Source organism: Equus quagga, chromosome 16, assembly GCF_021613505.1.
Source record: "Equus quagga isolate Etosha38 chromosome 16, UCLA_HA_Equagga_1.0, whole genome shotgun sequence".
Taxonomy (NCBI): domain Eukaryota; kingdom Metazoa; phylum Chordata; class Mammalia; order Perissodactyla; family Equidae; genus Equus; species Equus quagga.
Window position 1 is genome coordinate 30,712,514 of NC_060282.1, and position 144,179 is coordinate 30,856,692.

Genomic DNA, 144,179 nt, shown 5'->3' on the forward strand with positions numbered 1-144,179 from the left:
CAATGGGTAATTTTTCTGTCTGGTTCATATTCTTAGTCGCTTGAGAAATTTTATAAATCTTTCATTCTGAACTTCTACAATACACAACTGCTATCAAGGAGGTCCTGCTGTGCCTTAAATAAAATTTGTCATATTCAATTAAAAAAAAAAAACACAAACAGTTTGAAAACTTTGCTAACTAAATTCATAGTCTGATAACCTAATTTGAATATTGAAAGTTAGCAACTGAATGACACACCTCACCGACATCAGTTGGCTTGAAGACAAAATGTGAAATCAACAAATATTTATAAGTATCCACTGTGGCGACAATATACATTAGATGCCATAGGGAAAGGAAATTGAAGACAAGACCTCTACTCTGCAGGAATGTTTTCCTCTAGTTTGTAGAAATCACTTATATAGGACGCTAATAAATCAAAGCAGAATTTCATTGAAAATCTGATCCCTTGAGGGATGTTACAAGAAACATCATTTGCCCACAATTGCTCTAAATTCTAACTCCCCAAAACAAAACTTCCAAACATTACATATCAACAGATACAAAAACTAGAAAAGGAAAGGATCTTTTAAAGCGGAGATAAGATAGAGGCTCATGACCTCTCCAAATAGCTTTGGTTTTAAATTCAAAATATTTTGCATTTAATTTTATGAAACCTTTCCCCATCATATTCACTATGAAATGTCAATGCTGAGGAGTGAGCATTGCCATCATCAAGATGCCAGAGTAGGAGACCCCAGCCTCCATCTCCATCTCCCCAAGAAGGTCGACAATTAGACAGCTATCTATGAACAAAATCAGCTCTGGGAGAACTCAGGAGTCCACATAAGAAACTTCAGCAACACAGCAGAACAAAAAACCTGAGAACAACCACACAAAAAGGAGAGGAAGAACAGTTTCATTTTGCCTGCCTCATTCTCCCAGGCTGGCACTGCTTCTCAACAAGAGGGAACTCCGCAGCTAAGAGTAGTTCCCCCAGCCAGGACTGGGAGATCAGAGTGAGTAATCAGCTTCCCCAGGCTTTCAGGGCACTGTATGAATAATCCAATTCAGTTTCACCCCTCCCAGAGACCAGCAAAGCTGAGACATATAGATATAGCTAGAAACAAGGAAGAAGGGCAGGGACTACCAGAATCAGCCACAGAGCAGGAGTGACCACAGTTCCCAGTGACCTCCTCTTCAGAGGACCCCAGCAACTTTTGCAACTGATGAAACTGGCACAGCCACAATGGACAACTTGCATATTTCACTGGTTTTTGCTCCACAGGTTTTTGCATTCGACGATGCCAGATGACTGAGGCCCTCTCTCCACACCCCTCTCTCTCCCTACCAGGGCCTGGCCTCTGCACTGGCACCCTGTACTAGCCTCTGTGGCTGCACGAGTACAAGATGGCAGCCTAGACTTCATGGCTAACTTCCACTGCTATGTGCACACTTGGGGTTAGCTCCTCCAGCTGTGCACTTGCACACCTCCAGCCTGACTCTGTCACCACCCTCCACTGCCATGCATACGCCCAAGGCAAGACTTTACAGCCACAGGAATGCATAGCGATAGCCAGAGATCCCGCAACTACCAGTACACCCACAGTTGGCCATAGCCCTTGCTGCTTGCCCTGGCCCCCACCACTACAAGTATGTCTGCAACCAAACCCTGTCACTCTGCAGGAACCTGCAGCTGACCCCCAGAGCTGAGTGTTTACATACCACTAGCTCCTGTAACCACCACTGCTTGCCCTGGTCCCTAGGCACTGGACCTGGACGCACTGTGGAGGAATCAACAGGCCTGCAGATCCCCCACAGCACTCACCAAGGACCACACAGCTGTTCATGTTATGGACTCCAGCAGGCTGAGCCATTGAGATGCCATGCTCCTCAAAACTCAGAGCCACCAACTACACCCAAATTTGGTGCCCTGACCCACTAGACCTGGGGTCACATCACACTCCAGTGTGCTCCCTGACACAGGTGAAGGTCCTTCCTTACTGAAGTCAGTCCATAAAGTTTGGAATAGGTGACTGCTTCTTCAAGTGTGTACACACCTATGTAAGGCTACTGGGATCAAGAAGAATCAGGGAAACATGATCCACCAAAGGAACATAGTAAATTTCCAGTAAATGATGCCAAAGAAATGGAGATCCAGGAATTAAGTAATAAATAATTCAAAATAATTGTTACAAAGACACTCATAGAGCTACAAGAGAACAGAGATAAACATTTAATGAAATCAGGAAAACAATATAGGAACAAAATGAGAAGTTCAACAAAGAGAAAACATAAAAAAGAACCAAAGCGAAATTTTGGAACTGAAGAATACAATGACTGCACTGAAGAAGTCAATAACAGCTTCAAAAGCAGACTGCAGCAACCAAGCAAAGGAAAGAAACAGTGAGCTCAAAGACAGATCATTTGAAATTCTCCAGTCAGAGAGGCAAAAAGAAAAAAGAATGAAGGGGAATGAAGAAAGCCTATGGGACTTATGGGACATCATTAAGAGAAACAATCTAAGCAACACTGAAATCCAAGAAAGACAAAAGAGGAGAAAAGGGCAGAAAACTTATTTAAAGAAATAATGTCTAAGAATGTCTCAAACCTGGGGACAGATTTGGACATCTGAATTCACGAAGCTAATAGGTCACCCCAAAATTTCAATCCAAAACAATCTTTTCCAAGACACATTATAATAAAACTGTTTAGAATCAAAGACGAAGAGAGAATTTTAAAAGCAGCAAGAGGAAAAAAATTCTCTCATACAAGGGAATCCCCATATGGCTATCAGCAGATTTCTCAGCAGAAACCTTGCAGGCCAAGAGAGTGTGGGATGATATGCTCAAAGTGCTGAAATGAAAAAACTGCCAACCAAGAATACTTTACCTGTCAAAGTTGTCCTTCAGAAATGAAGGTGAGATAAACATTTTCCCAACAAACAAAAGCTGAAGGAGTTGATCACCACTAGACTTGCCTTATAAGAAATGCTGAAAGGAGTTCTTCAAGCTGAAAAAAAAGGATGTTAATTAGCAGCATGAAAACATGAAAACATACACACACTGGTAAAGTTAAGTACATAGTCGGGTTCAGAATGCTCTAATGCTGTAATATGGCGGTGTGTTAACCACTTAACTCTACAATAAAGGTTAAAGGAAAAAAGTATTAAATATAGCTATAGTTATAATAATTTTTTAATGAATACACAATATACAAAGATGTAAATTTTGACATCAAAAACTTAAAATTTGGGGGAAGGAGTAAAAGGGTAGAGTTTTTGTATATAATCAAAGTTGTTATCAGCTTAAAATAGACTGTTATATCTATAAGATGTTTCATGTAAGCCTCAAGATAAACACTGAACAAAAACCTATAGCACATACACACAACATAAAAAGAAGAGAATCAAAGTACACCACTATGGAAAATCATCAGTTTACTAAGGAAGAGAGCAAGAGAGGAAAAAAGGAACAAAGCAACTACAAAAGAACCAGAAAACAATTAAAATTAGGAAGTCCTCACCTATCAATAATTTCTTTAAATGTAAACAGAATTTAAATTCTCCAATCATAAGGCATATAGTGGCTGAATGAATAAAAAAACAAGACCCAACTATATGATGTCTACAAGAGACATACTTCAACTTCAATGACACACACAGGCTGAAAGCAAAGAAGTGGAAAAAGACATGTCATGCACATAGAAACCAAAAGAGAGCAGGAGTAGCTACACTCATATCAGACAAAATAGACTTTAAGTCAAAAACTGTAACCGGAGACAAAGAAGGTCACTATATAATGATAATGGGGTCAATTTCTCAAGAGGATATAATTGTAAATATATATGTACAAGACAAACATATTCAACATCACAGCACCTAAATGTATTAAGCAAATACTAACAGATCTGAAGGGAATAATAGACAACAATACAGTAATAGTAGGAGACTTCAGTATCCTACTTTCAACAATGGATAGATCATCCAGACAGAATATCAACATGGAAACATTGGACTTAAACTACACTTTAGACCAAAAGGACCTATCAGACAGATACAGAACAGTCCACCCAACAGTAGCAGAATACACATTCTTCTCAAGTGCACATGGAACATTCTCCAGGACAGATCATATGTTAGGTCACAAAACAAGTCTCAGTGAATTTAAAAGACTGAACTCATACCAAGTATCCTTTCTGACCACAATGATATGAAATTAGAAATCAATAACAGGAGGAAAACTGGAAAATTCACAAGTGCATGGAAATTAAATAGCACACTCCTGAAAAATTAATGGGTCAAAGATGAAATCAAAGAGAAATTAGAAAATATCTTGAAACAAACAATATTGAAAATGTAACATACTGAAACAGATGGGATGGAGAAAAAAGCAGTGCTAAGAGGGAAGTTTGTAGCAATAAATGCTTACATTAAAAACAGAAAGATCTCAAATGAATAGCCCAACTTTACACCTGAAGGAACTAGAAAAAGAATAAACTAAGCCCAAAGTTAACAGAAGTAAGAAGATAAAGATCAGTGCAGAAAACAATGAAATAGAGAACAGAAAAACAATAGAAAACATCAACAAAATTAAGAGTTTGTTTTGTAAAAAGATAAATGAAATTCACAAACTTTTAGCCAGATTTACCAAGAAAAAAAGAGAAAGACAAATAAAATTATAAATGAAAGAGGAGACAACTGATACTACAAAAAAACAAAAGATCATAACAGACTACTATGAACATTCACGTGCCAACAAATTGGACAATCTAGAAGGAATAGATAAATTCCCAGAAATATTCAACCTACTAAAACTGAATCACAAAGAAATAGAAAATCTGAACAGATCAATTACTAGTAAGGAGATTGAATCAGTAATCAAAAACCTCCCAACAAAGAACAGCTCAGGACCAGCTCGCTTCACTGGCGAATTCTGCAAAACATTTTAAGAGCAATTAATGCCAATCCTTCTCAAACTCTTCCAAAAAATTAAAGAGGAGAGAACACTCTCAAACTTATTTTACAAAGCCTGCATTATCCTAGTATCAAAGCCAGATAAGGATACTACAAGAAAAGACAACCACAGGCCAATATCCCTTATGAATATACATGCAAAAATTCTTAACAAGGGGCCGGCCTGGTGGCACAGCAGTTAAGTTCGCACATTCCGCTTCTCATCAGCAGGGGGTTCCCCGGTTCGGATCCCAGGTGTGGACATGACACCGATTGGCACACCATGCTGTGGTAGGTGTCCCACATATAAAGTAGAGGAGGATGGGCACGGATGTTACCTCAGGGCCAGTCTTCCTCAGCAAAAAGAGGATGATTGGCAGCAGTTAGCTCAGGGCTAATCTTCCTCAAAAAAAAAAAAAATTCTTAACAAACTGAATTAACAGCACATTAAAAGGATCATATACCACAATCAAATGGGATTTATCCCTAGGATGCAAAGAAGGTTCAATATATGCAAATAAATCAATGTGATAAACCACACTAATGGAATGTAGGACAAAAATCATATAATCATCTTGATAGATGTGAAAAAAAGCATGGGACAAAATTCAAAATCCTTTCATGACAGAAACTCTCAACAAATTGAGTACAGAAGGAATATACCTCACATAATAAATGCCATTTGTGACAAAGTCATAGCTAGCATCACACTCAACAGTGAAAGAAGAAAAGTTTCTCACTAAGATCAGAAACAAGACAAAGGTGCTCACTCTCACTGCTTCTATTCAACATAGTACTAGAAGTCCTAGTGAGAGCAATTAGGCAAGAAAAAGAAAGGAAAGCTGTCCAAATCAGAAAGGAAGAAGTAAAATTGCCTTTATTTGCTGATGACATGATCTTGCATACAGAAAATCCTAGACTCCATCCAAAAATTGTTTGAACTAACAAACGAATTCAGTAAAGTTTCAAGATACAAAACTAACATAAAAAAAAAATCCATTGTGTTTCTATACATTAACAATGAACTATCTGAAAAAGAAATTTCAAACTACCATTTACAATAGCATAAAAAACAATAAAATACATAAGAATAAATTTAACCAAGGAAGTGAAAAATCTACACACCAAAAATTATGACATTGATGAAAAAAACTGAAGATCCAAATAAATGGGAACATATTCCATGTTTATGGATCAGAAGAGTTAATATCGTTAAAATGTCTATACTATCCAAAGCCATCTATAGATTCAATGTGATCTTTAACAAAATTTCAATGAAATTTTTCACAGAAACCAAAAAACCCACAACAATCCTAAAATTCACATGGAACCACAAAAGACCCTGATTAGCCAAAGCAATCTTGAGAAGGAACAAAGTTAGAGGCATCACACTTCATGATTTCAAACTATATTACAAAGTTACAGTAAGCAAAATAGTATGATACCAGCATAAAAACAGACACATAGACCAATAGATTAAAATAGAGAGTCCAGAAATAAATGCACACATATATGATCAAGTATGGAAAGGATAGTCTCTTCAACAAATGGTGTTAGGAAAACTGGACATCCACAAGCAAAACAATGAAATCGACCCTATCTAACACCCTTCACAAAAATTAACTTGAAATGGATTAAGGCCTTAAACATAAGAACTAAAACTGTAAAATTCCTAGAAGACAATACAGAGAAAAAGCTCATTGACATTGGTCTTGACAATAATTTTTTGGATATGACACCAAAAGGACAAACAAAAGCAAAAATCAACAAGTGAGACTACATAAAACTAAAAAGCATCTGCACAGCAAAAGAAATAATCAACAAAATGAAAAGGCAACCTAAGGAATGGGAGAAAAATATATTTGCAAAACACATATCTGATGAGGGATTAATATCCAAAATACATAGCAAAAAAAATAATAATCTGATTAAAAAAGGGGACAAGGACCTGAATAGACACTTTTCCAAAGAAGACATACAAATGACCATCAAGTACTCAATATCACCAATTATCAGAGAAATGCAAATGAAAACTACAACGAGATACCACCTTACACATGTTAGAACGGCTTTTATCAAAAAGAGCAGAGATAACAAATGCTGGAAAGGATATGGAGAAACAGAAACCTTGGTGCACCATTGACGCGAATGTAAATTGGTACAGCTATCATGGAAAACAGTATAGAAGTTTCTTAAAAAATTAAAAATAGAAATACCATATGATCCACCAATCACATTTCTGGGTATATTTCCAAAGGAAATGAAATTACTATCTTGAAGTGATATTTGCACTCCCATGTTCATTGCAGCATTATTCACAACAGCTAAGACAAGCAAACAACCTAAGCTTCCACTGACAGATGAATGAATAAAAAAAGTGGTGTATATAAATGCAATAGAGTATAATTTAGCCATAGAAAAGAAAGAAATCCTTCCATTTGTGACAACATGGACAGACCTTGAGAGCAACAGACTAAGTGAAATAAGTCAGACAGAGAAAGACAAATACTGTATGATCTCACTTCTATGTGGAATCTAAAGACATCAAACTAATAGAAACAGAGAATAGGAAGATGATTAACAGGGGTTGGGGGTTGGGAAAAATGGGGGGATGTTAGTGAAAGGGCAGAACTTTCAATTATACGATGAATAAGTTCCAGGGATCTAACGTAAAGCATGGTGACTATAGTTAACAATCCTGTATTGCATACTTAAAAGTTGCTATAGGAACAAAACCTTAAATGTTCTCACCAGAACAACAAAATGGTAATTATGTGAGGTGAAGGATGTGTTAACCTTATTGTGGCAAATATTTTGCAATGTACACATGTGGATTAAATCATTACATTGTACACCTTAAACTTACACTGTGTTATATGTCCATTTTATTTCAATAAAGCTGGAAAAGAAATGTCAATGCTTTTTAAACATTGCCTAGTTAAAGAAGCTTATAGGCCGCAACATCTTACACAGTATTTTCTCAATAAAGATATTTAGGTCTATGAATAAATTTGGTTTTTGGATTTTCTCCTCCCCAAGGAAAAAGCATGTGCATCTTCCACTTGAAAAACCATTCAAGGCCAAATAAAAGGTTTTCATTCACATTTTACTAGCATTTGAAATATTTTACCTTCTTGTATATTCAGATCTCTAGCATCACAGTTTACTCAATGGCTATGTCTTCTACAATTAAAGTTAAAAAATTCATTGCACACACCAAGATTAATGTTTACTATATGTGTATTTATGTATATACACAAACATTATAAATAATACCTCAAATATTTCCATAATTATTTTAGTTGGTAATAACATATTAAAATTAGTCCCAATGTCATTGAATCAGGTTTTAAAAATTATAATACCTGGACTTGATTTGCTAGCCATCTTAAGAGGGCATATTAGGTAAATTGCTTAACCTGGAACTATTAACAAATATATTCCATCACATATACAGCAATATTAAGAAAGTCGCATGTAAAAACAAAGAATATATAAGAAAAAAATGCCACAATTATTATAATATTTAGGTTGATTTTGATTAAAATAGGCCTACTTTTTGTAGTTTAAAATAACATCAAACCAATCCAGTCATTTTTATTACTTTAAAAATTATAAAATTTACTCTAGGTGGCGTACTTCTATAAGCTTGTAGGAGGAAAAGAATACAATTGAAAATCAAGCTTTTTGTTATTTCTAGTCAATGACTCTGTTAAAATTATGAATTCAAAAACTAGTCCAACAACATTTGAGATTTGTTAATAGAAAATTAAGTTCAAATTTAAAGTTATTAAGCTAAATTAGGATATAATTAATAACAAAATATTCCACTATGATTCCCTTTAGACTACAAAATATTTCCTTGTGGGAAAAACGTTATTTAGAGAAATCTCATGCAGAAAAATATTAAGCAGTACCCCCCAAAATAAAAAGAAACAAGATTGTATTAAATTATTTTTACATCTTTAACTTATTTTTTAAAACTAGCTCATTCTAATATTCCTAAGACTGCATATGTACCAGCATCAGAGCTCTAACCCTTGGGTGCCACTTGTGATGCAAACACTTGTTTGGTACATGTCTATTGCCTGACCGCTACTGGATACTTTCTTAAATCAGCATATATATTATTGTATTTAGAGTTCTTTTTAGCAAGACAATTTTTATAGTTTTTTTCAATCACTTTCATCTAGAACCACCGAACTTTGATTCCTCTCAGAAGAACTATAGTCATATTTATCCCAGCATTTTTTTTTTCAGTCAGACTAGTGGGGACATTGAGGAATTATCAACCAGTGGGGCTGTGTTGTCTCTATTTCTCTCTGTCATACTGAGTATGACACGTAGACCAGTACAGCGAAATTGGATCCAAAATCAGCGGTCATTTTGACTCCAACTCTTGAAACCACTGGCTATAGTTACCACTCTGGAGACCTTCAAATTGATTTTAAATTGAATGTGATATTAAGGTACACATTGTTACCTAGAGGTTTTAAAGAACATAATTTTTGATAAACCTCAACTTTTTGGTCATTCATTTGGTACAATCACATTGTCATATAATTCTTACCTGCGTTTTCACATAATATTTAAGTTACCTATAAAGGTACTGAATTTACAATTAAAAGAAATTCTTAGTAGTGTATCTCTCAAGTTAGTTAGGCATAAGCTTGCATCTCTTCAAAGTTACTGTCCATTCTGTTTGGAAAGGTTCATTATTACTTGGACATCTACAAGTAGATCTTTCCCTGTCAGTGACTTATTTGCCAAATTACTGTCTCCAGCTTTCTTTTGGTGGCAGCAGTTTGTTGAAGTAGGGGAATTTTTCCAGGACCTAAAGACTTGAAAATGAGTTGCATGTTCTGGTAATGTTTACATTTTCTTATACGAAATAGTAGGGATGCAATTGACCCTATTGGAATTCACTCATTTGTGACTCAAATGGTTTGTTGTAATATGCTTCTAATTTAGCTTTTCGGGCATCAAAATCTAATTATTAATCATATTTTTATATTAAGAAAGAATGAGTATAGAATAGAGGACTTGATATTATTCTTGCCATCTACTATGCCCACTGTAACACAAAGCTTACACCCTCTATAGCCCGTTGTGGTTATTATAATTGGCTGCAAAAAGAAATACAAATATACATATATACACAGAGAGGAGAGAGATGTATATACGAACATCTTTGTGTATGTATGTAGATAGAATCTCTCTTTTTAAAGACCACTGACACCCCCTCCATCCCCCTTCTCTTAAAAAAACTAAGTAAAAAAAAAGCTATTGAGGGCAACTAACATAAATAACAGCTCGACTTCTGAGAAAGAAAATAGCCATAATTCTACATATATGTTAATTTTAAAATTACAAAGAGGAAAATATTCCATTCAACATACAAACATGCATACCTCAGTTCTTCATTATGGCATCTAGGGAAAATCAGGATTGTGGAGAAAAATGGAATGAGAAAATGTGAAAAAGAAATAAAGAGGAAATAACACAAAGAACACCATACACAAACACAATGTAAGAAACAAAGGAAATAACACAGATCTCTACAGAATCACTTGCTTCTTCCAGTCTTCAAATAACTGAATCTAGTCTAGACCGATGTTTTTCAAATTTTAGGGCCTCAGGAATACCTGATGGGCTTGTTAAAACACAAATTGCTGGGCCCCAACCTGAGTTCCTCATTTAGTAGATGGGGTGAGGCTCGATAATCCACATATCTAACAAATTCAAAATGACCATACTTTGAGATCTTTTAATACTAGAACTTTCAATAGCCCATTAATCACTCTTCACCATTCACAATATCCTTAGAGTTGGGGGAAATTCTGCAGTCATTGAGAATGGCTTCAGCTTACATATCTCAGATTAATAAAATTGCTAAGTAGTGAGGTTTTTATTCTATCATTTTTGAGGCATATATATAATCTCATTGGCAGTCTTACATAATATTGTTCATGATATGCAGATTAGATTTTCAAAGTGACTTCCTGATTACAATTTTCTTTTATCAGGAAACTAAGTGAAGAAGTGAAGCTAAACTACTTCTGGAAGTAAAGTTTGTTAAATAAATTACAGCAAAATGTGCACAGTATTTTTAATTCATTCAAATATGTACTATGTGCAGGCATTGTGCTAGAAACTGGAATAACAATAGTGGGCAAAAATAGATATGGTCTCTGACATCATGTAATTAAAGAATCTACTGGGGGAGACAATCATGTGAAAATATAATTAAAGTGATAAATGCTCCAAATAAAAGGTACATAATTAATATAAAAGTAAACGACAAACTCTTCAGAGAAGCTAACCGTCTGACATTTCCAAGTTGCTCGACATAATCATCAGTACATAGAATTATCAGTATGTTTTAGTGATTCTAATAGGTGCTCAGTGGTATCACATTATAGCTTCAATTTGCACTTCTCTAATAACTAATGACCTCGAACATATTTTCCTGTGCATATTTGCCAGCCCTACAGCCTCTTCAAGTGTCTGCTCATCTGTTGCCCATTTTCTAATTGGATTGTTTTCTTACTATGAAATTTTGTAAGTTCTTTATATATTCTGGACACTAGCCCTTTATTGAACATATGTTTGCAAATACTTTCTATTTATTGCTTGTCTTTCCATCTTCTTTAACAGGGTCTTTCTCAGAACAAATATTTTTATTTTAGACAAAGTTCAATTTATTTTTTTCAAAAAAGGATTACACACCTTTGCTGTCACTTAAAGAATTTTGGCCTAACCCTAAATCGAAGAAATTTCTTCCTGTTTTTTCCTAAAACTTCTGTAGTTTTACATGCTACGTTTAGATCCACGGCCCATTTTGAGTTAATTTTTTTAGTAAGGTGGGAGGTCTAGGTTGAGGGTGTTTTTTTTTTTTTTTACTATGAATGTCCAATTGTTCCAACACCATTTGTTGAATTTTCAATTGGCCCAGCACAATTCCTCCATTGAATTACTTATGCACCTTTCTCAAAAATTAGTTTGCCATGTTGGTGTATGTCTATTCTGGACTCTCTCTTCTGTTCCACTGCTCTATGTATCTACCACTGTGACAAAACCACACAATCAATCAGTGGCAATATCACATTGTCCTGACTACTGTAGTCACATAATAAGTCTTACTATCTGGTAGTCTGATTCCTCCAACTATACTTTCATTTTTCAAGGTTGTTTAGGCTATTCTAGTTCCCTTGTCTTTTCATATACATTTTAGAACATTTCTTTATATACAAAGAATCCATCTCGAATTTTGATAGAAATTGTATTAAACCTATAGATCATTTGGGGGACAACTAACACCTTTACTATGTTGTCTTCCAATCCATGAATATGGTATGTCTCTCCATTTATTTAGGTCTTCTATGATTTCTTTCATTAGCATTTCTAGTTTTCAACAAAAACATCCCACAAACGTTTTTTAAAATTAAAATTAAAATTTATTTTTAGCAATTGTAAATGATATTACGTTCATTGCTAGCACACATAGAAATACTATTGATTTTCGTTGACCTTGTATTCTGTGATTTTGCTAAAGTCACTTATTAGTTTCAGGATGTTCCTGGAGATTTCCTGGGATTTTCTAAGCAGACCATCAGGTTATCTGTAAATACAGTTTTACATCTTTCTTTCCAATTTGTATGCATTTTATCTCCTTTTCTTACCCTACCATACTAGTTAAGACATCAAGTACTATGCATAATAGAAGTGGTGAGTGCACATCCTTGCCCTGCTCCCAATCTCAGGAAGAACACATTTAGTCTTACACCAAGTATGATGCTAGATGTAAGTTTCAGATTTTTTAAATCAAATTGAGGAAGTTTCCTTCTATTGCTGAGTTAGCTTTTTTTAAAATCACGAATGGATATTGAATTTTGTCAAAATTTTATATTACTTGATATTATCATGTGGTTTTTCTTATTTTCTTCTTAATATGATGGATTACACTGACCAATTTTCAAATATTGAAGCAGACCTGCACATTTGGAATATAGCCCCCTTGGTTGTGGAAACAACTCAAATGTCTTTCCACGATGAGTGGATTACAAGACTGTGGTACATCCATACAATGGAATACTTAGCAATAAACAGGAACAAACTATTGACACATGTAATAAAACCAAGGATCTAAAGGGCAATATGCTGAATGAAAAAAGCCAGTCTCAAAGGGTTATATATTGTATGATTCGACTTATATAACATTCTTAAAGTGAAAATTATAATGATGGAGAAAAGATCAGTGAATGCCAGGCATTAGGGTGAGATGAGGGTGTAACTATTAAGGGAGTAGCAACAGGAAGTTTCTTTGTGATGTGAAGATCTGTATCTTGATTACGATGATGGTAACATTAACTCACACAAATAAAATTTCATAAACAGAAAAAAAAGAGCATGTAAAAATTATGAAATTCAAACAAGGTCTGTTACTGAGTTAATAGCATCGTTGCAATGTCAACTTCCTGGTTTGACAATGTACTGTGGTTACAGAAGGTAACGGAGAAGCTGGTACATGGGAACTCTCTGAACTGTTTTTGCAAATTTTTGGGAATCTTACAAAGTATTTTAAAATAAAACGTTATTTAAAAAATACAGTAGGAAAAAAAAAAAAGAGGAGCCTGACCTTCGAACAATGAGTCAAGGAAGGCTTTGTTCTATACAGCGGGAACAAGCACCAAGTTTGTGGAAGAAGGAAGCATAACAACTCCATGGCATTTAAGTGTGTCTAAATTCAGAAATAGACGACGAGAGTAGAGGCAGATAGTTTAAAGGATCTGAATCATCCTTCCTGGTTCTGATGCCATATAGAACCTCAAAGGACATGTTTAGAGCAGTAAATGGAAAAACCAACTGAAGATTTTTAGTGAGGGGGAGGGTAAAAGGGCATTATTAGTTATGTTTAGTCACATTCTAACTGCAGTGGAGAATGGACTAGGGAGGATGTGAGGATGCAGGAAATCTAGCTATCTGGCTACTGTTGTAAGCCAGGTCAGGTGATGGTAGTTTGGATTAGGGTAATGCTGGTAATGGAAATGGAAAAAAATGGACAGATTTGAGATGCATACTAGATGTATTTTATGCATGGAAATACATGAAACATGGTCATGAATTAAAAGACTGAAAATGTCCATTAGATTGATGACATGGAACTAAACTATTTCAAAGGAATAATTGGGCAAGTGAAATACCAGACTGGAGTAATTTAAAGAATGGGAGGGGAAAAACAGATACAAATTTAGACAACTGAAAAAATTTGGCAGTAAAAACAAAAAGAGAGAAATGAGGTAGTAGCTGGAGGGGAGTTACGGAAATGAGGGAAGGTATTTTGAAAGTGGTAGCCAACAAAGCACATCTTAGTTCAATAGGAAAAATCTAGTTGAAATAAAAGAGAGAAGAGGTGATGAAGAAAAGAAATAGTTTAAGGACAAGCATGAAGAAAAGTGATGATGTGAAGTTTTGGAGGAAGGCAGAATGCTCTGTGGCAGAAGGGAGTATGGCAATTTCATGAAACAAATACGGCTAAAGTATAAAAAATGATGGGGGCAGTGGTAGGAAATTGTTCAGAAGAGGTTAGGGCTACTTTCTTCTACTCTAAGAGGAAAAGAGGTGAATGTGGGTACAAGAATGTCTGATACTGGGTGTGTTTTTATCTGGTGAGTTCTCTTTTTCTCTGTGAAATAGTAAGACGGCTATATTTTTTGCTAGGGCTGCCTTAACAAAGTACACAAAGGACTGGATGTCTTAAACAACAGAAATTTATTTCATCACAGTTCTAAAGGTCAGAAGTCCATGATCAAGGTGTCAGCATGGTTGGTTTCTTCTGAGGAATTGCTCCTTACCTTGTAGATGAACATCTTCTCTTTGTCACCCCGTCGTCTTTCCTGTGTGTGTCTGTGTCCTATTCTCTTCTCATAAACATATCTAACGTATTGTATTAGGTCCCACCCATATGAACTAATTTTACCTTAACTGCCTCCTTAAAAATTCTGTCTCCAAATAAAATCACATTCAGAGGTACCATGGGTTTGAACTTCAACACATGAGTTTTTGGGGGACACAATTCAGCCTTTAACAAGAGGTTATACTTGCTGAGAGTGAGAAGGGAGATAGGATACATCAGAAGGTCAAAGTGAAAGAGGTTTGAAATAGTTCTAAACAGTGTGAAATAGTTCTCAGATTGACTGTAAATGAGGTAACATCTTAAATGAGTAATTTAACTTAAATGCAATTTAGTTCACAAAATGAAATTCTGACTTCCTTATTCCATTAAAAAATTACTTTACAAATCAGAAAACATGGATTGTAATCCCTGCTCTGCTAATAAGCAATGTCCCTTGGATATCTCCAGCTTTCACTTTTGCCACTCTGAAATAGGAACAACATATCAAGGAAGAGACATATGCCTCAGAGTATACTAGACAGAGCATTGACTTGGGAAACCCTGAGACCCCAGTACCATTCCCTGCTCCATCACAGAAGAGTTCAATTTCTTAGAACCTCGATTCCTCATCTTAAAATGAAGTACAACTAAATCATCTCTAAAATCCCTTCTAAAATCCTACAGGTCTATGAAATGAAGTAAAATGAAGTTATACCGAGAATAAATGGACAGTGGCAATAGAAGAAAAAGATTCTTTGAAATATTTGCCAATAAAAATTGTATGCTTCCAGCATACTGAAACATTGGTGTTCCATTCCTATTTTTTCTACATCTTCTATTCCCAAGTCAATACTATCCTTAAAGCTGTTTTAATATACCTTTTTCTCACCTCTGTTGGTTTAAATACTGGGTTCTGAGTTGCAATAAATTATTACTTCTTTTGTTATATGTAATTATCTACTTAACTTTAAATCATTACATTCTGAAAAAGCATACCTAGTATGTCTAAAATAAGAGAGTTATGCATGTTAAAAAAAAAAAGTTGAATGGTGGATATATTAGTCAGAAACACACATGGCTAAAGTAACAGAATATCCAAACAATGGCTTGAAAATCAAGAGTTTATTTTTCTCATGTAATAAGTGCAGAGGTTGGCAATTGCTCACATAGGTTCAGGTGTTCAACAACGCCATCAGAGACCTAGGCTCCCCCTAATCTTTCTACAGAACCATCTTTGAATAGTAGCTTTCATTCTCATATTTGCTGTTTCATGGTACTAAGATGGCTGTTGTACCCCTAGGCATGTTGTTGGCATTCATGGCCAGAAGGAGGAGGAAAAGGCAAAGAGCCTCACCTCACAAAGCTTTTTTGCCTTTTTAATTTGAAAGGAAGGCCATTCCTAATAGGATTCTGTTCATTTCAAGAGCCCTAAGCAGGTCACATGCCTACACTTTAGATATTTGTGCTGTCCAATATGGTGGTCATGAGTCACATGCAGCTTTCTAAATTAAAATAAAATTAAAAATTCAATTTCTCAGTTGTACTGGTCACATTTCAAGAGCTCAATAGCCACAAACAGCTACATATTGGACAGCACAAATACAGAACAGTTCCTTTGTTGCAAAAAGTTCTGCTTTGGCATATTACAGACCACAAGGAATAAAACCACTTCTGTTTTGGATCAGTCATTATATATTCCCTGGGGCTGAAGTAAGGTCCTAATCTCCTTGAAGAACAGAGATCTCTGCTCCTATCTGATTATTATAGGACACTGTTAATAACGAAGAAGTAGAGGTAAAAGCAGTGGAGGCAATTGTCTGCCACAAGGGACATTATCAATACATTTATACTAAAGTTTACAAATTATTACACATTAAAAACGCACTTAATAAATTAAGTAGGAGGTGTTAAAGAAGGTATTAAAATTAGACAAAATAAATTAAAACTAAGTCTGATAGTTACAAGAGGCACTAAATTACTTATTACACAAATATAATTGCTAAAGTAACACTACTAATAGTGACTGATAGAAGATTAGAGGGAAGAATGGTAGTGGAATAATATGTGGGCACTATTTTCTCTATAGTAAATAAACCTGAAATGGCTGATTATATTGAAAACGTAGTTACTAATAAATTCATGAACAAAAAGAGTGCATCTTGTGATGATAAAGATTAGCTGATAAGAATTATTGGGAAGAGTTATTTCACATCTGCCTCATTACTCATGGGAGAATAAAATGAAAAGGAGTACAAAAGAAATGAAAGACTAGATATGGAGAATAATTTACTGACAGAATTATTCAAAAGGTTAAAAATCTGATATTGACAATAATTTTCTTCCTAAAACTTTCAGGTTGTCCATTCCTCCATGATCCTCACTTGCCGAAATCCAGCAATGACAAGTGTGGAGTTTCTGTATAATTTTGGTGAAAAATAAATATTTACATATGTAATTATGCATATATATGTAATATATATTACAAACTAATACTAACAATATTTGTTCTGAATGAACAAGTGCCAATTTTAAACTGATTTGTATCTAAATAAAATTTTTAACTCTCAAAGTTCTTACCTATTAGAATATGCAAAATACTGTTAAGGTAGTATAATGGTTGTTTTTCACGAAAAACTTAAAAGGAAGAATAAATTCTAATTATTACTATGAAGTTAATGAGATATAAGAATTGTAAAAATTTTACTTCTAAAGATAGTTTAGATTTTCTTATTTTTCCCTAAAGTAAAAATAACAGCCACTGAAACCCCTCCCCTTTCATCCCTATTCTCTATGATCTCTAAATATTCTTTTATGTAATTTATAGTTAAAGGTTCAATAAATATAACTTTCATAAAGGTTAAATTTGAGTATTATAGCATGCATGAACTTTTAAGTATTTTGTAGGTAAAAATCTCAATTATGTCCTATGGCAAAACAAAAATTTTACAAAGAGATATTGCTGCACTTCAAGGAATGACATATTTTAAGCAAGATTCATCAGAATAACATTATACCACATTAAACAACAGCCCACCAGAATGCAGAGTAAAATCCCACTTGACACTATAAAGAGAGTCAAAATCATCTGCCAGCATTTTGTTCCTGCGAGCTATGCATGCTATGTATTTCCTATTACCAAAAAAGGGAGTAAACTAGAAATTGAGTTCTAAAACAATACGTTCACTATTTGAGTATAACAAAAAGAATCTAGAATCTTCATATGCAAGTTTATTAAATCATCATGGTTTATTTAACAAGGTTATTTCTACATCAGATTGTGGTTTAAAAACAGTAATATATGTGTGATATGAAGAGAATGATGTACAATCAATAAGAGTTTTATTAAGTCTCTCTTCCATGGACTTTCCCCATCTTCCTGCTTAGCAGTAAAAGGCATTTTTGGGTTTATATAAACACATTCTTTACAATTGCCTTCTTAACAGAAAACTAGTATATAAATAGCACTGGGCATTTAGTAAATAAATCACAGGCCAATAAGTTCAATTGGCAGTTGTGAAATGTAATGTGAAAGAGTTTTTGAAACCTTAAGACTGGGTGATCTGCAGTGTTTCCAACATGTCTTCGACTGCCTTAAGAGAGTATTTGGTTTCCTTCTTACTGCGACCTGCAAACTAATTTAAAAAAAATGCAATTAGACTCAATTTCAGTGGCAGCTTCAAAATCATAATCTTACCTTCACATTACTAATGAAAGTTAACGTTATCTATTTTATCACTAGCATGAAATCAAATATGTTCTTTCTCTTCAATACACACAAAATATGAGTTTTAAGGACATTTTCACTAAGGTTTCATCTTTAGTTGAAGTGTACAAAAATTTCACTGCAAAATTGTCCAGGTTAAACACTTAAGTAGCATGATAATCTATAAAACCAAAGATTTGATTTTAAAACTATTCTAGGCCAGCCTGATGGCATAGTGGTTAAGTTCACATGCTCTACTTCGGCGGCCCAGGGTTCACAGGTTTGGATCCTGGGTGCAGACCTACACACTGCTCCATCAAGCCACGCTGTGGTGGCATCCCACATACAAAATAGAGGAAGACTGGCAATCTTCCTCAAGCAGAAAGAGGAAGATTGGCAACTGATGTTAGCTCAGAGCCAATCTTCCTCAGCAAAAAGAAAAAAAAAAAAACCTATCCCCTACACACCAGAAAACTTTTATGAAATAAAAAGCACAATTTATAAATGAAATTTAGCTTATAGAACATGGACCATTTCTACTTGTCTGGTCTCTAAACAAACTTTTATAATTTCAAACAGAGGTAAAATATAAAGTATTTTTTATTAAACATTTTAAAGTTGCAAGATATAGCTACAATTATTTACAGTAGGTCACAATTTTAAAAAATTTTCCAGATTTATTAGCCAACTAGATAATATCATGTTTCTGCAGCAAAGAGCTGCCAAATAAAATTCTATGCTACATATTAAAATGATGTAAACATGTTTTAGAACATGCATCTCTTGTTTATTAAGTTGTCATTTACTTTATAAAACCAAACTGAAATTGGATTTTATCATGAAAACAAAATATAATGCACTAAATACTGTCTTTGTATATTTAAAAGCAAATTCATGGCATATTATAAACTCAATATAGTGAATACAATCAGTGAGGGAAACATTGTTGAATACCCCATGCTGATTTCAAAGTGAGATTTATAATTAGGCTAACAATTTCCAAGATTTATCAGTTTTGATTTAACACTACAGAGTTACTAGATAACTAAGTGTTCCATGTGGGGCTGGGGAAAGTTTATTATATCTATGTTACCCTTTTTCCCCTGGTTAAGGTATTGATTAATATTTGCAATTAGCAACACATAGTATTCTCAAGTTAACATCTAAGCACTCAATACATTTTCAAGTAACTGATCTTTCCTTCAAATACCAATGCTGTCTTAAGTACTTAGTACTTGATTTATGATGTGTTCCTTCTCTTTCTTAATTAACTTAATTTGGCAAACTTCTCGTGACCTGTTGAGACAGATTACATGATCAAGCACAGGTAACATCATTGCTTCAGGAACTGCTAACCTGCTTCTGACCTCTCTGGCTGCAGCTTACCATTATGATTACCCTACTTCCTAAAGCATCAGTTTCTGCGGTTGAATCTTGATTTGATAGAGTAATTAAAGGAGATTTCTATAGGAAGTGCCAGGGAAAGATTCTCATAGAAATCAAGATCACTTTGCCTTTCATAAGACACTACTAATTTAAGGAATTCAAATGTTACATATACAAGTCACAATTACAAAATATGGTAACAGCAACACCACATTCAAAACTTTGCTTTTTCATAATTTCCCATGGTGAGTAAAGGACGTGGGGTGTGCTTATTACTCACATTATCCTGCTAATAAATTCACTTTCACAAGGACAACCAAGAACAGAAAGCCTTTTCTTTTACCATGGCCTATCCAAAGTAAACAGGAATGGTCCTAATCAGATACTTAAAGGTCTAATTCTGAGAAAAAGCTTTGAAGGGCTGGGGGAGGGGGTACAAAATTGTATACTACCTAGTAACATTTACTCTACTTTTTTAAATAGCAAATAAAAATGAAAACTTTCTGTAAAGCTGAAGTCATAAGGATTTTAAAATACAGCACTTTTCTTGGTTTGTATCTAAACACATTAAAAATAATAATAAATATGAATGTGCAATTTTAAAAAATTTGCTAATCAAAAAATCACCTAAGATTGTGTCTCACTACTACTGACAACCAGTGCAATTTAGAATAAAACTAACTTATTTGTGTCAGAACAAATAAAAAGAAAGTTGGAAATATAAATCTATCACTTCAAATTTAGCCTGACATGCAATTATTTTGTCTATTCCAGAATTATATGGCAATTTAACTGATTAAGCCGGAATCCTATTTTTCCCTCAAATCATGATTTAATTTTCTATTTCCCAAAAGGATAGTAACAGAATCACCTCTGCAATCATAAATAACATATGGATCACTAGCACAGACAAATTTAACAGTGTACCAAAAAAGCATTTATCTGGAAAATTATTTGAGTAGGCTCACATTAAAGTTTTTCAAGAGCATTAATCAAACTTGCCTGCCTCTACTGAACATGCTAAACCAATTACCTAATTGAAGAGCAAATAGTAGCTATATTCTGTTTCATTATTAAGTAGAAACAAAGAAGGAAAAGCAGTTCTTAAAATCTCATTTTCTCTAATTTATAAATGCCTAGAAAAACATTACAATAAGGAACATTTATTATATACTTTATACATGTCTATATGCCTAGACATGAGTCACAAAGTTCTCAATTAGATCCCAGAAATGTATCTAATTAATAAAATGTCAATTTCTGAAACTTATACTTTTCCACATTAATCACAAATTCTGCATTTTTGTTTTCATGGACTAGGTTTTGGTTAAGTAAACTCTTCCTTCATATTTCCCCATTGGATCTTAAAGAAAATACACCAGAAAGAACACTCAAATAATAAAAACTTATCAACTTCAAAGTCCAATGATTTATCCATTGTGATAACTGGGATGTAAGATAACTAAAATTTACCTTTATATAATTTACGGAAAATAATATGGGGGGATAACATAATAGGATGAATAAAATGAAATAATGGATAGATGAATCTCAGAAACATTATGCTGAGTGAAAGAAGCCAGGCACAAAAGAATACATAACCTATGATCTCATTTATATAAAGTTCTAGTATAGGCAAAACTAATTCATACCGATAAAAATCAAATCAGTGCTTGTCTGCAGTGCAGGGTAGTGTTGACTGCAAAGTGGCAGAAAGGAACTTTCTGGGGTGATGGAAATGCTGTATGTCTTGAATGAGGTGGTGGTAAGAGGGGAGTATATATTTGTCAAAACTCAACTACACACTTAAAATGTGTGCACATTATTCTATAAATTATACCTCAATAAAGTGGATAAAAAGAGAAAAATAAACAAAAAGAGAAGGATGGGACTATGGAGGTATACAATAATGTAATAAATTGCTAAATGACCACATATTTCTCTCTCCATTGAGAGCTGAAGTACTGCATCCCCTACATCTGAAATGACCATGTGACTTGCTTTCCTCAATGAATATCAGCAACATGTGACACCACCAGTCTCAAAAAGCCCTTGCACACTGGAATTTGCTTGTTTGCTAATCTTGGAACCCTAAGACCACCACATGATTAAGTCCAAGTTAGTCTGCCAAATGACAGGCACAAGGCCCAGCACTCTCAGCTGACAGAAAGCCAACCGTCAGATATTTAAGTGAAGCCATCAACCACTACCACAGGCAGAAATATAAATTAGACCAGTCGAGACTAGCAGAATTTCTCAACTGAGCCCAAGTCAAACAGCCTACCTACAGAATCAGAAGCAAGTCAGTCGTTATTTTAAACAACTAAGTTAGCAAAAGCCAATGGATATGAATATTTATGGAATCTAATTCACAGAAAGAGAATCCACAACCTCTGCTGAAAAAGCACAGAATACGAAAGCTTCAAAAACACCAAGAGATTTTATTTAAAATCTGTTACTGCTGTTTAGAGGCAAAATAAATTTTGTATGATGGGTGATTCCTAGTTGATGAGTACTGGAAGTTGCTATATAGAAACCTGACACGAGAAACTGGGAAATGTGTTATCTTCCTGGAGTGGTATCCAAGGTGACAAAAATTCCTAATACTACTATCCTTTCCTTTAGAGTCAAGAAAAGAAGGGGGCCGGTCCCGTGGGCGAGTGGTTAAGTTCGCTTGCTCTGCTATGGCGCCCAGGGTTTCGTTGGCTCGGATCCTGGGCACGGACATGGCACCATTCATCAGGCCACACTGAGGCGGCGTCCTACGTGCCACAACTAGAAGGACCCACAACCAAAATGTACAACTATGTACTGGGGGGATTTGGGGAGAAAAAGCAGAAATCAAAAAAAAAGAAAGAAAAAAGAAGATGGGCAACAGTTGTTAGCTCAGGTGTCAATCTTTAAGGAAAAAAAAAGATTGGCAACAGTTGTTAGCTCAAGGTGCCCATCTGAAAAAAAAAAGAAACGCAAAGGCAAATCATATCTTCAGTAAAGATGTGCAAAACATCTCTGGGGACTATGGAGTTTACAGTGCAAAACTCAAAGACTGAAGAGCACAAGTGACACTATAAGAGCTCTTTCCAAAGAACATTGATAAAACAAGTCTGTGAAAAGAGAATGGAGCTAATAAGATACAATAGAATTTTCTTTTTCTTTTTTTTTTTAAAGAGGATGGCAAGAAGAGCAAATATTACTAAGAATAGGGTTTGGATCTGTCAACAAAGGCTTAAAATACTGAAGTGATGAATTTATGTCAAATGGTATAGGGCATCTCAAAAGCAGGGAAGGGCATGTTTGCCTGGTCTTATATTTCTGAAGAGACAGAGAGAAAGGAAAAAAAAAAAACCAAAACAAAACAAAACTGAATTTAGTTACCATTCAGAGTTTTAGGTCTGAAATGAAAAGAGCAACAAGTGAGGGTAGGATATCAATTGTTCACATGAGAAAATAACTGAGAGGGAGTTGGAAACTATAATTACAGCCTCAGATACATTTATAATCTGACATCTCCTTTTACAGGCAGTATATTGAAGCCATTAAGAGCACCAACTTTGGAGTCAGACTGCCTGGTTCTGAAAACAGCTCTGTCATTAACCAGTTTTGTCACACTGGGAAACTTATTTAATCTTTCCACGATTTAACTTCCTCATTTATAAAACAGGAAAAATACCTAGTTTATAATAAATTGTCTATAAATGTTTGCTATTATAACTCTTATCGTTGTTATAATTGCAAAGAACATAGCAGGCATGACAAAGTGAACTTAGAGCACATGATCAGTAAACACAATATAATGTGTATTACTATGATTTAGTGAAAATTATGTACAAACTTCTTTAATCCTCAGAAAACTTTTATTGTGTCCATCTTTCAGATAAAAGCTAGGGCCAGAGATAGTATGTAATTTATCCAAGGTCACATAGCTAATAAATGTCACAGCCAAACTTGGAAGTCAAACAATATGGATCTAGCATCTGTGTTCTTCGTTTAACTACTACATAGTACCAGCTTCCATGGAATGGGACTCATGACAGAATATGGAGATGGACAGAAACACTCTGGATAGCCACATGGGGGGAAACTGACCTCTATCTCACATCAGACATAAAAATCAGTTCCAAATGGACTGTGGATCTAAATGTGAAAAGGAGAAGGAAAAAAATTCTACAGACACGTATGATTATCTTTATGACTATGAATAACAAATGATTTCTTAAACAGAACACAAAAAGCACAAACCATGAAGGAAATGAATAATTAGATTGAACATACTTAACTTCAGACCTTTTATTTAGCAAAATCATTTGAGAATAAAAGCCAGTAAGGAGTTGAAGAGATATGCTTCACATATAATGAACAAAGGGCTCATAATCAGAAAATTAAAAAACAAACTAAAATGTCATAAACCAATGAAAAAGATAAACTTCATGAAAGAGGATATCCAAATGGCCAATAAAGACGAAAAAGTATTCAGCCTCAGTGTTCACCAGGCATCAGGGATATGCAAAATAAAACCCCTACACATACACCAGAATGACCATAATTACAAAACTGACAGAACCAAGTGTTAATGAAGATGTGGAGTTACAAGAACTCTCAAACACTGCTGTTGGGACTATAAACAAATAATTTGAAAAATAAGCTTTATCTATTAAATAAATATACATACGTCCTATGACCCAGTATTTCCACTCAAAGGTATACAATCTTCAGAAGTACACGTACATGTACACCAAAAGACTTGTCAGCAATATTCATTGTAGTATTATTCATAATAGCCCCAAACAGGAAATAATCCAAACACCTATCAACAAATGATTAAAACTGTAGTATGTTCATAGACTACAGTATGATGAAAATGAATGAACTACAGACATAAACCAGGATAAATCTCATAAACGTAATAGTGAAATAGGCCAGACAAAAATGAATCCAAACTGCATAATTCCTTAAAGTTCAAAAAAATGCCAAAATCATGTGATTATAAATCAATACTCTTGGGGAGGATAAAAGAAGTAGAAATTGAGAGGAGGTACCACGAGAGCATTGGGGTGCTGGAATGTTTCTATTTATTGACCTGGATAGATTTACCTTGTATAATTCACTGAAATGTACATTTATGACTCGAGTTCTTTCTTCTATGTATGCTATGATTTAATAAAAATTGATTTTAAATATAGTCATACCATGTCAAAAAATGCACTGTGAATAGCTGTTTCTCAAAAATACCTAAAAAACAATGATGTAGTTTGCATACCATTAGTTTTATATTATCCAAGTCTTATCTTTCTTTCTCTCTCTCTCTCTTTCAGCTTATTGTGTGGAACCCCATTACAGATCTGAGCTAAGTTGAACTGCATTTGCAGAAGCACAGCCTAGCTAATAGTTATAAATATTCTGACTTACATGCCAACAGAACTAACATTATTATACATAATAAAAATACATAAAAGTGACTTTAAATGATCATGGGACACTGAATTTTTTAACCTCCCCAACTTTCTCCAACCAGGAGTAAAAACACAAAGAAACAAACAGCACCAAAACCAAAATGACAGAAAACAAGCCCAAGGAAGACATCTTCAAAAAATACATTGCAAGCAATCCTCCAAAACCCAAGAATATGGGTAGCAGGACACATAAAAGATCAACAGCTATGTTGCAGGAGCAATAGGAAGTAAAAGAAGACAACCTACTACTCTACAAGCCACAGAAATGAGAAAAGTACGAACTGATGAATCTGCAAATGACCTGCAAAAACAGGTCAGTCTCAAAGGCTCCAAATGAAACACAAGCATAAAAAATTGCATGCTAATGTGACATTAAACAAGTCTAACAGTCTAGGGCTTCAGAATCTCTGAAATATCCATGAAACACCCTGTTCCAGAAGGAAAAAAACCTTATACTCTGAATGAAAACTACCAGAAACTGAAACCAAACTCAACAGGGTAGGAACACTGGAGAGATGGTTGAGAAAAGGAGGGGTGAGGAAGGTAGCGATGCCCAGAGGCAGCCAATCCCAGAAGAAAAAAAAACTAATAATAAAAAGCAACATTCAAAACTGAGACAACATCTCAAAATTCAAGATCTATAGAGCTCTAGGGGGAGAAGAGAGACTGAAACCAGAAAATCTTTCTGAACTAGACCTACTTCCCAGAAAGACTGGATATACAGACTGGACAGAGCCCAGGAAAACCATCTCATTTAAATGTGGGGAATAAGAAAAAGAATACGAACTAACCCCATAAAAAACTATTATGGAGAAAAAAGAAGAAAATAAAATATAGAAAAGGATTTGAAAGAAAATGAATGATACAGGAGCTGGGAAAGGAGAGCCAATAAACTTGTAATTGGAGACCTGAAAAAGAAAACTTAGGCAACCAAACTAAGAAATATTTAAAACTATAATCTTTTTTTAAATTTTTTTTTTTTGAGGGAGATTAGCCCTGAGCTAACTACTGCCAATCCTCCTCTTTTCACTGAGGAAGACTGGCCCTGAGCTAACATCCATGCCCATCTTCCTCTACTTTATATGTGGGACACCTACCACAGCATGGGTTGCCACACGGTGCCATGTCCACACCCAGGATCCGAACCGGCGAACCCTAGGCTGCCGAAGCAGAACGTGTACACTTAACTGCTGAGCCACCGTGAATGTGAAAGGAGAAGGAAAAAAACTGGCCCCAAAACTGTAATTCTAAAAGCAACTTTTCTCGAAATAAAAGAGGACTGAATCCAGATATTGAAAGGGTCTATTATGTATTTGGGAAAATTGACCTCAGAATAATCAACAAAACATACTGTGGCAAAACTACTGGACTTTAAAGATCAAGAAAAAATCCCTTTGGGAAATCAGACAAAAAGTCTGTCATTTATTAGAGAAAGAAAATCAAGATGGCATCAGACTTCTTAACAGCAATATTTTATCCTAGAAAAAAATGGAACAATACGTTTAAGATACTTAAGTAAATGTAAGCCAAAGTTTGTATAAAAAGCCAAATTTTTCTTCAAATATAAAGACTATAGATAGTAAATTATAAACATGCAAGATATAAGAAGATACACTTTTCCATGAGCCCTTCCTGAAGAATCTCCTAGAGATGAGCTTCAAAAAACTCAGAAATGAGTGAAGAAGTTTCAGATAAGATCTGACAAGTAAGGAGTATACATGAACTTTGTTATATAAAGTCGGGTTAGTTTACTTTCAGGCTTTTCTTCCTCCTTTATTACTTGAGAGACCTCTGATTAAACTACACTCATATACTGAATCTGCTTCTGAAGTGCATCATGCAACTTGTTTATTCTTGCTGGACTTTTAAAATTACTTTTTATTTGCCAAATGCAAAACTACTGAGATTTCCAGATGATAAGGCTAATTTATGGGGTCATAATAGCAACAGACATCTTTTAGGAAAAAAAAAATGTGATCCTATAACTACAAGTTAATTCTATATGGTTAAAACAGATTTGATAAAGGCCCTAAGGCTAAAAGTCCAACGACAGACATCTGTCTTTGTAGTCTGTAGAAACAAAAACAACTAAGGAAAACATTAACTGACCTATATGATAATATACAATTATCAATACTAACCTGATAAGCTCTGTTGATCTGACTAGCTGCCCAACTAGCATATTTCATGTTGTCCTTTTTCATTTTTGCACTTGCTTTTGGATTAGAAGCAATATGACTTGCCGACTAAAAGCAAAAAGAAACATCAAAAACAAAATTATTTTTTTCTAGTCAAGATAATCAAAAACACATATGCAACAGTCAGTTTCAATGGGATGATAACAGTTTTAAAAATTGTACCAAAACAATTTTTAAAATAAAAATAAAGTTGAATGAAATTAGTATTTAGAGATGAAAATATATTTTAACATATAGAATAATCCAAAGTAATGTGAACAGAAACGATATCTTAAATAATATCTAAAATTATTTTGTAAGTTATCTACCAAGGCTCTTAAAGTAAAATTCCATTACCACTTAAGTACTTTAGAATATTACTGGTGTTATTTCTTGTTACTGAATTACTTCAGCTTTCCTGTCAGAACTATAGAATTATTGAATACTAATATAAGGAATTCCAAAAATAATTTAGTCCAACCCCTACCTTAACAGGTAAAAAGAAAATTTAAGTCCAATAGGAGCGATCTGACTTGACTAAAGCAAGTTAATGAAAGTCTTAGAAACAGAAAGAGATCCTCACTTTCAGTCTACTTTTCACCATACCAAGTATTTCCAAACTGTGTTCCATAGAACCAATTAGAGTCACTATAATTTGATCCACCTTCTCCTTTTCAAAAATGTATTTAAACAAGGGACTGTTAATCTGAGATCCATGAAAGAATCTGTAAACCCCCAAAATCACATGCTAATTTTTAAGTGTGTATTTCTGGGGAGAGGAAGATATAACTTTTATCCTATTCTTAAACATATCTTATTCTTAAGAGGATCTGTCCATGTGACTCAAAAAAAAAAATGTTAAGGCTTTCTTCTATACCTAGCTTGTGTTACAGACTTTTCCCGTCTCCTCCTCTGTCAGTGAGGAATTTATATGCAAAATCTGATTCATATATCTCTATGTCTTTAATGTCACCTTTTTGATATGAATTTCAGCAAATGCAGTGGTTAAGAGTATGACTGAGACAACTGCCTAGGCTGGAATCCACCTCAATCACTTAGTAGCTCTGTGTCCATCCTTGGACAAATTAATTAGACCTCTCTGTGTTGTAGTTTCACTTTCTATGAGAGGGTGGTAATAACAGTACCTTCTTAAATAGTGATGTGAGAATTTAATGATTTAAAACAAAAAATAGAGGTCAGAACAATGCCTGGCATATAAAGTGCTATGTATAAACTATTATTAATCATTTTCTTATTATAGATCTTTAAAATTAGTATTGTTAACTTATTTGGTAAAAAGAGACACTGCTACTATTACTGTATCTCCAAGCTACTACACTTGGCACTGGCAGAATCCAGGAAAAATTTCTTAAAATTCCTTTGAACTGTTTTCCAATTATATTTTGCCATTCCTCTTCCAAAAATTATTTCATTTACGCTTCTTCCAGCTTCCATTTCTGTAATCAATTCTTTTTCACTGAGCCCCAACAAGACATTCACCCAAATGTTCATGAAAAGACTAGGATAAATTAAAATTTCAAAGAATTGGACTACTAAAAAAAGCTTACTTTTCCAGTCATTCTGATTGCAGAGAAGGGCTCATTTTATATATATTTTAAAGCTCAGCAAGTTCTTCCTATTTCCTATATTCTTGTTAATTGACTTTTCTAAATCAGTCATTTGGCATACATATACAACAGAAATATTCAATTACATGCTTCCCACAAACAATTTCCACTATTTTTCTATACCATAAAAAATGTTTTAATTTGACATCAGAGATTTTATTTCTAACACGTCTTTTATTGGCACAGTTTAAAAACATCTCATACAACTATAATTTAAGTAAGAAATACAATAATGTTGGGCATAAACCCAAGAATATCAAAACAATTAAGAAATATGTAATATGGTTTGTATCTGTTATTACTTAATTTTATAAGGGCAGATTTCAATTCTAATACATTAAAAGATATTTTGCAATGAAATGTTAAACAGCTAGGATATATTAACATTCAAAAATAAAAGTGCCTTACAACCTATAGCTCATAATTAGCTAGAGCAAAAAAAATCATATTCTTACCAATGAAATACAAATATAAGAGGCAAGTAATTGGATGGGATAGTTAATGGATTTTAAATGACAGATTTCGTAAAATAACATTAAACATACACTTCAACTCACCATGTAAAGCCCAAACAAAGCTCTCATATTTCTGTTGTTCAGTTTCAATGCCTGTGCAAAATACTTTCTTGAAAGTTCGAGGTTTTCAAGTCCACCTTGGGTATATTTAACCTGTTAAAAATTGCAGAGTGCTGAAACCTGTTTATTTTACTACTTTGAAATATAGCATGTTTCATCATGCTACAGGCATTAGTAATTGAAACAGATATTCTGTAAACAAATGCAAGATGTTAAAAGACTTCATCTTAAAATTGTTAAAACTAATCTAAATTTTAAAGCATAACCTTCTCCAAAAAACTATTCTGTTCTATGAACATTAAAATCATTGAGTAGTTTTTAAAACAAAAATGCTGCCAATATAAAGAAGTCAGTATAATTTCTATTTCAAGTGCCTTGCAAATGCTTCACAATTTTATATATTCTATTACTAGCCTTACAAATCTAGACTTAGATACTAAATTGCCCTTTTCAAAGTTGCACTGACACTCCTTAATGATAAAGTCCTTCCAACTTTACAGCATTCAATTGCACTGCTATTCTTAATAGTAAGCAAATAAAATAAATACTTTCTACTTCCCAAAACATTGACCTTAATACGAATTTCCTAGAATATGGATTTAAAAATCACAATCATTATAAACGTCTTGGAAACCAGTAAATGATGACAAGTGGGGAATAATTAATTCATAATTAGGAAAGAAAATAGTATAAAAAAATACAAAGAACTTCAGTTTTAAATACAAGCTTTTAATGGAGAAATCAGTAGTTCCATTACAGTATTAAAAATTTAAAACTTTTACTCCAAGTCAATTTACATCATATGTTTTAAGTATTTATATATTTGCCGAACATGAAGGACCTATTTTTAGTTCCATAATAATACCCAACACCAACAACAAAAAAATCACATACAATTGTTTTTGAAAACACTTACTTCAGCATACTGCTGAGAGTATAAGTGGTTGTGTGGATTAGTCATCATAAGCTCCTCTAAACAAAAGGCTGCTTTAGCATAGCTGAAAAATATCAAGAGGAGAAATTAATTTTAAAAGTCACAAATTTTATCTTAGTTATACCTTAAGACAATTTAAAAACAATTTTAGTGACATCACATTTTATTCCCAAAATAATTTAAATAGTTTTATTAATAAAGTAGTTATCTTAAATACGAATTATGCTAATTTTTTTTAATGAAATGAATAAACAACAGAGGTCTAAATCCTAAAGCAGCCTATGAACAATCAATAGGTATTACATTTTTAAAACTGGGTCAGTATTATGACATCCAAACATTATTAACAACATAGGCTTTCAGACCTAGGATGAGGTTACATATAAAATAACTTCTGGTCCACTGATCATTTACTAAAATATTTAAATAGCTAAAGGGTAGGAAGGAAATAAATATTTTATTAAATACTCTCTATTCAGTAAAAATCCTTTACAGACATATATTTAACAACATATTCTATTAAAAAGACTTTTCATTACATAAGTTTACTGTCAAATACAAAATCATAATGAAGTTATAAATTTCCAAACTCATGAAAAATAGATCAACTTAGCGGTTTAGATACGCACTCTACTTAATTTAATCATGTTGTAGAGAAACAAAAATCTTGCTGAAAACCTGAAGACAAAAATGCTGCAAAAGGTTCTAGAAAAATGGCTTTACATCATGTGACTCTAATTCTCCTTAATGTATTTCCTATGTTTAAAGCATATGAATATCCTCAGTATTTACAGAAAAGCCTAAGAACACAGGTGTTGTAAGATTTATTTCCAATGAGGAGGTGATAACAGTACCCAACAGAAAAAGGCTACCTAAGAGTTATTTTTGGCTTTTGTCACCAATATACAAAGGTACCTATCTTTACACTAATGTCTGATGTACTTACTTTTCAAAATATACATGTTGCAGTTTCACACATGTGTACTGACTATTAGTAGCTAACTTTTATTACCTACTTCTTATGTATCATGCACTACTCTAGGTGTGTAATATGTGTTAACTCATTTAATCCTACCAAAGCACTAGGAAGAAGGAAATTCTCACCATTCTATAGTTGAGAACACTGAGGCACAGAGATGTAAACTGAAACTCAGGCTGTGCCACTCCAGATAGCCTACACTCTTAACCGCTAAGCATACTGCCTATATGCACTACACACCACAGTGAAAAATCATGGTGTTGACAGTAGTGATGAAGATGTGAATGGTAACATAAAAATGGGTACAGCAATCAAACCCAAAGGGCCCAAGGAACCAAAAATACCCTGCAGATTACCCAAAAACCACAGCATTTTAGATTTATGAATGACCTTATATACAGATTCTCAAAGATCATGCAGCTATGTAGCCCTTTTCATTTTTATATCCAAAATGTCACACTGGTTTTTGACATAGGACAAGTACATAATAAACGATTGAATAAATGATTGAATAAATATCTAGAACAAAAGTATTATGGCCACCTATTTATTATTCCATAAGAGAAGGGAAAAGGGTCTCTACCTCAAAGACACAACTTCATCAAAAAGACAGTGTAAATTCGTTCCCTTAACTAGGATGATGCCAAAAATTCAACATAATGCTAAGAATAAATATCCTTAGAGATTTAAATGGGTCGAGCACAACTGTGACTCTGGTTCATATAAGGCATAAAGTAAGATAAAACGGGCAGGTACAGTTTCTACTGAAAAATGAATGCCAAGATATTTTTCTCAGAAATGATTTAGCATCACATATAAGAAAGGGATCGCTTCCCCTCAATTTTACAAAGTATAAAATCAAACTAATTTTGTGGATAAAATATAGAATCAAATAAACTTAGAGCTGAAATGGGCAAGAGCTGGTCTAACGCAGTTTTTTCTGAGCCAGGGTCGCCCAAGTGTATTAAGCCATATGTAAAGTGATTTAAGTGATTATGTACTCAGTCCTCCCAAGGATGGTAGCATTCCAGATGCATAAAGAAGTAAAATTCATTATATACAATGACTCAATGAGACTAAGATTAGAGAAGTAAAAACAATTCGAATCTATGTAAAATAAATACTATTATTACATGGTAGAGTCAGTAACCAAATAAAGTTTTTGAAGTTCTTCTCTTCCTCCCAAAAGCATATGTATACGCTATAATATTTGTCCCTAGATTGCTTTATAAACATTATTTTTCCTTATAGGATTTTGATAATTTCATCTGTTATACAATTTTATAGCAAGACTGACCTACAAAAAGGAATCACAATCAAGATCACAATTAATTTACACTACTGGCTGCTCCTTGTGGATATAATATCTAGTTTTAACTACAAATCAAGTAAAAACAGTAAGTGTCTTTGTTTAAAAAACATATTTTTGTTTATAATATATACTCGTGGTGCTAATGGATAACTAATTTTTTATATTTAGAACAAGTAAAGTGTCTCAATATGGTCAACTGGTGTAACATATACTACTGGAGTAACTAAAGAGAAACTAGAACTTATAAATCAGAAGGAATGTCAAGTAAAACTCAAACATAAAAAAATATGTGGCAGAATTCTATATCTCCTTTCTATAAAAGTACTGAGTATGCTTATATGAACATTCTACTGTGGACATTTATTTGGAGTAAAAATTCTAGATCTAGCATAGCAATACTGCCTGTGACCTATTATATTTAAAATAGCTTGTATCTATTCATATGCAGAAAAGAATGTCAAAATGTTAAATATGTCTAGCAATTCCTAAATTGCTACATTTCTGCCACTATGTCCCCCAAACTGTGCTAAACTGACATTCCACAATAATTTATCACTTCTGCCCAAAAAAATCCTTTCTATTACAACAACTTGCCCAAACAAATCAAATGAATTAAGAGATTCTGATTTTCATATCATTTCAAAAAAACCTAAAGATATTTATTTCCACTCACTCTAAATCTGAATATTCCTTCTGTGTGCTCAATTAGAAAAAATAAATGGTCACTGTTTTAGCTTTAACACCAAAAAGAGTTTGTGATATAAGACAAAAAGGTAGCCTGAACACAATTACCATTGCCCCTGATAAGAGATTATTTTTTAGGTGCCTTTCTGTCTATACTTCTTGATTTTTGGGGATTTTTCAGTTCACTTCTCTCAAACGTATATTCAACCCTATCTCAATAAACTCTTTAGAGACTCAAAACAAAGCAAAACTGAATGTGGCCATTACAAGGTGAGGCAAATAATAATAATAATAAATTTAATGGTAGGTTAAAAATAAAATATAACCTATTTGAGAACTAATTAAAGAAATACTAGAAACACATGCAAAAAAGTAAAACAGAAAGAAACAGGAAAATGACATATTTACATAGTTTTAGAGGACAGAAAACATAAAAGCAATAAAAATTGACATATCTGATTACCTAATATAAAGTTTCTATAAATCAAAAAATCAATATTAAAAAGACATAAACAAGGATATATTTTTGACAGGACAAAGGTTCATATCATTTATATAAAGAGTTCTTAAAAATTTTTCTAAAAGGTGTAACCAATTTTCACCTATCAAAATTTGCAAACGTTAAAAAGAATGAGAGCACCCAGTGTCGTTAAAGGGACACTCTAATAATTGCTGCTGTGAGAGTAAACTGATATTATCTTTCTAGTGAACAATTAGGAACAATTTATCAAAACCACTAAAAATGTGCATATCATATAATCAAGGAATTCTACTTCTAAGATTTTAGCCCAAAGAAACAATTAAAGACAATCAGAACAGCATTATAGTGAACATGAAAAACAACCTTTATATTTCCCTAGGAAATTGGTTAAGAATACTAGGGCATATTATAAGATAAAATAATATAAAGCGATTAAAATCACGTTTTGGAATATTTATGGTGATAAGGAATTTTTGACAAAATATAAATAAGTGAAAAGCATAAACTACAAAAGATAATTCTATTTTAGGTTTCTGTTTAAGAGTTACTGAAGGAAAAAAATCAACTATGAACTGTAGTTAACTTAGGATGATATAACTACACATGATTTATGTCTTCATCTTTATTCTTTATTGGGTTTTTCAAATTTTCTGCATTAGGTATTACTTTAATTAAAACATTTTATTGATGATTTGAAATGTTTTAAAATGCTTTTAATCACATGACCTTCAAAAGGCATAGAAACATTTTAAATGACTGCCATTTTAGGGACAAAATAAAACTAATGTTAATTTTGTTACTGCACTCCAAAAATTCAGTTTCATGTTATTTACATTATATACTGCATATTTTATAAATGTTGACTTTCAAACTATGAAAAATGGAAACATTACCATTTAAACCAAACACACTACCACTCTCACATACATAAGAGAATCATGAGTATGTTTACATATGTGAACATATATCTATAGTGAATATGATTCAGGAAATAATTTCCTAATGAAAAACAAAGAGAATCTGACAGCCAGAGTATAGTAGAGAACTGAAGAATGGTTCCCAGAATACAGTACATACTCATTAAATGACAGCTACTACTTTTACTTTAGCTCCCACTTTTATTAGAATTATGCAGATAACTACCTTAATTCTCCATTTCACATTACATACACAGCCCTGGGCAAAGACAAGAAAGAAGTGTCTTCATTCTATTTTATTTCCTGTGTCAGCTATTTGTAGTATAAGAATGAAGTTAACTATTCATGCACTTTAAGAATATGTGCATGAGAATCTGATTCTATTCTCTCAAAAAGAAGGAAACAAACAACGTGATATACTTCAGATTCAGAAGAACTAAGCAGAAAAAAAAATCGTGCCTCTAGATGGAGGTTGGCGTTAATGCTGTGATATTAGAAAACTTGCACTAAGACTGGGCTAATCCTCTCACACTGGGATTTCCTCCTGTCACTACAGCAATAAAAAAGCTAACAAAAACATTAAATATCCAATAAGCAAGTTCCTACAACATTCAACATTCTTGATTATTCTTGGTTTTTTACCCAGGCAACAGAATGCTTCTACTTTGGAAGAGTTGATTCTCTTAGTACTAAGGCTAATAAATGCATTCACTTGACAGAATTTTTAAACAGCAGGGAGTATAATACTCTTTGTATATAAGAAGAATTTAAACTCTAAAAATTCACAATTTTGATTCATTAAAAATAACCTTAGCTTTGCAAATGCAGGCCTTTCTAATTCCAAAGAATGCCATTCATATTTGAAAGAAAAACTTATTTCCCAAACAAAAAGACAAATGACTTAGTTAAAGCAATTCACCTATTATAACCAACAAATTGTGGATTTATTTGTCATTTGTTTACTTTTTTGTTCATTTAAAATGACATGTAATTCATATCTTCTCACCAATCCTTCAGAAACCATTATGCCTTCTTAACATATAGTGATGAAAACTGTACTCTAACAAAGTTTTATGTGCATCTAACAACTTACTCATGTTCATTGATATAAAGTTCTGCGAGTTCATGCCAGGCTTCTTGGTCTCCAACAAATCTGGTAAGAGGAAAGGGAAAAAAAATAAGCGTGTAGATATTCTGTAAATGAACAGCATGGAGGCGAAAAGGAAAATCAAATGCAAATTCCATTTTAATTAAAAAAGATTTATCAGAATAACAAAACACAATCCTCTTGTAAGACACTCACTGTTCCAGATACTCATTCAGTTCCCGAATGGCCTCCACATTTTTCCCCTGGGCTTTTCGAATGGCAATCTTACGCTTTCTTGCAGCCTATGGGTTGACATTAATAAAGGATTAGGCCTTCATGATTCCCTGGGTTTTTGTAAAGAAGGTAATTTGACTGTGCAAATTATTATCTCAATGCCAGTGAAATACCATTGTACCACTACTGCTTAGTGGGAGTTTATAAACATACTCCATGACATCCCACTGGGGAATTCAAACATTCCTCTAACAATCATATATGCTTTACTTTTGATGTACACAATGTATGCATCATTTCATTCAAGTAAATAACCATCCAGATTCTGATAATTACAAGCCAGCAGGGAATCCTAATCTTTATCCAGCCTAAAGTCCTTTTACTCTGTTTCATTCATAAGATCTGTATCTTAAGAGATAGAAGGATAGCGGAGATTAGAAAAAAAAATCTCACCATGGGCACTTGAATGTTATTATACAAATATGGCTTCTGAGAACTTTTTTCACAATTTTAAGAGAAAAATCTACCTATGAGTCTTTCAAAAGAATAACATAGGTCCTGAAAGACATATTTTATAATCAAAGCATTTAAAACTTGTATTTTAAAGATTTTTAAATGATAAATATAAAAATCAGTGCCATTTATTTATGTAGTCATCATTTACTCAACATCTATTGTTTTCCAAGTACTGTGCTAGACAATGAAAATATAAGCATAAAAAAGGAATAGATAATTCCTTGCAGGAGCTCAGTCTCATGAGAGGAAGACATATCAAATAAAAAGACAATGATAGAGATATCTGGGGTGTTGTGGTAACATGGAGATCCTAACACAGGCTGCGGCAGAGTAGAGAGATGGAAGGGCAGGAAGCAAAGTGAGTCCCAGATGTGATACATGTACTGAAATAAAAAGGGCAAGCAGACATTAAGGAAGCAAGAGAGGAAATTATATGGAGGACACTGCATAGTAGGAGGAACACAAGAGCAAAAGCATAGGAGAGAGTAGCATTGTGTGTAATTAAGACTATGTGTTTGAGGCTGGAGTGAATAGTCAGGGACTGGAGAGCACTATATGAACTATTAAATTTACATCCCCTCCATCTCTGATTAATTCAAAGCTGAAGGATAAATAATAAAATACACTATAACTAGGGCCAGGTTAAGCTTAATAATTAGGAACATGATTATCATTGTTTTATATAATACACACTCCACAAGATGCAGACAAGAGAAGTAAAATGAATGAGGCCTCTTTATACTAACACAGCTACCTGTCTTGGGGTGGGAAAGGTGGAGGTTTTTGCTCTGAAAAAGTAAAAGTCAAAAAATCAGAGAGAATCAAGAGATTCCCCAATAAATAACAAGAGCAATATTTATAATAATAGTGATATTTTGGTAATAAAAAAATCACATGTATTAAAAACATATATCCTTGATTATTCATCTCAGGCTGAAGGCCTAACACAATGCCTGCCACATAGTTGGCATAGAAATAATTTTGGAATAATTTCACTAGGTCAAACAATGAAAGCACCATAATGAATTCAAAGCTTAATCTCAAGAGTTCAGAAGGAGGGGCCGGCCCCATGGTCAAGTGGTTAACTTCATACGCTCTGCTGCAGCGGCCCAGAGTTTCGCCAGTTTGAATCCCGGGTGCGGACATGGCACTGCTCATCAGGCCACGCTGAGGTGGCTTCTCACAGGCCACAACTAGAAGGACCCACAACTAAGAATATACAACTATGTACTGGGGGGGCTTTGGGGAGAAAAAAGAAAAAAATAAAATCTTTAAAAATAATAATAAAATAAATAAAATATAAAAAAGAATTCAGAAGGAAAGTAAAAAGCTCTAAAAGTAACTCAATCCTTAAGCCTTCAGGAAGAATTACTAGATTTCAAATGTGAAAGCCTTATCCCAAGTCCTTCTGAAAACAGGTGAGGGATGAATTAATATATAATTAAGGAACTAATTTCTTTTAGACATATAATATCTGATTTCACCAATCCAACATCATTTGAAACAGAATTGTTTATTCCTTTCATTTTTCATGATACTACTTCTTCCAAAGGCAATATGGTAAAGCAGAGAGTCCAGGCTTTGAAATAAAAAAGACAAGAAACTGAACCCCAACTCTTGTCACTTACCAGCTTTCTAACCAAGGGCAAAATATTTAGCCTCTCCAAACCTCAGTAATACCATCAATCTCCAAGTATCAATGTAAAGCAACTGACACAATACATTGCCAACAGAGGGAAAACAGACTTCCAGGCACTCCTGCCTCCAAGGCTTATGCCGATGACCCTGGGAAATGTGGCATTCTGAAAGCATCTTCACCCTTAGCACAGAGGCAATTATATCTATAGTCATGTGCCACATAACAATATCTCAGTCAAGGATGGACTGCATACGTGATGGCAGTGTCATAAGATTAGCACCATATAGCCTACCTGTGTAGTAGGCGATACCATCTAGCTTTGTGTAAGTACACTTTATGACATTTGCACAACAAAGAAATCACCTAACAATGCATTTCTTAGAATGTCACCCTGTCATTAAGCAACACATAATTGTACTTTCCACGTTTTATGGCTTTAAGACTGGCTAAAAGAGAAATCCAAATGGTTCCCCTTATAGACTATGTATGAGGAGGTAGTAACTAAATCTTTACGTTTTAGGTAAATATTTTAGAGCAAGGTGACTAACATGAGCGTTGCCATATGTATTATTCTTTCATCAAATAGCAGTTTTATCTAATCTCCCCTCAGTACCTTCTGTCCTTCTGTAAATGTTTATCAAGTATCTGTTGTGAGCCACCATAGTGTTAGTGTTACTAAGAATTAAGACTGTTTCTGTTACTCTATCTGTAGAAAGCACTGTGGTAGACGTTGAGGGAAATAACAAAGCCAGATAAGACCTAGAACTAATAAAGACTAGTAGGGGAAGACTTTCACTTAATATGAAACAGTTAAGTTACTATATAGAAGACATCATAATTTCTTTTTCCAAAGCAACTTTAATGTATTATCTCAAAAAGATGAGAAAGCCCAGTTTCATCCTTTTCCTTAGTTATACTACTACAAAGATAGAGCAATATTTAATTACATATTATCTTAGACCTTGAAGTGAAATAATTTACTAAAAATAGTTCCAACTTAAACTGGTATAGAAGTACGATGTTTGACTCCTAATTCCAAGAAAACAAATTACAAGCTATTGATTTTTAACTTGGTATTAGAAATATACATGAAACTCAAACTTTTCTCAGAAACTTGATTTCATTTTTTCAATATATAGCTGTTTGAAAAATGAATACCTTTGAAACTGTGGTGAAATCTTATAATTGAAATAAGTACATGAGAAAGTCTTCAGGAAAAGAAAAATGGTACTATCTATAAAGGATTGTTTTATTAAAACAGATGGCAAGGCATTAGAATAGTTAAGACTAGAAAAGTATTCAAAACTTTCTGATTTTAACTCTTTTTATTGAGAATATCTAGATAAAATTAACAGAAGCTGTTTCTTTTTCTTTTTTGCTGGGGAAGATTAGCCCTAAGCTAACATCTGTCACCAATCTTCCTCTTTTTGCTGAGGAAGCCTGGCCCTGAGCAAACATCTGTGTCTAGACTCCTCTAATTTATATGTGGGACGCCTGTGACAGTATGCCTTGATAAGCAGGACATACATCTGTGCATGGGATCTGAACTGGCAAACCCTGGGATGCTGAAGCAGAGTGCATGAACTTAACTACCACACCACCAGGCCCGCCCTCACAAGCTGATTCTTATTTTTATTTTTTATAATAGGTAGGCTTGCAGCTCTGCCAAAACTTTTCCCTGAACTCTCTACATTCTGAGAATCCTCATAAAATAATGAATCCCTGCCATTCAGACACCAAAAATAAAAAAACCTAGGAAGTTTCCAAAGAAAATTTCCCTGGGGTGGGATAATATTAAAAGCAAAACTCTAAACCATTTCACAATATATACATATATTAAATCACCACATTGTGCAACATAAACTTTCACAATGTTGCTAGTCAATTACATCTCAATAAAGCTTGAGAAAACTCTACCCTTTAAGCAATAGATGTTAAGTATTACTATGGAGTATCAAAAGAAGCAAGCAGGGATCAGGGATTTATGACCAATGAATGCCTGGGATAAATGCTATCCAGAAACTGCACACTTCAGTATTGCATAATTTCCCAACTTAGCACAAATAATTTATTTAAAATGAATCAAGTTACTAACGTTCAATATTAAGCATTTCTGGATCTTATAAGTGACAATTGTACATTATGACTTTTATAAAATGTGCAGTTTTAATGAAATACTTGCCAAATAAGAGAACACCTTCAAGTATTTGTATTATGTGTTAATATAACAATTTCTCCTTTTATAAAAGGAAAAAACAAACTCAAACTGGTTTCTTTTTTTTAATTGGTTATATTGGTTCATGTAACTGAGAATTCTTTTTTTGGCTGGGAATGATTCACACTGAGCTAACATCTGTTGCCAATCTTCCTCTCTTTTTTTTCCCACAAAGCTCTAGTACTTAGATGTGTATTTTAGTTGTGAGTCCTTCCAGCTCTTCTATGAGCCACCGTCACAGCATGGCTACTGACAGACAAGTGGTCAAACTGGTTTTTGTTTAAAAATTCTAAAAATATTTCTCTTTTAGAAGGCACATGTATGGACATAATAACATAAGACATCAAAATACTGGATGTTATCTAAAGTCTCTCTTTACCTCTTCACTTAGTAAAAGGTAAGTCTGAGGGAAGTCATTATGCCAATATAGTAAACCAAAATGTTCTCAACATTAAAAAAAATTTTTTAACCAGGGTATTTTTCAAACAAATAATACTATACATTTGTAACAAATACTCTGCCCAATAACTGATATAAAACACTTGTTCAAAATCAGGATAAAGAGAGAGAGATGTATATTCTTATTCAGGTAGAAGGTAGAAAAAAGCAAAACCAAACAAAACACCTTCATTAATTCCCTATATTAACCACAGAGATGATTTCTTTCATTTTTCATTCAGACAAATAAGATATAACTACCCCCCAAAACAAGTTACTATTTCATAAACTTCAAAATATCACAAAAACACTGAGCTCTGCTGGGCTTTCATGTAAGTACATAATATTCTTTCCTTCCAAATTTCAACTAACTTCTCTCTAATAAGATTTAAGTCAAATTTTACCAAAGAGTTTTAAATCTATAAAAAAAAAAAATATGGCTCATAATGAAATATTTGAAATAAAAAGATAAAACCTGGCTCTGTATGCATTTTTCCATTATTTCAAACTGAACTGATTTCGCCTTCTTTTAAAAGTTGGGGTAATATTGGTTTATAACATTATCTAAATTTCAGATGTACATCATCATAGTTCACTTCTGTATAGAATACATCATGTTCACCATCAAAAGTCTACTTGCCATAATTTTGCCTTTTAAAATAAACTTTAGATGATCTTCAGGACAATCAGCTAACTTACAGTGTTGGTTGGATCTTCTTGTAAAATTCGATCATATAGCTGAATAGCATCATCATATCTATTTAAAAAGAAAAAGAAACACCAGGAATCATCAGCTTAAAATTTAATGACAAATAATAAATACAGAAAAAGATTAAAGTGGCAAAGATTTGAATGCATTTACAACTGCATTCCAAGTCTCTTTTGATCTTCACATAACGGTAAAGGTTTGCTACAGTGTCAATTTTTTACGGAAAAAAAAATCATGTATAAGGTACTTATAGAAAAACTTACTTCAAAAATACACTGATTCAATTTGGCCTAAATACAAAGGTAAAAACTAGCAATAGAAAGAGATTATCTCTGTGATCCTAGTTATACATAGAATTACAGCTAATAAAACATAATAAAAAATTTAATTTTAACAAATACACTCACAAGGAAATGATCTATGCATTAATTCTCCTTTAATATTTACGCCAGCTTTTCTTAGTTGTTTCAGTTCAATTTATTAAGCACCCATTAAGCATGCACACACAACACTTCTCTTTGCTGCATTACAATCTCATAAGGGAAACAGTTAACAAATTTATCAAGTGAAAAAATAATCAAATATGACAGCATACAACTAAGAAGCCAAAATTAACATTATGTGATAGTGAATCGAAGGGAGGGATACATCAGAAATAACATAAAGAACTTTACCTAACTATGTACTCTTATATACAATAATCTTGATTGGTATGCAAGTTAATTGCTGAGTGATTCTGAAATACCTTCCTAACCATATCAAAGACCCCCAACACCCTTCCACTCAGTTTCTCCACTTCTGGATATAAATCTACAGAGAAAGCAAAAATTAATATTTAAAAACTTTTACAGTAGTGTTTCTAAAACTAGGAACAACAAACAGATTCTTAAGATCCATTCATAAGTTCCCTATGAGAATTTTTTAATTTCATATTTTCCTCTTAATGATAGTCAACATCTTTTAACTGGACACTATCCCACAATCTTAGTGTCCAAGTCTGTACTTGTGATTACAATCACGCCAACAGGTAAGAATACTTTAACTGTAGTAAATAAAATAAAAATACTGAGAAAAATAAAAGCAGGCTTAGTTTGTAAATGTGTCCATATCATGTGAAGGCCAAATGTCATCACTGTACACTAAGTCAATCAGACTTAGCAGCAGTTCGAATAAAGAATATTAGTTTGGACATCAAATACATAGTAATACAGTAGGCATGCTAGCCTCACGATTATATGGTGAAACAGAAAATAAAATCATTAAATAATAATAAAGCAAAATAATAAAGTACACAAACAATAGCAAAATTAATGCTATAGAGCAGGGGTTCTCACAAGGCACAGTTACATGAGAATCACCTGGGAATGTTTTATATAACCTTTAGGAAACAGATCAGAAATGACAGAAGAAGATAGGAATCCATTCATTCATTTCATTAACATAATAATCTAAATTTTAATAGTTTTCTCATTTTGGTATTTTATAAAGAAACTTACATTGTTTTTATAGTTGTACAAAAATGATACACACAAGGCATTAATACTTAGTTTTATATTGGAATATATTTAAGATATACCAAAATAAAAAAATAGTAATTTATGTAAAAACTGAGTGTGATGGTTAATTTTATGCATCAACTTTACTGACCACGGGGTGCCCACATTAAACATTATTTCTGGTTATGTCAGAGTGTGCTTCCAGATAAGACTGGCACTTGAATTCATGGACTCACTAAAAGATATTGTCTTTCCCAATGAGAGTGGACATCATCCAATCCCCTGAGGTCCTGAATAGAATAAAGGCAGAGAAAGGAGTAATTCACCCTTTTTACTGCCTCACTGCAGAGCTGGGACATCTCATCTCACCTCCCCCTGCCCTCAGACTGGGATATACACCATTGGCTCCCTTTGTTCACATGCCTCTGGAAGTGGATCTGACTGAACTACAGCACCAGCTTTCCTGGGTCTCTAGCTTACAGATGGCAGATCCTGGGACTTCTTAGCCTCCATAATGGCGTAAGCCAAGTCTTCATAATAAATCTCCATTTATATCTTCTATTGGTTCTGTTTGTCTAGAGATTTCTAACTAATATACTGAAGGTCCACAAATATTTACCTTTAGACAGCAATTTCTCAAACCTACCTGTCTATTCACCTGCAGGGCTTTTTAAAGAAAGATCTAGATTCAACCCTTACAGACTGATCTCAGTATAGTGGGGACTAAGCAACTACATACTTTTTAAAATGCCACAGATCCTTCTAACTCACATAGTCATGTATGAGAATCAATGGTTAATGGTCCTATGTGACGAAGACATGTAATAGTTACTCTTTCAAAAAAAACCAGTAAAACCTTATTGGGTAAAATGATGAAGTAAGTTTCAATTAAAGAACAAGAGTTGAAGAAATAAAAGATCACTAGATTTCTTAGAAAACCTCAGATAATACTTAAGAATAAATTAACCATGTCAAATTACCATATCAATTTTTTGTATGGTTGGAAAGGGGTTAGAGGAAGAGTAACTACTAAAATGTGTGCTTTGCAAATTAATACCTCTCAAAACTTTACAAGATAATTTTAAAAATCATTCATGTTTGATGTGTTTTGCTAGTCATATATTTTTAAGATGGTCTAGGAATTCATACCACTTGAAATGAAACAAGAAGTGATATTAGAGTAGAATATTGATTCAGGAGCAATTCTTTGCAGATTTCTTCCATTCTGTCCTGATTCAAAATTATTCTCTGCTAACTTAAAATAACAATATTTTATCTATTTTTCTTTACCTATGCTCTTTGTTTACTTCCAGAGAGGATCCAAAGAGATGAAAAGATACAAACACAAACACAGAAGCCAAAAGCAAAGGAGTAAAGGGGTTGAAAAAAATTGCATAAATACATCCTGCTTGGAAAAAAAAGCTAATATAACTGAGGTACAAGTTAATTCTGTCTTACCTAAAACATCAAGTTAAAAAAGTAAGAAGTAATAAGCTGGTTCTAAAATTCATACATAAATTCAAAGGACTCAGAATAGAGAAAATAACCTCGAAAAAAAAGTAAAAAGTTGAAGGACTTACACTTTTGAATTTCAGAACTTACTACAAAGCTACAATATAAATACAGTGTAGAATCAATATGGTGTGGTATATGATAAATATATAGATCAATGGAATAGAACTGAAAGCCCAGAAATCAACACTCACATTTACATGCAACTGATTTTCAACAACGGTGCGAAAACAATTAAATGGGGAAAGTACAGCCTTTTCAACAAATGGTGCCAGGACAAGTGGATATCCACATGCAAAACAATCAAGTTGGACACCTACCTCACAACATAAAAAAATATCAACTCAAAATGGGTCAAAATCTAAATGTAAAACTAAAACTATAAAAATCTTAAAACAAAAGGTATGTGTAATTTTTGTGACCTTGGATTAGGCAATGGGTTCTAGATATAATATCAAAAGTATAAGCAACAAAAGAAAAATGAACTGCACTTCACAAAAAAACAATCAAAATCTTTTATAATCAAAGGACACCTTTGAGCAAGTGAAAAGATAAAACACATAATGTGAGAAAGGTTTGGCAAAGCATATATCTGATAAGGGACTTGTATCTAGAGTATATATAAAGAACTCTTACAACTAAATATAAATAAACCAATTTACAAACAAAGAATATGAATATACATTTCTCCAACAAAGATATAGAAATTGCCCATAATTTTAAGAAAAGATGCTCAAGATTTTTGGTTACTGATCCAGCATGTAAATACCTTGGAAGTCATCACTCACAACCTCATAAGACAAAAGCTGAACAAACTGAACAAACTGAACAAACCAACAACTCATCTTACATCCATCAGAGAATTAAAGTCTTAGGGTGTACTGCTGCCCCCAAAACTGAGAGACAGGTGAATACATACAATCACAACTTACCGGAGCACAAAACTCCACCAAAACCTGTTAGAACTAACCAACTCATGTAGTAAGGCTGCAGGATACAAAATCAATATACAAAATCACTTGTGTTTCAATACACTAATAATGAGCTATCAGAAAGAGAAATTAAGAAAACAATCTCATTTACAATTGCACCAAAAAAAATAAAATCCCCAGGAATAAATTTTACAGAGAAGTGAAAGCCCTGAACACTAAAAACTATTAAACATTGATAAAAGAAATTGAAGAAGACACAAATAAACGTAAGGATATTCTGTGCTGAAGAACTGGAAGAATAGTGGTAAAATGTTCATACTACTCAAAGCAATCTACTGATTCACTGCAACCCCTATCAAAATTTCAATGCATTTTTCACAGAAATAGAACAATCACAAAATTTGTATGGAACCACAAAAGACTCCAAATAGCCAACACAATCTTGAAAAGAACAGAGCTACAGGTATCATGCTTCCCAGTTTCAAACTATATTTCAAAGCCATAGTAATCAAAACAGTGTGATATTGGCATAAAAACAGACACATTAAGAGAATGACATCAGCATCATGGCAGAATGAGCTCTTCCCTTAGTCTCTCCCGGCTAAGACAGAAGGAAAAGCACATTCATAAAACAACAGAGGACACTCATGAAACACAATACATGTCTGAGAGATCCACGCAGCCATATAGCTGAAGATGGGGGCACTGGACGTGCCATAGGAGACAGTGGAAGGAGATAAGAAGATCTCCTCTCCCGCCCCGAGTGGCAGCAGGGCAGCGATGTAGGGTGTGGGGCCACATGTGGTGGCCAACACGCAACTCTGACAGGAGAAGGGGGAAAAAGTAGCCCTCCGCAGAGACAGTCTCACTCTCGGAGTTGCCTCACAGGCCACAGGAACACTGTAGACTGAGGCAGCTAAGCAACTGCAGGGGCGTCCCCACCAAGCCTAGCAGCCCAGGTAGGCAGACAATGAGTGTAGGGTGGGACTGCACGGGATTGTGCATGCGAAAGAAAGCACCCCACTCTCCTCCTACCTGGTGCAAGAGCTCAGCCAGTCAGCCAGAGCAGGGGATCCCACCAGAGCTCCTCAACCTATGTGTGTAATGCAGCGGTCAGCAGGCAAATGCAGATGGGCCGTGTTGGCATAGCTTATAATGGACAGGCACAGTTGCCAGGGGTCACAGTGGGTTCGGAAAACAAAGCTCCTACCCACTTCAGTGGGAGCAGGTGGAATCTGTGACCAAATACTACCACTATGCAATGGCACAAATGCACCCCATCAAACAGTATGAAATATATTAACACTCCAGACCTGAAAGAAAATGACAAGTAGAAGGAAATCAAGCCTGAAGCCACAGAAATTTAGAATCTAATGACACAGAATTCAAAACAGTTATCATAAAGAAACTCAACAAGTTACAAGAAAACTAACAAAGACAGTTCAATGAACTCAGGAATAAAATTAACGAACAGAGTGAACTCTTCAGAAAAGACACTGAAACTACAAAAATAATTCATAAGTATTGGAGATGAGAAACAGAACGAATGAGACAAAGAAAAATCAGGAATCTTTAAAAAACAAAGCTGATATTGTGGAGGACAGAATTAGTAATTTAAGGACAGAAATATATAAGTGCTTCAGATGGAGGAGAAAAGACAACTAAGACTAAAAAGGAATGAAGAAATTCTCTGAAAAATAGCAAACTCAATTACGAAATGCAACATAAGGAGTATAGTATTCCAGAGGGAGAAGGGAGGAAGAAAGGAGCAGAGAGCTTGTCCAAAGAAATAACAGCTGAGAATTTCACAAACTTGGTGAAGGAGCTGGAATTACACGCAAATGAAGATAACAGAACTCCTAGTTACATCAACGTAAAAAGACCTTCTCCAAGGCATATATTAGTAAAACACACAAAAGTCAATGACAAAGAAAAGATATTAAGGGCAGCAAGGTTGAAGAAAATAATGTACAAAGGAACCTCTCTCAGCCTTCCAGTCAATTTCTCAGCAGAAACCTTACAGGCTAGTAAAGCATGGAATGATATATTCAAAATTCTGAAAGACAAAAGCTTTCAGCCAAGAATACTCCAGTGAAACTATCCTTCAGATACGATGGACAAATAAAAACTTTGCCAGATAAACAAAAGCTGAGTGAGTTGATTGCTACAAGAACCCCCCGTACAAGAAATGATCAAAGCCCTCATACCTGAAAGAACCCCCCACCACAAGAAATGATCAAGGCCCTCATACCTGTAAAAAAGGAAAAGAAAGGGTTTACAAAGCCTTGAGCAAGGAGATAGACAGACAAAATCAGAAAATTGCAGTTCTCTATCACAACATGTTAGCAAATATTTAATTATAACATTAAAGATAACAGGGAAGAAAGCATCAAAAGTAACTATAATCCCTTCATTTTAATCACAAACTCACAACACAAAACAGAATAAACTGTGACAATACCTTAACAGGGAAGAGGAAAGGGATTGAAGCTGTGTAGACAAATAAGAGGCTATCAGAAAATGGACTATCTCATCTATGAGATCTTTCATACAAACCTCATGTAACCAATAAACAAAACATTAGAACAGAGACACAAATGATAAATACAGAGAAAAATGACAAAACCATCATAGAGAATCATCAAACTGAACTGGCAGTTGGAAATACACAGGTTGACAAACAAGTGAAATACAGAACTGGAAAACAAGTGATTAAATGGCAGTAGTAAGCCCTCATACATCAATAATCAATCTAAATGTAAATGGATTGAATTCTCTAATCAAAGGTCAGAGAAGGGCTGGACAGATTAAAAACAAGAAGAAACAATATGCTGCCTCCAGGAAACACATCTCAGCTCGAAAGACAAACACAGGCTCTGAGAGAAGAGATGGAAGACAATACTCCAAGCTAATGGCAAACAAAGGAAAGCAGGTGTTGCAATACTTACATCAGACAAACAGAATTCAAAATTAAAAAAGCAATGAGAGAAGAGAGGGGCAGTATATAATGATAAAAGGACACTCCACCAAGAGGACATAACACTTAGAAATATACATGCACCTAACACCAGAGCACCAAAGTACATAATGCAACCATTAACAGACCTAAAAGGAGAAATTAACAGTAACACATAATAGTAGGGGACCTCAACACCCCACTTACATCAATGGATAGATTATCCAGACAGAAAGTCAACAAGGAAATAAATGAAATTTACTTATGGAATTTAATGAAAAACTAGACTAGATGAATTTAATAGATACAACACTCCAACCACATCAGGAGAATACACATTCTACTCAAGGGCACATGGAACATTCTCGAAGACAGATCATATGTTGGGAAACAAGGAAAGTATCAATAACTTTAAGACTGAATTCATATCAAGCATCTTTTCCAACCGTAATGCTATGAAACTAGAAATCAACTACAAGGAAAAAGCTGGGAAAGAGACAAATATGTGGAGACTAAAAAACATGCTACTGAACTACCAATGGATCAATCAAGAAATTAAAGAAGAAATTAAAAAATATTTGAAGACAAACGAAAATGAAAATATACGATACCAAGTCACATGAGACACAGCAAAAGCAGTCTTAAGACGGAAATTCATGGCAATACAGGCCCACTTTAACAAACAAGAAAATCTCAAATAAGCAATCTTAAACTACACCTAAAAGAATGAGAAAAAGAAGAAGAAACAAAGCCTAAAGTCAGCAGAAGGAAGGAAATAATAAAAACTACAGCAGAAATAAATGAAATAGAAACCAAAAAAAAAAACAGTAGAAAGGATCAATGAAACGAAGAGCTGGTTCTTTGCAAAGAGAAACAAAACTGACAAACCGTTAACCAGACTAAGAAAAAAAGAGGGAAGGCTTAAATAAATAAAATTAGAAATTTCTCCTAGGAGAAATTACAAGAGATACCACAGAAACACAAAGGACTATAAGAGAATAGTATGAAAAACTATATGCTGGGCTGGCCCCGTGGCCGAATGGTTAAGTTCATGTGCTCCGCTGCAGTGACCCAGGGTTTCACCAGTTCGGATCCTGGGCATGGACATGGCACCACTCATCAGGCCACGCTGAGGCGGCATCTGGTGTACCACTGCTAGAAGGATCCACAACTAAAATATACAACTATATACTGGGGGGCATTTGGGGAGGAAAAGCAGAAAAAGTAAAACTATATACCAACGAAGTGGACAATCTAGAAGAAATGGATAAATTCTTAGACACACACAACTTTCCAACACTGAATCAATAAGAATAGAGAATCTGAACAGAACAATCACAAGTAAAGAGATTGAAACAATAATCAAAAACCTCCCCCAAAGTAAAAGTCCAGGACCAGATGGCTTCTCTGGAGAATTACACCAAACATTCAAGGAAGATTTAATACCTATACTTCTCAATCTATTCCAAAAATTGGAGAAGACAAAACACTTCCTAACACATCCTATGAGATCAAAATCACCCTGATCTCAAAGCAAGATAAGGACAACACAAAAAAGGAAAATTACAGGCCAATATCGCTGATGAACATAGTTGCAAAAATCCTCAACAAAATATTGGCAAATCAAATACAACAATACATTAAAAGGAACATACATCATGATCAAGTGCGATTTATGCCAGGGATGCAGGGATGGATCAACATCCACAAATCAATCAATGTGATACACTACATTAACACAGTGAGGAATAAAAACCACATGATCATCTCAATAGATGCAAAGAAAGCATCTGACAAGATCCAACACCCATTTATGATAAAAACTCTCAATAAAATGGGTATAGAAGGAAAGTACCTCAACATAATAAAGGCCATATATCACAGACCCACAGCCAACATCACACTCAACAGGGAAAAACTGAAAGCCATCCCTCTGAGAACAGGAAGAAGACAAGAGTGCCCACTCTTACCACTCTTATTTAACTTAGTACTGGAGGTTTGGGCCAGAGCAATTAGGTAAGAAAAAGAAATAAAAGGTATCCAAATAGGCAAGGAAGAAGTGAAAGTCTAATTGTTTTAAAATGACATGATTCTAAATATAGAAAACCCTAAAGAATCCACTGGACAACTATGAGAAATAATCAACAACCATAGCAAAGTTGCAGGGTACAATATCAACTGATAAAAATAGTTGCATTTCTATAGTAACGAACTAACAGAAAGAGAACTCAAGAATACAATCCCATTGGGCCGGCCCAGTGGCCAGCGGTTAAGTTCGCACACTCTGCTTCAGTGGCCCAGGGTGCGCCGGTTTGGATCCTGGGTGTGGACATGGCACCACATGTCAAGCCATGCAGTGGTAAGTGTCCCAAATATAAGGTAAAGGAAGATGGGCATGGACGTTAGCTCAGGGTCAGTCTTCCTCAGCAAAAAGAGGAGGATTGGTGGCAGATGTTAGCTCAGGGCTAATCTTCCTCAAAAAAAAAAAAAAAATAGAATTCAATACCATTTACAATCACAACAAAAAGAGTAAAATAACTAGGAATAAATTTAACCAAAGAGGTGAAAAACCTATACAATGAAAACTATAAGACATTATTGAAAGAAATCAATGATGACATAAAGAAATGGCATGATATTCCACACACATGGATTGGAAGAATAAACATAGTTAAAATGTTCATACTACCTAAAGCAATCTACAGATTCAAAGCAATTCCAAACACAATTCCAATGACATTCTTCACAGAAACAGAACAAAGATTTCTAAATTTCACATATGGCAACAAAAGACTCTGAATAGTTAAAACAACCCTGAGAAAAAGAACAAAGCTGGAGGCATCACAATCCCAAACTTCAGAAGATACTACAAAGCTATAGTAATCAAAACAGCATGGTACTGGTACAAAAGCAGACACACACATCAATGACACAGAATTGAAAGCCCAGAAATAAAACGACACATTCTTTGACAAAGGGAGCAAGAACATACAATGGAAAGTCTCTTCAATAAATGGTGTTGGGAAAACTGGACAGCCATGTGAAAAAGAATGTAAGTAGACCATTATCTTTCACCATACACAATAACTCAAAACGGATTAAATACTTGAAGGCAAGACGCGAAACCATAAAACTCCCAGAAGAAAATACAGGCAGTACACTCTTTGACATTGGTCTTAGAAGGATCTTTTCGAATACCATGTCTACTTGGGCAAGGGAAAACAAAATAAAAACTAAACAAATGGGACTTCATCAGACTAAAGAGCTTCTGCCAGGCAAAGGAAACCAGGAACAAAACAAAAAGACAAACAACCAACTGCAAAAAAATATTTGCAAATCATATATCCGACAAGGGGTTAATCTCCAAAATATATAAAGAACACACATGCAACTCAACAACAAAAAACAAACAACTCAATCAAAAAATGGGCAGAGGATATGAACAGACATTCATCCAAAGACGATATACAGATGGCCAACTGGCACATGAAAAGATGTTCAACATCACTAATCACTAGGGAAATGCAAATCAAAACTACAATGAGATATCACATTACACTTGTTGAATGGCTACAATTACCAAGACAAAAAATAACAAATGTTGGAGAGGATGTGGAGAAAAGGGAACAATCATACATTGCTGGTGGGAAGGCAAGCTGATACAGCCACTATGGAAATGGAAACGGAGATTTCTCAAAAAATTAAAAACAGAAATATCACATGACCCAGCTATCCCACTAGTGGGTATTTATCCAAAGAACCTGAAATCAACAATTCAATGAGACTTATGCACCACTATGTTCACTGCAGCATTATTCACAATGGCCAAGATACAGAAGCAACCCAGATGCCCGTCAACTGATGAATGGATAAAGACATGCTATATACACAATGGAATACTACTCAGCCATTTGCAACATTTGCAACAACATGGATGGACCTTGAGGGTATTATGCTAAGTGAAATAACCCAGACAGAGAAAGACAAACACTGTATGATTTCACTCACATGTAGAAGATAAACAAACACACGGACAAAGAAAACAGATTAGTGGTTACCAGAGGGGAAGGGGGTTAGGGGGTGGACATAAGGGGTAAAGGGGCACATACCTAGGCTGACTGACAAATAATAATGTACGACTGAAATTTCACAATGTTATAAACTATTATGACCTCAATAAAATAAAAAATAAATAAAATTTTTAAAAACCAAACAGATCAATGGAACAGAACAGAGAGCCCAGAAATAAGCCCATGCATATATGGTCAATTAATTTACAACAAAGGAGCTAAGAACATAAAATGGGGTAAGGATAGCCTCTTCAATAAATGGTGTTGGCAAAACTGGACAGTTCCATGCAAAAGAATGAAACTGGACCACTGTCTTTACACCATACACAAAAATCAACTCAAAATGGATTAAAGACCTGAACGTTAAGACCTGAAACCATAAAGCTCCAAAACGAAAACATACGAGGTAAGCTCCTTGACCTCAGTCTAGGTGATGATTTTTTGGATTTGACACCAAAAGTAAAGGCAGTAAAAGCAAAAATAAACAAGTGAGACTACATCAAACTAAAAAGCTTCTGTATAGCAAAGGCAACCATAAACAAAATGAAAAGGCAACACACAGAATGGGAGAAAATATTTGCAAATCTTCTATCTGATAAGGGGTTAATATCCAAAACATATAAAGAACTCATACAACTCAGCAAAAAACCAAACAATCTAAGTGAAAAACAGGCAGTGAAACTGCAAACACATTTTTCCAAAGAAGACATACAATGGCCAACAGGTACATGAAAAGGTGCTCAGCCTCACACATCATCAGGGAAATGCAAATCAAAACCACAATGAGATATCACCTCATACGTGTTAGAATGGTCACATCAAAAAGAGAAAATATAAGTGTTGGCAGGGACATAGAGAAAAGGGAACTCTTATGCACCGCTGGTGGGGATGTAAATTGGTACAGCCACTAAGGAAAACTGTATGGAGCTTCCTAAAAAGATTAAAAACAGAACTACCATTTGATCCAGCAATTCTACTTCTGGATATTTATCCAAAGGACACAAAATCACTATCTTGAAAAGATATTTGTACCCTCAAGTTCACTGTAGCATTATTACAACAGCCAAGACATGGAAGCCACCTAAGTGTCCATTGACAGATGAATGTAATGGGGGCCAGCTCAGTGGTGCAGTGGTTAAGTTCCCACATTTCATTTCCACGGCCCAGGGTTCATCAGTTCCGATTCCCAGGTGCGGACCTACCCACCACTTATCAAGCTGGTTTGGATCCCGGGAGCAGATCTACCCACTGCTTATCAAGCCATGCTGTGGCAGGTGTTCCACATATAAAACAGAGGAAGATGGGCATGGATGTTAGCTCAGGGCCAATCTTCCTCAGCAAAAAGAGGAGAATTGGCAGCAGATGGTAGCTCATGGCTAATATTCTTTAAAAAAAGGAAAAAAAGGAAGTTGTGATATACATACAACGGAATATTACTCTTCCATAAAAAAGGGAAATTCTGCCATTTATGACAACCTGGATGGACCATAAGGGCATTGTAATAAGTCAGACCAAAAAAGACAAATACTATATGATCTTACATGCAAAATCATAAAGAATCCGAACTCATACACAAAGAACAGATTGGCAGTTCCCAGAGGTGGAGGTGGGGGGTATGTGAAATGGGTGAAGGTGGTCAAAAGGTACAAACTTCTAGTTGAAAGAGAAATAAGTCCTGGAAATGTAATGTACAGCATGGTTACTATAGTTAAAAATACTGTGTCGTATATTTGAAAGTTGCTAAAAGAGTAGATCTTAAAAGTTGTAATCACAAGAAAAAAAAATTTTAACTGTGTGGTGATGGATGTTAACTTTATGTTGCAATCATTTCACAATATATACATATATCAAATCATTATGTTGTACACCTGAAACTAATAATGTTTTGTGTCAATTATATCTCAATAAAAAAGAAAGAATAATAACCTCTATACCTTGAGTGCCTGTGAAGGTAATATATCATTACTAATTCCCAAAACAACCCTGAGAAGTTGGTAATGTTCTCTTTTTACAAAGGAGTGAGGCCGAAAGGGCTTAAAGAAGTTAAATAATTTGTCAGATCAACAGGTAATAGATCCTAGCACCACAATTTGAAGCCAGTTCTCACTTCAAGCATGGTTCCATTTCACTAGACCAGAGATACTAAATGGATTAAACTCCTACGTCAAATCCTATTTACTGGGAAGTAGCAGGATTTATAGTGAGAAGCACTCTGACACTATTCCAAAGCTCAGTCGCAAAAGATCTTACAAAATTAATGATGCTCCTATGGGTATGGGAGGGCCTAAATGTAGGCCCCATGTCTGCCATTTTAAAACAGGATTACCCTGTTTACAAGATTCAGTTACCTTTCCATGGCTTCAAACCTCATTCCAGTTAGTCGCTTGACCCTGTGACTTCCAGGGAACTGTCTTCTCAACTCCTGAAGACAAAACTGAAAAAGTAATTGGTAAAAAAGATTTGAAGAGTAGTAATTACATTACATACACTAAATGAGCTAGATGGAATGCCTACATTGTTTTCAATGTATCTTTTTAATTTCATTAGTGTGATCTAATGACACAAAGTGAAATTAATCAGTAATGAACAATAGGGTGGAAGAATAATTCTGAAATTACAGAGAGGGTAAAAATCAGTTCTCAGAGACTAATTATGCTTTTAACTGGGAAAATGAGCAGATCATGGGTCCCCTAATAATTCTTCAAATCCTATTACCATATTACTCCTCTAAAAATTGCTTCCATAATGTGTTAGGCCCTACTTAAATGCCTGTAAACAGTTTCCTAGCCTTTTCTTCCTAACTACTGCATAAACATTCTCCTGATAAAAATTAAGTTCTTTCATAGTATTCTCAAGTCCCTAGCTAATACCATTAATTCTCTGTTTAATTTTGCCTTGTTGAAATCACATATTAATCAATCATGCTGTCAGCACACATGTCCTGATTTGGGGTCATAAAATACAGGCACAATATCTATGGAGGACCAATCTCCTTAATTCACCCATCAACTCAACCTAATAAATAATCAAATATTAACTGAATACCTATCACGTCTACAGCAACATATGAGGAATTATAAAAGTCTTGGAAGTGCTAGAAACGGTAAGGATTATAAAAACGGTCCATTCTAGTGGCCCATAAGTGACCAAGAGATGCCTTTAACTAGTGAAGAAACTATTAACCAGTAACAAAATAAGTTTTAATACAATCTGGAAGTATAGCTTCAAAGTCTGTGATTGAATATTTGCCAGGCTAAGAAAAATATTCAAGTTAGTCAAAACTGAAGATAATATTAAGTTATTTCTTTGACATCATGCAAAACTCATACAACTTATCAGCTAAACTGTGCACAAATTCTGAACCATTAAAAAATAGTGTGCTGTAAAAAAATCATTTAATTTGATCTCCTGCTTTATCAATATTATTATCTAATTTGATCTCCTACTTTATCAAATGGCATTTGGCTATTTCAAAAAAAAACAATGCAAAATTTCCCTCAAGATATAAGCTAGTACCTCTGTGAATACTCAAAAGACTATGTGTGTCTCATAGGTTCTGAAGGTAATCCAAAAAGGTTTTGTGGAATATTTTTTACCACTGGCAGTACCACTGGAATTATATGTATAACCAGCTAACGCAATTACCCTGAAAAGGATAATGCTAACTCAGACATGCATGTGTTTTCCTGGTATTTCTACTTTCTGTTTTTGTGTAAGTCTTTTTGGCTTAAATGAGGAAGCAGCATGAAGTAGTACTTAAGAAATCAGGATAATAAGAACAATAGAACAAAAGAATAGAGACCTTTGTTTCTTGATTAATAAAGTAAATACAATGATAATATCAAAGACAAATCAAATTAAGAAATTATTGTGAAGATTAAATAAAGCATTTAGCATAGTGCCTAGCCAGTAAGTGTTCAAAATATACCATTATCATTCTTTTATTTTAAAAGCAGTATTAGTATTTTAAGTCATGTTCTGTACACGTTAGAATTTTCTAATAATTTAAGATATATAATTACAATATTGCAAAATAGTATTTAACATTATATACTATGAAAGTCATTCAACAACCCAAAAGATAAACTTGTTTTAAACTATCTGCTTCTTAGTGTAAACTCTATAATATAGCATAATTCACCTATTAAGTGGATAACCTTCACCAACTAATTTAACCTCTTCCGTAAAACTGGGATACTACCTAGTTCCCAGAATTACTAAAAAGATTTAAGAACACATTGTGTCCCAAAGTATCTAGTTAGTCTCACCCACTCTTAAGAGTAGCATTGAAAATGAGCTATAGAAAGCATTCAGTACAAGCCATATACTAATTCTTAACTGCTTACATATAATTCATGGAACAAATTAAATATAAAATAAAACATAATTAGTTTAAATACCTACCAATGCCAAGTCATCTCGACCATAGTCTAGGGCTGCAATCATCACCTGCTCATATATGATCCAAACTAGATATACATATAAAAAAAAACTCAATTTAATATAAAAATATCCCAACAGAAATTAAACAATGAATTCTTCTTGTTCTGTTATTTATACTTATAACTGAAAATTGATTTATCGTATTATATCTGGAATTAAGGAAAGAAAGCATCCTTATATGTTTTCAACAATGTAAAATATTTTAATACATTTTTATGTAAAAAAATTTCCAGTTATTTAACACCTTTACTGTTTTAAAAGATTCTTTATGAAATACATTTTCACGAGACCAGAACTGCAGCCACATGAGCTTTAAAATAAAAATGCCTATTTGGGGATTTGGGGGGTCGGCCCTGTGGCCGAGTGGTTAAGTTCACGCACTCTGCTTCGGTGGCCCAGGGTTTCGCAGGTTCGGATCCTGGGCATGGACCTAGTACCACTCATCAAGCCATGCTGAGGTGGCACTCCACATAGCACAACCAGAAGGATCTACAACTAGAATATACAACTATGTACTTGGAGGCTTTGGGGAGAAGAAAAAAAAGAGATTGGCAACAGATGTTAGCTCAGGTGCCAATCTTCAAAAAGAAAAAACTCTCATCGACTATTCCAGTTAAAAACTTTAAAAAAAAAAAAGCCCATTTGATAGCTTCACTACTACCAGCCACAATAAATCCCTCTTAAAATAAAGTATCATTAAACTTCCTGAAAAGTTTTTAAAAAGGTGACAAATCACAGATAGACTGAAATGAACAGCAGAAAAGACGTTATAAAAGATAGTTTTTAAAAAAAACTAAAAACCATATATGGAACATGTGCTGAGCAAGAATACGATAAATTAAATAAACTTACTATCGTCTCCAAGCTTAGAAGCATATTCATTAATTAATTCCTCTCCAACTTCCACAATTTGCTCACTATTTCGTGAGTTTTCTTCTCTCCATTTTCTCATTTTATCTCGCATTTCTGGAAAAAATAAGCTTGTTATTACATATATATAGTTGATCACTGTCAAAATATTGACAAGATGAAATCAACTTTTTAGTTAAAAAAAATAAACACACTAATACACAAGTCTATGGTATCTCAAAGTTCATAAAGGAAAAAGTCAATTTAAAAAGAGCAACAGATCCTTTAGAAGACTGACAATACATTACAACTGATATTATAAATATCTTAATTTAAAAGTAATGAATGGCTTGGGTCCACTACAAAGATCCTCTATCCCTTTTAACAGCAACAACAGATCTTAACTTTTTGGAGGTTACAGACAACAGTCAGAATTTGATAAAAGCTAGGGATTATTTTTCCAGAGAAATGCATAAAATTGTACATAGAAATCTCAAAAAATTCAAGATGCTCCTGAAGTTCATCCACTGACTCAAGAACATAAAATTTTCATAATCACGCTATCATATTAGGCTATCACACTGAAGGAATATTCATCACAACACTACTACAAGAGTACATATAATGTATAAAGATATACAACTATGCAAGGACATCGACAGCAAAAAAAATTAGAACAAAGGAAATCTTTTGATTATATATACAAGAAGGAATAAAATGAATAAAGTCAAGTCAAGTCAAAAGCATTAGCAAACAACAAACATCTTTGCATATTATAATACAATAGGGTACTCTGGAGCTTTTTAAAGAACAGCATTTTGGTAATAGCAGAAATAATAACTAGAAAAAAAGAGTACCTAATCCAGTAAACAAAAGAACCCTTTATAATAGTTAAGGTACAATCAACTGTCCAATTCACCAATTATACACATGCTCTCTTATTCCTACCTCTGAGAATCTTAAATATATAACTCATATGAAGTACCACCTTCTTCGTTCTATAGACACAGATGTTGAATAGATTCAAACAGTTGAATTAAATTGTGTTGAACAAATAAGTTAAATAAACAATATGCTAGCCCCCTAGAGAATAAAGAGAAGCACATGGGATCTTCACCACTTTTATATGCATCATCTGAGTTCCTACAGTTTGAAGTCTACAAAAGAAAACAAAAATCATGAAAATAAGATGGAAATGGACCCTAGCTGAATTTGAAAAATGGTCTTAGAAAATCATTACAAATTAACATACAGTTAATTTCTTCTCTGAAACCCAGAAATCAGTTTGACTCTCACTCTTCATAGGAAGTAACCTTGAACTGAATCTTAAAGGTTGAAGAAGAATTCAGTAGGCAAACAAAAAAGCAGGTTATTCCACACAGAAGGAACTCCTGGTAGTTAGAATTAGAAAGCAGGATGGAATCAGGAGATGAGAGGGTAGGAAGTAAGAAGAATGAGTTTCTAAAGGGTCTTATATTTCATACTAAAAAACAGAAGTTTATTTTTGAAGGTGCAGATAAACCAACCAAAAAACGTTAGCAAAAGGAAAGCAGTATGATTAGATATGCATATTGGAAAAATCATTCTGGTGCAAGAAAACAAAAACACACAAATAACAAACAGAAGATAAACTGGAAAAGAGCAGAAAAGAAATCAGTCAGGGAGGATGTATAGCATAATGGAAAGAAGATGGACTTAGACTTCGTTTGAATCTGAACTCTGTTACATGACTTCCTACAACTCACCTAATCTGTGCTTAGTTTTCTGTACCTACGAATGGAGATAACAATACTCATAGTTCAGGGATGTGTAGCTAGAATTAAACAAAAATACATATAAAGTTCCCTCAGCAGAATATCTGGCACACAGTGGTGACTTAGTAAGCACTAGTTTCTTCCATGTCAACCAACAGTCTAAGGGAAACATATGCATCAAGCAATGGCAATAGATATAGAATAAGGGAAGGAATGAGAGGAAAAATTATGTATGAACTATTTTACTTCTTTTTAAAAAACAGATTGGAGAGACTATGGAAGGATGGTGGCAGATATAACAGCAAAGTCAACAGTTATAAGATCGGCATAGTAGCATCATCTATGCAGAAGAAAGCTAATGGAAGCAAGTATTCACTGGAAAGCAACATGAGCCAATCTGAATAGCAACTGAAACAAGGAAGGGCTCTGCCCTCTCCAATCCCAGGCAAATGTATACAGACAGTAGTAAGTAGGACTGAAAAGGCTGAAGCAGTTGAATCTATGTGAATTCTCAAAATTGGCCAAGGCTCCTTCTAAGACAAGATTCCAAACTAAAGAGAGAGTGATGGAAATCGAATAAAAATTCAGCAGCCCAAGGACACCAGGATATGTAGCCAAGAAATCTCAGAAAGCAAAAACACTACACAGAAACAACAGAAGAGGGAGTGCTCTGAAGTTAAAAAAAAAAAAACAAAAAAAAAACTTTATACTGAATCCTACCTCATTTTAAAATTTCAGGAAAACTAATTTCACATAAAAATGAGCAATAAATGAACAACAGTATTCAGGTCAAGTTATCAAAAGCAAAAAGAGAACAAACAGTTGAATATCCTTGCAATATACGCTGAAAGCATGCCAGAAAGACAAGCCCACAAAACAGATCAAAACTGTAACATTTTATTTCAAAGTAAGCTAAAAGACATTAAGAAAATGATATAAAACATAAAATAACAACATGCATCAGAATTAGAAGAACTGAGAAACGAGGTGACAGGACTCAGGACAGAATGAGAAATAAAAGGAAAATAATTTCAGAAACTAAAACTAACTAGAAGAAACATAGCACAAATAAACACAGAGTGAAAAAGAAAAAACATTTTTTCTTTCAGGTTTGAGATATAATTGACATACTGCATATATAATTTAATGGAGTACAACACAACTTGACTTACATATACTGTAAAATGATCATCCCAATAAGTTTAGTTAACATCCATCACCACATATAGACACCCAAAAAAAAAGAAAAGAAAAAAATATTTTTTTCCTTGTGATGAGAAATTTTAGGATCTACTCTCTTAGCAACTTTCAAATATACCATACAGAGGTGTTAACTATAGTCATCATGTTGTATATTACATCCCAAGTACTTATCTTATAGCTGGAAATTTGTACCTTTTGATTACATTCATCCAATTCCCCCACCCTCTACCCTTCACCTCCTGTAACCACAAATCTGATCTTTTTCTATGAGTTTGGTTTTCTGATTTTTTTTTCCAGATTTCACATATAAGTGGGATCATACAGTATTTCTCTTTGAAAAAAATTTTTTTTAATGAAGAGATAAAAAGGGATTGAAAAAATAATGATGAATATTGAAGACAGGCAAAGAATATCCAACATATGGATAAAAGGAGTCGCTGAAGAAAATCAAAGAAAAGCAACAGAACAAATTCTAAAACCTGTAATTCAAGAAAATGTTGCTGACACAGAAAAAAAATGTGAATTTACATACTGAAAGAACACACCATGTACCTGAGAATATTAACCCTGGATAACCAATATGAAGGCATATGCTAGTAAAATGAACGGAGGTTAAGGGGCAAAAAATCCTTTGAGCATCTAGGAAAAAAAGACTTCTAAGACAAAGAAGGTTAAAGGATTACTAAACTTTTCCACAATAATGTTTTATGCCAGAAGAAAATGGATTAACACAATTAAGATACTCAAGGAAAGAAGGTATGAGCCAAAGATTTTATATTCAGCAAAACTCAGTTCCAAGTATACAGGATTCCAAGTATACACAAATTGTGATCAACATGCAAGAACTTAGAGAATATTGTGCCAATATACTCTTCCTGAGGAATCTACTAGAGAAGGTTTCAAACAACCAAAATGGTTAGAAAGACATCAATCTAGACTTGTGGTGATCATTAATTATATAGTTACCTGTGGAACTAAAAACACATAATGGCTAAAAGAAAGAGAATATCTGTTTTATGCTCAGAAAATGCAGACATAATACAACAATTTTAAAAAATGGGTGAGAATAATAGCATATGCAACAAATTTGTTTTAATAACTTCAGTAATAATATTGGTGGTAACATTAGTACTGTTTTTCTAAGACTCTAGTAGTTGTAATAAAACAAATGAGTAATTATGAGATATTCTAGTTCTGTCATCTGTGTCCTTGAGAATCAGGAGTCTCTTGTAAAAGAAAGGAGCTACAGATGTAAAAGAAAAACAATTCAAATAAATCTTCTGTACTCCTGAATTTAAAAGCATCAATATGAATTCATTAGGTATTTTGTCCTTAAATATATACATACACATTTCCTTTTTTTGTTAGTGCCCTCGAGTAGATTCCGACTCCTAGTGACCATGTGAATAGCAGAGGGGAATTCTGCCTGGTCTTTTTTGCACCAAACATCCTCTCACCTTCCGGTGCTCCATGAGACAATGCTCTGCTGCTATTCATAGGGTTTTCATGGCCGAATTTTTTGGAAGTGGGTGGCCAGGTCCTTCTTCCTAGTCTGTCTTGATCTAGAAGGCCCACTGAAACCTGTCCACCATGGGTGACCCTGCTGGTATTTGAAATACTGATGGAACAGCTTTCAGCATCACAGCAACAATATGGTCACCAGAGTATGACAACCAACAGATGGGTAGTGTGGTTCCCTGAACTGGAAAAAAACTACGTTGTAGCAGGGAGAGTACGGGACCTTAACCACTAGACTACCAGGGCTGGCACACACATTTTCTAGCTATGAGCAATTCAATAGTAATGAGCACACATAGCATGCAAATTGTGGTCTTAAAATACCATTTCTCACTAAAAGAAACCAAGACTTCTGAGAAAAATAGCTGATTCCAGGTATGGGACAAGAAATGTATGATGATCCTGGAACATCTTCTTATATCAGATATCAAGGAAGACTACTAGGGCCAGGTCAAAATGACCCAGGAGCCAAAGTGAAGAGTTCCCACTCATCAAAGAGGTAACAATTTTGGGGCAGCCCCATGGCTGAGTGGTTGGATTCGCACGCTCTGCTTTGGTGCCCCAGGGTTTCGCTGGTTTGGATCCTGGGTGCTGACATGGCACTGCTCATCAGGCCATGCTGGGGCAGTGTCCCACGTGCCACGACTGGAAGTACCCATGATATCAACCCTGATATCAGTTTACCCACATTAAACCCAGCATATATGGGGTTAAAACCAAAACACTCATTCCCTGCTGACTCTCTGGCTTCCTGGCTCCAGAATCCACTATCCTCCATGGAGACAAACACCGTCAACGACAAGCACCTGGACTATCTCCTCCCTCGAAGAGATATGGGCTGGTGGGAAAGCTGCTGACCAGCAAGGTCACAAGCTCCCTCCTCTCTGTAAGTGTCTCAAGGCCAAAGACAAGCTGGTGGGAAAGCTCCGACCAGCAAGGCCATATGCTCCCCCTCCCCTACCTAAAACCCCAAATAAAAACCCTTCCTTTTAGCTTTTCGGGGAGTCTGGGATTTGAGCGTTAGCTGCCCTCTCTTCTTGCTCGGCGCTGTGCAAAAATAAAATTCCTACTTTCTTCCACCACACCCGGTGTCAGAGAATGGCTTGCTGCGCAATGGGTGAGCGAACTCACTTCAGGTTCAGTAACACCCACAACTAAAAATACACAACTATATACTGGGGGGCTTTGGGAGAAAAAGGAAAAGTAAAATCTTTAAAAAAAAAAAAAAGAGGGAACAATTTGAGTTTCAATACAATGCAATGTACTGAAACTCATGAAATATATTTAAATCCATGAATTCATAATGATGCAGAATAAAAAAGAATTGGTTACCTTCAGAGGATGAGAGGGGACCAATACCCTATTGAAAACAGGCAAAAAACATTGATTCCGACCTTCCCACATGTACCTCTATGTAACCAAATATCAGATGAAAGGAAGTGTTTCTTTATATTAGCGCTCCAACTAATAAACGAAAAAGAAATGATACAACTGGAATGTTACCATTTTGCAAACTCAATGAATTACTATAGGCAGTAAGCATCAATAGCTGCTAAAATAAGAAAAAGAGAGCCAGACGTTATGTGCCTTGGATAGCCTTGAAAAAAAGATAAAACCTGAGACTATTCCAGTCTCTGAATCCAGCTGCCACTTTGCAAGAAATACAGAGGATAGAGGAACATGCTGAATCATACCATGAATATTCAATCAGGACAATGTAGACAGTGGCAAACTCAAATGGCCCAAGTTCAACAGGTAAATTTTAAAGAAAACAGAGATGGAACGGGAACCTATAGATCAAGAGATTTTAATAATTTATCAAACTTTATAAAAATTGGCAAGACTAACTTATAGTGTCTAAGGATAAATATTTGGAGAATAAAACGATATAAAATGCAAGAAGGTGATACTAGAAAAGTCAGGATAATAGTTACTGATGAGATGAGAGCGGGAGTTGTGAGTGGGATGAGGCAGGTGGAAGGAACTTCTGGGAGGAACTACAAAGCCCTATTTCTTGACCTGGGTGGTGGTTTCAAGGGTGTTATTTTGTAATAGATAATTAAGCCATCCATTTGTTTTGTGTGACTTTTTCCGTTTTATTTTACAATAAAGATAGTTAGAATGAAAGAACGGAGGGAGGAAGCAGAAAGAAAAAAAAGCAGGGAAGTCCATTAAAACAGAGGAAAGAAAACCTGTCTTTTACCAAATAAAACATTGGGAGGTTCAAAAACTTTTTAAGTTGAGTAGCAACATAATTTCCTTGAAATTCTGACGCAAAAGTTTATTAACTAAACAGTTCTAAAATAAAGAGCTTATGTTTGCTGGAAATGATCTCAAATCTCTCATAAAACTGTTACCGTATAACACTTTGTAATCTGAAAATCAACTAAACCCACGATGGGGACATATTTCCTGTGCCTGGCTAAAATACATGGCTCTTGACATGAAGAAGCCAAGAAATAAAGTTAAACTGCAAAAGCATTAGTCAACACAAATGCGTTTCAGACAATGGCAGCTTAAAAACACACAAAAAGATCCCATACAGCTCCAAGCTTTAGCCCATTAATTAAGTCATCGAATTTTATAGCTTGCCTAAAGTTTTAACTACTTAAAAGAAGAATGTAATAGCAACAGTGTTATCCATTTAATCACTGATACAAAACTAATTTTGGAAAAAATCAACAGAATTCTATTCATTTAGTGAACAGAAATCAGAAAAAAAAAAAGAAGGGGCCATTGTATTTAAATCCAATGATGAATATCTGACTAAAAATATTCTCTTAAAACTGAGGTTAGTTAAGCAGCATTAAAACAATGCAGCAGTATAATGCCTATCTGTAAAGCTGTGGGGTTTACTGTTTAACCCTAGTGGCTTTATCTAATCTAAATTTTTATCCACAGTTCAGTAAACATACTTTTAAAAAGAATGTCTATTAGTAAGATCTGTTTCTACCCACAGAACATTTCTGACACCAAATGTAGGGGGAGGGGCAGTTTCTCCACACCAAGCAATTCTCCAACTCTCTGAACACCAACTTAGTGTCCAATAATTCGATTCAATTCAATTCTCTCACAAACTACCAGGAGTTAGCATCACACCCCACAGGTTAACAGGGCTCAGTTCCACAAGACTGCCCCCACTTAAGACACCAAATACAAGTCAGGGCCACCTGTACTTCTCATCAACTGGCTGTAAAGCTGGAGTTTCCCACAACTCCTCCTCAGGTTCTATACTTTGCTAAACTGGCTCACAGAACGCAGTAAAGTGCTTTACTTACTATTACTGGCTTATAAAGGATACAACCCAAGAACAGTCAGATGGAAGGGGGAAGCAGAGGAGCTGCCATGCCCTGTCTAGGCATGACATCCTCCCAGCACCTTGATATGTTCACCAACCTAGAAGCTCTCCAACTTCCGTAGTTTAGGGGCAAACAAAGGTTTCCTTCCGTAGGCATGACTGACTAAATCATGGGTGATTAGCTCAATCTCCAGGTGCTCTCCTCTCTCAGGACCTCTGAGGAGGTCCAGGGGTGGGACTGAAAGTTTGAACACTTAATCATGTTTTTTGGTCTTTCTGGTGACCAGCCCCGATCCTAAAGCTATCCAGTCACCAGTCATCTCATTAGCACACAAAAACACACCCTTATCACTCTAGAAAATCTTGTGTCAGGAATCTAGGACTAAGACTAAATATTATAACAAAAGATGTTGCTATCAACCTTACCACTCAGGAAATTACAAGGGTTTAGGAGCTCTGTGCAGGAACTGGGGATGAAGACCAAATATATATTCCTTATTATATCATAATATAACATTTATCTTTAGATCCACAACTTTGGTTTTCAAAACTCATTCAAACCATAGCCCATAACACACTTCACATACACTGTCTGAAGCCCACATTCTCTTTTAACCCGACATTAATTTAAAAGAAGAGCCTTGGGAATATAAATTACTTAGTGTTCTGTAGATCTGTTCCACAACACTGCAGCCCTTACCCATATCCTAACACTCAAATTCAGAAACGCTAGCCCAGATGAATTACTAAAATGTACTGTTTGAACTGACGAATTATCATTTAACCTGTTAGACTAGGAATTCTCCACAGCAGCCTTTAAGAAGCAGAATTCCTGCCCATAAACTAGAGATTAAAAAAGAAAACTTCATTCCCATCCTCTTTTTTGTCAAATATCTCATTTACCAACAGTCTTCAATTTTTCATCAGTCTCTTCCTCATTCATATTCAAGATATTATTGAAATAACTTTCCAGGCCCAAAATGGAGCTGCTCCTGCCCAAGGTGCCACATCAGCAAACCAAAACTTATATAACTTTTTTGTCCCTGTAAATGCTCCACTTGACCAGGAATGTAGTACATCCAGTCAATCCCTAAACACCAAGCCGACTCTGGGCCTTCTCACCCCAAACAAAACTGACTATGTGGCCCCAGTCAATAAGATACTTTGTATTTGTGTCTTCCTTGTTTTTTATTCCTTACCCTATAAAAGCTTCTTGCCCTCTGCCACATTTTACAGTTCCCCCAAAGGAGACTGTCTACTTTATGAAGTATTAAATAAAATTTGTTTGTATTACCTAAATTGTCTTCTTTAATCATTTTTTTAACAGTATATTATTGGGAAATCTCTGATTTTCAAAACATTCTCCTTTCACCTATTAATATATCACCCATGACTTCTACTTAGTCATTCAAAAATATATTAATACATTATTTCTATAACATACGCTAAAAATATAAAGATAAAAAAATTATTACTTGTGTCTGAGAAGCTGACAAGCTCACAGAAAAACTGTAAACAACTGCAAAATAATGTGATAAAAGCCAAGAAAGTGTTATGTTCAGAGCAGTAAGAAAGCAAGGTAAGAGAAAGATTAATGTCACCTGGCAGGGAGAAAAGGTTAAAGATGACATCTGTGATATATGAATTAAGTCCTAAGGCTCAAAGGGAGTTTGTTAGATGAGGTTTAAAGCAAGAGAGCATAAGCCATGGTAGAGGAATGAAAGTATCTGATGTGCTCAGGGTGGGAAATTGCCCAAACCATTGAGATTAGGGGAAAAGGGAGAAGGCAGGCAAGGTAGTTCTTCCCGGCCATTGCAGAATGGAGCTCAGGTTAATTCTTCATTGGTGTAACCCGAAAAAGGGTGGGGAATACACTTCTCTGTCAAAGAATACTCCCAAGGACCCCAAATAAAAACCTGAAGGATCACCCACCAGAAGAGGGAAAAGTAGGAGAGAAAAGCAGTTTTTCTAAAGACTAAATGGGGGGAAACAGAGCTCTTTTACCCAAATATTTCCTTACTTATCCATGCTCTAAAGTTTACAAGAAAATCAAATTAAGTATAATGTGTATTTCAAGGTATTCTTTAAGTAAGGTAAAAAATAAAAGTACAAGTATTATCTATATATTGTTATGCCTCCTTCAAAGATATTTTTAGTGTTAGATACACTTCGATTTTACCCCACAATTCTTTTCATTACCCAAAGGCTTTTCCTGTGTTTCAAATTTCCACAAGTTTTACATTTTCATCTTCTTTCTCCAGTTTCCTCTTCCTTGAGTTCAAATTCCAGCTCTTTCACTTTCTAGCTGTGTGATACTGGGTGAGTTAACCACTTTGTACTTTATTGTTCTCGTCTAAAAAATGGAGATGAAAATAGTAATAGCTATATCATACAGTTGTTGTGGTAATAAACATTATGAATTAATTTATGTGTTTAGAACAGTGCCTGGCACAATATGTGCTCAAAAAATTCTAGCTCTTATTAATATTCTACCCTCTATTTCCTTCCCTGTTCTCATATCCACTGTTAATTCTCTTTAGTTTCTGAACTGAGAGGCTCTGAAGTGTCTCACCAAGTCAAAAGTACATCCTATAAAATCAAATACTGTTTATCTTTTCCTAAGCCTTCCATCTCTGGCTTTGCTCTTCATATTTCATTTAGAGTAGGGATTTAAAGCAGTGGTCAATAAACCAGAGCCCCAGGGCCAAATATTGCAGCCACCTGTCTTGTACATGAAGTTTTATCAGAACACAGGCACACCTCTCCCCCAAGCCCGAAAAACAGGCACCCTTATTCATTTAGGTATCATCTATGGCTGTTTTTGTGCTACAATGGCAGAGCTGTATTCAGCAGTCCCCGCTTATTAACACGGTTTTGTTTTCCTCAGTTTCAGCTACCCACAGTCAACCATGGTCCAAAAATATTAAATGGAAAATTCCAGAAATAACCAATCATAAGTTTTAAATCATGTGCCATTCTGATTAGCGTGATGAAATCTCCTGCTGCCCTGCTCCATCCTGTCCAGGACATAAATCATCCCTTTGTCCAGGTGTCCAAGCTGTATATGCCACCCACCCATTAGTCACTTAGTAGGTGTCTAGATTATCAGATCGCCTGTCTCCGTATCGCAGTGCTTGTGTTCCAGTAAGCCTCGTTTTACTAAATAACGGCCCCAAAGCACAAGAGTAGTGATGCTAGCAATTCAGATATGCCAAAGAGAAGTCATAAAGCACTTTCTTTAAGTGAAAAAGTGAAAGTTTTCGACTTAAGGAGAAAAAATAAAATTGTATGCTGAGCTTGCTAAGATCCACAGTAAGAACAAATCTTCTATCCATGAAATTGTGAAGAAAAAGAAATACATTTTTGCTGTCACACCTCAAATATGCATGTATAGGAAAAAACACAGTACCTATAGGGTTTAGTACCATCTATGGTTTCAAGCATCTGCTGAAGGTCTTAAAACATATCCCCCATGGATGAATGGGGATTACAGTAGGTGAGACAGATCATATGTCATACAAAGCTAAAAATATTTACTATCTGGCCATTTAGGAAAAAAATGAAACAATTCCTGATTGAGAGCATAAAGTCACATAAAGGGCACAGGATCTAGAGTCAGAGGACTTAGGTTTAAATTCCAATACTTCCACTTATCAGCATGGTGATCCTGGAACTGTCACTTAACACTTCTAACTTCAGCTATAAAATATAGAAGATCACAAGCCTGTCTTATAGAGCTGTGATGAAAGTTACACAAAGCAAAACCTAGACTCCCCAGATGTCACTCAGCTAATACAATGTTGTGGGTAGGGGTGGGGGGGTTATTTGTTTTTAATCTGATTTTGATTACCTTTAGGCAGGGCATGGACTCACTGGTTTTTCATTGGTACCACTACTGTCCTTTCACGCAATTTCACACATTATCCTCATCTGCTTGGCACCTGAGTTTAGGACTCCTAGTACTAGATAATTTATGTAGAGCACTCACAAAATATAAAGTGCTACAAAAATTTTAATTACCTTTATTTTAAGGAAAATCTCTAAGTGTTTCAGCTTCTGGCAAGAAATAAAGGCTCTTCCCTTACTCCTGCCTCAAAGGTGGCTTAAAACTTTTCAGCTTACTCTAAACCCTCCGAAAAAAAGCATGCTCCTCAGAGCCAAAGGCATTTATTATATGCTGTGTAAGGACGGAGCTCACGGCTGGCTTGAATATTTTATTAACAATTGTGCAAGCCCTGGGGATGAGCTAAAGGTCAAAGGTTAAAAGACTAGCTATGATTATTCTATTTATTCCTATGAGGCCTGGGTTTCACTGTGACGAGACAGAGGCCACTGGAAGTTGGAAAAACATCCTTCCTCAATTCCTATACTTTCCCTACTTCACTTTATTATATATTCTAAAATATCATTTAGAGATTCATTTACATGAACCAGCATACTCCCTTAAAAGGTCAATACTTCTGGGACAATAAATAAATTTTAAATTATTCATAGTCCTACAAATTTATCTGGTCGATTGGTTTCAGGATGTTGAAAACAGCTGTTCTGAGAGAAAAGGCCATTTGATTTGAAAAAAGGAAGGATTAATTCATTTTAATGCACAAAAAACTCTAGCAGAAGTGCTTCTCAAACTGTGTATTGTGAACCATTAGTGGGGTGTGAAATCAATTTAGTGGACTTCTTCCAGCATTTAGGAGGAAAAAAATGAAACAGTATAAATAGAATAGACTGCATTGCTCATACTAAGAATAAGTACTTTTTAAATAAAACTTTGGTTTCAGTTTATACACATGCTAAAACATATGTATGAGTATACTTAATTAAGCATGAGCTAACTTGCAACGGTTATTTCTGATTGTGGAAAAACAGTGCTGTAGGAAAGGGACATACTTTTTTAAAGCATAACTGCTAAGAACAACAGTCTTAACACAGTCACAAACATTATATAAAAATACAATAGCTGAACACAAAACAATGAACGCTGTTTGTGTATGAAAATGTAACTTTTGCAAACTAAGCAGCATTTCATCTGTAACACTTTCAACTATAATTACACAGTGGGCCCTGTCACACTCTGGATGCTCCTACAAATACAATGTAAAATTATTTGTGACGTTAAACATTCAGAAATGCCTTAAAAACATTCATCTAAAAATCAGTAAAAATAAAAGTCTCTTGAAGAAAACATTTTTCACCTTTGCTAAACCTCTACCTCAAACACAGAAAACCAAAGTCATCTTCTCTTTCTGACAAAGGTGGCTTCCCTTCCCAATGTTTACATTTCTGTTAATGCCACCTCAGGATTTCAATTCTGCCCAATGTTTCTGACTCCTCCTTCAGTATCTAAGTCCTGTGATTCTTCTAAAATATTTCTAAGATTTATACCTGCCACTCTTTTTCTACTCCTACTACCCAAGTCCAGGCTCTTATAATCCCATTTGGACAGAAAGCCTCACATCATGATTTAGATCTGACAAGGCATGAGCCAACTCAATGAGAAAAGCTCCTAAGCAAAGATTATCCTTTATGGGCTGGCCTGGTGGCGCTGCAGTTAAGTTCGCACATTCTGCTTCTTGGCCGCCTGGGGTTCGCCGGTTCGGATCCTGGGTGCAGACAGGGCACCGCTTGGCAAAAGCCATGCTGTGGTAGGGGTCCCAGGTATAAAGCAGAGGAAGATGGGCACAGATGTTAGCTCAGGGCCAGTCTTCCTCAGCAAAAAGAGGAAGATTGGCAGTAGTTAGCTCAGAGCTAATCTTCCTCAAAAAAGATTAAAATATATATATATATTACCCATTAGAGGAGGCCTACATTGGGCAGAAATGGCCACGCCGTAGGACCCCAAATTCTTAAGATACTCAATGATTCCTACTGCCCTCAATGATTCCTACTGCCCTTTGGGCAGTACAATGTGATGACTGGAACCATAGCCTTTGGAGTTATTCATGTACTGAATGCCAGCCACATGCCAAGCCTATATGTGGGCAATGGGAGTAAAGTAAGAAACAAAATAAAATTCCTGGGGCTTACATTCTAGTAGGGTAGAAAGATGACAAACCACGTAACTTCACATAGTGATAATTCCTTTAAAGGAACTTAAAAGGCTATGTGATACAGTCGGGTTGGGGACGGAGGAGCCTCTGGAAAGGGCGGTCAGAGAAGGCTTCTCTGAGAAAGCAGTTTTTAAGCAGAGGAAAGAATGAGAAGGAGCCAGCCATAAAGAGCAAATGTTAAGTTACTGAGACAGAAACTAGTCTGGCATGTTCCAAGAACAAAAGAATGGCAGCCTGGGTGAATGAACTTAACTAGTTAATTACTGAGTGAGGAAGAGCAGTATAACAGCAGCTCAAATCACAACACTCCCTTTTGCTAGCTGTGGTATCCTGAACAAGCTGCTTCACCTCTTTAGTTTGCTTCTTCATCTGTAAAATGGGAATAAAACCTATCTCATAGGATATGTGTCAGAATTGAATGAGATTATACAAAATATTTAGTAAGCCATTTTCATTATTATTACCATTACTAAAGACACTACTATATCAAAGCTCATAAACAAACTTAATATACTAGCACTCACTAACTGAGCAAACAAGCATTTACCAAGAGCTTGTTTTCTGACTCTTACCACTATGCTGGTCAATGGAAGGATTGAGAAGATCTGTGTGTGTAAAGAATGTAAACAAGTAATTAAAACATTACTGGGTGAGATTAATAAGGTTCAGCAAAAACTCTCTTAACCATCATCCAGTTAAAACCAACTCAAAGAATTTTGTTCTGCAAAACATATTAATGATGCCCACAGCATTTTAGAAGCTCTAGGCTAACAGGCCTCATCAGCTAGCTCTTGGTTAATTGTTTCCATCAGTTGTTAGATTAAAAAAGGTTGGCTGTGTTTGTATGCAAACCAGTCCACGCCTGTTAAACTTAACGTAATTATACAGAGTAATTAAATATTACATAAGCCAAAGAAAACTTGAATGCAAAATACAGAATTATTTCCATGAAAAAAAGCTGGATGCTTTGAAAAAACTCTATAAAGGTAAACAGGTTTGAAAAACTGCTGTCATATTAGGTAAAGTGACAATTAAAAACATAACAAGGGTCTGGCCTGGTGGTGTAGTGATTAAGTTTGTGCACTCAGCTTCAGTGGCCCTGGCTTCGCCAGTTCGGACCCCAGGTGTGGACCTACGCACGGCTCATCAAGCCATGCTGTGGCAGGCATGCCGCATATAAAATAGAGGAAGATGGGCACGGATGTTAGCTCAGGGCCAATCTTCCTCAGCAAAAAGAGAAGGATTGGCAACAGATGTTAGCTTAGAGCCAATCTTCCTCAAAAAGAAAAAAAAATTATACACACACACATACACACACACACACACATATACATATATATATAATGAGGGGGCCGGCTCAGTAGTGTAGTGGTTAAGTTCACGCTCTCTGCTTTGGCGGCCTGGGGTTCATGGGTTTGGATGCTGGGCACGGACCTATACACCGCTCACCAAGCCATGCTGTGAGGGCATCCTGCATACAAAATAGAGGAAGACTGGCACAGATGTTGGCTCAAGGCCAATCTTCCTCACCAAAAAGAATCTATAATGAGGAAAATAATAAAAATCTAAAAGACTTGCACAGTGAAGCTGCTACACAAGGATCTTTATATTCTTGTTCCATGTTAAAGAACACAAAACTGAAAAGGATTTAGTAAAGATGACAAGGAATTTCAATCAGGGGATCCCTATCAAAGAAAAGGCCCTGCCCCATATCACTATCTACATTTTAAATTTTAAGTTTAATGAAAAGAGCCACTGACTTTTTTTTTTAAATAGGAAAGTGGCTCCCATCTACAAAGTCCAAACTTAAGCTTCAAGGCACAAACTTTTCTAGCTCTTACTTTGCAAAAATGACCTTTACAGAACATATACATACTCATAAATACGAATCTTTAGTTTAGAAGTGAAATCTCAGGGTACATTCCATAAGATCTGGGACCTTGCCTGTCTTGTTCAGCACTGTATCCTCGAGAAATGGAACAGTGCCTGGTGCAAAGTACTCAAATATATGTTTATATAGGCTAACAGTTAAAGCTAGGTATGGATGAGATTGCCCACAGAAGATATTTAACCTTTTTTAGATCTCTTTGAGGCTGATGAGACTTTGGAATGATGTTTTCCTAGAAATATGGGCATTTTTACATACACACTCAATTTTGCATATAATTTCAGGGAATTCACAGACCACATAACACTTATGCCTGCATCAGTCAGGAGTCTATGGATCTGAGGTTTAATAACCACCAATAATAAAGAAGAGGGCTAAGGAAAGAACCATTGAGGGCACCAAAAATTAAGGAGCAGACGAATGTAGAGAACTTAGCAAAGAAAAGGTCTGAAAAGTAAGAGGAGAACCTTAATGTTATTAAGAACCAAGAAAAGAATTTTTCATAGGGGAGTGATCTGCAATGACAAATGTAGTATAGATGTACAAAACACAAGCATTAGACCTGGCATTATGGCTGCCTAGAAACTTTACTGGAGTGACAGGGCATGGAAAGCAAGTTGTGGTTGTTTGAAAGACTGAATAAAAACAGAGGAAGTAGAAACAGTGAGCACAAAAAACTAAAATTCCCTCATTTTTAATAACTATCTTTCAACAAATTATTCATTTAGTGCCTATTATAGGCATGATGCTAGGCATCCTATCCGTATCCTGCCCAAATACCCTATTCTCAAGAAACTTGACTATACCCTCTTTACAACTCTCTTTCTCACCTTCAAACTCCTAATAACTCCTCTATATAATACCTCAATAACTTTCAACTGGCTGAATAAATAAATCATATATTCTATGTTTTTTTACAGAGCTCAACAGAGTCTAGGAGAATATTAGACTTACTATATAGGTCTTTTATGAACATGTGATAAATTTTCCTATCACAAGAATTACAGTATTCTTTGAACTAACCACTTCTATGACTTTAATTCATGATGCTAGTCAATGACATTCTTAAAGACATATGTCCAACTGACACTCCCCCAAAAATATAAACAAAAAACTATCCCTGAGAGTCCTCCCATCACCCTCTCACATCCTAAAAATCTGTTACCATAAGTCTCTGAAAGAAAAACTAAAATATTCTTTTATTAAAAGTCCCCCAAAAGGCAATTTTAATTCTCAAAATGGCTCAACTCTCATTTTACAAATGAGCAAACTATAGCCTATTAGTTAAGTGAGTTGCCTAAGTCTATCTAAGATACTGAAGAAATTATCCCAACACTAGAAAAATGACTTATAGTCTTTTTGTGACAATTTGTTAATGTTTATTACTAATCTATTAACCATTCATTTAGTCGATAAATAATTACTGAGTTCCTTTCATATGTCAGGCACTAGAACAAGATAGGCCTGGTCACTCCCTCATTCTAGAAGAGACAAACTTTAAAACTTAAGACAATTGGGTAAGTGCTTCAATAGTATGAGAACACACAGAGGACCAGGGTAGGTTTTGTTGCTTGTTTTTGTTGTTGTTTTTTCTTTTTTTTAAATTTTGGTGAAAGGATGAGAAAGGAGTAGGGAGTAGGCTGGTCAAGGAAGGCTCTCTCAAGTATGTGACCTTTGAGGGGGAATTCTGAGAAATGATAAAGTACATTGGGAACAAGAGTGGGGCAATGAGGGAAGAACACTCCTAGAGGAAGGAATAGCATGTGTCCAGGCCTAACACAAGGACTATGGCAGGTTTAGGGAATTCAACAAAAGCCAGCACAGCCAGCTCACAGAGCGAGGGGGAAAAGAGCCTAAGATAAAGCTAGAGACATGGGCAGGAGCTACATGACCTTTTCATACAGTACTTAATTTAAAAGCACTTTAACATGTTTCTCTCTTGTTCCTCAACAAACTTTGTGAAGTAATTACTTATTTATTATTCCAAATCTAATGACATCACTCCTCTCTAGAATGCCCAGAGGGTAAGGTCCAAGTTACTTAGAACCTCTTGTCTGCTTATAGTTACACTCCTACTGGATTTTGTAGATGCTACTATCACCTAAGCAACCTATATTGAACACATCTTCAAAATAGCACTTTCTAAAAAGCATGAAATCTTTGAAACATTTTTTTTAAAGCATTAATAACAACAGCCACGTATCTACCATCCAGCTTAAGGTATACATCCTGACAAGTTTTTTAAAACTATGCATTTACAGGTCTGTCTTCTCCATGAGACTGTGAACTCCCTGAAGTTAGGGACTGTGTGTTACTTAACTTGATATCTAGCACTAAGCACTTAATACTTGTTTAACATAAAGGAATCTCCCAATACAGATAGAAACACCAAGGTTCACAGTGTGCTGCCTCAAAACCAATAAAAAATCATTGAATTCAGTTAAATATTAAACAATTTAGCTTTTTCCATACATGTTTGCAACTTTGTAATACTGGATTTATTCACCATCAATCAATCAATATAATTTTCAGTCTACATGTTATCAGGCCATTTTTTAAACATTCGAAGAAGGTATTCATTGAACAAATAAGCTACTGAAGTATACTGTTAAATGCTGGGAACATGAATTTCAATTACACAAATTTTATGCCTTAGATAAACTCAAGACTTCTCTCTTAAGCATGCCTCTGGCTAAAGTCTTCGAGAGGGGAAACTCTCTCACAGAATTGGTCCAAAGTTTGGATGCTTCCAGATTTAAAAAAATAAACTCCACTTCAGATGAAACTAAGATGAGGGAAGGAAGTCAATCACACCTGAGTACACGCCCAAGATAACTAGTTTTTTTCCCCTTCAGAAAAGGAATTACTGGTGGGGAGTAACAAGGAAGTTGTGTTGTATGTGTGCATGTGTTTTGAAGGGGTGTGGGACAGGGAATAATTAAAAAGGGAAGTAATCAAAAACTCGATTTTTAAGACAGAATCAAATGTAAAATGGCATGTAAAGAATCAGATTTGTTCATGAGTCTTCTACACACCTTTTCTACACAGAGTTGTAATCGTTACACAGCAGTTAATAAAAAGGCCTTACAGGCCTTGTAGCTCTTGGCCGCAAAGAAGCTTCAGCAGTCACCATCCCGCCTCCTCCGCACCGCCCAGCAACTCCAGGTCCCTCCTGCCTTCTAGCGGAAGCTGCCCTGGGCCGTTGGACAGGCGCGGAGGTAGGTCGGTGACTCAATCGAGGGGCACAAGCGGGAGGGAACACAGCGGACTCCAGTCGGTGGCCGGGCCAAAGAAGGGGTCAGCCTCAGCCACCACCTGAGGTCAGCCCGTCCAGTGAGAAGTTCATTGCCCGAAGAGAGACCAGAGAACCCAGCTCTCCGAGAGCAGCAGGTATTCCCGAATCGCTTGCTAGGGCTTTAGGTCTTTCCGCGCCCGTCCCGCCCGCAGTTACCTTCCCAAGTGACATCGTAAAGCTCTGAAACCTTCGCCATCTTCTCAGAACCTAGAGGCAGCGGGGTGAGAGGGCGGGGAGGCGCGGTCACGTGACCTGCAACCAGGAGGTGGAGAATTACGACACCATCTCTCATTGGCCGAGAGAGCGGAGGGGGCGGGACCCGCTGCGCACGTGCACGCGGCCCTGCGTAGGGCCTATCGGGGGAGGGGGCGGGGCGAGCTGGGCGGGGCGCACGGCGCGCCGGGAATTTGAGGACGCTCTGGCAGCTGGTCGGGCGGCTGAGTTCGCTTGGGGTGAGGTGTCTGTTTTGCCGTTTTACTTTTAACAAATGCTGGGTTTTTAATGTACGCCACTCCTGGTTTTTCATTTTTCTCCACATAGGTGTATTTATTCTCTTCCCACTCCATGGCCTGCTGCAGCGCAGCGTTCTGATCGAATCCCTTAATTGTCCGCAACTTTCCTTAGGGATTCGCTTTCCATTTCCTGTGTGTGTTCGACTAAACTGATAGACTCCAAAATTTGTCATTGAGTCTCTGGGGGACTAAGCAGGATTCTGCCTTTGCACATTATGTTCCCGTGGGCGAGGACTTCTTAATGCTCACTTGAATGCTTGGTGCCAACCTCTGCCCCTAGTTAGCGCTTCTCGTGGATCCCTGTCTGCCTGCCCCTCTGCGTTTGTAACTCCGTGAGAGCAGCTAGTATGTAAGTGCTTATAAATAAGTGAATAAATGAAATAATAAAGGTACAAATGAGACCATCACAGCCTTATCCTTCGCTCCCCCTCTTAACCTCACTGGGGAGCCTCCTTTCCCACAAGGCTAATTGCCTTTGGACCTAGTCAAGAGCTAGGGAGAAATGTCTGGAGTAGAAGCAACAAATTTGAGCATATATTTAGTATTTGAAGCAATAACAACATGAAATTGTAAAGAGAGACTATGTAAAATGAGGAAAGAAGGCTAAAAATCCCTACATAACAGCTACAGTTAAGGGTCAGTGAAGAGGCAATCAAGATATGAGAAAGGAGAAAAGAGAGCCATATCCCATCAAGCCAAGGGAGTAGACTTAAAAAAAAAAAGAAAGAAATTATCAATGGCACCTGCCACAGAGAGTTTACATAAGGACAGAAAAGACTAGTGAATTTATAAACTTGGATTAGATTCTGAATGAGCTTCGTTCTCTCCAGACGTTTTAAAAAGCCCTTCATTCAAAAAATTAAAAATCCTTCTCTCAGAAATTTACGTATTCTAATACTTAATAAAACAACCTTGTGTAATGGAAAGAACAAGAACTCATCAGACAGTTTTGAATCCAGGCTCTACTCTTTTGTAACTAGTTGACTTTCAGCATGTGTATCTCTCAACATCAGAGTTGTTTATGTGTAAAAAGAAGCTAATTATGTGACTATAAAAAGAAAATATCTACCTTGAGTTGTTGTCAAGATTAAAGGAGATACTGCATGACACTCTCATGGAGATACCAGTCCTGTGGCTGTCAATACTATTTATATGCTCCTGACTCCCAAATTCATAAATCGGGCACTCATTACTTCTACCCTGAAACTCAGTTCAGCTTTCTTAACATGTTCATTTAGCTGGCTAATATGCATCTGAGAGTTAACATATCCCAAACAGAACTTTGGATTCCTGCCACCAGGCCCCCCAACTTGCTCTTCCCCATCACTTGCTGAAACCATCCACCTAGTTGCACAAACTAAAATTCTATGAAGTATCCTTGATTCCTTTCTTTGCCAACCGTGCTGTATCCAGTCTATCAGCAAATTCTGTATGGTACTTCCAAAACTTTCAGAAAATCCATCTATTTCTTTTCATCTCCACTGCTACTGCCTTAATCTAAGCCACAACCATCTCTCACCTGAATAACTGTAATAGCCTCCTAATCTCCTTACTTTCCTGCTATGTGAAATCTCTTCTCTGTACAGCAGCCCTACTGGTCTTAAAAAAAACACACACAAAAGTCCTTTGCTTAAAGCTCTCAAATGGTTCCCTCTGTCAATAAAAATACTTTACCATGGTTTTTACAGGGTTTTACTCAATCTCTCTCCCTCCAATACCTCTTACCTCCTCTCCTACCATTCTATTTCTCTTCTGTAGACCCCAGCCATTCTCACCTGCTTTCTGTTTCTCAAACATGCCGACCTCCTGTCTGCCTTGGGTCTGGCATTTGCCCAGCTGTTCCCTTTTCCTGAAATGCTCCTCTTCAGATCTTTAAGTGATTAAGTCTTCTTTTTGTTTTTCGTATCTCAGTATTGTTTACTTATTACACAAGTTCCTTGAGAGTATGGGCTTTGTCATATAAGAAACTAGCTGGAAATTAGAGCTGGAAACTAGAATAATTTCATTTTAGACTTCAAAGGTATTTATGATTTTAAGCACAATGTTTTTCAAACTTTTTTGCCTGCAATTCATATTAAGGAATACATATATTTGAAACTGAAAATTTATAAACTACCCTTACAATGTGTCTTGTCCTCTATATTTTCTATTCAAATTGAATCAATTCCATTTTATTTTCTAAAACTACTACTTGTGACCCACAAATTGGGTAATGACTAGCATTGTTGGGCACTGTACGTGTTTCCTTTTTTTTTTTTTTGAGGAAGATTAGCCCTGAGCTAACTACTGCCAATCCTCCTGTTTTTGCTGAGGAAGACTAGCCCTGAGCTAACATCCATGCCCATCTTCCTCCACTTTATACGTGGGACGCCTACCACAGCATGGCTTTTGCTAAGTGGTGCCATATCCGCACCCAGGATCAGAACCGGTGAACCCCAGGCTGCCGAGAAGCGGAACGTGCGCACTTAACTGCTGCACCATGGGGCCGGACCTGTACGTGTTTTCTAATCTGAAGCCCTGAAATGAAATGATTTGCTTAAGTTCTTGCCACTAGTAGGTAACAAAGATGGGAAATTTATGTGGAGGCGATGAGTTGTTTAGATCATAGATCAGAGATGAAATATTTGCAGGAAAAATGTATTTAAGGGAAATTTCATCACCAGTAGTACTCTCTGAAGCAGGGAAAGTGAGTGTCTGTATATTACAACATTTCAGATGTCTTATAAAACTTGGTTCCTCAGGTACACTCAGGAAAAAACTATATGTCAGTGACAAAACTTCTGTATTCTTCTTTAACATTTTATAACATAATTTTAAATGTAAGTAAAAAAGAAATATGCTCTATGGATAAAACCATAACTGTGAGAACATAAACGTCAATCATACATTCTGTAAATCCAACATTCTATAAAAATCTTCTCAAAGTTTTACCTCTCACCCTCTCACTACTTTGAAAAAAAAATTTTCATTCATGTATGTTATAAATATTTAATTGGTTTTCTCTGAACACTACCCAATATTGGTGACAAATATCAAGAAAATATCCAAGCAGCCAAATATTAGATTCTGCTGTGTCAGACACCATGGGAAGCACTATCTCATTTAATGATCTCAACAGCAAATAAGAAAGCCACGTGAATGTGCTCTATGATACACTTTTTTTTTCATATAAGACTATCTTATGATTTTTCTTTTTTTTCCTACAAGGTTATGTTTGGATAGTTACAATGATAATACATGATAATGAACAAGGGTCAGAGAGAAATAACTTTGAATAAACCCACATTTTCTTTGCGCTTATTAGATGGGATAAGCTTTGATTATTTATCAAGCTGGATTGGCCCACAGAGCACTTAGAGTGCTTCTCTTTTATGGTCAGGGTTTACTTAATTAAATTAATATCTTCAAACATTATGAAAGAAACTTCTTAAATTGAATAAACCTTATGGCATTTACAAAATGGACATTAACAGGACAGAGCATAATACCATTTTAATTGATTTTGTAATATTCAACATTATCATCAGATCATTTATTTAGAATCTACTGTCTTTTTGTTCTGTCTTAATCATAGTGAAGTAAAGTATCCCACATTATGTAGCACAATTTATAACCTCTATTTACTCTGACAATTATCCATCAAAGTAAATTGGTCTCATTACAAATCTTATATAAAATTCACCATAGCTTTTAAATCATGTTATTGTTTCTAATTAGTGAATTGTAACCATAATCCCTTTGTGGTTAAGGAAAAATATTATTTCATCTTCATTCCATGTCAATAGATTTTCACTGTAACATGTTCACATTTGGAAGGAAGTTTTCCTTAGAGTTTTATTTACCAAAAGCCAGATTAACGTGAAGTTGTTTTAGGATCTTCTGAACATTGTTTTTTATTACATTTTTAAAAGAATATGTAATTTATTATGTTTACCCAAAACACAAGAGCCTGTGCCCCCTTTGCTGGCACAACTATAGCATTTAGACACTTCTGGTTTTTCCAAGTTTGCCGTCACTTGCAATATATATGTTTTAAAATGTGCCAGCTGTTCATTTCACATCCAATTATATTATTTTACAAAGCAAAGAAGAGTCTCTGGGAAACATTTCCAGTGAGATCACTTTGGTCCTTTCACAGTAGAATTCACAAACTGATAATTACCCTTCTGTGCCATAGTTGTAACAGTGAAGAGGAAAGTACATCCAGAAAGAGTACACCCAGAATTTCTCCCACATGGGCAATAAATCAGAGCTAGTTCTTTTTGAGATTTATAACCATACTTAAGAGTCTGCTTTTTAAATGGTATTTATTTAATTTCCCCAAAGTGTGTATTCTGTTCTGATACACACATACATCTGTGCATATGTAACAATCCTTGTGCAAAAATGTGTTTTCATAAACATCCCTTTTGAGTATCAAACATCCAGGAGTCCCTACATACTATTACTGTGACCTGATGGTCTCTGGAGCCCATCTAGACTATATTTTCTACAATAGAACTGTAACTAAATTCTTGCTTGAAAACTGTTCAAAAAAGTATTTATTCACAGTAAACAAATTGCATTATGGGTAAACTCATGCAAAAATATGCTGAATATTAACTTATAAATTTTTTATAATTACGTGTTATTCTGTTACAGATGTAATTTTCATTTTTCAACATCTCTTTCTTCAGTGGTTTGGTAGCATCACTCTAGCCACAAGTGACTAAGTTATTTGCTCAGACCTGTATTTCTGAGGTATCTTACGCTTGCCACCAGGCCACAAGGTCGTTTACTTTACTGGTAATCTTTTTCTTTCCATGGTCATGCTGACCACTCTTGGCCAAAATTGGCTTACAGGCCAGTAGCCACATTGGGCATAAGGTGTCCATCTCATCTTTCAGATCATAAATCATATGGTTTTTTGCATATAGGAGGGCTTATTTAGTCACTCCATGGATTTATTTGGGAAAAAGACTGGTTTCCTGGCAGAATGTCTATAGGAAAACTGCCCACCCCCTAAAATCCATTCCACCAACCCCATCCAGCAGTCACCACTTCATTCCTGCGGAAAAGGCACAATCTCAAATGTTTTTTTAACTTTATGTAACATGGTTTTTTAAATTGTACTTAAAATTATTTATCTTAAAACTATGAGGAAGGAGCAATGTAGGTGTACTCCAAAGCTTCCACTCGGTGCACATTGCTGCCACCTCACTAGAAATTCTTTCAGTGTTATAATAACTTCCTTCTGCTCTTTATGTTTCTATTACAGATTTCTTTTGCATCCTTTAATAATAGGCTTGAACATTGGTCCTGTGGATGGGGTGGGCGCAGGGACAGGCAGAGGGCGAATGATTTCAGTTGATGCAATTTTTCTAGCAATAGCAAGATTATGGAATATTAAACATAACCTAAGTCTAATCATAAGAAAACATCAGACAAACCCAAATTGAGAACCATTCTACAAAAATAACTGACTGGTACTCAGGGAGCGCAAGTGGTATTATATATTGCTAGGCAAAAGCTTAATCTTAAGCACCCATGGACAGATTCTAATGTCATATATGTGATGCAATCAAGAGTGTAGACTTAGTTATGAAAGAATCCCCAAAGTAGTTTGTATTAATTACAAATTGTACACACCATGTCACAGAGGGTGTGGAGCTCCTTTACACTGTAGGTAACAGCAATGGATTCTTTGCCAACATACATATAGATTGCTCTCTCACAGAACTTGCTGGGTTTTAATCCCGGGTTACACATTCTAGCTATATAAATTAAGTAATTTGAGCAAGTTATTTTAACTTCCTTGAATCCTAGTTTCGCCATATGTAAAAGAGTGTAATAATACTTGCCGATTATAACAAGGATTACAAGTAATGAACATGAAATTTCTCACACCAGAATCTGGCATATGGCATAATAATACTCTCAGTATTATATACCATTATTGAGAATGTACTGTATACACACCCTGTACAAATTGCTCTTTGTAGATTATTTACAACAACCTCAGTTTACAGCTGAAGGAGCAGTTAGGAAAGGTTAAATAACTTCTCCAAACACACTACGATATACTCCTTCACATAGTAGGTTCTTAGTAAATAGTAGCTGTGTCATTATGGTCCTCTGGCAAGCAAACGTTGAGATGGAGTTAAGAATGCAAGAGGTTTATTAGAGGGCACTCCATGTGAAAAATAAAAGGGGACGGAAGCAGGATTGGGTAGGGAAGTCTTTCAGACCACAATGCATATCTGATACCTGTGAAAGAAAAGAGAGTAGGAAGCAAGAGTGGCCAGAAAGAGCCTCACATCATGATTTAGATCTGACAAAGTATCAGCCAACTCGACAAGAAAAGCTCCAGAGCAAAGATTACACATTAGAGGAGGCCTTCATTAGGCAGAAGTGGCCAGACCCTAGGAGCTCCCATGTTCAGTCATGGGCTGAGGGCTGCCTGAAAGGGCATGGCCTCAGCTCAGAAGCTGAGATAAATTCTGAAGGGTTTAATGACTAGAGACTGTCGGCTCCCTGCACTCCTTGCAGCTGCATAGCAAGTTCGTTCTTGAAAGGAGATTCTAGCAGTGCACCTCCATAACTGCCACGGTAGCCACTATTATTAGTCTTCCATTCTGAGTGTAATCTTCCATTTTTGATGAGAGGTAGGGGTTGTGTTCTCCTTAAATACTAGCTAGACTCAGAAGCTATTTGACGTATTTAGCTCAAGAAATTATTTGACATAGCTATTTGACATATGGAAGTTAGATTTCAGCTCCACAGAATGTCTTTTTCTACTATATGATTAATAGCTCAGCAATGGTTTTCTTGTGTTGAAGAAAAGACATGGTAGAATATATATAACCCACAGAGGCTTGACAATTTGCTTGTTTTTTATGGGACACAAATCAAGAATTATTCATTCTTTTCTTGGGTTAGGAATTAGTGCTACTACCATTGATAAATTACCTAGAACTTCATATTTCTTTCTTTTTTCACTCAGATTCCAAATATATCCAAGTAATTTAGAAGCTTTAAACATCTTTCCAAGAATAACAGTATAACTCTGAAAAATGGCAGCGTTTCTAAAATTCTAGAACTCAAGATTTCCATGAAGTACTAGAAAATTCCAGAGACATTGCACTCAGAATGCCCTTTGATAATTCACTGGATAGCTGCCATACTATCATTGATCATTGCTTGTTTATAAACTTAAGCAAGGCCAAATTTTATCAGTACTTCCCCACCAAAAGATAGTTACAGGTCTGAAATATGAATGGTGCATAAATCCAAAGACCCTTACTGTCAACCTGCCCTTCTCCCTTGAGAATGCCAAGGCAGCCTTAGATAGCATTTGCTGTGCTGCACAGACACCCTTCGAGGAAAGCCATTGCAAATGGTCCACATTCTGGGCTGCCGTATGGAATGGTATAATGAAATTGGTATCTACTGAGAGGAGGGGGAGTATGTCCCAGACTCACATGAATAGCAAAGTTATTAAAGGATTATACCTTTCTTTCTTTTTTTGTTTTTTGAGGAAGATTAGCCCTGAGCTAACATCTGCTGCCAATTCTCTTTTTTGCTGATGAAGACTGAGCTAACATCTGTGCCCATCTTCTTCTACTTTAAATGTGGGGTGCCTGCCACAGCATGGTTTGACAAGCAGTGCATATGTCTGCACCCAGGATCCGAACTGGTGAACCCCAGGCCGCCAAAGTGGAACGTGCCGACTTAACTGCTGCACCACCAGGCTGGCCCAGGATTATACCTTTTAAAGAAAGAATTATAACAACAGAAGAGGAGTAGAGAACAAAGAAAACTTTGGCAATTATTTTCAGGGAGCACTTACATGGGACACAGTAACTATGAATCTCAGTACACAAATTCAGGTATGCAAGGACAAAATCTGCATTTCTATAAAACTCCATTTCTATTTGAGGTACCATTCTTGGAGGAAGAAAGAAATTTAATCTCAGTTTCTGGAGGCTCCTCTGCTATCCCAGGCATTAATCCTTTAGTTTGGGGAGAGTGGGTGATTCTGGGTAAATGACTCTTTATCAATGAATACAAAGTACTTTGATAACTTATCAACCAGCTGGTTGATAAATACCAGTTATATGTCAATTGTGCTTATGTAGTCTCAAGGCATTGGGAAGCCTACTTGTTCTTCTAGTTAGCAGTATAACCTTGTTTCTCTCACAAGTGCCTCCTGTGGCTCTTCTAACTAATTTTGGATCACATGGGAATTTGAGGTTTCAAACCTTACTATGCATACCTTCCAGCCTTTTTTTTCCCTGGGTGCTCTCACCTCTTTGAGACACTGACTGGACATAGAACTTCTCTCCCTGGGAGCCATCAAACTCTGTTGTTGTCAGCTCCTCTTTCTCTCTATCCCTCCTACCTCTCGTCCCCAGCCCTGCGCGAGCAATATTTTGATCACAAGGGAAGTTCCCCCACATCCTCAATGCTTGATTCCCTAGGCACTGTCTTACTTGTGATTTATCCAGAGGTACCTGTGTATATACTCTTTGATGGGTTTTGAAAGCCAAAACCAGAGAGATGAGGTTCCTGCCTTCCCAGTTTTCTCCCATGATGCTCTCTCCCTCTGAAACTCTAATTCAGGGTCTGGAGGCAAGTGAGGCAAGTTTCACACTCAGAGAGAGACAGAGAAAGAGAATATCACTTTTTACCTCAAAAATTTTATCCCACTACCCTGTCTCTAGAGAAATTAATATCTGCTCACTAAAGAACTGTTGTATTGGCTGGGACATGATTATTTCATCAAAGTTCAGCAGGCTCTAATTATAACTGTTTGCTCTAATTCCGTGATAATAAAGCAGTCCTTTGGTTTGCTTCTCCAGATACCTAGATACCTTGAAGGAGATACTTTGCTCACAAGGCCAATAGACCTTACTCATATTTTTTTAACTCTTTCCTAGAGAAGTCTTTGCCTGACTTCCCCAAATAGGGGTTAGGTGTCCTGCTCATATGCTCTAGTATTCTCTGCACTTCCCTCTCCCTAAAAGCACTTACCTACTGTGTTATAATCATTACTTATTTGTGTCTATCACTAGACTCTAAGCTCTATTTGACACCTGTGTGTCATTTTCACTGTCTGTCCCCAGAGACTCAGTAAGCACTTGTGGAAAGACAGGAGCTCCATTAGATCAGTGCTTACCAGTTGGGGCATTTTGAACCAGTAAAATTTCAAGGAAAAAGATGGGGGGACCAATATAAGGTTGCCAACGTTTTATTTTGCTAAGTGAGGACATTAAAAGTAACGATTACAATTTTACTTCACACCATTTCATCTGAAAACTGCTATTTTATCACCAAAGGAGTTGTAAGGAGTCACTAAAGAACAGTCCCTGAAAATGAGTAAGTTTAACTTCTTTACCAGAGACCAGTGACAGCTTCCACCTGAATTGGCACCACATGGCAGACACCTTTGAGAACATCTGATAACTTCTTAAATACCTTCCTCCTCGCAGATAAGTTAAGGCAATTTGAAACGGTAATTCACCTGTTTTCAAGGTGGCAACTTCTAGAGTTTTTTTTTTAAAGAAACACTCCCAAATGGCTAGAACTTGTTTCCTATCCTTATTACCTATTTCTTTAAGGAAAAAAAAAGTTACTGAACATCTTGGCACATGATTCTCAGCTGGGACTCATTATCTTCAAGATTTTTTACTCTTTCCCAGTAAATCTCTGAAGGAGTGAACATATTAGAAAGTAAGAACTACTGTAATTTTATTTTTAAAACATATTTGGGGAAGGGTTGCTGCAGTCTGATCTAAGAAGAAAAATAAAATTACAGCTGAAGTATCTCATGACGCAAAACATTTATGGCAAATTTATTTTGGATATAGCTCTTGTCTCATAAATTCAGGAAAATTCAATTTGGTTAAATTTTACACTAAAGCAGAATAAATGCATTATTAGTGTTTCATTTCACAAATCACAAAAGTTCTTGATCTCATTGACAAAATAATGGATTTATAAAGAGCATTTTCATTGGAACTGGAGCAGAAAGTACTGTTATCTCTTCAAATAGATGTGATATCAACAAATGGCAAAGACAATAAAAAAAACAGAAGCAATGTTCTTATTTTAAATTTCACTTATTTTTGGAACCAATGGGATAAATTACAGCAGCCTTTGGGAAAGCAGAGCCATTAAAATTAGGAGATGGAAAAGATGAGATCAATGATGATGTAATCTAGAACCTTGATGACACAGGAGACTCTCTTTAAGATCCTGCCTGCATTCTGTGTCTGTTGTAATGCTTGAGGCTAGTAGAGATTTTTGAATCTTACTGGTGCCTTCACAAATCTATGCCTTCTCCCTTTTTTTATTTTACTTTGTATTGTAATTTCCTTGCTGTCCTTAGGAAGAAAAAGAAAGGAGGCCTTAATATTCTAGTTTTAGTCCATTTTTTCTTACAACAGTAATACTGAAAGCAAAAGCATGTTATTTTCTGTTATCAAACAACTTTGCAGCTAAATTTCACAGCTAAAGTCCAACCTCTCAATAAAATAGTAGATCAAATAATATCCATATGCAGAAATAAAAAATAGAAATCACATTAATTACAGATCTCCATACACTGTAAGCTCTCAAGAGAAATTATGCTTTTTTTTTACATAGTGTTTTTGCCTCATCTTTGAAAATAAAAGAGTCTAGTACGTTTCACTCTGGTTTGAAATACACAATGTGTAAAATCAATTTTGTGAAAAATCTATTTTAATGTATTGATTGCCTCAATTATGATACTACCTAATATATTAATTTAAGGAATAATTAATTTAGTAGGCAAAATATAGTGTTTATGATTGTTATCATTAAGCTAGCCTGATTCAATATGAGTGTAGGGCATAAGAGGTCAGGTTTGCACTATATATTTTAAAAAATGTAAACTTGGAGAAGACCCAAGATGGCGCCGTGAGTAGTCCTCTTTGTCTCTCGCCCTTCGAGTCTACAATTATTTGGACACTTATCGCTTGACAAAGGATATCCAGACAGCATCTCAGGACGTCTGAGACACCCACGCGACTATACATCGGAAGGCGGATGGACTTTCCTCCGGGAGGATGTGGAAATAGGTGAGGGCTCTCCGACCCCGACGGGCAGCCTGGTACCCGCAAGCGGCTTTCTTCCAACGGACGCCCCCAGAGGATCCACGCACGTCTAGGGCAGGAGTGAGAACACAACAGAGGAGCGACGGTGGAAACAGGTGACCAGAACCCTACCTAAACCCCCTGCAATTACTCCTAAACGCAGAGGGAAACTTTGGAGTTGCACACCTGAGCCCGCGGGGAGAGTCTCTCCCCGCCATTGGCGGGGGGATCCAGCCTGGTGCTCGGGGCACCCGGAGGGTCCCAGAGAGAGACACGGAGGGCACGGAGATCTCCCAGCTGCCGTTGCCCGCCCCGTGGGACTAGGGATTGCCGGAGATCTCGGAGAGGACCGGGGTGGGGGGAATTTTCAAAGGCCGGTCCTGCGACCCGGAGGGGAAGCGCCGGAGCTCCGCCCGGGCAGCAGACAAAACTCTCTGTCTGCCATTAGCAGAGGGGCCACGCTGAGCATTCACGGCTCCGGCAGAGGCCCAGAGAGAATCCCAGAGGGCGGGGCGACCCCCAGCTGCCGTTGCCCACCCCGTGGGACTAGGGATTGCTGGAGATCTCGGAGAGGACCGGGGCTGGGGGAATTTTCAAAGGCCGGTTTTGCGACCCGGAGGGGAAGCGCCAGAGCTCCGCCCGAGCAGCAGACAAAACTCTCTGCCTGCCGTTAGCAGAGGGGCCACGCTGAGCATTCACGGCTCCGGCAGAGGCCCAGAGAGAATCCCCGAGGGCGGGGCGACCCCCAGCTGCCGTTGCCCACCCCGTGGGGCTAGGGATTGCTGGAGATCTCAGAGAGGACTGGGGCTGGAGAGAGTTCCAGAGACCCAGCTTAGTAGCCTAGGGGGAAACCCTACAGGCTCACAGCAGCCTTAGGGAAAGCCTCTGCACAGCACCAGTAGAAGGCACCCAGCCGCCAGCCACAAGGCTGGAAGACCCCAGGGCAAAAGCAGCATAGCTAGGTGTACTAACCACAGACTGTAGAAGATGCCAATAGCTCTCCTGCGACCTATAGAGGACAAGTGAGATTTGGTGGGTGCCGACAGCAACGGAGTGACAAATATAAGTGATCCCACCCCTGGCTGCTGGAAAAGCCCATAACACCGTTGCAGACCCCAAGGAGAGAGCACATCTAGGTGGGCTGCAACAGTAGGCACCTGCAGCCTGAAGCCCCCCTGTGACGGCCCCCACGGCAGAGGAGGGAATCCAAAGGGCCACTGTGGCTACGAAGAGGGGCCCAGGCCCAGTTAGCAACTACGGACAGGATTCCTGGTTGGTGAAATATAAACAGCTGCTCCTCCCACCGCAGCAGCTGAAACAAGTGAAAGGAGCAACCAAACTCTATTTCCATGCGGAGGCACAAATCAACAACATCAAGCAATATGAAAAAATACATTAAATCTCCAGAACAGAAAGAAAGCAACAAATATACAGAAAACAATCCCAAAGAAAATGAGATGTATAACCTAAATGACGATGACTTCAAAACAGCCATGATTAAGATTCTCAATGAGTTAAGAGAGAATTCTGACTGACAACTCAACGAGTTCAGGAGCTATGTCACAAAAGAGTTTGATACGATAAAGAAGAACCAAACAGAAATATTGGAAATGAAGAACACAATAGAGGAGATTAAGAAAAATCTAGATGCTCTGAACAGTAGGGCCGATAATATGGAGGAAAGAATTAGCAATTTGGAAGATGGCAATATAGAATTGTTGCAGGCAGAGGAGGAGAGAGAAGCAAGACTTAAAAGAAATGAAGAAACTCTCCGAGAATTATCAGACACAATTAGGAGATGCAACGTAAGGATTATAGGTATACCAGAGGGAGAAGAGAAGGAGAAAGGGGCAGAAAACCTATTCAAAGAAATAATGGCTGAGAACTTCCCAAATCTGGTGAGGGAGATGGATCTTCAGGTGACAGAAGCCAATAGATCTCCAAACTTTATCAATGCAAGAAGACCAACTCCACGGCATATAGTAGTGAAGCTAGCAAAAGTCAACGACAAGGAGAAAATATTAAGGACAGCCAGGCAAAAGAAACTAACCTACAAAGGAACCCCCATCAGGCTATCAGCAGATTTCTCAGCAGAAACTTTACAGGCTAGAAGAGAGTGGAATGATATATTCAAAATTCTGAAGGACAAAAATCTACAGCCGAGAATTCTCTACCCAGCGAAAATATCCTTCAAATACGATGGAGAAATAAAAACTTTCCCAGATAAACAAAAATTAAGGGAGTTCATTGCCACAAAACCTCCTCTTCAGGAAATCCTCAGGAAAACCCTCATTCCTGAAAAATCCAAAAAAGGAAAGGGGCTACAAAACCAAGAGCAGAGGAGATAAGTAGAAGGACAACAACAGAGAGTAGCAGCTCTACATCAGAACAGATTAAACCATGGGACGAGAAACAAAGGAAACTGAAAAAAACCGGAAAACAAGACACAAAATGGGAGTGGTAGGCCCCCACGTCTCAATAATCACTCTAAATGTAAACGGATTGAACTCCCCAATCAAAAGACACAGAGTGGCAGGATGGATCAAAGAACAAGATCCAACAATATGCTGCCTCCAGGAAACACACCTCAGCCCCAAAGACAAACACAGACTCAGAGTGAAGGGATGGAGAACAATACTCCAAGCTAATAATGAACAAAAGAAAGCAGGTGTCGCTATACTAATATCAGACAAGGTAGATTTCAAAGCAAAACAGATAAAGAAAGATAAAGAGGGACAGTATATAATGATAAAAGGGACTCTCCACCAAGAAGACATAACACTTATAAATATATACGCACCCAACACAGGAGCACCAAAATTTGTAAAGCAACTCTTAACAGAACTAAAAGAAGACATCAACAACAATACAATAATAGTAGGGGACCTCAGCACACCATTAAAACCAATGGACAGAACATCCAGACAGAAAATCAACAAGGAAATAATAGAATTAAATGAAAAATTAGACCAGATGGACTTAATAGATATATATAGAACACTTCATCCAAAAACAGCAGGTTACACATTCTTCTCAAGTGCACATGGAACATTCTCAAGGATTGACCATATTTTGGGAACCAAAGCAAACATCAATAAATACAAGAGAGTTGAAATAATATCAAGCATCTTTTCTGATCATAACGCTATTAAACTAGAAATCAACTACAAGAAAAAAGCAGAGAAAGGTGCAAAAATGTGGAGACTAAACAACACGCTTCTCAACAAACAATGGATCATTGAAGAAATTAAAGAAGAAATCAAATATTATCTGGAGACAAATGAAAATGAGAACACGACATACCAAATCATTTGGGATGCAGCAAAAGCAGTCCTAAGAGGGAAATTCATCGCAATACAGGCTCACCTCACTAAACAAGAAAAAGCTCACGTAAGCAACCTCAAACAACACCTAACAGAACTAGAAAAAGAAGAACAAACAAAGCCCAGAGTCAGTAGAAGGAGGGAAATAATAAAAATAAGAGCAGAAATAAACGATATTGAAACAAAAAAGACAATAGAAAGGATCAATGAAACAAAGAGTTGGTTCTTCGAAAGAATTAACAAAATTGACAAACCCCTAGCCAGACTCACCAAGAAAAGAAGAGAGAAAGCGCAAATTAACAAAATCAGGAATGACAGAGGAGAAATCACAACAGATACCAATGAAATACAAGAGATCATAAGAGAATACTATGAAAAACTATATGCCAACAAATTGAACAACTTGGAAGAAATGGACAAATTCCTAGACTCCTACAATCTCCCCAAACTGAATCAGGAAGAAATGGAGAATCTGAATAGACCAATCACAAGTAAGGAAATAGAAACGGTAATCAAAAACCTCCCCAAAAACAAGAGTCCAGGACCAGACGGCTTCTCTGGAGAATTCTACCAAACATTCAAAGAAGACTTAATACCTATTCTCCTCAAACTGTTCCAGAAAATTGAGAAAGATGGAGAACTCCCTAACACATTCTATGAAGCCAACATCACTCTGATCCCCAAACCTGACAAGGACAACACAAAGAAGGAGAACTACAGGCCGATATCACTGATGAACATAGATGCAAAAATCCTCAACAAAATTTTGGCAAACCGATTACAGCAATACATCAAAAAGATTATACACCATGATCAAGTGGGATTTATACCAGGGACACAGGGATGGTTCAACACCCACAAGTCAATCAACGTGATACACTACATCAACAAAATGAAAAACAAAAACCACATGATCATCTCAATAGACGCAGAGAAAGCATTCGACAAGATCCAACACCCATTTATGATAAAAACCCTCAGTAAAATGGGTATAGAAGGAAAGTACCTCAACATAATAAAGGCCATATATGATAGACCCACAGCCAACATCATACTCAATGGACAAAAGCTGAAAGCCATCCCTCTGAGGACAGGAACAAGACAAGGGTGCCCACTTTCACCACTCCTATTCAACATAGTACTGGAGGTGCTGGCCAGAGCAATTCGGCAGGAAAAAAAAATAAAAGGAATCCAAATAGGCAATGAAGAAGTAAAACTCGCGTTGTTTGCAGACGACATGATCTTATACATAGAAAACCCCAAAGAATCCACAGAAAAACTATTAGAAATAATCAACAACTACAGCAAAGTAGCAGGGTATAAAATTAACGTGCATAAATCAGTAGCATTTCTATACACTAACAATAAACTAACAGAAAAAGAACTCAAGAACTCTATCCCATTCACAATCGCAACGAAAAGAATAAAATACCTTGGGATAAACTTAACCAAGGAAGTGAAGGATCTATACAATGAAAACTACAAGACTTTCTTGAAAGAAATTGATGATGACATAAAGAGATGGAAAGACATTCCTTGCACATGGATTGGAAGAATAAACATAGTTAAAATGTCCATACTACCTAAAGCAATATACAGATTCAATGCTATCCCAATCAGAATCCCAAGAACATTCTTCACAGAAATTGAACAAACAATCCTAAAATTCATATGGGGGAACAAAAGACCACGAATTGCTAAAGCAATCTTGAGCAAGAAAAACAAAGCCGGCGGAATCACAATCCCCGATTTCAAAACATACTACAAAGCTACAGTGATCAAAACAGCATGGTACTGGTACAAAAACAGGTCTACAGATCAATGGAATAGAATTGAAAGCCCAGCGATAAAACCACACATCTATGGACAGCTAATCTTCGACAAAGGAGCAGAGGGCCTACAATGGAGAAAAGAAAGTCTCTTCAACAAATGGTGCTGGGAAAACTGGACAGCCACATGCAAAAGACTGAAAATCGACCATTCTTTTTCACCACACACCAAAATAAACTCAAAATGGATCAAAGACCTAAAGATTAGGCCTGAGACAATAAGTCTTTTGGAAGAGAATATAGGCAGTACACTCTTTGACATCAGTTTCAAAAGAATCTTTTCGGACACTGTAACTCCTCAGTTGAGGGAAACAATAGAAAGAATAAACAAATGGGACTTCATCAGACTAAAGAGCTTCTTCAAGGCAAGGGAAAACAGAATTGAAACAAATAAACAGCTCACTAATTGGGAAAAAATATTTACAAGCCACTTATCCGACAAAGGGTTAATCTCCATAATATACAAAGAACTCACACTGCTTAACAACAAAAAAACAAACAACCCGATCAAAAAATGGGCAGAGGACATGAACAGACATTTCTCAAAAGAAGATATGAATATGGCCAATAGACACATGAAAAGATGTTCATCATCGCTAATCATCAGGGAAATGCAAATCAAAACTACACTAAGATATCACCTTACCCCCGTTAGATTGGCAAAAACATCCAAAACCAAGAACGACAAATGTTGGAGAGGTTGTGGAGAAAGAGGAACCCTCATACACTGTTGGTGGGAATGCAAACTGGTACAGCCACTATGGAAAACAGTATGGAGATTTCTCAAAAAGTTAAAAATAGAAATACCCTATGACCCAGCCATCCCATTACTGGGTATCTATCCTAAGAACCTGATATCAGATATCTCAAGAGTCCGTTCCACCCCTATGTTCATCGCAGCATTATTTACAATAGCCAAGACGTGGAACCAGCCTACATGCCCAGAAACTGATGATTGGATAAAGAAGATGTGGTATATATACACAATGGAATACTACTCAGCCATAAAAAAAGACGAAATTGGCCCATTCACAACAATGTGGATGGACCTCGAGGGCATTATGTTAAGCGAAATAAGTCAGTCAGAGAAAGACGAACTCTATATGACTCCACTCATAGGTGGAAATTAGTATATTGAGAAGGAGATCTGATCGGTGGTTACCAGGGAAAAGGGGGGGTGGGGGGAGGGTACGGAGGGGGAAGTGGTGTACCCACAACATGACTAACAAAAATGTACAACTGAAATTTCACAAGCTTGTAATCCATCATAACATTAATAAAAAAAAAAATGTAAACTTGTCTTGCAGATTTTCATTTACCTCATAAATAGCTAATAACACCTTTAACCATTAATTTTGAACAAAAGTTTTACCATTGTAAAAAATCTTAGGAAGTGAAAAATAAAATGATGTTGATATCAATTTTTCAGAAGTGTTAATAACAGTTACATATTTTTGAACTATCAGGAGCTAAATTTTGTTTATCACTTATGAAAGTAGTTATAACTGTTGGCATAATATCAAAGAGTAGATATTTTAGTGTCAACACAGACACAATTATCAACCTGAGCTGCATGCTAAGCACAATTAACTGAAAAACAAAAGTTCAACCAGAGTACACTGGTCTGATTTTGAGAATTCTCTAAAGTTTCAGATTACAGTCGCTTAAGAGTAGGTACATGAAGCTAACTTGATAGGCAATTTTTTTAAATGGGAAAAGGTAAAGAATTTTTCAACTTGAGGGAGGAAGAAAACTATGTATTACCCAATAAAATATTGAAACCCTTTTTGCCAAAAGACTCAGGTAGCTGAACTTCTGAAATATATCTTTGAATTACCAGTGGACAGACCTATGAGGAGACAGCTTTTCTGAAGAAGTTCTCTTGGGAATAGACACCCAAATGAAATTATAGGTATGCAAATAATGATCTGAATAAATATATCACCCAAATATAAAGACAATGCCGTTTCTCACTGACAAAAGGAAACCATTGAATTAGTCGTTTTTTTCAATTGCAGCTAATATGCTAAAACTGTGATATTCCTTAGAATCCTAAAACTGTGACTTGATTTCTGTCTTTACCAGTTATTAATAATATGACCTTGCGTTGTCCTTAACTATTTCATTTGATAGGACATAATAATACCTACCTCAGAGGGTTATTAAGAAGATTAAATGTGAAAATGGCTGTGAAAGCATAGCACAATACCTGACATATAAATAAAATAAATTTTAAGTGGTTAAAAATAATCACTGTAATGAAGTCATCATTTCATGGACTAGTTCTATTTCCTTTTCCATTCATCATTCAGCTCTAGTACAGGATGATCTAACAAACTGTGTACTATTTCCTTGGTGATAGTTAAATAGAAGTCTGATTTAGATCTGAAAGTAATATCTCAGAAAAAGCAAAGATCATTTCTCTTTGTTGCATTTTTATCCACTGACTAATTCATCTACTTTAAATTAGTAAAATCTGCAGGAATTTGTCTTCCAGCACTGTGTCAGACAATGCTCCACTGCTATTCATGGCATTTTCATGGCCAATTTTTTCAGAAGTCACTGGCCAGGTCCTTCTTCCTGGTCTGCCTTAGTCTGGAAGCTCTGTTGAAACCTATCCACCACGGTTGACCCTGCTGGTATTTGAAATATCAATGGCATAGCTTTCAGCATCACAGCAACACAGTATGACAACCATCAGACTAGTGGTATGGTTCCTTGACAGGAAAACGAACCTGGGCTGCAGAGTGAGAGTGTTGAATCTTAACCACTAGACCATTTGGTTACTTACAGAGGATATAAAATAGATGGGTCTGTAAGAATTGGTTTCACCTTGTTGAAAATATGTGTAATTTTTAATCCTTTAATAATAAGCAAAGCAACATAGCATGAAAACTTTTCCTGTGACACTTGGTCTACTCTCATACCACTAACAGCCTTAATGAAAATCTTCAAGTAACAGCTCACATCACCAGGGAATTGGCCTAAAATACTAGTCAATCATGGGAATGTCTCTAGGAGGGAAAATAGGACTAAGAAGTTTCCTGGAATTCCCCTGGTTTAGAATTCTAGTACAAAAAAAAAAAAATGTGAAAAAGAAATCAAGAATGAGAAGAGAGAAATACATTCTTTACACTTTTCACATTTCATCACTTCATTACAAAAGTGATGTCTATCACTCAAATTTATTGAGTGTCCACTTTGGAGGAACTGGATTAAGAAGGGTACCAAACGAGTCCTTGTCAAGAAACCTGAGAAGGTAAAGCAAATGTGTTAGTCAATTTGCCTGTTTGTCAACCTCTCCTCTCTTCCCACAATCCCTGCTCAGTGAGCATAAGGTCACATGACCCCCCCCCCCCCCCCCGCCACACACACACAGCCCTCAGCTGATTGGATTAATTGTAGGCTCCTGACTCAAGCTGAACCAATCAGATTCTGTCTTCCAAGCATTTGCAATTGGCGCTTAGAAATTCTAATCAGCAACTTTGGAACTTTTAGGGAGATGACATAAAGCTGGCCCTGGAGAGTTTGGGCTTGTATAAGTGAAGCACAGAAATCTGCCCCACTGAGAAAGAAAATAATGATTCAGACACATGGAAAGATGAAGATATAAGAGTCTCTGTGACCCTGGAGAGAGAGAATAGAGAGAATGAAGTCAACAGCCTTGGATCTTGAGTTTTTGAAATAGTATTTTATTCTTTAAGTCAATTCCCTGTCATTACTTAGCTAGTTTGAGTGAGTCTCTATTCCTTGCTACCAGTGACTTAAGATAGGAAGGGAGCTGTTCCCTAGCCTCACTTTGAAAACAGTTTTGCAGAGATGCATTGTTATAGAGTTACTATTATTAACTTAGTAGAATGCTGTGTATGACAGTTTAGATCTTTTGTTTTTGTGTTTTAAAAGTTAGTATATATTTTATGTAAATTTAAAGATCTCAAAAGCATAAATTTAGTTAAGGCATTAACATAATTGAAAATAAGAGAAATATCATTTGACCATACTAAAAGAAACTATTACAAATAGTGTCCAGCTTTATATTTAAAAGTTCTTTTATAATATTTAAAGTCTACATACATAGGAAATGTCTGTCTTGACTGTCCATTTTCTAGTCTCTCTTACCCTTTGTTATAATCTTGTTTTTTCCCTTTTGTATTAATTTTAATTAGATTTTTATTTTTAGCAAATATATGTACATAGTTTTTATTAATGCATTTTTTTATCTTTTATTTACTAAAAGAGTTATAATAATGTCAATCCTCCTCTCCCAAACCAAACACTGAATTCTTCTAAATACATGTTTCCCATGGTATTTTCATATTTCTAAATAATATATTTTACTGCTATCTTACTGTAGCAATGTTATCCCACTGCTGCTTTTCCCCTCCCCCCATCCTTCCTGTATAGGGTTTACTTTATTCTAACCACCCAACTGTATTTTGTCACTGTAGGTCAAATAGAACAAATAGGACATTTTGCATAAGTAGGACACTGTAACTACTCCTTGCTTTTGTACAACTCTTCCTTTTTTCCTGGAATTAATCACTACCTAAAGTTTTCATTTGCCAGTTTTTATTAGTTTTTTATTTGCCTAAATTTACTCTGGTTTTTAAGTTCTGTTTTTCAAGTGCTCAATTATCAATTTCTTCTTCCTTTGCTTTTATTTTTCTTCTATCCCCCTGTTCCAATCTGGACTATTCTCTACATATTTCAGTTCCAGGGAATTTTCTTGTGTAATTCTTTAGAGGATTTCTTTCCTTCCATTTTCTTGTGTGAAAGTTGGATCTTTTGTTGGATCCTCTAAGTTCTTTACTTTTCATCTCTTGTTTCCCATATCTTTGATCTTTGCATTCTATTATCTGGGAAATTTCTTCAACATTATCTTCCAAATCTCCTATTGAATTGTTCTTTTTGGCTATTTTAGTTTTCATTTCCAAAAGTTTTCCTTGTTCTCTGTTCTGTTTTTATAGCATGCTCTTCTTGTTTTATGCTTGCAATAATCATCTGTTATCTCTCTGAGAATATTCCTTAAAGTATGTTCTGCTCCTTTCAGTGTCTCTATTTCCTCCAGGTATTTTATTTTCTCTTTATAGTCTGTCTGTCTTTCTTGTTGAAGACTTTACTCAAATGTCTTGTGATACTTGGCTATCTATTATGTGTTTATGTATAGGGTGCCTCAACTATATGTGATGATTGGTGATGAACTTGCTTTTTTTTCTAATTAGGATCTCTCAAACACCAGTTTCAATAGGTCTTTTATTTGGGATCATTTGGTTCTCCAGAGAAGAATTCTCTTATTCTCCCACCTAGGAAGGGATATGCCTCAATGCCTGTGTTCCAGGAGCAGAGTAGAGAAGGGGTTAGAGTCCCACCAATCAGTATGAAAATTTGGACTTAATCCTTTTTTTTGGCTTCAGCCCCATTTCTTTTCCCATACCTCATGCTAACTAGCATGTCCTCATGCTAACCAGAGCCTCTTAGATGTAGTAGTTCATCTGGAAGCTAAAACATTAGTATCCTGCAGGGTGGGAGGTGAAGAGAAAATAGGGAAGGAATTACTTAGCTTAGGGATGTGGGGGAGTAGATAAAATCTGAGGATTTAGCCACTTTCAGCCTTTCTCCTGTTTTCAACATTGAGCTTCACTGCCAGCTACACAGTACCTTGTGCTTCCATATGCTTAATCTTTCCTGGTTTCTGTAGGGCAAATTAGACTAAAAAGGAAGAAGAAAGACAAAAAGCATGTTTCTCATGCATAACCTCCTATTTAGGCACCCAACTTATAGCTTCCTTGACTGAACTCCACTCTCCATCTGCTTTCCCTCTCAAAGAATTCTGTTGAAATCTTTCATCATCTTTATCTCCCTTTATTTTTCCTTTTTTGTTGTTGTTCTTTTTTTAAATTCCTTTGCTTACTTTACTGGGGCTTCAGGAGAATGAGGAAATAGAGGTATGTTTAATCAGAAGTTTTCTCCTCACTTCATGTAGTAAATTCAGACTCCCCTCTAAAAGACACTTCTGCTTATTGTTCTTGCTGGATCTTGATTTTATCCCCAGGATATAATACTTTAGGGATTTCAACATGAAAAAGTTAGCATGAAGAGTTTTCCTGAATTTACATAAAGAAACTTCAATTATCATGTCCTATAGTTTTCCTCACCAAAAAAACACGGGATTAGCCAACAGGAAAAATCACACCATAATAGTGGTAGCCACAGTTGGCAGAGTTGTGAATTTTTAGGCATTGAACACACTGGCTCAAGGCATGGAACAATGATTCAGTTAATTTTATCAAGCTGAGTGATGGAGCTTTAGGGACATCTCCAGAGGAGGAGAATACCATGTGTTTGCCACTGATCCTATAAAATGTACCTCTGCTCTTTAAACAGCAGCCTTAAAAATACAGTACAGAATTTTAGTTTATCATGGTCATTCTCCACCACTGGGAGTCATCTGAGCTTGTACACATTGGCCAAAGCTTTTAAAACAGTTTATCAGAGTATGAGGTAACTCCAGTTGTAAACTATATGCTAAGATAAGTATTCAGATTAGTTAGGAAGACAGCTTAGTCCAGTTTACTAAATAAGCCTGTCCTTTCTTCTTAGTTTCACCCTGCTTCTGCCACCATATCATAGATGCAGGCAGCCATTCTTAATGGTCCTTGAAAAGGCATTGTGCCACTGTGGCCTTAAGGCCCAAGTCATTCTGAAAAAAATGCTTACAAGTTATGCCATTCCACCATTTTTAGTTTTTCAAAGGACACTGAGTGATGATTCTGCTTAAAATGGTAAGGAATTAACTTTTTAATCACTGTAATAGAAAGCATTTCAGTGTGTTAATTTGATGGACCTACGTTTTAATTAAGATATTACGGCTACATAAAAGAAAAATACCTTAAGGCCTTCTCCAAGTTATGCATTTTCCCTGTAACTAACTATCGTGTATATTATGGGCTGAATTATGCCCCTGACTCCAAATTCATATATTGAAGCTCAACCTCCAGTACCGCAGAATATGACTGTATTTGGAGATAGGCCTTTTAAAGAGATAATTAAGTTAAAATAGGGTTGTTAGGGTGGAACCTAATCCAGTATGACTGGTGTCCTTACAAGAAGAGGAGATTAGGGCATAGAGGGAACCCCAAGTTAAGACAGGGAGAGATTGTAACCTGCAAGCCAAGGAGAGAGTCCTCAAAAGAAACAACCCTGCAGACACCTTGATCTTGGAGGTCAGCCTCCAGAATTGTGAGAAAATAAATTTCTGTTGTTTAAGCCACCCAGTCTGTGACATTTTGTTATGTCAGCCCTAGAAAACAAATATAGTGTTTAAGGCAAAAAAAAAGAAAAATGTAAGTCACTTGTGGCATGTGTTGTCCCAGGAAAATAAACATTCTTTCCTAGAAATTTCACTAATATCCAAAAGAGTATTTTCCAGAAACAGAAAAAGGTTGGTAATTTTATTAATTTAATATTGCACTTCAAATTATTCTTGATTGTGTGCATTTTACTTTAAATTTTACTAACAGATAAGGTAGTAATGTTTTATACCTCATGAATAAAACTGCTACATAGTCATGCATTCAGTAGCACCATCAAAGCCTATGTTGGATTTGCTTTGTTTTTTTGTTTTACCAGACTAAATTTACTGGACTAAAAGCTCAAATATAGCTAATATGCTAGCCATTCTTTTGGCAATTTTTTGTATTTTACTGACTGTATATATATAACACATATATATACAGTCAGTAAATTACAAAACACATGTATAGTCGGTAAATTACAAAGGTCTAGGTGGGAGATATAAATTTAGAAGTCACTGTCTTTGAAAAATAATGTAGTTTCTCATTTATATTTAAGGCAACTTGAATTTTTGAAACTGGTAGTTCTGATATATTACATTATTAATATTTAGGTTATTATTTGTTGATAAATCAATACAAATATATGAAAAGTATGAATAATTTACTGGTATCGCCTTGCTCCAATTTATGACTCATAGGAAAGAAGACAAGTGTATTTTATTTAGCCTAAATATAACAAATGCCAAATATTATCTCCGTGAATATTGAAATACAATCTTCCTGTATATTATTTACTCCATCCAGGAAGATTATATTTGATGTAAATAATATAGAGTAAAAAGAATATTATCTTCTCATATTCCCATTAGTGGAATACCCTTAGGAGGTGTGCTGGTTACTTTTTTCTTGGTTAAGAAAAACGGTAAAGAAGCTTGAAAAGTCTTATATGTATCTGAGTTATTTCTGCCACTTGGAAGAGTATTGTAGCACACTGGAACTGCTTGAGCTGGAAGTAAATTCTTCGGACTGAAAGGAGATATTCTAGAATCTACAAAGTCACTGTTTTATATGTATAAAAATAAAAATATGTACAAAAATAAAACAAAAAGGAGTTAATTTACTTTTAAAATAATGAACTCATAAGTCAAAGATAAAACATGAATCTAAGAAAAGTAGTATTAATAAATGAGCATAAGCTGTTTTCTGTAAATGGAATATATTCTGACTTCTCTCTTGTTCCTACTTTTGAGTTGTTTGTGCTCCTATCTAAGGACAACTCCTACGCTTGTTCACTAGATTCCACACCCTTTCTTCAACTTAGGTTGTCATTTCCACAATTCTTCCCTCTCCTACTTCATCCTTGTTTCTCTTTCTCATGAATCCTAAGCGTAAAAACATGTGGTTTCTCCCATCAGATTTTTGTCACCCTTTTCCCCAGATATCTCTTATCAAGGACACAAATGACCTTCACTATTCTAAATCCAGTGGTTCATTTTCATTCCTCACCTTGCTTGACCTACAAGAAGCCTTTTGAACAGTGCCTTCCAGAACACTCACTCTCTTGGTTTTCCTCCTGCCCTATTGGCCACTTCTTCTCAAATTCCTTTATTTGATCCTCCATATCTCTTTGACCTGGCAACATTAGAATGCCCCAAAGCTGAGTCACTGAACATCTCTATAATCTCATCCAAATACATTGCTTTAAATGCCATCTATCTGCTGGTGACTTCTAACTTTGTATCCCCCTGCTAGATCTCTCCTCTGACTTCAGACTTATATGTCTGCCTATTTGACATCCTTAATTGGATGTCTAAAAAGCATTTCATTCTTAACATGATTAAAATTGAATTCCTGATATTCCATTCTTCAATCCCTATCCAAGCTGGTGTCGCCCATTGTCTCCCCTTCCTCAATAAGGGCAACACTGTCTTTTCAGGTGTTCAGACCAAAAAACCTTATAGTCTTTCTCTCATATCCCACATCCAATCTGTCAGCAAATCCTGTTGGCCTTGCCTTTGAAATATATCCAGCACTTAACCACTTCTCACCACATCTATCTCTCACTTGGATTATTGCAACTGCCTTTTTACTGGTTCCTACTTAACCCCTTGTTCTCTTATAGTCAATATAAAATCCAGAGTGGGCCCTTTAAAAGATAAGTTAGATCACATCATTTCTTGACTCAAAAATTTTCTAACAGCTTCTCTCTCATTCTAAATATAAAGCCTTACAACAACCTGCTATTCTAATACCTTCCTATTATTGCCTGTTAATCTCTCCTTCCCTCTGCTCCACCCATTAGCCTCCTTGTTCTGGCCTCTTGGTCGTGAAACTTGCTAGAAATGGTACCACCTCAAAGCTTTTGTACTTGCTTTTCATTCTGCTTTAAAGATCACTTCCCCATATCCTCCCACCTTCCCATGTGTCCCTCTTTCCCCTCAAGCCCAATTATTTCATGACTTGTGCCTTCCATTTCAGATCTTTGCTCTGATGCTGCCTTCTTAGTGAGAGCTTCCCTGATGACACTATGTAGGATACTGTAACTCTCCCTCCACCCAACTCTTGGCAATTAGTATACCCCTTTCTGCTCTGTTATTTCATAGCACTTCTCACCATCTAATATGATGCACAGTTTGCTCATTAGTTTTGTATTCTGTGTCACCCTTCATTAGAATGTGAGCCCAAAAAAGAGTGATTGTTGTCTGTTTTGTTCACTGTTGTAGCCTCATAGCGTAGAAGAGTTACTGGCATATAATAGACCCTTAATAAATATTTTTAATAAATTAATATACACTAATATACTCTACTTTAACCTATTCTTAACTAGATTTTAAATAACCATAGTCTACTTTTATTTTGACAAGTTATAGCCAATTTATGTTGTGTTTTTGTGTCTGTTACCATAACCTATTCATAGATTTTCTTTTTAATCATAGGATAATAGATTTTCAGAGCTAGGATGGACCTTTTAAGGTGAAGAAAATTGCCTGGCTACCATGGACTGTTTATTGAACCTGTTTGGACCTTAGTTTCTTTATCTGTAATTGAATAAGTCAAAGTCACGTTGTAAATCCAGCTTATCTTTTAAATCAATATTCAATTTGTATACACAGTATTAGGAAGGTTCGTATTTAGTTTTCTGTCCAACATATTCAAAAGTCAGTCACTTTCACTGGACATATTAAAATCGTTTTCCATGAAGGAAAATTTCCTTCCAGTAGTTTGGGAGGTATAAAGAAGGAGAATGAGGGAGTGCAGACTGGATGTCTTTATGTTGCTAATAAAGTGGTAGTTGAGATCTTCACTTGAAAATGAGAAGGATAAGAATAGGAATAGGAACGGGCAGGCCAGCCCTGGTGGCCTAGTGGTTAAGTTCGGTGCACTCCACTTCCGTGGCCTGGGTTTGGTTCCTGAGCGCAGACCTACACCATTCATCAGTGGCCATGCTGTAACAGCAGCGCATATACAAAATAGAGGAAGACTGGCAACAGATGTTAGCTCAGGATGAATATTCCTCAGCAGAAAGAAGCTTGGCAACAGATGTTAGCTCAGGGCAAATCTTCCTCAGCAAAAAAAAAAAAAAGAGGCATTTGGAAAGAATGGAAAAGATTTTAAATAATGACTGTGAACAGTGAGGTAGAGAATTTACTGAGTTACTTTTGTTAAATGCATATAAATCATTCAAATGATTTTTCCTGGGAAAAAATCTATAAAAACAGCAACGTGGAAATTATAACAGTTCTTTATAAGAAATACAAACAAAAATATTTTTTAAAGATTAAAAGAAATGGTACATTTAAGTAACTTTGATAGTACTGAAAGAATTTCATATTTTTTATTATTAACTATCTTCAGATTTCTAACATACTTTAGGTATCAAAAAATAAGGATACTGAGCCTTTAATCGTATAAAATCTTTCATATGTTTTGACTCTTATGGCTTTGGAAGGAATTGTACTTTCTGGGCCTTGGAAACAATTGTAGTTTCTTGAAATTCTAGTAAAAAATTCTCTTATCTGCCTATTCCCAGAATCTGAAGTTATGAACATTTAGTGCTCTGCTATTGTAATTCTTTCATTTGGTCATTTATCCAACAAGCAGTTTTTGAGAATCTCCTTCCTGTCGCATACTGCAAGGAATTGTAGGGAATAAAAAAATGTATAAATATATATACATATATGTTTTTTAAGATTGGCCTGAGGGTCCAGCCCTGTGGCCAAGTGGTTAAGTTTGCATGCTCTGCTTCAGCAGCCCAGGGTTTCACAGGTTCAGATCCTGGGCACAGACCTGGCACCACTCATCAAGCCCTGCTGAAGCAGCGTCCCACATAGCACAGCCAGCAGCACTCACAACTAGAATATACGAGTGTGTACTGGGGGACTTTGGGGAGAAGAAGAAGGGATTAAAAAAAAAGAAAGAAGATTAGCAACAGATGTTAGCTCAAGTACCAATCTTAAAAAAAAAACAGATTGGCCCTAATCTAACATCTGTTGCCAATCTTTTGTTTTTTCTTTTCCCCAAAGTCCCCCAGTACATCGTTGTATATTCTAGTTGTAGGTCCTTCTAGTTCTGCTATGTGAGGTGCTGCCTCAGCATGGCTTCATGAGCAGTGCTAGGTACATGCCCAGAATCCAAACCGGTGAAACTCTGTGCCACCGAAGTGGAGCATGTGGATTTAACCACTCGGCTACAGGGCTGGCCCCAAAAATCTATAAATTTTTTTTTTATGTGTTGTGCTAGTAATTTGAGAAGGGTTTTTTTCTGGACCTCCACTTAAATGTTTTCTTAAAGGACCCAGAAAAAAATCCTTACTCCATCCTCATTCTCAATGTGCATTCAGTCTTCAAATAATATCAAATCTACCTGCTAAATTTCTCTATCATTTGTCTTTTCCATGTCCATTACCACTACCATGTTTACACCCTAGTAATTTCCCACCACAGATACCACAAGGGCCTCCAAACTAGTTTCTCTGTTTTAATCTTACCTCTCCAGTCACCTTTACATTGCAATTAGAATTGCCTTCTAAAATCCAAGTCTGACGTCATTCCCATGATTAAAATCTCCACAAACTCTTTGTATTCCAGCAATACAAAACCACTTGAATTTTCTCTCAAAGATAGTATTATCTATAAAAACATATACAATGTATATGTATTGTATATTGTATCTTGAATATGTTTTTCCTTCTGCTGCAGGGATCCTTCTTCCCCCTGCCCACATTTTATACCTAGCTAAATTCAACCTGTACTTCGATACTTAGTTCAGGCATCACAGAGGAACCCTTAAGCCCTTCCATGCCTACCCCTCTCTGAGTTAGAACTGTCTGAGCCTCTTGAGTGTTTCTATATCACTATGTAAACAACTCTAACATTCCATTTGTCATGCTAAGTTTTCAATAACAGTTGACTTGCCTATCTCCCACATTTATTTCTGGGCAACTTGAAGGCAAGAAATGTCTTTGAATTCTATTCTTGACAGCTCTTGCAGTGTCTAATGAACAGTAGACATTTTTAAATGTGAAATACTTTTCTCCTGGGAACTATTCCATACTGTTTCTCTGAGGGTAGTACTCAAACACATGGAACGTTTTGTCTCTATTATATCTATAGTCCTTAAAAATAACTTTAAGAAACTTTTCCTACATTTTTATAATTATAAATACAAAAATACATAACTATTTATAAAATATAAATGTATTTAAAATATAATGTATAAATATGTATTATGTATACAGTGTAGAACACTATAAAGACTTATGTAGGATGATAAAAGAAGTAGCAAAATATTTTCAGTAGGGGCTGGCCCCACGCTCCACTTTGGTGGCCTGGGTTTGTGGGTTTAGATCCTGGGCACAGACCTGCTCCAATCACTATCCACACTGTGGAGATGTCCCACATATGACAAAATAGAGGGGGATTGGCACAGATGTAAGTTCAGGGCTAATCTTCCTCAAGCAAAAGAAGAGGAGAATTGGCATCAGATGTTAGCTCAAGGTGTAGATATATACAGAACAATCCATCCAAAAACCATGGAATACACATTCCTTTCAAATGCATGTGGAACATTCTCCAGGATTGATCACATATTAGGCTACAAAACAAGTCTCAATAAACTGAAGACAATTGATATAATACTAAGCATCTTTTCTGACCACAATGGTGTGAAACTAGAAATCAACTACAGGAAGAGAATTGGAAAAGCCACAAATACGTGGAGATTAAACAAAATGCTACTGAACAATGACTGGGTCAATAAAGAAATCAAAGGAGAAATCAAAAAATATCTGGAGAGAAATGAAAATGAAAACACAACATGCCAAAATTGATGGGATACAGAAAAAGTGGTTCTAAGAGGGATGTTTATAGCAATACAGGCCTACCTCAACAAACAAACAAAAATCCCAAATAAACAATATAACAGTGCATGTAAAGGAAATGGAAAAAGAAGAACAAAGTGCAAAATCAGTAGAAGGAATCAAATAATAAAAATCAGAGCAGAAATAAATGAAATAGAGACTCAAAATAATAGAAAAAAATCAATGAAACTAAGAGCTGGCTCCATGAAAACATACACAAAGTTGACAAACTTTTAGCTAGACTTACCAAAAAAAATGACAGAAGGCTCAAATAAAGAAAATCAGAAATGAAGGAGGAGAAATTACAACAGACACATCAGAAATACAAAAGATTATAAGAGAATGCTATGAAAACTGTAGGCCAACAAATTGGACAACCTAGAAGAAATGGATGAATTTGTAGAATTATACAACCTTCCAAAACTGAATCAAGAAGAAGTAGAGAATTTGAATAGACCAGTCACCAGTAAGGGGATCGAAACAATAACCAAAATCATCCCAAAAAATAGAAGGCCAGAATCAGACAGCTTCCCTGGTGAATTCTACCAAACATTCAAAGAAGACTTAATACCTATCCTTCTCAAACTCTTCCAAAAAATTCAAGAGGAGGGGAAGCTTCCCAACTCATTCTATGAGGCCAATATTACCCTGATACCAAAACTAGACAAGGACAACACAAAAAATGAAAATTATAGGCCAATATCACTTATGAACATTGATGCAAAAATCCTCAACAAAATACTAGCAAATGGAATACAACAAATACATAAAAAGATCGTACACCATGATCAAGTGGTATTTATTCCAGGGATGCAGGAATGGTTCAACATCCACAAATCAATCAATGTGATACACCACATTAATGAAATGAAGAATAAAAATCCCATGAACATCTCAATAGATGCAGAAAAAGCAATTTACAAGATACAGCATCCATTTATGATAAAAACTGAATAAAATGGGTATAGAAGGAAAATACAACATAATAAAGACCGTATCTGACAAACCCACAGCTAATATCATACTCAATAGAGAAAAACTGAAAGCTATCCCTCTAAGAACAGGAACCAGACAAAATGCCCACTTTCACCATCTTATTTAACATAGTATTGGAAGTCCTAGCCAGAGCAATCATGCGAGATAAAGACATAAAAGGAATCCAGATTGGAAAGGAAAAAGTGAAACTGTCACTATTTGCAGAGGACTTGATTTTATATATAGTAAACCCTAAAGAATCCACCAAAAGACTTTTAGAAGTAATACATGAATATGAGAAAGTTTCAGGATACAAAATCAACATACAAAAATCAGTGGCATTTCTATACACTAACAATGAAGTAGCAGAAAGGGAAATTAAGAATACAACCCCATTTACAAGTGCAACAAAAAGAATAAAATACCTAGGAATAAATTTAACCAAAGAGGTGAAAGACCGGTACACAGAAAACTATAAAACATTGTTGAAAGAAATTGAAGAAGACACAAGGAAATGGAAAGATATTCTGTGCTCTTGGATTAGAAGAATTAGCATAGTTAAAGTGTCTGTACTTCTTAAAGCAATCTAAAGATACAATGCAATCCCTATCAAAGTTCCAACAACATTTTTCACAGAAATAGAACAAAGAATCCTAAAATTTATATGGAACAACAAAAGACTCCAAATAGCCAAAGGAACCCTGAGAAAAAAGAACAAAGCTAAAGGCATCACGCTCACTGATTTCAAAATATACTAGAAACCTATAGTAATCAAAACAGCATGGTACTGGCACAAAAACAGACACGCAGATCAATGAAACAGAATCGAGAGCCAAGAAATAAACCCACACGTCTATGGACAGCTAATTTTTGACGCAGGAGCCAAGAACATACAATGGAAAAAAGGAAAGTCTCTTCAATAAATGGCATTGGGAAAACTGGACAGCTACATGCGAAAGAATGAAAGTAGACCCTTATCTTATACCACATAGATTAATGGATTAAAGACTTGAATATAAGACCTGAAACCATAAAACTTGTAGAAGTAAACATAGGCAGTATGCTCTCCGACATCGGTTTTAGCATATTTTAAATACCACGTCTGACCAGGGAAGGGAAACAATAGAAAAAATAAATGGGAATACATCAATCTAAAAAGCTTCTGCACAGCAAAGGAAACCATCAACAAAACAAAAAGACACCCTAACAATTGGGAGAAGATATTTGCAAACCATATATGATAAGGGGTTAATATTCCAAAATATATAAAGAATTCATACATCTCGACAACAAAAAAACAAACAACCCAATTAAAAAGTAGGCAAAAGATCAGAACAGACATTTTTCCAAAGGAGATATACAGATGGCCAAAGGCACCTGAAAAGCTGTTCAATCTCACTAACTATTAGAGAAATGCAAATCAGAACTGCAATGAGATATCACCTCATGTTCGTCAGAATGGCTATTATAACAAGACAAGAAATAGCAAGTTTTGGAGAGGATGTGGAAAAAAGGGAATCCTCATACACTGCTGGTGGGAAAGCAAACTGGTACAGCCACTATGGAAAACAGTATGGAGATGCCTCAAAAAATTAGGAATGAACTGCCATACCATCCAGCTGTTGCACTACTGGATATTTATCCAAAGAACATGAAAACACGAATGCATAAAGTTATAGGCACCCCTATGTTCATTGCAGTATTATTCACAATAGTCAAGACTTGGAAACAACCTGAGTGCCCATCAAGGGATGAATGGATAAAGAAGATGTGATATATATACACAATGAAACACTACTCAGCCATAAAAAAAGATGAAAATGAAATTTTGCCATTTCCAACAATGTGGATGAACCTTGAGGGTACTACGCTGAGCAAAATAAGTCAGAGGGAGAAAGTCAAATACCATATGATCTCATTCATAAATAGAAGATAAAAACAACAACAACAACAACAAACAAACACATAGATACAGAGATTAGATTGGTGGTTACCAGAGGGGAAATGGGAAAGGAGGAGGGCAAAAGGGGTGCCTGGGCACAAGTGTGTGGTGATGGATGGTAATTACTCTTTGTGTGGTGAATATAGTGTAATCTACACAGAAGTCGAAATATAGTGATGTATACCTGAAATTTATATGACGTTATAAACCAGTATTACCTCAATAAAAAAAATAAATATCACCTTGATCAGTAAAACATGGGACTTCCCATTTTGTCACATTTTTACCAACAAAAAAAAAATACTAAAAATGTATTTTGGTTCAGATGTTTTTCGGTACCTGTATACTGTACATGTGGAAATTATGATCAAAGATGAGAATATGTGCGTTAAACTACAGAAAATAAAAGGAGAAAAGCAGAAAGAAAGAAAATAAATGTATAACATGGACGTAATCCTTTTGAAACTCATAGGATTATTAATGAGGGGTAGCCAAGATAATGTAGATAAAGCACTTATCTTAATGCCAAGCACATAATAAATGCTCAAGAGATGTTCAGACATTAAAGGCTAATTCATATTTGAGCATGAATTCTACATTTAATGTGTGCTTAGTCTTTCAGTGTCACAGTTAGTGATATTATAAATATTATTAACATGAAAATTAAAATGACTTGTTTAAAACATGATTAAATTACTTTTGGTTTTTCTTACCCTAAAGGACAGTGGATGTATATTCTGTCAGAATTACAAAGAAAAGTTGTTTTCACAGCTCAGATTCACCAGATTGTAATCTTACCCTGCTGAGAAAGGCCTGGCTAACCTAAAAGCTATTCCTCAGCGCCAACATGATTATTACTTTAAATTATTTTACAGGTTGGAAATGGCTTTTGTGAAATTCCTTCTACATAAGTAAGAAAAGGAGTAAGAATGCCTGCTTTATGAACTAGCCTTGTTCGTGAGGAATAAGAAGACAGTTGACCCTTTCATGTTCTCATGTGTCCTATCATACGTGTAGGGAGGCTTCAACTGTGTGGAAAATCTTGGAGGTCAATATCTGGGCTTTCACCATCTCTTCTTCCAAAGGAGTGAAAACATTTCTATGGAATCATGGAAAGGAAGGACATAATTGTTGAACATACACACTAAAAAGTAAACACAGCTTTACCTTATATTTTATTTTTGACTTGGAGAAACCCAAATTTATTGTCTGCACTAGTGTTATACAACCACAGATTACTTTATTGATCAGTCACAGACTGAGTTGTCATTTGCCTAGTGTAAAGGGCTTGTTCCTTTTAGTACAAGAATTCTTAGGAAAGGAGAAGAACCAGGCAATAGCAAGTGACACACCAAATATTTCTTTCCTGTTACAAGTTTTGCTTTAAAACTAAGTAATTATGTGACTTTGCTATTTGCTTTCCCTAGGACAATAGTTTCCTGACATTTTAGAACAGTGATTTAGAATGCTTCCAAATGGGTTTGATATTGCATGTTGTTAAAAGAATCAGCTGGTCTAGACTGGAGTTTATTTTTCAAGTATACGGTAATGATCTGCTGTATTCCAGACAGAAGGGCATGTGTGCCCATCTCAAAGCAAGAATAGTTGGATACCAGGAAGGAGCCATACTACCTATGCTATTGTGGTGGGGATGAGGGAATGAAGAGGAGAAAAGATTCATCAGGACTTCATTCCCTAGCTCAAGGAATGTATGAAGTAAAGATATCTGGATCAATAAACAGCTATGTACTTGGTATGCTTCTGCCTCGGAGTAGTCATAAAGGCCAGGAGACCAGCCTTGAAATCAAGAACCTGGGTTCAAGCCCCACCAATGCCACTTACCTTAGATAAACATACCAGTTTTTCTGAGTTTTCTCATTTGTAAAATTCTCATCTCATCCTAATCTCAGCTCATAGTTTCATGGTAAAGGTATAAAAGTGACATTCAAAATATTTTGTAAACTAAAAACCACTATAATATTACTCTCTTGCTCAAATGCAAAAACTTAGAAATAATTACCATAGTCATTTTTAATAACATTCAAAGAAAGAAAAAGGGCCATATTGGTTTTTTGTTTTTGGGTTTTTTTATCCATAGTCTAAATGACTGCAAATCTATTTCTTTGAAATATGTATCAATATTTTCTGAGTTATGTGGTTGATGTTATGAATCTATAGCTTCTAACATTGTTATTTTCCCTCCTTGTGGTTATAAGCACTTAAAACCTAGTCCACTGGCATCAGGCCAGTCTCGCTGGGCCTTGAAAATAATTGTTAGTGGCTTGTGATGACTTCAGCTAGTTCCTTAAGAAACATAAGAGTGAAGAATTGGAATTTACAAATTAGAAATCTCTCAGTTTAGAAAAATATCTATTTTCTCATGTATGTTAGTGCCATCTTTGGTTTTTCATCCACTTGTAGCCACCTGGATGAATCAGATCACGAAGACAGATTAAAAGTAACACTTCAATCTAATCATTAGGATAGTTGAGATATTCTTTTTATGTTATTTTTCATTCTTAATATATTTAATAAACATCTTTCTATATTTTTTATTTTTCTGCATAATTATAGTTTATTTCTTTTCGCTTCTTATTTGAATCCTACAAGAATATCCTAAGATACACTCACTAGTCTTTAAAAACATTATTCCCTTTGGGCATCCTGGAGGAAAAGTTTTCTGAGTTGCTTTAAATGTTAGCTTCCGAGTGCCGTTATATTCTATTGCTGATTTCATTTGGAATATAAAATTCATAATTTTGTGTTCAACTTCTAAGTGAATGCTTTTTAAGTTTTGCTATATTTTTTAAAGTACTGCTATCAGAGCATTTCTGTTGACCTCATAAAGCAATGACCCTTTTCACTGAATTAAGAACTCTTTAAGTAGAGCTCTTCTGAATTTACAAAATGTTATCTTAAGAAGATCCTTTACCAATCTCTTAGAGCAGGAAACTACTTTTTAACTACCATGTTATTATATCCTGGGCATACAAAATGCCATATTTTTATTGCATAGTCAAGTGGATTTTAAAATTTAATTAGTGAAATGTAATTAAATGAGAGTGCATGGCTTCTATTAATGTTTTGGATAACTAATGAATGAGATCTTCTTAGATGAACGTTTTTGTTTTTATTATGCCTTATTAAAATGGTTAATGGTTAACTATAAGACACATTGAATATTTCATTCACATTAAGTGTCTCAAGTAATTTCATTTTATTTTGGTAAATGTGGCCACTGTCTATGCAAGCTTTTAGTTTTTATTTCCTATTTCATAAACATCGTAATCATAGTTTATTTCAGTATTCTTACATTTCTTTTTTCTCTTTTCTCCATTATTTTATTCCCCATGTAGAAATTCTAAGATAGAGGGCTGGCCCAGTGGCATAGTGGTTAAGTTTGTGCACTACGCTTCTGCAGCCCAGGATTGTGGGCTTGATCCCAGGCATGGACCTACACACCACTCATCAAGCCATGCTGTGGCGGCATCCTACATACAAAATGGAGGAACATTGGCATAGATGTTAGCTCAGGACCAATCTTCCTTAAGCAAAAAATAAATAAATAAATAAATAAATAAATAAAAGAGGAAGATTGGCAATAGATGTTAGTTAGCCCAGGGCCAATCTTCCTCACAAAAACAAAAAGAAATTCAAGAGAATTGAAAAGAAAAGAAAAGAAAAACAAGAAGAAAGGATGCTTTACTCTTAACTTTCTCTAAATGATGACATTGGTCATAAACCTTAAATAATTTAATCAAAAGCACCATGAATGATAATATCATAAGAGGTGTTGCAGGTATTACACAGATTTAGAAATTTTAAGTAAAAACTAATATAGCTGATAAATGGCAAGACCAATACTCAAATCCAGGTCTTCAGAGTCCTAGACCTATACTTGAATTCCCTCTTTGACCTTTCAAAAAAGAACCCTTATTCTTTTCTTATCACATACGTAATACATGTTCATTTGTAAACCTTAGAAATTAGAAAGGTAAAAAGAAGAAAATAAAGGAGAGTAACTCATAACCACTGTTATCATCAACTGTATATATACCCTTCTCAATCTGTGCTGCCCAATATAGCAGCCACCAGCCACATGTGGTATTTAAATTAAAATTAAATTAAAAATTCAGTTCCTCATTTGCACTAGCCACACTTCAAGTGCTCAACAGCCACAAGTGGCTAGAGACTACTGTATTAGACAACAGAGATACAGAACATTTCCTTCGTCATAGAAAATTCATGAGAGTGTACTGTAAATTTAGACGTTTTTATGCATGAAGTGAATACACACACATGCACAGAGAGGTTTAAATACACTTGTAAATTGATATTAAAAATATAAATGGGTCATACTGTATATATATTTGTGATCTGACTTTTTCACTGAACAAACATCAACATTTCCCATGTTAATATATGTAATCTGCATAATCGTTTTAGAGCATAAATTGTTCATTGTAGCTATATACCATAATATATTTAATCAAGCTCTTATTTTTGTTCTTTTAGATGATTACCATTATTTTAATGTGATACACAATGCTATGATGAACATCCCTGTATCTGCAACTTTATGCTTTTACCTGATTATTTCCTTAGGATGAATCTCCAGAAGGGGATTTTTTAGATGGAAAAGGTATGCACAATTTTAAGGTGTTTCCTATAAAGACCAAATTGACCTCCAGAAAAAAATGTAACAATATACATCTTCACTAGTAGTGGGAGAACTCACCTGTTACTCCCTTCCCTAACTAACATAGGTGTTTATTTGCTTTTTAAATTCATGAAGACTTAATTTACCTTATTCTTGGTCCATCAGTCTTCTCAGAAGTTTTATATTTAAAAAGGAGGATACCAACTAAATTGTGTGGAGAAAAGAGTCTGAACTTAATCTGTAAAAAGTTAAAATGAGTTTAAAATTATATATGCATATAAAATTATACATTATATATGAAATAATATGAATTATATATAAATTTTTATATAATTACATAAATAAAACTAGATGTAAAAGTATATGAAATTATAAATCTTTACATGTCAACATTTATAATTAGGAATAGCTTTCACTTAATATTTTAATAGGCATGTTATTATTTTCTGCAAAACATCTTAATTATGACAAATTTGCCACTACACAGACCATTTTGAAACCACAATAATACATTCCAGGATGTGTTATGCTGGGAAATTGCCATTCTGGGAAGAATGAAGTCACTTGGCCTTTAGGTTGGTGCGTCAGAATATGCTCAAGGAAAGTAATATTTAATCAGATGGTATGTGTTACAATAGCCACTTAATTATAATTCATTAAATTTTAGTTTCAGTAACATCTGTTTATTCCATGAGATTTTTTATACATTGTGTTCTCTAAATGAAGGATTTTACTAGTCATTAAGTTTATTTTCTTTAAAGTACTGAAGCTAAAATATATACCATAAGCTATAAAACAAACCAGAAACAAAACTTTTTCCTAACTGTGGTAGAATCTGATTAGCTGGTTACAGTTCCCATGCTTGGTGACTGATGACCTCCTCCCTCTAAGCTTATACATTCTCAGATGCCATGTTGTATACCCATCCTATCACATCACCATAGGCAGTGCTACTTCAATATAATACATTAACTTAGATTAGTTTCCCAGATGATCTAATCGTCACTTGAAAGCCCTGAGGGAATGGAATACAAGACAGGTAAATATTGGTAAGAAAATATCTAAGAGCTATTAAAGGGCAGAGCTCTGTAGTAGGAGTGGAGTTATTAGGGTGGGGGAGGCGGGGGCTGGGTAAAAAAAAAAAGACAGATTAGCATTTTTACATTAAACTCGCCCACTTTGTGGGATTTAGGTTGAAAAACATTGTAGTTTTGTTGACATTTAGCTTGGGAAGTTTTGGGGAGGAGGTGAGACTTGGGGGAGCTTTGATACAGAAAGGAAAGTGTATCTGGTAGGAAGTAAAATATGAAGAGGGAGGGCATTCTAGGAATGTAGATTAAAAGGTATGTTCAAGGGGCCGCCTGGTGCCATAGTGGTTAAGTTCGCATGCTCCGCCTCAGTGGCCTGGGTTCAGAGGATCAGAGCTGGGCGCAGACCTAGCACCATTTATCCAAACCATGCTGTGGTAGGTGTCCCACATATAAAATAGAGGAAGATGGGCACAGATGTTAGTTCAGGGCTAATCTTCCTCAAAAAAAAAGGTATGTTCAATACATTTGGGGCTGCAACCCAGTCACAGTCTTAATTAATGAAATTATTTAGATCACTGATATGTTAATTCCTAGAACTTAAGATGCAAGTCAACACTTTACCAAAATAGAATAGTTGTTTGGAGACATAAATTACAGCTGAATCGTTCTCATTGATGATAAGAGGCTTAATCTCTAGAGTTGTCTTCTGATATATATCAGTAGCAATTTGTTAGACGAATTATAAAGGATTCCAGAAACTGTAGTTATTGATTCAACGTATATTTTTAAAAGCCTCTATACAATAAATGATTAGTAGCAATCTTATGAGGTAGAAGGTATACATTACCTTTCAGGGCACAGGTTTAAAATTTATCATTCCTTTGACTTATGGTTTATATTATTGTTTTTCTTCCACTTGTGCTAATCCATTATCTAAGTATAGACTATGAAGCAACCCTGGAACGCTGAGTAATTTTTCCATGTGCACTTAATTAGTGTGATTTCTAGAAGTTCCCACAAGTAAATGTGATGTGCTTTTAAGTAAAGCAATCTTTCAGAGGGAGAAAGTCATGGCAACGTGCAATTGAGAATAATTGGAATATGATTTTGTGTTTCGTGTTCTTAGAATAATGATGCCATAAGTATAAGATGAGAGCATTAACATTAGATTCAGAACATAAAGAGGGTATACTGCCCCTCCCAATAATAAGGCACTTAGAGAAATTTTTAGTTTATAAAAGTTTAATACTTGAGAACCTCAAATAAATTCTCCTCTCAAGCTCTTTTTTAAAAATTAAGTTAATAATGTGCTTGATAAACCTCCTTTGGGAAAAGAAACTTTATCTGTAATTTAAAATTCTGCAATCTCACAATTTTTTAAAAATGTATTTCTAAGAAACTAGCATTACAGAAACTTTCGTTCCTCTAAAAAGAATTGTAAATAATTGAGAAAAATTTAACCCCTTTTAATCTAGCTTACCAATTTTGGATTGGCAGTAAATTTCTTCGTGATACTGAGTAATTCAAGTAGATAGAAAGACCAGAGATGCAAATACTTTGTGTGTATATATGTTGAGGGAGAGGTGATTAGAAAAGGGATAACCTTAAAAATCTTCAGAGAGGAGATGAGGCCTAACCACAATTTTAAACAATGAATGAGAGGTTGTTATGTAGATACTAATAAAAACTAGTAAATACTGAGCTCTTACTATGTGTTAGACCTTGTTCTAGTGCTGTACATGTATTAACTACTTTAATACTCAGGATTCTATGAGGTAGGAAGTATTATTCTCTTCATTTTACAGATAAGACAACTAGGGCATCTGGCTCAAAGACTCTCAGCTAGTAGACAGCGAAAACAAAAGTCGATCCCAGTAAATCTGACTGAGTCTCTATTCGAAGCAGGGGAAACAGCCTTCAGTCTCTCCCTCCTTTAAACCTATCGTGTGGAGAATGGTAAAATTAATTAAAGTTCCTCATCTCTACCTCGCTTGACCCCTCATTTATACTTTTCACAATCCTTCATTTTCTACAACACTCAATACTTTTCAATCTATTTTCTTTTAAAACCGTCATGTACAGATAAACTAAAACTCCTTCAGAACTTCAGGAAAAAACGGTTTTCCTCCTCAGGAACCCTTTTCTTTCTACAAAGCTCTTATAAATCAAAAGACTTCCTGTTTCATAACTGCTGTCACTGAAATAGGCAGAACCCTGATTCCGTCTTTTCCTTGCCTTCATGCTATAGCAACGCTAATCCTCCCTGAGACAATGAAGGCCTCTAGCTGAGGGAGTAGGGCACAAGTAGAAAGGTGGGAGAACAAAAGAGTGTTTATAGAATTCTAAATATTAAAAACTCAAGATAATTTCAGATTGTGTTTAGTACTAAGCTGAAAAAAATGTGGGTGAGGAGAAGGAGAGCCAATGGGAAAAGAGACTTTAGGAAGGTGGTCAGGGAAAGCCTCTGAGCGGGTGCTCTTTGCTCCTTGAACCAAGGTTGAGGGTAAGCAAGCACAGGGAAACAGCTTCAGGAAAAGCAGAGCAGTCCAGGAACAAGACTAATGGCCTGAAAAGAGCAGACTTTAGTTCCTCCGAGGAAGGGAAAGAAAACCAGAATAGCTATGAGCGATGGAGACAGGATGGGAAGAACTGGAAAGAAATCTTCAGGCAGGGCCTTTGAGACCATGGTAAGGAATTTGAATTTTTTTCCAAAAGAAAGGGAAGCCACTAAGGAAATTTAACCAGAAAAAAGGCACAATCTTGTTCACATTTTTAAAATATAATGCTGTGGAGAATAGATTCTAAAATGGACATGTGACATCCAAGTGGAGATATAAAAGATAGTTCGAGTTTGGGCGAGTGGTCTATGTTAGAGATGTTGTGTAAAGCCCTGTAAGTGGGTACGATCACCCAGTGATACACCCTAGACAGAGAAAAGAAGAAGATCCATGAATAATTCCTTTAGCTATCTAAATTCAAGAGCTTGAGCAGAGAAGGAGAGGCTAATGTGGTCCAAGCAAAACTTAGACTCTCTCCTGCCAGACAAGATTTAGTTGTCAAAAAGCATGGAACGTTGATGCCTATAACATTTGAGCTTTCATGCTCATCTAATCTATTATTATTAAATGAGATTGTCAGTATGACATTTTAATTTGAGTTTGTGTTTTTGTCTTGTAAAAATATGAGCAAATATGGATTGGACTGAATTAATGGTATTAGCAGTCAAATTTTGGCCATAAAAATCAGTATATATTAAGGAATGTAATTACGTATCAAAGAGGGAGGACTATAGTATATACTCAATGCCTTTTTTTTTTAAAGATTGGCACCTGAGCTAACATATGTTACCAATATTCTTTTTTTTTTCTTTCCTTTTTCTTCTCCCCAAAACCCCCCAGTACATAGTTGTATATTCTACTTGTGAGTGCCTCTGGTTGTGCTATGTGGGACACCACCTCAACATGCCCTGACGAGTAGTGCCATGTCTGCACCCAGGATCCCAACCGGCGAAACCCTGGGCCGCCGAGGTGGAGTGTGTGATCTTAACCACTCAGCCCTGGGGCCGGCCTAATGCCTCAATGCCTTTTTAAATGTCCAAATCTTGAAAATGATGTTTCTGACATTAAAGACATGTATTATATTGGGCAGAAGTTAATAAGAATTGCAGTTATTCTTGGTATAATATAATAATATTTTATATCCTAGGAGAAGATATAAACTGTCCACAATATAACCACAGTCTTTCTATAAAGATGCTATGTACTCTGTCTGGTTGTCCAATTAGCCCAGTCCACCCAAACTTTAACAGATTTTCCCTTAAGCTAAATTTTATTACTTTTGAAAAGTTTGTTGTTTTAGAGTTAGACTTAATGTGGGATAAAGTGTATCATAGAAAACACAAGGACACAAACAGCAAAAGTAGTTTTGTTTGATGCATAAATATCAGCATAGAAAAAGCAATATATTTATCCTGTCTTATTTTTTGAATTTCAATATCAAATTAAGCTCGATAAAAAGTTCCAAGTTTTCTTCAGGCAAAATTTTTTGTTTTCTTAGGCAGCAGTTTTCACTTAATACAAAATAACTCTGTGGCAAATGCCCAGATTTTATATTAACACGTGTAATTTTCCAGGAGAAATGTCAAATCCTATTGCTGGCCCTTTAATATGGATTGATTGGATGCAGTGTCAGAGTTCTATTAAGAACATCTGAAATGAAGAATGCCTAGAAAAGTGGGTGCATCACTGGTAACATTAATATTTTGTTTCAAGGGAGGGACTGATTTTTGCTAAAGCTGCACATTTCTTTGGGCTTGAATACATTGGATAGAATTTCAGACTGAGTGATGAAATACAAACACTTGCATTCAGATTCTTTGTTATTTTACACATGTATACATAGCTGTCGAGGGAGTTTCTGGTTCCTTGTGATATTCATTAGCTTTGGGGGTCTCTTAAATCATCCAGCTGTAACATATAGCAATAGATGTGTACATTCAATTCCAACACCTTCAGGTCATCCTGCATCTCCCATGGGTCACATTTGTCAAAGTTAGTCTGTGAGGCTTTTGGACCTGAAGTCTTGTCTTCTTCAGTGCTAAATTAACAACCATATTGTTTTTACTGTTCCTGATTACATTTTAATTTTATACCAGCGGATTATTTCTCCTTTTCATTTTCATAAAATTTTCCAAGACTGAATCATATATTTAAAAAGGCCAATGATATTTACCTTTTAAAGTCATAAACAAAAATCACAATTATTTTCACTATAAATTGACCTTGAATCTGATTTTTAGCCATTATGGTCACAATTTAATATATACTCTCCTACAACTTACAATTAATCTTTCTTTATCTCTTCTCTTTTTCATCAGGGTCACAGATGAGGAAGTTGGGTTCTCATTTTATAGACATGAAACATTAGGGCATTTTTAAAAATATATCTGCCTATGTGCTACACTGCCTCTTTTCTTGTTTTTCTACCTATGAAATTCCTTATATTTCCTTATTTTCCGTATGGATTGCTACAATATTTTCTATGATGCCTGCTTGATTATTCATTATTCAAATACTTATTGAGCATCTACTATGTGCCAAACACTGCACTAGACACTGGGGATTGCAGCAAGAATTGTAAACAAGTTAGACTGACTTCCTCTTCATGTGGAGCTTGTGAATTCATGGGGGAAACAGACAGATGTTCAATTACATTCAACGATAGTAAGTGCTAGGATGGTGGAAGTACAAGTTCTAAGCGAACACATGGAGGGACTTCTCCCTTAAACAATCTCTTCCCCTTCCTTTGGGATCACATTTCCTCTATGTAATTCTACTTTATCTTTCAGGAACTTTCAGTAGCTCTACTATCACTTACTAAGTACCCACCATTTCTTTTCCATAATAACTTTGCTTTTTATGCGTAATTTTATTTTCATTATACCCAAAGTATAACATGTTAGTCTTTTAAAGTCACTTTTCCTGTAAGCATACTGGGCTTTTCTGTATGCAGATTCATTAATGTGGAACACTTTTCCTCTGCACCAACTGCCAAGTAACCTGGATGCTCTGTCATTGTTCAAATGTCTTCATAAGGGACTGATGCTTATAATAATTTTTCCTTGGACTCTGAGCAGCTAGAGTCTAAAATATCATGAGATACTAATGATCTAGAGGTGAGCATAAAGATCAGTCTCACCAAGGACTCGCTGCACATTCTGAACCATTATGTCTGATGTTCTTCATTATTTACCATCAATATATGCCCATTTGTGGCCCACGAGGCAGAGACACAATGCTTATGTTTATCCTTACGACTTCTTTATCTCAGAGCACTGGGGAAATGAATAGGTATTTCAGATTGTGTAATAGTCCTTCAGGGTAATTTTTTTTTTAAAAAAACTGCCATTTAACAAACCGTTTTCTGTAACAAGCTCTTTTACAAACATTTTCGTAGGAACTATGCCACTTAGGTATTTGTATTCATGTATTTTAGAAAAAGAAAGGTTCAAAAAGATTTATAGTTTCTCACCCAGCTAGTAAGGGACAGAAAGTACCCAGGCTATGAGTCCTGGTTCCTGGGCTCTTTTGCATTATACCATATTATCTTCCTGCTTTAAGCAGTCTCAGATTTGTCCAGGCCCTAAGACCACTGGAACCAAGGCTTGCAATGTATCAGGTGCCCCTTTTCCTTAATGGCTGGGATATTTAATTAGTATTTTACCTACTTAAAGTCAGAATACCCAAAATGCAACCTTGGATACCTGTATTATGACTGAATCGTGGTAAATTCCTTAACTTCCATCATGGATTTTAATCAACAGCCTAGCCTGCTAGTCCTTCTTTTTGGTGCGTCCTCTTCATTCTCACTCCCTTAGGACCACTTACCTGACTCTAACCCTGACTAATGATTATATCAACACATACATGACACAAGCCACCATTCCCCACCTTCCATATTAGACTCTGAATACCACTGAATCCTTCCAGGCCCAAGTTGCCATGTTCAGTGTAATTTTGATTCTTGTCACCTTCCCTTGGGACCCATCCTGCAGCTAGCCCTAGCTCCAGCTGCATTTATCCAGGTCTTGCTCTCTATTTCTCCCTGACCCACTAATCAAAGAATAACACTACCACTACCAAGCTTATCTAGGTTTTAACTGGAAGTAAAAAAGGAAATGAATGTCTTCACACTTTATTTTGTTGTTCATATTTTTCTTATTTAGTTTTTTTACTTCTTTCTCCACTTTCAAATGGATCCTCCTTTCACATTTCCAACAAATTTGTGTTTCTGAAGCTTTCCTTCCATTAGATCATGCATGTAACATCTTTAGACTTTCCGGTTACCTAAATGTTCCTAAGTCTTATGTGCAGAGTCCACTATCATTTGATCAGAACTTAATATACCCAAGTCAAACGGGTATATTCCCTACCTTCTCCTACCCCTGCCTGCTTCAAAACCTTTTCTCATTTCATTCCACTTACCATGAATACCCTCTCTTATTCTCTCCTCTACTTATCTAATTTCACCCATCATTTAAAGTCCCAGTTTTATCTCCACTCAGAAGTCCATCTCTCTGTGATCAGCAAACACTAATCTCCCAATATAGAATTTATAGTCTGCGCTACTTAAGACATACAGCTTCTTAAAACATGTATTGGACCAAATGATTTTCCAGGCTAAGACTCTTCAATGGCTTACCATTACATTTAGATCAAAATCCAATCTCCATACCATTGGCTTCAAGGCCAGGTATAATCAGGCCCCTGTAGGCCCTGGTCTGCCTCCTCTTTGTCAAGCCCTAATTGTTTGGTTCTTTCATTAAGAAATGAAATGAGGATTCAGAACTCCAAGAGAAGTCAGTCAAAAGGTTTTCACCAAAATTCCTTTTTTTATTTCTATCCAAGCTAATATTGAATAATAATGAAATTTTACCCACACAGTTCCTCAGTCCTCAGCTGGTAAGGTTTCTTTCTTTATTTCAGAATTCTGGACAGTTGCAATTGCTATTCCTATCCTACTTTTCCCCTATCTTAAAAGAGGAAGATAAATAAGATTCATCTATCGTTAAGGTCTGTGAACATAGTTGGTAACTTCTTCCAAAGGCGAGGTGGAGTACAGCCTTACACATTCTTTTATAACTCAGATGAATGGTAGTGTTGATATCCAATTACAATGTTTCTTATTTGAGACACTGAGAGGTGGGCTTTCATCATTTTCTAACTTAATAAAAACACAAATCAGCAAGGATATGTACTTTTTTTGACAGAGAGTGGGATATAAGAACCTTATAAAACAACACATACTTAAGTATTAGTTCTTTATCATAACTTTTATAAACTCTCTCTTACAATGCAGTGATTGGATTTTGTACTACTTGCACTACTGTGTTCTAAGAACCAAGGTCAGTTTTTCAATCCCATAACTTCCTAAATTAAGAAGGAGACTTAATATGGCAAATACTGAAAAGTCCCCATCAGCAAACAGGATATGCCAAGGGTCTTTTGCCATGTCTCTGGTCCCTTACTGTATTTACCTGCACTGGCTTCCTTTCTGTCACTCAAGAGGGCCAAGCTATTTCCTACCTCGGGTCTTACATGTCTTCCCAGAACGTACTTCCTTTCACCTCTTTTCATGGCTGATTTTTCTTTGCTTTTATGTATATCACCTTCTCAAATGGACCTTCACTGACTGCCCAATCTAAAAGAGGTTTCTTCTTTAATCTCTGTTTTAGCAGCCTGATAATTTCTTTTACAGAACTTTTCACAACTTCTAATGATTCTGCTTATTTACTTATTTGCTTTTTAAAAATTTCTTTCTCACTGAACTCTAAGGCCACATGAAGGCTGATTGTGTCTGTTTTGTTAACTGTTGGATACCCAGTGCCTACTGCAGTGCCTGGCACAGAGTTCACAATTAATAAATATTTCTTAAATTAATACTTCCCATTTTTCAATTTTAACTTCAATAGTTATTTTTTTGTGCCTATGTCTTCATTCCTTGATTATACTGTAATATCTTTAAGGAGAGAGATAGCATTTTAAACTTCTTAATCGAGTTTTAAATGCTTTTTGAATGATATGATTTATTTGTTTGTCAGAATTGCAGTCTTTCAAATTATCTTTTAAATCAGTATTTCATTAAAATTTTGGTTAATATCTTTGGGAGCACCTTAAAAATTAAATTTAACTGGCAGGGGAAGATCTAGGTGAGAGCTTGGAGCTCACACAATTTAGGAGGACCTTCTGAAAAAAAAGATACCAATTAGGTAGTGGTCCTTAGGAGAGACCTGTTTGAGTGAAGGGAGCCTAAAACTTAAGCTTCATTTAGCTCCACAATAAATCTGTCTCTGATAATTGGACTGAAATCTTGATTGCAACGTGTTTCTTCTTGCATTTATGTCCAGCATTTGCAAGACGTAATATTTGAGCCACATTCAACTCACAGATTATTCTGTCTGACCCTTGATATAGCTCCACCCTTTCTCCCCACCCCCATCCCTTCTGTTTACTGCGTTCAGCTAAATGCCAATTAGATATTAATATGAGAAGCCAACCTCACCACAACAGCTGTTAATACACTGATACTAATCCAATGATGTCAGTAGTTATGTTGGCATTACTCTAGCTTCACATTGGCCTAAAAATATAATTCTTCCTCTCTTTCTATAATTTTTTACAAAGTCCCAAGCTTTCTATTTTTTCTCCTTTAACTGTCACTCTACATCAGAAATTGGCATCTGTTTTATTGACAATAGTAACTATTTTTTTCTGCCTATTTTTTTCTCCTGGGATTTGAATTTTTAAAGAGGAAGGGTAAGAAAAATGCATAGCAAACACTACATTGCCCATGTGACTTTTATTTCCCAGCTACTCTATTTCAATGCTTGAAAGCAGTTTCAGTTTTACTGATGAGGCAATAAAGTTAAGTGAAAAAAATGGGAATATACTAAATATGTCATTAAGAATTAGAGTTTCTCAAATAAAGTTTCCTTGCAACAGCAGAAGGGCAGTCCTCTGCCCTGCTGCCCATATTTTAGGCCAGTGAATTATTGGCTTTCATAAGTGAGCTGGAGTTCAGTGGGTCTGGACACGATCTGCCAGCTGTGAGGCAATGTTTAGGTTAAAAGATCTGTCTCAGAGATTGGGAATGCTGAAACATGGGTAAAGAAAATAAATGTCTTGAGGGACATTCACTTATAGAGAGCATATTTATCCCATATGAATACCTTACCAGCCTGGAGAAATCCAGAGATTTAACCTCTGAGGCAGCAGTTGAAGCAGAGAGTAATGGCAGTGATGACAACAAAATGGAGAAGGGAGGGGGAGAACTGAGGTGCTCAAGGGACCGTGACATTTGTTTTTTTGAGAGGAGTCCTTAGGTAAGAAACTACAGAGTAGGGTCTGATAATGGATTCAACATTTAGTCAGTACCTACTACATGCCAGGTACTGTGCTCAACAATAGAAATGTAGCAATGACTAGGACAGAAGCATACAGTATAGTAGGAAAGAAACACACTTAAAGTGTGCTATATTAGGGGCTTATACCATATAGTAGTCACACAAAGGAATAATTAACTTTTTATTGGGGGCCAGAGAAGTGGCAGACACTGTTGACTGCTGACTTAGTTGAGTTCTTGCAAAAGCAGACCCCAAGACAATGATTTTGGTGTGATCCTAGGAAGCACTTGGGGAAGTAAGACACTGAAGGGAGGAGAGTCAATGAACAGTGGATGAATGAGTGGACTACCACTGTGGGCAAGTAGGGCTTCATTCTACCGGTGACCCTCTGGGAGACTCTGTGGAATATACCGCAGAAATGTTCCCTTAATTGGGGGAAGCTGAAGTATTTACCCATCACGTTCTATCCTCATTAGTTGACGATTCCTTCTGGTACAGCAAACTCCCATAGGCAGAGAGCACTCTTGAGCAGAGTGAAACAGAAAGCCGTGGGTATGTGAGGAAACTCTGCAGGAGTCCTTCAGACTAGGCCTATAGGGTACCGTTGGGGCATCAATAGTGTCTGCTAGAATTGTCTATTCAACAGCTATTCTCACTTCTATTCCTCATTAATAGAATTCTGATTTTGTTCAGGTATTTGAATGCCTGAGAACCAATGGGCCCCTCTCCAGCCCCAGAGAGTGAATGTTGATTAGTGTAAACCAGTCGTAATTATTCCATTTCTCTTGTCAGTGATCTTTCTAAGCATGAAACACTAGCCAATAGGATGTAACGAGATGTTTGCTAGGAGCCTTCTGGGAATTTTTTTCTCAACTTTAAAATAGGATAGAGGCAGGGATTCATCTCTTTTCTGCTGTTTGATGTGGATTTGTGAGGATGTGATGCTTAGAGCTGTAGCAGCCATCTTGCAGCCATGATTAAAAAGCCTGAAAACAAGATCCAACATGTTGAGGATGGCAGAGGGAAAAGAAGAAAAATACCAAGTCCTTGACAATTTCTTTGAGCTGCTGAAATTATAAATTTGGAACCACCTGCCTCTGGACTTATTAAAAAGTGAAATAATAAGGCTGAGTTTACTAACTGAATGAGGGGCACATGGCTGAGGAAGAGGTTGAGGCTAACTTGCTATATTGGTTGGATGTGGATGATAGATGATGGCTCATCAACTGTTTACTTGTTCTCTCAACAAACTTAATTAATGTCTTCTACATGAATAGATATAATACAAACATTTGCTTGACTTTAAATATTGATTGTTACCTGGAACCACCCCCTCTCCTTTTCTAGAGTTGTAACATAGAATAGAACGGCTTCCTGGATCACAGTGGACTTAATCGTGTCTTTTGGACTGTGCCTTCAGATGTTGTTGTTGAGTTAGTTTCTGCAGCTCCCACACCAATTCTAGCTTCTACTCCTCCATGCTAGCTAGCATAGTTGAGGTCTCAGGGAAATTTGCTCCAAGACTTGCCCTGCAGAGTCAAGTATGCATTTGGAGCAGGATATGAAGTCTCCAGGGAGGGAGTAAATGTCACCATGTTTTTAAGGACTAGACTTCCTGGAGTCTGAATGTAGGATGTACAAGTTTTAGGTTGCAAAGGCTGGAATTCTAAACCTATATCTTTTTGAGGACTGTTATTTTCTAGAAAAGAAATAAACTTGAATATTCGTGGGAGAAATCCTATAGAGAATGGAAGCGTCTCTTGGGGGAGGACCATGGGAGGGGAGAGAGAACAACAACACATCGAATCTCAAGTCCTGAGGTTCAGATCCCAGGGCTCCATCTCCCAGGGCTTGGACAATTCCATAGCCAAGCAAGGGCCTGGACTATGGCGCAGGGGTAGAACCACTATGAGGGGCATAGTGCTACTGCCAAGAAACCATGTCACCCCCACAGAATCTAGGTTGCACTAGAACCTGAGGGCCAACTCACCTGGAAAGGCTGCCCATCCAGTAGGAACACATGTGCTTATCTTCCTAAATTTGGTAAGTATGATACATATTTTTAATACAGTTTAATACGTGTTTTTTAAGCTGTCTATAAAAGTTTGAATTTTATTCTTATTCTTGATAGTTTTCCAATATCTGATAATTTTCTTCCTTGGAGGTAAGGCAGAGTCAGAAAATACAGAGCTTACATGTGGGATAATTAGAGTGTAGGAAAAAGAAGAACTATTTTTCATTTGTTCATTCAAAAAGTGTTTATTGGGGTCAGCCCCATGGCCGAGTGGTTAAAGTTTTGGCACTGCACTTTGGCGGTCGGGGGTTCAAGGGTTCAGATCCCAGGTGTGGACCTACTCCACTCATCTGCCATGCTGTGGAGGCATCCCACATACAAAACGGAGGAAGACTGGCACAGATATTAGCTCAGGCTAATCTTCCTCACAAACAACAACAACAAATTTTAAGTATTTATTAACACTGACTATGTGTCAGCCGTTAGTCTAACTGCTGGGGATACTAGAATGAACAAGGCAGGGAAGTACCCTACCTTCATGGAACTTATATTCTAGTGGAAGAAACAGACAATAAACAATATAATTTCAGAATGTGATATGTGCTGGAGTGGAAATAAACAGGGTGAAGTTTTAAATAGAAACTGGAGTAGAAGGGCAGGACAGAGTCAAGGGACTATTTTAGATAGAGTGGTCAGAGAAGGTTCTCAGTAGAGGTACAATCTGCAGCCTTGGTAAGACCTGAGGCTGGAGATTATGCATTAGAATTAGTTTGGATTTTATTGTAAAGTACAGCAGAATATCATTAAAAATTTTAGACAAGAGAGTGTTGTGCTCTTATTTACATTTTTAAAAAGTCATTTATTTGGGGACAAGAGTTGAAGTAAAAAATAATCTGTTAGGACTTTATTGCTAGAAGAAATAGACAATACTGGAAGAATTGCTGTAGTCTGAGTATCAGATGGATCTTAAGTTAATCAATTCGTTAAACAGAAATAATTGAGAGCCACTGGAAAATACCTAAAAAAAGGTTATTCCTTCATCTTAATGAGATAAACCTTACCTCAAGTAAAATTTCAATATCGCATGTACAATAAAAAGTTAAGAATACCTGCCAATGCTAGTTCTATTCAACAGAAAAGATCCAAAAGTATAAGAATAGAAAAAGAAGAAATAAAACTCTCATTATATAAAAATGATGTGATTGTCTTAATAGGAAAATCCAAGGACTTCTGTAAACAAACTATATGACTGATAATAAAAAATCAGCAAGGTTGCTAGACTCAAGATCAATTCACAGAAATTGGTTGGGAAACCTATTGCATACCAAAAAGCAGTAGAGAAAAGTTATAGTAATTTTTTAAATATGTTTTTACAATAGGTTAAATTTTATGAGGAATCTAGGAATTAAATTTTTTAAAGATGTGAAAAATTTTATGGGGAAAACTGTAAAATGCTATTAACAATTTCCTATACAAATGGGATATACCAAGTTCATGAATAAGACGACTCTCTTTTGTAAACATTTCATTCTCCCCAAGTGTATCTGGAGTATTCATTGAAACTCTGATCAAAATCCCAACAGGGTTTTGTTCATTTTAGAAAGCTGAAAAGGTAATTTATGTAGAAGAGCAAAAATAAAGAATAATCAGGATAATTTTAAGGGACGACTGGTGGGAGGAGGGAAAGAAGAGACTTTCCTTACAAAGCATCAAAACTTATTTTAAAGTTACAGCAATGAAGACAGTGTGATACTGACACAGAAACAAGCAAATAGACCAATGGAACAGAACTGATATCCTCAAAACTCAATATATTCACCAGTGGTATTATAAACTTGAAAAAAGCGTGGGCTACTCAATAAATTGTGCTGGGACAAATGAATATTCACATGGAAAAATAAAATAAGATCATGTTCTTATGTGTAAAGATAAAACCCAGTTGATTAAAGAGCTAAATATGAGAAGCAAAACTTTTGGAAGAAAATAATTGAGTATCTTATGACTCAGGTTTAGATAAGGATTTCTTAGACAAGACTCAAAAAGCACAAGTCTGGGGAATAAACTGACAATTTTTACATTAAACTGGAAATTTGCTATACAATAAAAGCCAATGAAAGTAAAAGATGAGCCAAAGCCTGGGATAAGATATTTTCAATGCATATAATCAACCAAAGATTTAGTGGCTAGAATATATAAAGAATCTCTTCAAATCAGTGAGAAAAATAAAAAGCAATAAAAAAATTAGCAAAGAAAACCACTAGGTAAATCTTAGCTTGAAAGGCCAACAAATTTATGAAAAGATGTTCTATTTCACTAGTAATCAAGAAAATACAAATTAAAACAGTAATGAAATACCATTTACTCCCATTAAATTGGCAAAAATGAAAAAGTGACAATGATTAGTATGGAAGAGGAATATCAGGAACTCTCATACACTGCAGATAGGAGGGTAAATTATATAAAATAATGTTGGAGAAAAATTTGGCAATATCTGAGAAAGTTCAGGATGTGTAAGGCCCAGCAATTCCTTGCAAGGTATATCATAAAGAAATTCTTGTCTGTGGGCACAAGAAAGTGTGCATAACAATGTTCAAAGCAACATTGTCTGAAATAGTGAAAAACTGCAAATAACATAAATTTTTAGCAATAAAAAATGGATAAATAAACAGGTATGTTCACAATATAGATCATTCACAAAATAAATTTAAACACATTATAGATCTGTTTAAATGAGTTAGCTTGGGTCACATGTTTCAGCCTGGATGAATCTCAACATGTAATTTGAATGAAGAAGGCAAGATGCAAAAGAATTTACATGCATATAACTTTTAAAATTTGCAAAAAATAATACAATTTTTAAAAATACTTGAGGGGCTGGCCCAGTGGCACAGTGGTTAAGTGTGCACTTTCCACTTCAGCAGCCCTGGGTTTGCTGGTTTGGATCCTGGGTGCGGACATGGCACCACTTGGCAAGCTATGCTGTGGTAGGCGTCCCACATATAAAGTAGAGGAATATGGGCACGGATGTTAGCTCAGGGCCTGTCTTCCTCAGCAAAAAGAGGAGGATTGGCAGCAGTTAGCTCAGGGCTAATCTTCCTCGGAAAAAAAAAAAATACTTACCTATATAGCAAAAGTAAAAGAGCATGCATGAGAATGATAAAGAGCAAAGTCAGAATAGTAGTTATTTGTATAGTAGTTGTAGAAAGAGGATTAAAATTTGGAAGGATAAACAGGGAGCTTGAATTTATATTTAACGTTTTATTTCTTTTAAACAAAAAATCTTAAGCAAAATAGGAAAATATTTAAGCAAGCTAAGACATGGTTCTGGTGTGTATAATATTCCTTATTGTTTTTTATGTTTGAAATTTGTATTTTACAGGCATGTTCTATTTATAGTAGTTGCTAATTCAAGTACCTAGTAGTGCCAGTCAGGGGATGTACATGCAAGAGGCCTTCCAAAGGGGCTCTAAAACTTGAGATCCATGTCCCCTCCAAAGAGGGCAGCTGCTACCCAGCTCTAGGTATCTATTACCAAGCAAGAACTCAGACCTTGTGTTGCCAGACCTGATTTTTCCAGAGAAATCAATAATCTGGATTTTTTTAAAGAAATATGAAATGTCTTGATTTTTTAAAATTGGCAACTAATTCAAATTAACTAAACAAAGCAAAATGAAACTCTATGAGGATCCAAACCAAAAGAAAAAAAAATACCTGTGCATTGGGTTCAGCCCACAGGTTACTAGTCTGCCACCACTCCACTGTAGGATCTTCTATCATAATCTCTTTGTGTGGCAAATGTAGGCAAAATATTGTAAAGTCTTTTATTGTGGAGGACATTATTCAAGTGGAGAAGGTGAAAATGTTCCAGGGCTCTGTAGGAAAAGTGTACTAACCAGACTCCCTGCAGCCCTTCAGAGAAGAGTTTTGGCTGTGCTAAGGGTGATTCTTAGCTTCTTATATACTTTACAGTCTGCAAATCCTTCACTGTGAGGACCTCTAAAGAGAAGCCAGAGTTTTCCATTGACTCCAAGGCTGTGTCAGCAAATGCCAGACCCAGCAGCCTCTTTATATTGTATGTTAAGGCTCCAAACAGCTGTAAATAGTTTGTGCCAAGATCCCTACAAGTGTGACAAACATACAGCATTCTACATACCCCAGGAGGCCAATTAAAACTAGGAGACCACAGATCACAGTCTCTGAATATAGTCTATAACCACACCTCTCAGGGCTGTTGGCCATGATGTTTTTTTCCTATTCTCTCTTCATCAGAGATGAAGCCTTGGATTGAAGATTATTTATCCATGGGTTTTGGTTTAATATTTAGCAGAGTGTTTTGAACTGAATATCTCCTAAAAAGAAACCATTGTCTAGATGTGTAGTCCATACATTTTCTTATCAATGTATTCATGAGCGTGAATTATATAACTTCTTATAGGTTACCCAGTCCATTCAAGAGTTGGGCCAATATTTCTTTGAATAGAAACTGCAATTGTTAAAACCTCCTCAAAAGTGCTGAAAAGTTCTTATGTTGTAGAAGTCATTTATGAAAATTTGTGAAAAATTTGGGGATAAATTGTGCATCTTAATTTACAAGCTTTCAGACCAGAAAATCAGTCCCTCTTAAAGGAACTTGATTCCTTTTCTATGGTGACACATCTCAAATATTTTTCAATTTTTTATCACAATATTCTTGTGTCTTTGGATCAGATTCATATGATAACATATTGTAATATAGTATTAACTACATGGGATTGGAACAGCCAAATGGGGATAAAATAATCATATGATCTTGTCATGAATATTTGTATCTCTGCCAGCTGCTGTGATACCTCAGACACGATTGGTGTAAATGGACACTCGCAACAAACTGGGAGACTTCTGGTGGGCATTATAGCAAAGGCAGCAGTGGGTAAAAGAGAATGAAGAGTAGTGATGTAGAACTCCTGCCCAGTGGAAAACAAAATAAAAATAAAATAAATACAGAACTTAAGGATGAACCTAACAAATGGTTTGTACTCTCTGAATAGACATTTTCATATTTTGCTATTATTCACAATGAAAATTAACCAAATTCCTTTAATTTCTTAAAGTAAAAAACCAAGTCCTCAAATAGACTAATTGCCTTATTTCTAAATGAGTATGGTTTCTCATTCTTTTGTTTTACACACAGTTTTCACCTACATTTCCATCTATTTAACATTCACTGCTGAGTAATTCTCTTGTAGATCAGCTATATGCAGAACTTCAAAAATAAGATAGTTGGAAAATAACTTACATAATTAGAAAAAACTTTTTTCTCTCGGATATATATGTAATTCACACTAGACAGGCATTATTGTCCAATCTATTTTTAAAAACTCATAAAACAAGCAAAAACATCTGTACTTAATGTTGAAAGACTGTGGATAAACTTATAGAGTATAGTTAGGAATGAAAACATTAACCTGGATCATTCAGAGTAAATGAACAAACCACCACTGAGGAAAATGGCCTGTCAACACACACTAAATTTCCTTATACAATTGTATAGACCTGTCCTTTATGTTGTTGTTTAGAAGCAAAAGCAAATAAAAAGTCCTGGCCTCCTTTTGCTATTTATTGCAATGACAAAGAACTAACAGAGTAGTAATAAGTCAGCTGTACGTTGTTAGTCAAGCTTTATTACAGAGGAGTCTTGGAACTCAGTCACCCTTTCGTTTGCCTTGTCAGTACCTTTGCACTCTTATGCCTTGCAAACAAAACTACAATTTTGTTTGGATAGCAATCCTCCAGCATGAGGCCCAGGGGATAATTTCTTATTAGCCTCCATCAGTCATAGGAATCTCATTCTTTATTGGCCTACAGGTGAGCATGCAACCCTGTTCAGGAAAATGAGACATAAGGAGAATCTTCTTGGAAAAACAAAGTTTGTTTTCTACTTATTCCCTTCCTTCCTACATGAGGAGAATCTCCTTGGAAAACTAAAGTCTCTTTTCTGCTTGTTCCCTTCCTTCCTGCTTTGAATACTCTCATGTAATGTTGTAGCCATCTTATGATTATGGATAGGGATTGGGGGCGCAGAAACCAAAAGAATTCCAGAAACATTGACTAACACCCTGACATTGTTGAGCCTCTGAGGGGACTGCCTATCTCCAGATTTCTTGCTAAGTGAGAAAACAAACTTCTGTATGTTTTGACCACTCTAACTTGACCTAAAACTTAGAGCTAAAAACATTTTAACTAATACATTCAGCGTGAAAAATTATGCTAAAAAGAAAACAAGAAACAATAAATAGCAAATGTTGAGTAAGTCACTATGTGCCAAGCCCTATTATTATCATTCAGGTTTCTCATTTATGCCTCACAACAATCCTATAAGATATATACTATCGTCATCTTCATTTATCAGTAAGGATGGTGAGGTGTAGAAAGGTTAGGGATATGGTAAGAGGTAGAATTTGGTTCTTAACCACTAGACCCCAGCTGGCTTGTTTGACAGAATTGCCATTTAGAGATTTTTATAGATCACCTTTTAAAAAATTACTTTTATTTGAATTCAGGTAAATAAAATGATTATAGATGAAACTGTCAAATAAAAATGTTCTCAGGTAATGAAATCTAATGGAAGAAGTAAAATGAGGTCTCCTGCAGTTGTTCTCACTCCAGTCTGTGTTTGTTCTTCATTGCTGCTAATATGATGCTGTGATTGTACATGTTTTTGGATCCAGTGTTTCATAATTTTTTGGCAGAGTAGTGTCTTGTACTCAATAGCACTAAATCTTAGTAAAGCACAGGTACAGAACCTTTCACACATCTAGCATGTAAGCGAAAAAGCTATTAATTTAACACAAAATGATACCAAGTTATTGCAAGTACAATTTAATAGTAAGGCTGAAAAAACTGGCAAATCATTAAGATTACCACCACCAATGTTCAATCAATGGATTTTCATTTTCCTTATGTCTAGAAACCAGGAAGCAAGGAAAAGGCTTTTTCAATACCAAGCATATAAATAGCAACCACCACCAATAGGGGGGAAAATTGCATACTTGGGATATAGAAATTTGGTACCAAAACCGATTTCCTATGTGTTTCCAATAAGTAATTACAAGAAAGTCAAAATTTAAAGACATGACACAGAGTCACATATTGAGCACTCATTCATGCATACACTTTTGAATGCATTAGCCAATATATTTCTATCATGAACATACAACTTACAAACTGTAGTTCTTAATGATTCATTTCCTATGTTCAATTCCTTTTGACTTTCCGCAGAGTGTTTGCTTTTAAATTGCATTAAATTCTTGTGTCATTTGTGTTTAGACCCCATACTTCCATCAGTATGTTGATAATAAGATATATTTACAGAATAGCTCTTATTTCATTTTGGCTTAAAGATTTCTTCTTTATAGAACTGGGCTTATTAAAATAATTCATTTTCTTTTATTAAAATATCTTAGAAAAAAGACAGACAGAACCAAGATGGAAGGGAATGTGTCTCCTTATAAAAATATTGATAAAGCAATCATACTAGAGGGTAACTTACCTCTTTTAGAATGTATATTAATTTTTGGCAAAATTTTAAAAATATCCTGGAATGCCAGAATCAAACTCATCAATATCTTGAAATGGCAGCTCCAATAATTCTAAGCATATGGACAGTTTTTAATTGATTTATCTATTCAGAAGGGGTATAGGCAAAATTTGAAGTAGGTCAAATTTGTCCTCTTTCCTCCCCTGTAAGGTTTGGATTTTTTTGTAATGTAGTGGAAAACCTGTAATCACTTTGGTCGTTTGGGCAAGTTCCTTAGCATATCTGAGTCTGTTTTTCTCATTAAAAATAAAAAGGGGTTCTACAGCCTCAGAGTTTTAGTTATGAGTGCTTGAGCTGATGCTTGTGAAACAATTTTATAAAACGTTAAACTTTCTAAACTTTTTTATCTGTTCCCCCTACATCATCAAAACTTACTCATTACCTGTCGTTGTTTAGGGAACCACTGAGGCTAGCTATCATCTGTCATAGTTATTTCTGTTGTAAGTTATTTTAGCAAAAGGAAAGAAGAACTGATGATGTTAATACTGTGAAGTCCAAATTTGCCAGCCTTCCAGGGTATTCAAACAGATTTGCTCAGCTCTCTGTTCTATAGACACTGGGAAATTCAGAATCCTCTGCAATTTCCCAGGTGTTTCTTAGGATGGTGGGGGCATGGGAGAGGCTTGCAGATCCAGTCATCTCTCATACCCAATCTCCGTTCATGGCCTTGTTGCTGTGACCTTTGTTTGTGTGTATCCTTAACCCCCTGTTCTTTTCCCAGAGCTCCACTAACAATAGACTGTTTGGTCAGCAGCCAATTTTTAATTAAACAAACTGTTTGGGGAGGAGGAATATGCCCAACAAAGAAAAGGAAAAAGTAAAATTAATCATTAGAAGATTGTTTTAAACTGTTCTGTTTCTCTATCTTTGGATATTTCTCAGTCATTCCTCTTCTACTACTCCGCCTCTCCTCTCTGTCCAGGCAGGACCCCCAAACCTCCAGTCTGTACTCCTACACTCAACAAATTGAAAGTCTGTTAATATATTATGCAAAGCAATTTTTCTTCTTTTATTCCCCCTTCAGTTTTCTTCTTCCAGACTATGTCTAAGGACCTTGCCATCAATTAAAAATACTGATATGTTCATTAAGGTGTTTTCCTAACCGGAACAGTGTAGAGAACTAAGCAGAAGCATTGAAATTAGAGTTTACCTTTAAAATGGCTTGAAGCACTATGCAAATTGCTTCCGTGTATTATTTTATTTAACCTTCACATTGACCTTGTGAGATGGTACTATCATTATCCTAATTTTACAAGTGAGGAACCTGAGGCCAAATCTATATTTGTTTCTGTTCTTTTAATATTTTGTTAAAGACAAAGCATTTCATATAAGCTAGATTTAAATAATTTTCTGATCTAAAAGAGTGAGCTGAGGTCCTATCGAATCAAAAACAAAAATAATCAGTCCTGCTGATGGAAAATAATTGGAATAAAATTTTGGTTTGTGTGTGTGTATGGGTAGCTTTCTCTACCCTTCATTGATTTCATACGTATACTATAATTAGCCTTGGGCTAATGTTTATCCACTGATTATGTACTTGATATTATCACTTATTTGGCTATTTATACTTATTCCTGATAGTTTTATTCAATTGTGGATTGCCACAGCTTTGGAAGAAATTGACTTGTCTACTTTTGTATCTCACAGGAATTCATGAGTCTTTGTCAAATATGCACAATTAGTTTACAATAGTGCCAACATTGTTGCTTCTTTTTTTCTTTTTGGCATTCTCAAATTATTTGGTTTTTTGTTTATTATTTTAAAAATATTTGGGAAAATTCAACATGATTTTGTGGCATGATGACAGAGAATTGGGAATGTTATGTTCTGATCTTGTTACTCTCCCAAAATTCCTAAGAGATCTTGGGCAATTTTTGAAATTTCTCTCAGTCTCTGAAACTTCATTTTAAATTGGGGAAAATGCCTAGCTCCATAAAGATACAGAATACATTAAGTAAGAGAAGATTTTAAAGGGCTTGATTTAATAGGATTTTACAATATGTAAATTTAAAAAACATTTTGTATATAATAGTACGTGTTTTACTTGTGAATTACTGCCTCTAAATACTCTATTAAACTTAATTAAGAGGATTTTAATTTACTCTAAGTAATCTTAGAAGAAAATTCTAATAATCAAAAATGAAGAAATTTTTTCTTTTTATCAGTTCTTCATACACATAATTTATAGAGCTAAATTGTTCTACAAAGATCATAAAAACTCTATTATGAAAAACAGTACTTTTAGACAATATATTTATTTACTTCCATAGTTCTAAAAATATATGGTTGTGATGTTATTTTTGTTTTTTTCAGATGAATGTGGTTCTCTTTCCTCTCTCTATCCCATCATACACACAATTGCTTCCCATCCCTTGTCCTTCTCCTATAGTTAAAGCACACTTTTAGTTAGATCATTGTTTAGTATTCATATTAGCATAATTTTATAATGCTATTCAAAGCTGTGCCATTGAAAAAACTATGATTACTTTGCTTTACTACTAATCTTTACATTTTCCCTAGAGTTAATAATTGCCGCATTTTTTCTTCATTTTAATTTTTAATGTATTTATCATAAATTTAAATTCAAACCTTGAGTTCTCTGCCACTTATCTGAATTTCCACTTAAGAGTTCAGATACTTCAGATATTCTATTAATTTCATCTTCTTGGAAAAAACACTCCTGGAGTCTTCTGACTTACCCTTATCTGGACTATTTATGCCTCTGGGGTTGATTTCTTTTACCTCTCCTTTTTCCAAGTCTCCTCTTTCCTTCATTTTCACGGAGCTCTCCTCCAACAGCTTCCTGGCAAAGGTACATGGGAGGAAACTTTTTGAGAACTTGCATACCTAAAAATGTCTGTTTTCTGTTCTCCCACTGTATTAATAGTTCATATGATGATATAATTCTCCATTTGAAGTCATTTTGCCCAGAATTTTGCAGGCATTGATTGCTTCATTATCTATCTCCCAGTGTTTATGTTGAGAATTCCAAAGCCTTTCTGATTCTTGCCCTTTTATTTGTGACCTGTTCTTTTGTCTCTGGAGCTTGTTGGATCTTTCCTTTATGTCTAGTTTTCTGAATTTCACTGAGATTTGCTTTGATGTGAGTCTGTTTTCATTTGTTGTGCTGGGTGCTTTATAAGCCCTTTTTCTCTGGGAAGGATGTTCTCCTCCTCTCTATTTTCCTACTCTCTCTTTCTTGAACTCTGGAAAGGCTAAGTGGTGAAATCCCCAGTCTCTGAAGTCAGACTGCCTGGTATTGAATCCTAGACTTTCTATTCATTAGCAGTGTGACAATTTTTTTGTGCCTCAGTTTTCCAACTAGGGTAGTGGAAATAATAAAAGTACCTGCATCATAAGCTCTTATGATTAGTAAGTGATTTAGTATGTAGAATGCTTGTATGCACATCGTAAGTGCCGTATAATTGTTTCTGATCTCCTGGAGTGTTGATCTAATGTTCATTCTTTTTCTCCCCTAACAGCCATTTTTTTGTCCTTTTGCTACACTCTCTGGAAGATTTTTTCAACTATATATTCCATCTGTTTTTTTTTTACCTGCTTCCATATTTTTAATTTCCAAGAGCTCTTGCTTGTCTCGTTTGCACTCTCTTCTCACCCCCTGAGTATATTAACAATTGTTTGTCAAGTTTTCTTCTTATTACATAGCCTCTGTTTCCTCCAAAGTGTTGCTTTTTCTTTCTTTCTTTCTTTTTTGTTGTTTGTGTTCCATGTTAAAGCTGTTCCTCAAATGTCCTATAATCCTGATTATCAACTCATGTTTAAGGATAGAGGACTGAAGCACTGATTGGAAGATTTGAGTATAAGGGATAATTATCAAATATGGGTTTGACAGTAGGATAATTTGGCTAGGACATTTTGTTGATGAGTTTCCAATTTCAGAATCTATAGCTATTTAGGTGTCTTTGGAGACAACCATTTTCTCCAGTGTCTTCCCTGGAGAATAAAGCTGTGGCTTCCAGTGTTTTGGGAGCCAAGTGGACAGAGAGGACTAGACATCTCAGCATCCTGCTTTCACTGAGGTACTCTTCACTCAACAAGTGTTCAGTGTCTGCCTGTCCAAAGTCATGTATTATACTTTCCAAGCAAGAAACCTCCAGAGTTCTATTGGAGAGGGGCATTCTGGAAGCTGCATAGAGGGGACATACCATGTCCTCAGAGGATGCACTGACATTATAGGGGATTCTGTGAAATAAACTAAGTTTATTCTTTACTGTTGCCACTGCAGGCTTGGGATTTAGCTTTGTCAAGTATGCTAACTCAGTAACACTCTTCCATCCACTTTCCAGCTCCCAAAATTTTGTGCTATTTTTCCTCTTCTGTTTTCCACCATCTTTTTGGGTTCATTTCTGTAAAAAAAAAAAACCCTTTTCTGGTTTTTCTTGATGGGTTTAGGAGGGAATAAAATTGGATGTGTGTATGTTCAATCATCCATTTTTCACCTGGAAGTTGCAAAACAAAGATTGCCAATCTGTCTAGATCCACCGGAGATAGAGATTTTTCTTCAACTCCTCAGAGAAACCTCAGGAAAACTGGGAGACTGGATACAGGGTTTGTCCCCCCATGGTGGTGCCACCTACTCAAGTTGTCAAACTGAATAATTTCTGTGACTCTCTATATTTAGAAGATTAGTCCTTGACACCTAAACCTTTTATACTGCATAAGTTTATACACTTTAGTGAATAGGAGGAAAGAAGGGGCAACTTAATCATTGGCTCACCTTCTCAATTCCTTATGGACCATTTGTTTTGCTACAAAACAAGTAGGAGAATGGAGATTCTGGCTGTGGGAAGTTAAAAAGAAAATTCAGTTAAGCACAGACAAGTAGAGAAATGAATGGAGTCCTGGTGGCAGTGAGTCCCAACTCCTGTTAAGTTCCTCCTTGATTTCTTATATTTGTATCCTCTCTAGTTACATTTACCAATAAATTATAATTTGTTCCCCCCAAAATCATTTGGTTTGGGGTTCTGTCTCTTACTACGGAAAGAGTCCTGATTAATGCACTGAAGAATCAACAGTGTTTCCCAGTACTAAGAACACAGGGATGAGTTTCATCACATAGCTAGCATAGAATTTTTTAATTTCCTAAGAAATTATAGATGTTTTATTTTTACTTCAATATTTTGCTCTTAGGGAAAAAAGACCCTGAATACAAAGAATAGTTACTGGGATTATCTGAAAAACACATATAAAGAAAGACCCTTTCTATCTCAACTTTTCTTCCCTTATTCAAATCCCAGTGAATTTAATTTAGTTAATGGAGTTTCACAAGGTTAAATTTTTCTAGAACTCTTTCTTAAAATTTTAGTGTCTGCTTTTCCTTATCTCCTGGAAGATGTCAAAATAATTAGACGTTAAATTATTAAATTCGGAATTAGTACTCAACCGATAAGGCTCATCCTACATATTGAAGTGGGTGACTAGGATGGATAATATCTATCCTCCTAAATATATATATTCTTATGCACTATTACTTTTGAGATTCAGGAACCCTTATGCCTATAATAAGCACCAATTTCTGATAATAAAATTGTTCTTATATAATGGCATAAATCTGAAACTATTTTGGGATAGAAGGGTGAAGTACCAAGGGTTATGTCTCCTTGGTCTGAACAAATTGACATTCACTATCTTGAAGGCTCTATCTATTTTCAGTTTTTTAGAACTTGGCACTGAACTGTAATGTAATAGCCACAGCACACATAACTGCCTATGCAGCACCATCTCAGCCTACATCCTTGCTTATCTTACCTTATCTTTACCTTTTCAACACTTAAAATATAGGCTAACTTTGTCTTTTCTCACCTCTGTCTCCTTTCTCTTCTTATGCTCTTGATTCTTATGAAGAGCTTTCTATTTATAATCGGTTACAAGATCCCCTAACCTAGATCTTGATCATATACAGTTTCACCAAATTTAGTCATTTAAAGTTTCTTGTAAGGTATTTAGAATAGCAGCCTCAAAGGGAAGGACTAAATCTTCAATAAAAAAAATCAAATTAAAATATTAAATATCATCAATTTAATCCTTCCCTAAAAGTGGGACAGTACAATTTCACAATGAGTGAAGATAAAAGCCACTGGTGTTCACCTGGAAAGATAGTTGAATTAGCTAGAGAACTCCCTATTCCTCAAGCAATCATGACTGTTGAAGGTTGCCATCATTCAGCCTCTAACATGCATCCCTTTCATCATCTCATCTCTCTCTGCTTATGCTCCAGGCCAATGTGTTCAATTTTATACAGGAAAAGGGCCATGATACATATAAGCATACCAGAGGGGTTACTTTTTATCCCATGCAAAAAATATGTTCACAGTTCAAAGCTAGGTGTCCTTAGGTACTTTCACTTCCACTCTCCTCACTATTGGAGAAGGGGGAGTCAATGATTTAAGTAATCAGTTTCTGTGGATTACTCCTATTCATGTCTTGTTCCTATAGCCACCCTATGGCATGTCAGTTGAGAAACCTGAGTTGGTGTTTTTAGGTGCAATAAAGCTCACCCTTCATTTTTTTAAGTTTATCTTCAAGGAAGTCAGAACATCTGGAAGGCCATCGATGTCTTCAACTTCAAGCTCCTCAAAGTTATCAATCTCATCACCAAATGGTATTTAATAGACACCATTATGTCACTGACACTTCAGCTTCTGATACAGGAGCAAAGGGAATTGGAGTGGATATACAGCAATCTATCCAGCAAAGCTGCAGTTGTATAAACATGATGTAACACAGGCAAAAAAAAAAATCTTTGGATTGATAAGGTATATACATGTTTTTTCCCCCTTTCACTGATTGTAACGACTGGCTTTTCTGTCTCTGAAAGGAAATAAACTGGTAAAAGCTTGTGTATGCCACTTATAGAATGTGTTTGTGCGGGAGAATTTGCCCTTTCCATATGGTTTACATTATTGGCAAAGTAAAGCTAAACAAGTGCAGTTTGAAAGCATGGTGAGAATGACTTCCATTTTGGATATTTATAGCTGTCCACAGCTATCAATGTTTTTATCTTAAAATTATTAGGGCAATTATAGGCCAGGAGGTGTGTGCTGAGCTTGAAAATATAACCAAGAATGATTCATATACTAAAGACTATATACAAAAGTAGCTTCTCCAAACAAGAAGAGTGATTCTTTGCATTTTATTTTATCCAAGGATCTTCATATAGTTTTTTCCCTGGAGAAATTCCCCATCTCTTTTCCATTATTTTGATGTTTTTCCTATTTTTGAAAATGAAATTATACAAGAAAATTAAATAAAATATACAAATATAAAAAAGGAGGCAGTTTTTGCAAGTGGTGTGGTTTTTTTATGTAGAAGGCTCAATAAAAGCAAGTTAAAATAATAGGAAACGACTAAAATTCAGTAAGCATACTAATTAAAAAAATAAGCAAAGAAATCATTAACTTTCCTACACACACCAAAAAAAGTCGTTTGAAATTATACAGAAAGAAAAGATCCAATTTACAATAGAAATCAACAATTAAAAAATCTAGGGATAAACTTTTTTAAAAAACAAAGAAAAAAATTAAAATTCTACTGAAGATATCAATATGTAGGAAGACGTGACATTTTCTTTTGTAGAAAAACTCATTATTGTAATGATATCAGTTATCTCTAATTTAATCTATGAATTCCTCTGATCCAATTAGAAAACTGATTTTGTGAAATGTCAAAAAATTATTCAAAATTTTGTGTGGCAGATGATTGGATACATCAGATTATTGAGAAAAATATGAAAGAAAAGAGTAACAAAGTGAGACAGCTCTGCTAAATATTAAAAGATATTATAAAGTTAAATTAATTAAAATAGTATGATACTGGAACAGGAATAAAAAGATGAATAGAATAGATCAGAAAATCTAAAAATGGATGCAAGTACATTTGAGAATTTGGTATAATTTGTGGAGGAAAGACTGATTAGTCAATAAATAGTGTTGGGACAACTGGCTAGCCATTTGGAAAATAATTAAGCTAGATTCCTACCTCACTCATTACACTAAAATAAATTCCAGATGGATCAAAAAAAATGTAAACTAAAACCATAAAAGTAGTTTTAAAAAAGCTCAGATGACTGTTTTTAATAAAATTGGAAAAGGAAAGGCTTTTAAAAAATGACACAAGACCTGGAATTCAAAAGGAAAAGACTGATAATTTTGACTACGTAGAAATGAAAGTTTTCTCTATATTTAAAAACATCAATAAAGCCAAAAGATAGAAACTAGGCAAAATGAACATGACAAATATGGTAGACAAACAGCTAGTTTCTTTAGTACATTTTTAAAACTCTGAATTTGAAGATCCATAAAAAACAAATGAAAACTCAATAGCAGAAGGGACAAAGGACTCAAAGTGGCTGGCCTCAGAAAAAGAAACACTAATTATGAAACCTATGAGGAGATGCTCAACCTCACTAATTACTTTTAAAAATGGAAACTAAAAGAGAGCAATACACATTTCAATAAAAATAAACAGATTAAAATTTGATAGTATTAAAT

General features: G+C 35.6%; 1 protein-coding gene across 2 annotated transcripts; it reads right to left on the reverse strand.

Annotated features, from left to right (window-relative positions):
* Positions 1–18,050: 18,050 nt before the first annotated feature.
* EMC2 (ER membrane protein complex subunit 2) lies at positions 18,051–77,399 on the reverse strand. 2 transcript variants are annotated; one of them, XM_046642601.1, is made up of 12 exons: positions 77,314–77,399; positions 68,124–68,277; positions 58,155–58,268; positions 57,264–57,328; positions 55,208–55,293; positions 41,884–41,941; positions 36,359–36,444; positions 36,149–36,208; positions 30,665–30,746; positions 29,731–29,841; positions 27,510–27,614; positions 18,051–18,461 (listed from the first exon to the last, which is right to left on the reverse strand). In XM_046642601.1, exons 3-12 carry the CDS (start codon positions 58,264–58,266, stop codon positions 18,375–18,377), a joined length of 852 nt encoding a protein of 283 aa, XP_046498557.1. In that variant the 5' UTR covers positions 58,267–58,268; positions 68,124–68,277; positions 77,314–77,399; the 3' UTR covers positions 18,051–18,374. The 2 variants fall into 2 exon arrangements, with proteins under 2 accessions (XP_046498557.1, XP_046498555.1); XM_046642599.1 differs by lacking the exon at positions 68,124–68,277.
* Positions 77,400–144,179: the final 66,780 nt, after the last annotated feature.

Bases quoted from the DNA above. Each gene is read 5' to 3' on its own strand.
- EMC2 (XM_046642599.1), bottom strand. From the start codon at position 77,353: ATGGCGAAGGTTTCAGAGCTTTACGATGTCACTTGGGAAG. The intron at 36,445-41,883 runs GTAAGTTAGCTG...GTCAACCCATAG, and splicing joins AAGAAGATCCAACCAACACT to GCTGCAAGAAAGCGTAAGAT. The intron at 29,842-30,664 runs GTAAGTGTTTTC...AATTTTTAACAG, and splicing joins ACTCTCAGCAGTATGCTGAA to GTTAAATATACCCAAGGTGG.